At 42.3% G+C, this 127,178-nt stretch overlaps 3 protein-coding genes and 1 long non-coding RNA gene across 9 annotated transcripts; 2 read left to right on the top strand and 2 right to left on the bottom strand.

The window, feature by feature from the left end:
• The first annotated feature begins 14,342 nt into the window (after positions 1-14,342).
• Positions 14,343-16,888, top strand: LOC136370689 (uncharacterized). Its single transcript, XR_010745226.1, has 3 exons — positions 14,343-14,587; positions 15,219-15,829; positions 16,390-16,888. It is a non-coding gene; the product is annotated as an uncharacterized lncRNA (long non-coding RNA).
• A 657-nt stretch (positions 16,889-17,545) lies between these two features.
• Positions 17,546-58,043, bottom strand: PRKCZ (protein kinase C zeta). Of its 5 annotated transcripts, XM_066334182.1 has the most exons (19): positions 57,834-58,043; positions 56,873-57,071; positions 53,118-53,239; positions 51,178-51,267; positions 50,758-50,808; positions 38,325-38,410; positions 35,424-35,555; positions 34,276-34,357; positions 34,022-34,074; positions 31,823-32,011; positions 29,322-29,419; positions 26,299-26,385; positions 25,531-25,666; positions 24,978-25,065; positions 24,395-24,514; positions 23,805-23,884; positions 23,149-23,238; positions 20,306-20,421; positions 17,546-20,110 (listed from the first exon to the last, which is right to left on the bottom strand). In XM_066334182.1, exons 2-19 carry the CDS (start codon positions 56,941-56,943, stop codon positions 20,023-20,025), a joined length of 1,779 nt encoding a protein of 592 aa, XP_066190279.1. In that variant the 5' UTR covers positions 56,944-57,071; positions 57,834-58,043; the 3' UTR covers positions 17,546-20,022. The 5 variants fall into 5 exon arrangements, 4 of the variants coding, with proteins under 4 accessions (XP_066190279.1, XP_066190276.1, XP_066190277.1 ...); XR_010745223.1 differs by lacking the exons at positions 51,178-51,267; positions 53,118-53,239; positions 56,873-57,071; positions 57,834-58,043 and having other exon boundaries at positions 17,546-18,956; positions 19,442-20,110; positions 50,758-50,830; XM_066334179.1 differs by lacking the exons at positions 50,758-50,808; positions 51,178-51,267; positions 53,118-53,239; positions 56,873-57,071; positions 57,834-58,043 and adding an exon at positions 38,645-38,809.
• A 5,733-nt stretch (positions 58,044-63,776) lies between these two features.
• GABRD (gamma-aminobutyric acid type A receptor subunit delta) lies at positions 63,777-82,047 on the bottom strand. 2 transcript variants are annotated; one of them, XM_066334161.1, is made up of 9 exons: positions 81,478-82,047; positions 74,563-74,675; positions 73,938-74,005; positions 73,356-73,576; positions 72,488-72,570; positions 71,019-71,156; positions 69,953-70,108; positions 69,164-69,375; positions 63,777-68,847 (listed from the first exon to the last, which is right to left on the bottom strand). In XM_066334161.1, exons 1-9 carry the CDS (start codon positions 81,543-81,545, stop codon positions 68,548-68,550), a joined length of 1,359 nt encoding a protein of 452 aa, XP_066190258.1. In that variant the 5' UTR covers positions 81,546-82,047; the 3' UTR covers positions 63,777-68,547. The 2 variants fall into 2 exon arrangements, with proteins under 2 accessions (XP_066190258.1, XP_066190259.1); XM_066334162.1 differs by having other exon boundaries at positions 69,953-70,105.
• Positions 82,048-90,323: 8,276 nt separating this feature from the next.
• CFAP74 (cilia and flagella associated protein 74) lies at positions 90,324-126,709 on the top strand. The gene is made up of 38 exons (XM_066334198.1): positions 90,324-90,764; positions 91,147-91,237; positions 91,674-91,820; positions 92,026-92,124; positions 93,586-93,690; positions 94,790-94,963; positions 95,551-95,661; positions 96,853-96,955; positions 97,701-97,858; positions 98,357-98,564; positions 98,972-99,154; positions 99,821-99,991; positions 100,450-100,568; positions 103,348-103,414; positions 103,828-103,917; positions 104,037-104,210; positions 104,961-105,114; positions 106,004-106,116; positions 106,571-106,693; positions 107,674-107,795; positions 110,552-110,680; positions 113,600-113,687; positions 114,047-114,220; positions 115,419-115,552; positions 116,155-116,431; positions 116,871-116,978; positions 117,558-117,745; positions 118,924-119,058; positions 119,436-119,545; positions 119,939-119,994; positions 120,236-120,355; positions 120,544-120,696; positions 121,000-121,129; positions 121,669-121,823; positions 122,603-122,741; positions 123,528-123,649; positions 124,141-124,281; positions 125,869-126,709. The coding sequence occupies exons 1-38, from the start codon at positions 90,386-90,388 to the stop codon at positions 125,980-125,982; spliced, it is 5,364 nt and encodes a 1,787-aa protein (XP_066190295.1). The 5' UTR covers positions 90,324-90,385; the 3' UTR covers positions 125,983-126,709.
• The last annotated feature ends 469 nt before the right edge of the window (positions 126,710-127,178 follow it).

Below are 127,178 nucleotides of genomic sequence, written 5' to 3'. Positions count from 1 at the left end.
ACACCAAATGCCATTGGTGTTATTTTCAGCACTGGAATTGCTGCAATTGATCCCATGCAGTGCCCACTATCCTTTCCCTGACACTGGCCATGAAAAGCTGCTTCACACCAAACTTTAAGACATTTCAAGAGGTACCAATCCCCAAAAAAAAAAAAGTCCATCCTTCACCAGCAAGAGTTAAAAGGGTTCTCTTGTTCCCTCTCTGCTGTATTTTGTTTTAAAGATCATTACTGTAAAAAATCCAGGGGGGGGGAGTTGTGCCATACAAATATCCCATCATTCCTGAATCCTTCCACCCTCTCAGCTGCACAGCCAGCAGTACACAGTTAAAAATATAGATATAAATATATGTATTTATGCTTCACAGTACACGTTACAAGCTCAAGTCTGTGCCTCCACACAGAAAGGAGCTGTAGCAGGGTCTGCCTCTGCTCTCTCCCTGTGCATTTGTCCCCAGTGAAGGATATCAGAAATGACAGCCCCAGAGTCTGCAGTCCTTTGTCTCCACAAAAGGTCCAGTTCTGACAGCGGGAGGCTGGGACTTGGTTTGGACACTGTTTCAGCAGTATATTTCAATCAACAATGCCTTGAGAAACTTCCAGGAACCACCAGCAAAAGTCAGGAATGAGTAATATTGAAGCTAAATCACCAGTCAAGGTTCTCTCTTTCTGAGAGCTCTTTCTGAGAACTACCAAGGAAACCAATTAAGATCAATCGTGTTCGTCATTTAGGCCAGAACACATCGGGGACCATGTCCCTGTTTATTTATGGGCCACTTGAAAATAACCCTATGGAAAACAACCAGGGAGTTGCTACTGGCACGAACTGGATTTGAAATGCAATCAAAGTTTCTGGTTTCCTCAGCAGAGAGTCTGTGAGCAAAGCACAGCAGCCCTCCCTGAGAGCAGGCTCACAGAGCTGGGGGAGGGAAAGGGTTACCCAGGGCACCATAAATGTCACCAAAATATGCTGGGCACTCTGCTCCCCAGAGGGATTTTATTAGTATTTTCCACTAGCAGCAATGCCACAAGTACCCAGGAGTCAGAAAAAGAAATGGAAGCAGTTGTGAAATTGTCCCGTCTACTTTTACCGTCCACATGGAAAAACACACAGAAAGACTGACGGGCATGCACTGGGAAAAAAAACCAGATGATGCCCTTAAACTTCTTTTTTTCACAGTTTTTATGGAGATGGAGAACGTCTTGAATGTCTAAATTCTCCAGAAGCACTGTTCCTTTAAAGTTGGAATGTGACTTTTTTTCACCCACAAGAAAAAGTGCAGTTTCCCAGGTTCTTACTGGAAACATTTCTTGGGAAAATATTCATTTCCAAAGCGTTGTTTTTACACTTTTGGTTCACTGGTTGTTTGAATCTTGTAATGCTTTAATAGTGTTTTTACTTCATGAATGTTTGTAATAACTTAATCCATCCTTTTTTCCTACAGTATCTCCTTTTAAGGATAATTACATCAATATGCTTCTTACATTTTGTAATCCAAAAAATTTATTTTTCTAGATTTTTTCCCTCAGTTGGGTGATTCAAAACAAGACTTCAGTGGTATACTGCTAGTTATCACGACTTCTGGAAAAGCTGCTGCACAATAAAACTCAACTAATAACCCCAAAAAAACCCCATTAGAAACATGGATAATTATAGCATTTTGTTATTGCTGTGTTTGATTGCAGCTTTTCTCCCTAATAAGAGAGTTCAAGGTTAGCTGCAATCTGCTGTATTTTCCAAGACAAAAACCTCATGCATTTCTTTTGTGTTCACCTGCTCTTAGAAACTTTGCTTTGTTTTGCTTTGGGTTTTTTGGGTTTTTTCCCCTTCAAAAAGAGCTTCAAAGTTTTGTAAGAGACCAAAAGATATAATCATAATTAGATTTTCTTACATATAGACTTGAATAAGGGCCCCAAGCATATCTATTTACAACAGGAAATATCCAAGAACCTAAGCAGATTTAATAGGCTCACACGAGTCTTTTTCTAAAGCTACTTGTGGCCTTCTGCAGAGGACATTGCTCAACTCAGTTCTTCCCAAACTTCTGGGCTATTTTGCCACAGCCAAGCCTCAAAAGTTTTCACAGATTATTGGAATTTAGGAATTACTATACTTTATGGTTCCACAGACTGGTTTGGGCATTATGAGTGTATCACTTCAAGGTTTAGCTTTCCCTGTTTCCATTCAGTCTCCTCTGCTGCCTCTTCTGATGCTCCACTTAGAATATAAACTAGCAAAGGACAATCTGCAAATTATTAAATTTAATGACAGTGATATCTGATCTTGTCAAACAAGATGAGGCGTTCCTTGTGTCAAGAACAACTCTGCTCCTCTTGCTGGTGCTGAACTGGGGGTGCTGCAGAGCTGAAATGGCTCAGAGCTGGCTGCAAGGCTCAGGGCTACTGACAGGTCTCTCAAAGCAAAGATCAGACTCCATTGTACTTCTCTGCCTCCACACCAAATTAAAAGGCAGCACTGCAGCCTAACTCAAAACATCTGGCTTGAAGGCAGTATGAGCTCTTACTGCTCCTCAGAAGTCCAGACACAGTCTCAGACAGTCAAAGCTGAATTTTGGTAGCCACTGTTCCCTCAAAGGTCCTCTGCTTAATACTGATTGAGGGAAGGCCTAATGCTACTTCTTAGCTGTTCATAAAGGAAACAAGAAGATCCCTTGATAAGATGTTATCTTCTTTCCTTCCTCTCACTGCATTCTCTGCTCAACAGGGGAATTTCAGTTTTGTGTTCCCTGTCCCAAACAGCGATCAGGGGCTCTAAAGGGGACCTCTGGCACTCCAGATCAAACTGTTACCCACTAAATCTCTTTTCTCTGGAACATTAGAGATACTTCTCTAACACATCCAATATGTAACTGATGAAAATTGTTACCAGAATGTTTCAATCTCATAAGTTGCAGAAAGAAGCCAACTGACAGCACTTGACAACATGGAGCGGGGTGCCAGAATGCAAACCAATAAAGTTCCTTCTTCTTGAAAGTGACAAAATGCTTATTTTAAGCATACTGAGACAATAAAGTGCTGATTAACAGGCAGCACGTTCTTCAATGAAACGTAGTCTTTTGCTAAATACAGAAGATGCTGAAGGTATGTGATGATGAGTGTGAGAACAGCTCCCCGTCAACATATTGAAATTTAGCTTTAAACCAACTCACTAACAGAGTGTTTTCAGCTACAGGAAGGACTGACCCAGTGTCAGGGACAATTTTTGTGAACTCAGTAAGCATAAATGTACGTGTAAGGTTTATTTCTCAACAGCTTAGAGCTGTCTCAGGCACATCCACATCTGTAGCCACGTCTTTGCTGCCTTACCCTGGCACAAAGGGGTGTATTGACTCTCCAGGGATTGCCAGGGAGGGATTACTTTAGCCTGAGCTAGAAACTACAATACCTTCTTCGTAGGTAGCCTAATCACACGTTAACACCGTGTTCTGCAGAAATTAATAGAGATAAGGCTGAAAATAATACTCACCCACGGAGTCTAAAAATAAGCACCGAAATTTCCCCTCCTCGTTTCTTTTTGCTTTGTGTTTCCCCTTAGGTGATGACACCATTCTCCTCTCCAGCTCTCTTGCAATGCATCGTGAGCATCATGGTTACAGGCTGTTCTGGGGAACAGTTTCTTCATGTAGGGTCAGAGTTTGGGGATGTGCTGCGTGAGGCAAATCAAAATCTTCCTAGAGCAGAATAACCAACAGAAGGCATTGGTTTAACATGGTCTCCAAGAATCAGATACCTAGAAACATGTTTGAATATGTATAAATTAGGTGGGAAGCCTAGTCACAAGAGTGAGATGAACTAATTACAGCAAACGGGGTGTTTTCAGCTGCACTACCATGAAGAAATACACTCCTTCAGAGTATTTTTGGTGTGACAGACTGTTTAGTTTTAGTCCTGCAGCTCAGCCCATTTCAGACTCTCAAATACAAGCCAATTAAAACGCCAAAAGCTTATTGAATATTGATTGCTTTAGGCCATGCAATTTAATGCAGCCTTGATTCATGTAAATACAGGAATTTTGAGAGCACAACATCCTTAAAATCAGTAAAAGGGCAGTAATTTATCAGGAGCATTGCACAAAGTACTTGCAGTTCCACCAGGCAGACATACTTCCCAACAAAAGGACAGATGGAGAGGAAGCCAAATGATACTACTCAAAAATAGGGAGTAACAACACCACTCTTGGGGCAGTTTGGCATGCACCTCTGTAGCATTGATAGGTCCTCATGCATACACATAACAAACTAATTCATTCCCAAAAAAACTTCTTATGAGACAAGTAAAAAAAGTTTCCATCTCCCAGATGAAAAACAGTGAGGTCAGTAGGTGTGAATGCAGATGGAGCTGGCTCTAGAAGGGGCATGAAAAACAATGGGAGTTCTAGGGATTCCACACCAGACTTGCTAATTTTGTGGTATTGAATTTAGAGAATGTGGCGAAGGGAAGGGAGAAGAATCAGTTTTCCATGACACATTGTGTCTGTCTGCCCGCAGTCCCTGCCATAAGGTGTCCCCAGCCCGGGTGACTGGAGCAGGGAGCCCTGGGGGTGATTCCCTGCACACCACAACCACGGTGTCCTGCTGCCAGATGCATGCTCCATTACATTCTTCTAGTCCTGAAGGAAAAACACGTTGAATTTAGTAATATATAGTATTCCTGTTAATGTGAGGCAGGAGACTGGCAACAGGCCACTCACAGAGCCCAGCAATGGAAAAAGCAGAGAGCAAACTCAGCCTCACAATGTGAAGCAGACAGACCTATTGTGAGCTGTCTCCATCCTCAGGGCTGGATGCTCCAGGCTGATTTATGAGCACAATATTTACAACTAACACACATGAAATGCATTATGAGGAGAAATAAATCTCCTAGCATGCACGGAGAGCAGCTAAGATAAAAGAATGCATATGGTAAACTAGGTGACTGTTTGTCATTAAGTGTGGTACTGAAGCCAGAGCACGTCTCTGGGGCAGGGGAGGCTCAGGATTTGCACTGGGGTTTATCAATACTCTGGAAAACACAAGCCATTAGGCAGAGACTTTCAGAAAGATGTCCCAGCTTTTTATTCCTTTCTAGTGAACTCAAAGCTGATGAAAGACACTTTGTGGGAAGCCCCTGGGAGTAAAACAGGGCTTGAAAGGGAGATCAGTCTTATGCCTATGCAAAGACCCAGTGAATAGGCTGGAGTTCAGCTCCCAGGTCTTGTGTTATCACAGGCAATATCCCTAATTTTTGTGCACCCCTGTTCCATCTCATAAACAGGTATCAGTATGAAATTAGCTAAGAAAGGGCTACTTTAAGGCAGAGGGCACATCATAATTAAGTATTCTGACTTACTGCACCACACTACAGGCAGTAGAAATTCCCCAAATTAATTCCTAAATTAAATCATCACTGAACAGGTAAACATTTCAGAAAAACAACCATCCCTTACTAAATAATGGGACCAGCAAATGAGGAGGTCAATTCTAGTTTCTCTGTAATTGCAAAACCCAAACCCCACTCCCAGAAACACTGACGACAATTCCCTGCTGATCCCTGCTGTCCTTTGAACCCTGCAGCGAGCAGGCTCCTCCAATCTCATTGAGCTGGAGAGGGAATAGGAGGCAGCTCTCACTTAAATGCATCTATATTTGACATTTCTGCCTACAAAGCTGCACTGGTCATAGATTGCATCTCATCGTGCCCAGCCAACCCAATTAGGCCCAAACAGCTTCTTGGAAGGACCCGGATTCATCTCTTCCTTTGGTACTGAGGCTTGATGGTGCCAATATTTTTGCAGCTCTTTGTGATGTTGCCTCTTGCCTGGTGGGATGTGGCTTTAAGTTAAACAACTCATTTTCTGCAGCACAGTCACGGAGAGCTGTGAGGCTGCTGCTTTTCCTCAGAATGCTCTGATAAAACATCTGATTCCAGTATGGGAGGACAGACTCGTAAAACCAGGCTAATGATGGAACCAGACTGTGGTACAAACCAGAGCAAGCACTTCAGCTAACTGAACATGTTTCCTGTCCTCAGCCAGCACCACAACATCTTGGTTTAGCTACCACACATCTCCCTCAGAGCATTTCCCACTGATCAAAAGGAAACAACCAGAAATTTCTGTGAGAGCAGGACAGTTGGATTGAAGGAACAGCAAAATGGATTTGGGGAGCAGGAGAGGTTCTGTTGGGGAAAATCCTCCAAAATCAGTCCAATTCCAAACTCACTCATGCAAGGAACAGTAGCATGAAGTTGCCCTTTGATAACAGCAGTGTGGGGATGTGGCAGGAAGGCATGAGCTTTCCTCTGCTGAAGTTGACTGAATGGATTTGAGTGACAGCTGCTGGGAGCTGCAGAGTGACAGCAGAGGCAGGCACAGCCTCGTTCAGCACCTCTGACTGGCTGTTGTCACAACAAGGGACAATCCAGGCAGAGCAACCTCTCCCACTGACAATGGAGTTCCAGTGGGTATTGAGACAATGTAAATAAACCAAACTCAGCCCATGTCTGATACAATTAAATAAATGACACCTGGAAAAAAAGGAACTAGAGCTCTCCTGTATTTTACTGCCAGGATTCTAAATCAACCCCATTTTATATTTCTTTTAGCAAAGCATTAATGACAAAGGGAGGATGAATATGAAAATACACCCTCTCCAGTGAAAAGATTTATATTTGCTTCCACAGCTTTGATTATTCCTTCAGACTTAGCCTATTTTCTTTCTACAACACTAGTCAGGCCTTTAAAAATTTGCAAAACTAACTAAACCTACTACCCACATTTGTTGAAGCAATAAATACATACTCATCTGTTCAATTCTATTCTATTTTATGTTGATTTTATACACCATTGTCGTTATGGATAAAATCACACCACATTAACTAGTAGTGTAATACTGTCCCACTGTTTTGTGGTTTCATGCCCATAAACAAGTGATTTATGGAATTTTTTTTATTATTTTTTGGTGGAGCTTCTTAATATGTTGATTTCAAATGAAGGAATGATACACAGCAAAGAAGAGGAACTCAGACTTCTATTGGCTATAATTTGTGAGATACACTTAGAATTAAATAAAAACCAAAAAAACCAACTGAAAAAAAGAAGAAAGCAAGCAAGAAATAAAGATGAAAACCTCAAGCCATATTTCATCCTAAACTCAAAGTCTAAATCCTTTAAAGTATGGGGGGATGATACAACTCCCTCAGCAGAATTCTGGGCTGGGCCACAGAACCCACGGCTCCATGCCATCAAACCTAATCTTCCTTTGAGATCTGACAGATTCTCTCCAAGTTTTCAGTCACATTGCAAAATTCTGAGAGGATGAAAGGCAGATCCTCCTCCTCTCTTACACTAACCCCAGGGCCTAGAAACAGCAGGACTTGATTTAACCAAACACACACTGGGCCAGAAAAATGATGAGTGATACTGGGACTTGACTGACACCAAGGAGACTTCATCTGATTCATGGTTTTCCAACGTGATCATTGCATCACCTCAGCCCCCTGAGCAGACTGTGCCGACATGAGGAGATAACCAGACTGCCAAAAAGCATCTCCCCACTGGCCAAACCGACAGCAAACTCAGCAGAGTCTCCTCCTCCCTGGGGATCTGCACTCAGCAGACAGGCAGCAACCTCCCAGCCCCAAACAGGGAACATCTTCCAGGAGCCAAGGCCCTGGTGCCTTCCCCTGTAAGGCAACCCTTTGCAGAGCTACCACCAACAAAAAAGCCTGCAGACCTTCCTTCTTACTCAGCTGAACTCCTCTCCACTGCATCTCTCGTCCAAAAAAATTTACTGGACCAAACTAAATCTGCTGGCTCCCAAACAGGCTTCTTAAGCCTCTAGCAAATCAAGAGTAGGGTATTTGTTTCTAAATCTCCAAAGGAGGATTAGGCAGGGTGACTATAATCCTTACCAGCCTCACACCTGCCACTCATTCGTAGTGCAGGGGAGATGCATTTTAGTGTCTGGAAGTGGCTAGCAGATGAACCTCTTTGTCCAAGGTAGGATATCAAAGATTACAGTTCCTAGCTCCCTTGTTTCTTGGCTGCATAGGAAAATACGTGTCTTTTTCTGTGAGACAAAGAGTGGATATGATTGTTTGTTTTGGTTCTGGTGACATAATTTTTTTTTCTGTCAGCACCATCTCTCACTAATTGCTCTGAAGAAGGACTAGAGCAGTTAACTGTCTTCTGAAACTTTCTCCCATCATCTCCCTCTATTTCAGTGCCCTAAAAAATAAGGCCAGTGAGAGATTTTTTCACATACGTTGTCCAACCTTCGATCAAAACTCCTGCATTTTCCATGACATTCACATGTAAGTCCCACTGCAATGACATCAGAGCTCCCCAATACTCATTTTAGCACCAATTAAAGAGGCAATGCTCAGAGAACCATTTATCTTTAGACTGTAGGAGTCTGAGCAGTGCTGCTATCACTTCTGAGGGGGAATTGTGCAGCTCCTTGTCATTTGGTTTAAGTTGTCTAAATGAAGCCAAATTGCTCTTGCCATCCTCAGCTGCTGCCACTGTCTGTGTGTTCCACCTTCCCCACGTTCACTCTAATCCATCAGCCAAGAGCCAAACAACCTTCCCTCAGTGCACCTTCTGCAAACAGGGTAGAAAAACACCACAAAAGGGAAAAAAAAAACCCGCACATCACTTGCAGCATTTTTACATGTAATAGTAACAGTCTCTTGGTGCCATCATCAGCCATGGCATTTCATTCACACAGAACACTTGTGGGCACATCACATATGCTTTTCCATTCAATGTATTTTTAAATGTTTCCCAGGCAACTGTTTCAATACAATATGCCTCCTTGGCAACCTGGTACCCGCAAATGCCATGCTAGTCTCCCTAGTCCTCTTTTTAGGTCTTCCCATCTTGGCATATAAATGTCACAAGGCTGGGTTTTCCATCTCCAGCCACACAGGTGCTGATGTGTCCTTGCACTTGGAAAGGCTGAATTGAAGAGATGAGTCGTGCACTGGGTGCTGCTCGTTGGCAAATTCAGCTTTGGTGTGCTACCAGAGGGAGCAGCTTTCAAAGGCAGTGACTTTCTGTGGGAAAGAGAATGTCTCCTGCAACTAAAATTAAGGAGAGCCCACAAAACTGTCTCCACTCAACTGACTTTCTCTGGAAAGCTGCAATGAGCCCGCACTTCTCAAACTGAAATGCATGTCATCTTTATTCTCCTGACTAAGCCAGTCTCACCCAGTTCTCCTCATTTTTGTGGTTTAATTGTAACACGTCACATTAATGAGAAGAGTCAGACTTTCCCATTTCACCACAGCCAGTGATTGGCACTGGTCTGAGAAGGTCAGTTTGGCTGAGGTACTCTCTCCAGGGCTGCATTTGCTGCCACTGGGCTGTTCAGGGACACGCTGTGACATTAGAGTGGGGCATTTCAGCTGTAGGACATTTGTTGCAGCAGCTTTCCCTGCTGCTCTGCTCTGCACACTTTGATCTCTTTGGGGATATTGTCCTTTATTACATTTAGCAGAATGGCCACACTCATCCTTCAGTGAAGTCACAGACTATTTGACAAGGACAAAAAATTATCAACGTGTACTCCCAAGCTAAGCACTGATTAGATAAAATAATTAAAATATAATAGTATTTCAATGGTCTTCTAGCAAGGAACAATTTCTGCTGAACATTTTTATCTGATACAGGAGCTATCACTGCAGAAGCAAAGATATTTCAGAAGGTCTAAAGCTATCAGCGAGTATCAGTCGTCATAAAAAAAAGTTTTAATAAAAACTGCATGTGCTTCAGCCTCTAAGTGGCACATTAAAAAAAATAATAGCTTCTGCATGCAATGACATCAGGCTCTGAGAGAAACCCAGCAGAAACTGTGGCATCTCTTCTTCATTGATTACTCCATAACAACAGCTGAAAATTACAATTTTTCCAGGCTATAAAATGCCTAGCACTCCAAATTCTACACCGGCAGCAAAAATCTCCTCCCTGTCTGTGAGCTGTTGTATCTGTAATAGAGACCCTGCATTACCAGGCTTTCTAATTCTTCCCAAATGCAGAAGCTCTCATTCAATGCTGCAGCTGTTGGGGAGGAAATCAGAAATAGCAGAAGGCGGATTAGTTGATAATGTACCAGTTCTTCCCCAGCAAATGCTGGCACCTGCGTTTTACACTCTCCTCTTTCCCTCAGCCCAGGAAAAGATCACTTGGTTTGTTTGGCAGGCAATTTATAGGCTTTAGTGATTGTGGAACTGCAAAAGGATTAGAATTTGTTATAATAGCCCCTTCTTCCTGAGAGCAAAAGTTAAAACTGAGGCCCACTTTACAGCAAGAATCAGGGACCATGTAAGTAAAGATTAAGCGTGTGCAGCTTGATGAGACTCAACAGGGAAGAGATAACTACACATGCTGGCACTCCATTTACAAGGAAATCCCTGCAGATAATCTGTAGGAGCATTCTGGCTTCCACAAGCTCAAATCCCTTGACCACTGGCTCAAATCCAGTCAAGGCTGATTATGATAAGGACTACTCTCAGCATTTCTAGGAGAACTATTTTTCTAAGACCACTAAACAATCTAATTATTAAATTAGCAAGACCCAAAATCAAGCAAGAAGTAATAGGATTTCCATGCAGTGGAGGAAATAGAAGATGTGATCTTGTACAAAGGGGGAAGCCCAAGAACAGCTCCAGAGAACATTCTGCCATCCTATTCTTAGTACATTATTAAATCTGGGAAAATGCAGATGAAAAATACTGAATGCTCTTAATGGACAAAGATTTCTAGTTTGAAATCTGCAGGTAGTTACAGAAGCAGATAGAGGAAGGATGAAAACATTTGTGACACAGTTAGAGTGGGTATCGTTGAACAGATAACAATCAAAAAAACCTTAAGAGTTTTCAGTTAAATCTACCAAATAGAAACTCACCTACAATCTACAGTTGCTACAGAAGCAAGGTTTTCTCCTTTTGCTTTTTACAAGCAGAAGCTGCAATAATAATTTCCCCTGTTCTTTTTATTATATTCTTTCATTTGTGGCCCTCACTGCACAATAACCAATTTTTATGTTCCCCCATAATAAAGGTTTTGCAAATGCTGTAAGTGCTCACAGCACCACACAGCAACACCTCCAGCATGAAGAACAGGCTGCACTCCTCATGGCTGCTCTGGGAGAAGTCGTATCTAACAACATAAATCCATGGGTACAACACACGATTTAGCAGCAGAGAATAGTCCAAGGAGTATCCAAGGGGTCATAAAACATAAAACACTAACCCAAACATCACAGGAATAAAAGAAACCATGTGGCATCAGTGATCATTAGCACAGATACACCCAGGAGTGTGATCGGAGCGCTTTCACAGCCCCCCGGATTTTGTTAAATCCCTGGTTTTGCATAGTTTGCTGCCTCCGTGTGGTGGCAGTCAGCGCTGGGCCACATTTCCCGGTGATACTGAGTAAAATCCCCCAAGGAACACTTCTTCAGTTGTGAAATCAGATTTTTACCCTCCTCTGTCAAGTCGTTTCCCACCACTTCCACGGCCAAACCCCTCTTCAATTCACAGTTTTGCTTTATTTACAGCCCTTTTCTCGTGCTGTTCTTTTTTCTGTCTCTGGCATCACCACCTTCCTCTCCACAGCAGCCTAAAGCCTTCAGATCCAGAGTCACACTTTGCCTCTGTTCCACTCACCTTTTTCCACCTGCAGCTTTTGGGGGGAACGCCTTTCCCGACAAAGAAGGAAAGGAGGCCTGGATTTCCTGGGAATCTCCTTTCACCACACTGGGAAGCAGCTTCTAAATGGCAGCAGAAATAACAGGCAGAACCCTGTGACTGTCCCTTGGGTGTTTCCTGGGCACTGCAGTAGCTGTAACAGATATTAATGTGAGGAAAGGTTAGTCTGTGTGACCGGGTTGGCTTTTCCACTGTCGTTTCTTTCTTCCTCAATTTCATTCTCGTTTTACTCTGCCCATCACACAGCTGAAATGCTGGCCCTCTACTGTGACAATTTTTAAATATTTTTATTTTTCAGCTGGGCTATCTGTGGTGTAAACTGACACAGATCCCAGGAGCAACCAAACACTTTGCACTTCCAAAGGAAACCTATTAATGCTGCTTTAAAGTAAAGAAATTAGTTATTACATAGAGTTAAAGGAATTATGGACTCACAGAAAATACAAAGTACCTGAGTTAAGACAGGGAAGGTGAAGGCTGGGCAGAGCCTCCCAGATCTCTGCAGGGACAGGATCATCCTCAGCTGGAACACCTCTGGATGGGCTGCCTGGACCTGCTCAGGTTTAAATGTTTGTGAAATGTGCGTTTCTGAACTCTGATACCCATTTTTAAGGTTCAGATCCACTCAAAGGACATATTAAGTCATGTCAACTGTTACTTAATACATTTTTGCTGGGCTGTGTGATCAGCACAATAATTCACAGGTGTAACTTCTCAATCAGTCAATACTGATGACGCCTCCTTTCAACTCCGAAAAATCCAAGGATTGCACAGTCCACAGACATACAGCAATGCATAAATGCAGTTACAGAAGAAGAATGTGGACTTGGATTCACGTTTTACCAATAATAAATTGGTTTTATGCAAAGAGTCCTCTGTGCTGGCGCTCCCTCATAAACACCTGGTACCAAACTGGATTTATTTCTTTGAACAGTTTGGTGTTCTTTTGTTTTTGGTTTTTTGTTTGTTTGTTTGTTGCATCAGTTATGAAGAGTTTAAACGGCTGAGTTTCTTTCTGATCCTTTCATGTCGTGTTGGGGGATGAAGTGTTCGTCACCATTCCTCTGGTGTCTGTTTTGGAGAAGGCCTCAGCCCGGGGAGCGTTTAAACCCTCTTTATTTCACACCACAAGGCGACATTCCGGCCAAAAACGTCACGCTGCATCACTTCAGATTCTTCTCTAAAAGCAAAAGGAGGTCAGAGGTGCGCTGCCGAGGCGTTTTATTTCTCGGAAGAGCAGCTTTTGCCCTCGGCCCCGCACTAACCCGGCCCAGGGCGGCACGGCGCCGCCCGCCGCCATCTTGTCCCCGTCAGCCGGGGACCCCCGGCACAGCCCCTGCCCTGCCCTTCCTGCACCCCACAGCCCTGCAAAAACACAAAGTGTGAGGGGAAAACCACACTAAATAGGGCTGTTTTCTAGGCACGGCAACCCCCGGCGGCTGAGGGGCTGCGGGACGGCGGGCCGCCCTCAGGCCGCCATCAGCGCCGCTGCCGCCGTGAGGGCGGCTCTGAGGGCGGGGAGTCCCGGCCCCGGCGGCGCGGCTGCAGGAGGAGGAAAAGGAGGAGGAAGAAGAGGAGGAAAGTCCATCGGCTGTCCCTCCCGCGGCCGCCAGCGCCGTCCAGCGGCGAGGCGCGGGCGGGCTGCGCCATGTGTGAGGAAGGAGCCGGGAAGCTGCGGCTGAAGGGCCGCACGGCGCCGCCCGCCCGCCGCCCCGAGCCGCCGCCGCCGCCCCGGTGAGTCGGCCCCGATCGGGGCATCGGATGGGCCCCGGCGGCCCGCAGCGCTTCCTGCTCAGATCTGTGTCTGTTAAAGGGTATTTCAGCCAACACCGCCCGTAGCGCCTGTTAAAAATAGAGAGAAAAGTGCAGGATAAAGCATAGCGGGGCCCACGCCTTCCGCACTTCGCTCGGCACGGAGCAGCGCTGGCCAGACACGGCCTGGGAGATGTTAACCTATGAAAACTCAGTTTTCTTTCTTCCAGAATACAGCCCACAGGAGCGTAGTGATGTTTCCTGTTTTTTGCAGCCCTGGAATTCGGGAGGACGGAAGGCAGTGAGTGGCTCGGTTTGTGTTGGAGCCCGGGTTTGTGTTCGGCCGTGTCCCTTCCACCACGGGCTGTGAGAGTTGGATATCATCACTCTCTGCTCTCTGACGCCTGTTGTTTCTCATTTCTTCCCCGTGCAGCTTCATTCCTGGACAGCGACCCAAGAAAATGCATCAGGAAAAACCATTGTGACTATAACAATCCATCCTTCCCTTGGAACTGTCTTTATACAGCATTACCTTTTAGTGCTTATAATTCCCAGGATTGATTAAATGAAATTGTTTGGGAGGATAGTCCTTTCAAACGGCAGTGTGGGAATGACCAGACATGGGAACAGATGCAGTTGCCACCCTCAGTGCAAACACTGCCATGATTTCTCTCCTCAGCAGGTGTTAAGCTTGGTATTTTAAAAGATAATAACAGTGGCTGCACTTCACTTTCACTTGGAAGTGAAGATAGTGATAGATACCTACTGCTCATTTGTTATAAGCAGAAAGGAATGCATTTAGATATTAATTTTTTGCTCGCTGTACAAATTACATAAGTCACATAAAGCTGCAAAAAAAAAAAAAAAAAAGTTTGCAGGCTCTTTGTGTCCAGAAAAAAAAGGCAAGCTATGATCAATGTAAGTGTATTTTTTTTCTTCTCTCCCATTTTCAAACTATTGGACTGTGTCTTTACAGGGCATCGACTGACAGATGTTCCTGGTTTGAAAAGGAGGAATTAAATGAGTGTGAAAAAACCTGGCTTTTGCTACTGAAAGACATCAATCAAGATTCACAGTGCACAAACTGGGACACAGTGCCCAGCTTTCCGGAGTTCTTGGAAAAGGTAGCGTGCTGTATCCTTGTTTTTTGCACTTTGTGTCCTGCTTCCAATGGTGACAGCCTGGTTAATGGGAAACAACCTGAAATAGCTTTTAGAGATGTGAGCTTTCAGCTCTTTAATCTCTGTGTGCAGTGCTGTGGCTGGGCATGGTGTGGCAGGGAATATAAGGACAGCTACAAGAAGCGTTTTTTTTGCAGGACAGGAAATTCCAACATTTTGCTGGGAAGAGGGAGCTTATGTAAGGATGCTGACTTCCATAAACACCAGCATCTCCCTAAGGAATGAAACTGGAAAAGGCAAACTGTAATGGAGGGGTTAATTACACAGAGCCCACCCTGACATCACTCCAGTGGCATTAAGGCATAAAAATCAGTCCTTATAAAGTACTTTTTCCCCACCCTGAACAGCAGCAGGTTGTTTTCATCCTTAGTCTCTCTGGAACATGAGTACCCGTTGTATCCATTCAGAAATGTTTAGGGAAGACCCATATTCCATCAGCTCCAGGAAGCTCCTGGACATAAATAAAATGTTCTTTTCTTCCCTGTAGTTCAGCTTTCTCAGTATTTGCCATGTGTTTCGGTATTGATTGAGCTACATTTGCCTAAGACATTCTGTGTGTGTGTGTGTGTTGTAGAAACAACAGGAAAAGAGTCCAGAACACCAGGAAGTCTTTACAGTTGGAATAAAAGACTTTCAGTGGGTATCATTCCCATCTTTTCACGAAGGAAAATGTCTGAACCCCAAGGATCTGAGCTCCCAGCAGCCAACACAGAGCCAGAGCAATGAATTACATAAAGAACAGCGCCAAGCAGATAAACTGAAAAGCTTACCCTCCACAGCAGAGAAAACCTGCAGGGGAACCAGAACAGATCAAGCCAAAACTGCATCTGGGGCGGGTGTTTCAGAGCTGGATGTGAGTCCTAAGTCACATAACATCCCTGGGCACAGCAGCTCAGCACAGCCCTTGGGACAAAGCCCTGCAGGAGCTTTGAGCCCTGAGCAGCACCACACAGGGACTGCAGACACCAGCAGGGCAGACAGGAGGGAAAAGGGTGAGGAGAAGCCTCCAACCCAAACACATCAGGGGGAAGTTCCAGTGGGGGAGGCCACGGGGGCACCTGTGGACACCCCTCAGCTGGGGAGTGCTGCTGGGGCTGAGAGCCACGGGGACAAGGTGGAAAACCAGAGCGGAGCAGCCTCATCTCTTGACAGCTGTCCAATGTGTCTGATGCAGTTCAGTGGAAGGTAAGTTGGTGTTTTGGGTTTTTTTCATAACTTTCCCATAAATGAGCCCCAGCAGGTTCTGGATGCATCCTCTATATACAGAATAACAAAAGCAGACAAAACGTCTACTGTAAGGCCTTTTTAGCTGTCAGAATCAGCTACTTTAATCCCATTTACAAGCTGAGTATCTGCTCTACAGTAAGAACTGTTAAAACAATTTCATAGTACTTAGGCTGTCAGAGTTGCTGAAAATGTGTTTTTCCACAGATCCTCTAACCATGCCAAGAGCTGTTGGGTGCCACTTTCCCTGTTGTTGGGAGGCTGAACAGGGAGACAAAGGAGTGGCTACATGAACATTTAGACAATTTTGGTCACTCTGTCAAGAGACATAGACAGAAAGGTTTAAAATGCATCAGATCTGTGTTACTCAGCTCCAGTGTAAGCAGCAGTAACAGCAAGGGTGGGAGGTTTTGGTAGAGGATTTGGGCACAGGAGTGACTGCCCCACTGGTGTCCCAGAACACTGCTGGGAGGGAGGAAAGAACAGTCAGTGGAAGGATGTGAGTGTTTCTGTGTTTGCAGACTCTCCCAGCTGGACATCGATGGCCACCTTGCCAGGTGCTTGTCTGAAAGTGCAGATGATGTCGTGTGGTAAATCCAGAAGAGTGCAGAGCAAAGGAACAAGGCCATGGATGAAACTCTCTCAAAGAAAAGGAAAAATCTCCAGGAAGCACATTCTTGTCTCTGACTTAAACCAGTAACTCAGTGGAAGGATAAGTGCCACCTGCTTATTTGTTTTTTTTGTATTTTAAAGCCTTTCAAATGCACGTGACGCAGTTCTAGTTCTGAAAAGAGTGCTCTGGGATATCCCAGAGACCCCTCAGGGAAATCTGGCTTGGTACTCCTGAAAAAATTCACTTCTGGAAATCCCTCGAGCTTTGTCTGATGCACCACAGCTCTGAATCTCTCAGGACAGAAGAAAGCAGCGGAGCAAAAGACAGCTGTTACTTGCTCTAATCCAAAAGTTGACTGTTTGTTTTTCTGAATAGATAATCTGTGAAAATAAACTCAGTCAAAAAGTCATTTCAATTAGGCATTTCTTTGTTTTTTAAATACCTAGGTAAGAAAGTGTAATTGTACAACTGATCCTGGGAGTGTAGCTATTCAAGAGAAAACACAGCCCAGACCAAATAAAGAGTGTGGGTTTTTTATATTTCTGAAGGAGCCCAGCTAAATTCAAAACCTTACAGTGCAGGTTTCCAAGTCAGTATCAGTGTTAAACAGGTGATTAACAGGAGTGGGCTAATTAGGCTGCAGAAGGAACACTTGTGCCAGTGTGAATTCTGCAAAGTGAGATGTAATGTCAGTGAGCCAGAAGAGCCGATTTTTGTAGCAATCCCACAGAGGCCCTGAGGGCAGGGAACATGTGCCCAGGGGCTGGTGGGGCTCCGGAGGCTCAGCTGCCCTTTTGCTCCCTTCTCACGAGGAGCAGGGGAACACTGGCTACGCCTGGGAATGACAATAAATGACATTGAATGACAGTTCAGGAACCACAAACCAAGGGATGGGAGCACCGACCTGCTGTGGTTTATTTCTCTGCACCTCAAAACCTGCAGCTGAGCTGGGACTGAGCTACAGAATAAACTCAGAGTACAGTATAAAAATACAGGGAGGCTCCGACAGGGTCTGTTTCAGAGGCTGGACACAGCCCAGTTCACTGATAAATAATAACAGTCTATTAACTTTTTCATTAAAGTCTTTAATAGATGTGCAAGAATATAAATGATCTCAGCTGTTATGGATTAGTATACCATCTTCTGCACAATTAAAACTGGTCAGCAAAGATCCCAACTAATTAATTATACAAAACTACAAGAACATATTTACTGTTTTACAATCATTAAATTAGCTAGAATTTTCATTTACTATTTCAAATAAGACAACTATATATCATTACCAGATCCATTTGTAATATATTAGGATTTTTTTTCCAAACCACACATTTAATTACATCCTTCATTTTCTTTTATTTATAAAACAAGTACTTTATATAAAAAATTTCCCCTTCATCATGAACAGAACATTATTCAAACACTTGCACATGAGCAACCAAACTTGTACCCAGCAAACTATTTGGCAACACAGCAACATTGTAAATGCCTGTAAATTCTTAAATAAAAATCAAATAGTCTTTACAATGTTTGATTAGCAAAATGTGTCTTTCTATTCTTCCTTCCCTCCCTCCCAAAAATGTTCCGAAACCTAGAAAAAAGGTTAAAAAAAACCCCAACCCACATTTCTAATATTTCCAGTTTAAAGTTCCATGCCCTGGCATGTCAAAGGACAGCTTAACCTGTCACAGTTCCATTCATGAGCTGCCTGCAGTCACTCTGATCACTACTGATTAGCTTTAGTACCAGGGGAGTTGAAAACACTCAACGGGAAGTTATTCAGGGGAAATAAAATAAGAGAGAAAAGGGGGGGAAAAAAAAGAGCAATTAAAAAATGTCAGATTACATTTAAAAGGTAATGTTGCCTTTAGTAGATAATAAAGTATCTAAAGTCCAGGCATTTGAGGCAAGTACTTTTTACTAGTTAAATTATTTAGTGCTGATTAAAACACATTTTGCTGAATATGAAAAGCTACAGTCCAACAGAGAAACCCACAACTGAAACCTGAATGGGATTCATAGAACTAAACAACCACAGGTCTGCATAATTGTGGCTAAGGAGGGGATACAAAACCTAGATTGTTAATCAATGATTAATTGAATATCTCAAACAATGTTTTGGCAGTCTGGTCCTAGCACCTCATGACTTGGATGTGAATCCCAAAGATGTCATGTTCAGCACCTAATGCAATGCTGTACCCTGAGAAAACCATAGGTTAATGTAAAGAAAGTGAAAGTGTCACAATTGATGCTGTGTTTTACACCCGGGCGGGTGGGATGCCACAGCACAGGGGCTCTGCTCTCCCTTCCCCAGGAGCCCAGCCCCAACTCCTCCCCTGGCACCCCCCACTTCCCACCAGAAGGGATTCCACTGCTGTCTTTTGCTTTTTCCAATTTCTTAGGTATTTCGTTTTTCTTCCATTAAAAGAATTGTACTACTTTGATGCAAATCATGTCGCTGAAGGATCCCATTCTCTGCTGCAGAATGATTAGTTATTAATGTACACTGAGCAACTGTAAGCAGACAGTTTATCATAAGTAGGAGGTGTGCTTTATCAGGAAAGTGGATTTTATCTTATGGTTATTCTAGATTTACTACTTAAACTTTAAGGCTATGCTTTACTATGCTTTTGCTCTACATCTGAATATTTGTATTGTTGATAAAAATACTTTTCAAAAATCTAATATACAACACAATAGCATTGTAGGTGTAGGCACTGCTTAAGTATGTTTAGAAATCCTTTGTGTGCAAATTTAGTTTTCTTCAATCTCTACATTTTGGTAAATTTGGAGTTTAAGACAACAGATTCTGAAATTGATACCGTAAATTCTAATTCGGAATTAATCTCACTGAGTCGCTCTGCATTCCAAATTCTGTACAAATGCAACTAAACATCAGGCTGCAGCTGTGAACTGTATGCTTCAGATGGAAATGCTACTTAATATTAACAAGCAGAACTTACCAGGTGTAAGAACGTCCCAAATACGCAATAATCCTTCAATGCAGTTTATCCATTTAGGCACTTAAATCTTGTACCCAAATTTATGTTTTGATTGCTAATAAAACACAACTCCTTTTAAATATATCTGAGATGTTTAGACAGGTACCACTTGTGAAAAAAGGCATCAAAAATAAGCTTCAACACCACCGTAATATATTTTATTCTTCAGGATGTTACACTGTAATACTCTTCAACTGGGAGCTCATTGCATCAAATGTCTGTAGAAAGTGTGTGGATCTCAAAGTTTCTCATGATCTCCTTTTGCAGGGATGCAATGAACGTTTCAATCCTTCATGAAACAGGCACAAAATGCAAATTCCTTCATTAATGAAGCCAGCTGTGTCAGTGCCCAGAACTTAAGAATCACTAAGTGGCAGAGGACACCCACCAAAATCATAATTCTCTTCTTTGATTTTCAGCAGCAAATTTGTTTTTAGATCATTGGTCTCCATCCAAAGTGACCAGTCCCCAGCCTCGCATGCATATACTGTAGTTAAGGATAAATTAATGTCATTCACACTGTCCCCAACGAGGTCATTCCTTCATACTGTTTCTTCTGTTGACAGCAACAACGGATTAATATATTCAAATCCTTCAAATTCGGACTGATCTATTCGCTTTATTATATCTCTGAAAAACAAACAAGAGCAGTGTTTAGTTTATCAGAACACTGGGCACTCATCTATCACCAAGTTACGCGAGACACAAAGAATTTCAAATTTACTGTAACGTGACTACGTTCTAAGGGCAAGCACTTCATCTCTAAGTGATTTTCAGATAATTTATGGATGAATTCCTAGCTGGGCTGGGGCAAACAGCACGTACTCATCATCTGGGGTGAGCTGCACGGGCTCGCTGGTGAACTGCGTGTCGAAGTTATCCAACCCGTAATCGTCCGTGATCTGCGGCTGGAACGGCGGCGGCGTCTGCTTCTTCTCCAGCTGCCCAGAAGAGGGGAAAGGGAAAAAGTTACAGTGTGGGAGAGGCACAGCAGCCCTCAGGAGAATCAAATCCAACTGCTGTAAATGCTGTTGGAAAGGAGCATCAAAATATCAAGTAGCGCAGCCTACGAGCCAGACAACAGACAGCAATAGAGTTACATCTCCGCATTTTAAAATAAAATCTACAAATTTAAAATCTACAAATAATTCAGCCTTTTGAGTTCTCTAAATCGGTAGATTAGACTCAGGACTGATGAATCCCCACAGTGCTGCAATACAGCAGTTAGCACAATGTATTTACTTTTGCTCCTGAGAAATCGACCTACTTTTCTTCCTGCATTTGTGTGCAATCTGTCACATTCTCCAATTTATAGTAGCACAGACAGCAACATTCTAATTCTAACATTTATATTCAGTTCAAAAACTGTCTAGGCTACAAATCTCCACGACCTAACTTAGGACAGGTAAGTGTGACGAGAGTGAGTCGTAGTTACCACTGACCAAAATGATCACTTGGATTACCAACATTGGATAAAACCCTCATTTTAAGGCCATCTCATGGTGCTTGGAACAGAGCAAACAAAATAGGGAATAAAACACAGAAACCTCTTGGATTTCAGGTTTCAGACAAGAGCACAGGAAGTACAGATGGAGACAGGAGGAAATTGTGAAACTGTCACAGAGTGGTGCATTAACACATCAACATCCCATTGATATGATCAGGTCTGGGAAAGCACCATGAAATCCAAGTTGGAGGAAGAAATAATCAGCTCCTCCCAAACAAGAATGGCAACGTGAAGGAATCAGCAAAAGGAATATTTAAAAACTGAAGTAAGGTGGCAGGACTGTCCCTGTGAGTTGTTGCCACACACTCACATCCAGGCATTATTCCACAGGGGGTCAAACATCAGACTCCCTCCTTTGTTATACTCAGTAAAACATAAAAGCCCCCTTAATTCAGCCACAGAGAGAACTTGCAGCCTTTAACTTGAGAAAATGAATGAAAAAATAGGAGATGCAGCTCTAGAAAATACCTCCCTGCAAACAGGAGCTATGGCTTTGTAGTTCCCACTCCAGCATCAAATGGTTAAACACCATAAACCAGGCACTGAGATAAGAATAGATTGAATATCCCAAAACAATCCAAAAAAGAACTGCCCTGGATGCTGCTGAGCCATCCTACACCAGCGTGAGCAATCTCAAGTGTTCTGGGCTGTGCCACACACTTTGGATGACTAACCCCAGGAAAAATGTGCCTGGGCTGTATGCTCACTTTCCCTGTATTTATTTTTCCATTTAGCTCAAGCTTCACACAGAACAAGTTTTAAGTCAGTGTTAGACTCGTTTCCTGAGGTTCCAACTTGAAAAGATTTGGAAAAGCTTTTAAGTCCAAATGTTTTCTTTGAAATGCAGGTGGTGAGTAGGAGATTCTAATAAGTAAAAAAGCTTTCCAAGTATTTTCTCATTTTTTCCTGGGTACATTTGCCAAAACTTATTAGAAATATAACTTCAAATTTATCTGACGTTGATCCTCCTGGGCAGTACTGTCCTAATCATATCACAAAACAGATCAACTAAATCTTCCCTTTTTTAAAAAAAATAGGGATTTAATATTAAAGTTTTCAGCCATAAACATATGTTAGAAAATATAAAAATTCCATCAGCATAAATGTTGACGTAAAAGAAAATAAAAGAAGTACCTATTTCGATGAAGTGTTTTTTCTACAAATAAGCAAATTACAAATCCAACAGTTTCTTTTTCCCTCTCTTTAAAAAAACTGCAAAGCAGAACAAACTGCAGGACATGACGTTCTGCTCCACAGCCCCAGGAGAGCTGCACTGGGGCACCACAAATTAGCAAAAAACCCCAAACAAATAAAAAAAACCCACTCAGACTGAAGGGAGAACTCCAAGCAAGGGCTGTCTGACAGAATTAAAGACAGCCTCATTACAGGGATAATTTTGTAAACACCAGGTCTTTTAAAGCACCCCTTTTTCTGCACTGAGTGTGTTCTCTGAAGAATGTTACAATGAAATTCAGAGCAGCAGCTTCAAAGGGAAAATGAAACTGTGCAGCTTTCTCTCATCTGAACTCTTTCATGTTGGTGCTGCCTCTTCCTGCTGCCTTCCCAGACTATGGAAATACTACAGACACACTTTTCAATTGTTAACTACCTATTAAAAATGTAATGTTGATAGGCAAGTGCTCCAGACTTTACAGCTTTATTGCTCAAGTGTCAATAAATGTTACTATGGCATTTCTGGGATGGTTTCCACACTGAAGACAGAAGGTAATGTAATTACCAAGCAGCAGAAGATTTAAAAATCCAGTTTTGATACAATTTTATGCTTGCAGACCCATTGAAATGCAAGTCATCTTCTTCACTACAAACCAAAAACCTCCCTCATCCCAGCAGTGCTAACAAAAACCTGCCAATTTAATCAAAGCCCCTTTAAAAATAACCCCACTGCCATATCTTTATGAAAAGAGACTGACCTGCTCACTCCTCCTCAGGTCCCCAAACCCTGACACCCACCTGAATAATCCTGCTGATGTAAAGAGCCACAGAATTGGTAAATTCAGCTGGGTTTGGATGTATTATGACCACTACTTTTGCATTTCTAGAATTCATCTTCCCTGTTTGCAATAAATTTATATGCACAGCATAAATAAATTAATGACTTTTTTCCTTTGGAACACCCAGAAGCACAAGGAGTGATTTTTACCAGATCCCAGTCTATGCTGCGGAAAAACGTGTGAGACTTGATATCAGCAAATCCCGTCTGGGGCTGACAGCCAAGCCTTTCTTTGGGATCCTGTGGAAAACACAGACACTGGAATTACACACTCCAAGCCTCTTACAGCCCACGTTTGCCAAAAGCCCACAGAGATGACTCCAGTATTCCCATGACTCTGCAAACTCTGCTGCGATAAACACACTATGGCTACCAAGGGATGCTTAATATTTTTTTTTTTTAACTAAGATTTGTTTGAAACTTCATTTTTAAATGATCTTTTACGATTTCTTAAAATAAGGGATTTATTTAGCAATGCATAATTCATATTCTTCTTTTTTTCCAGTCATGGTAATGGTTCTTCAGATTTCAATCAGCTTAATTAAATGAGTAATAAGCATTACAGAAAAGAGTTTATAAACAAGGCTACAGTTATTTTTTTAAAGCCTGCACCTAGCTGAAAATCAAGCCTATGCTGTGGAATTCCCTCCATAATTTTCCAACTAAGTGGAGTTTTTAACACAGAGGATACAAGGTTTTATAGATTTTCTTAACAGTAAGCAGATTAACTTCTTAACTGTATCACTTTCAACAGGAAGCTCTGACTTCCAGCTTTCAGATGCTAAAAATAGGAGAATGTTATTTACCTTGTTTAAAAATCCTTTTAACACGTGGGAAGCCTTGACAGAAAGAAACCTTGGAATCCGGATTGGCTTCTCCAGAATAACTGTGACAGGTTTAAAAACAGCAGTATTGGGTTTTTGTTTGTGACATTGACCAGGATCTCAATACAAACACTTGTTATTCCACTATGGTACCAGTTAGAAAATGGAAGATAAAATTATTATTTAAAATCATGCAAACAAAAGGAGCTACAGGAATTCAAGGCATTGTTCTATTGACATTGGAAGATCTTCTAAGGGACACTTGACCTTCATTACCTTTTGCTATCATTTGTTATGTAAACAGGAAATAAAATTTTGAGGCCTCAGAATATAGCAACGTGTGATTTTAAAAATTGATTTTGTCTCAGGCCCTTCAAGAAGAGGATGACAGATTCTGTTACAGAACTGCTTTAAAGGAATTTTGCCTGTTACAGAGTTGGCAGCTTCACAACTGCCCAACTCCAGCAGCTGTGGGGTCACACTGGGAAAGCAAAGCCCAACTCTGCTGTGCCAACTGCCCATTCTGATTGCATCTCCCCCAAAATAAGCAAGCCAAAGGCCAAAGGCTGTACCTTGGAAGAGGTAATCTTCAGTGTTCATGTCTGGATTGTCAGTGATGATGTCGAACGGGGACCTCCCCGCCATCATCTCGAACATCAGCACCCCCAGTGCCCACCAGTCCACACTGAACCCTGCAAATGGCACACACAGCTCCATCAGCCAGCACGCCTGGCCTTTTCATCTTCTTCTTCTCACAGAAATCAAGATTGATGGCCTGGTTTTAGTACTGAAATCACTGACATGATTTACACCATCACTGGATGAGCCTGAGTTTTCTCAGCTGGGATGACAAATGTAAGGGAACTCAGAGGTGACTGCAGGCAGCAAAGCTGCAGTTAAAATGTTTTCCTGTCATATAATTTAATAAATATTTTTCAGGCCAAGTATGATTTAAAAGAAGTTGAAATGAGTGATTGGAAGAGAAAAAAACACCTTTATTTCAGGAAAAAAATTGTATAACAAGCACTCGATTTTATTAATATGTAATATAATAATATATATAACACAGAAATGTGTAAGTCAAAAAATTATTTGTATTTGAACCAAGCTACAGCTATATTTATTTTAACTATAGGTTGTTTAGTCGTGACTTACCATATTCTTCTCCTCTGAGGATCTCTGGTGCAATGTAATTTGGTGTCCCACAGAAAGTGCTTGTAGTGTCACCTGGGCCCAAACCTTCCTACATGCAGAAATCATTTCATAAATTAAAAGCTGACCTCCTTTTCTGGCAATTTCCTTTAATTAGACTTAAAACCCCAAGTTACTCAAAGAGTTTAAAGAGCTTAAAATAAATACTCAGAGTGCTCAAAATGGCCTAGGACTCCACAGGTCCTCTTCAGCAAAGGGGATTAAAATTGAGTTATAACAGGTATGTAACAATATTTTGCTTACTAATTACAGATACATTTAAAAAAAAATCAGTTAAACAATTTGGCAGTCGTTTTCAAATAGATGTTGGGGAAATAAAACCAACTCCTATTACAATTCAGTTCCAAACGTGGTTCTATTCAACAGTTAAGTTTTTTCAGAATAAACTTCCAATTCCACAACCAAATTCTGGGCTCAGGAACACCAGTGTTAATATAATGATGAATTTTCTTAGTGCTCTGTTAGAGTAACAGAAGAAGGATGAGGAAAATCCTACCTTGCACATGCCATAATCTGTTAATTTGATATGACCCTCTGCATCTAAGAGAACATTGTCCAGTTTTAAATCTCTGTAGATGATGCCTCTTTCATGTAGGAAGTTTAGAGCAATGCAAATTTCAGCAGCATAAAACCTGAAATTAAGAAGGAGAAAGTTCATATTAGCATCAAGATGGTACAAAAGCTGGTGCAATTTAAATATCTATTCTTAAAACATCATTTTACAGCCAACTTTTATGTATTAATAGCATAAAAACCCCAAGCTATATTTATTGATAAGGATACTGACCTCTTATAAGATCATTCCCTAAATGAAAAGACGATTATTTTTTTCATTCTACTAATTAAAAAAATATTTATTCTTTACTCCACAGATTTTTTCTGAAAATTCCACACAGCAAGATGGAAGATTTTTTTTTCCTCCTATTCAGAGTGACAGTGAGCTTTGTGTACTGCAGGGCCATGCAAACTGGATTTTTAATCTTCTCCCACCAACACTGTATTATTTCAACATCAGAGCAAATTAAATAGAATATTACATGTTCTATCAACAGATCAAAGAGTCATCACCTAAATATGGAGCAATAAAGAGGAGTAAATTGGGATAACTGCTACTACTGAACTGCTCGCTCTCTAAAATTATTCATAGCCTTCAAAAAACAATAAAATTTACATTTCTTCCCTGGCAGGACATTGTAAATTTAAGAATCCAAGTCCATTACAGCACCAGAGGAGAAGCAAACACGTGCCCTGTGGCAGGAAATACCTTGCATGTTCCTCAGGAAGTTTCCTCTGCCGTTGCATATGGAACATGAGGTCTCCCCCATTCACGTACTCTATGACGAGGAACAATCTGAAATTACAGAACACAATTAATGCATTCCAAGGAAACTCTCCAGAAAAACTGGTTTTATTCCTTCCATCTGAGTCATTTTCACTTCTACTCTTGATTCAGACTTCTAGATTTCTTATAGTTACAGAAGCTACCCAAGAGGGGAAAAAAGAGCACTTATTTGATGTATATTAGGGAGGAACACTCCCTTTATTTATATGCTACCACCATTATCCATATAAATTAATTAAATTAATTAATTGTAAGTTATAATTACATGAATTAAACAAGTGTGACACTGTACACAACACAGGCACCAGATGGAAGCTCTGGGCTCATTCTTTCCTCTGGAGAATGAGTGTTTGACACAGGCTGCTCCAAACTAGGGAAAAATCAGTAGGGGACAGAGCTGCAGGTGGAATTGGGATTTCTATGACAGTCTGCAGGAAAGCTTTCATCCTTGGGAAAATATGATCCAGGCAAAGCTGCCAAGGTCAGAGAGGGAGCTCAGGACAGGAACATGCTGAGCTGGGGAAGGTTGGGCTGGCACAGGGAGCAGCATTTCCTCGTACACCTCATTTTCCATGAGCTGAAAACTTTCCACACATCCACACACTGGAAAACATTCCATTTGGAGAACACATGCTCCAGTCTCTTAGATCATTCTAACTGGTGATATTTTTTTTGGTTCCTTGGAAAAGGATTCTTCATTTGAAACACTTATAATAAAGCGTTAAAACTTAAACCAGGAAAAAATCTGCTGGACAAAATCCAGCTGGCAGGACTCTGAGTGGCCTCCCCACAAGAAGATAAATGCTAAACTGAAATTAAATAAGCAACAAACAAAATACATAACAATGCCATGAGTATTTTATTACAGCACTCCTGATGGTTTTTTGCTTCCAGCTTTCCTATCTTATTTAGAAGTCCCCAATGTTTTATTTCAAGTTTTGAATGGTAATTTCAAGTTCCTTGTCAAGTCATATTCAAGGGTGCCAGTAGTGGCAGGCCTTGCTGGCTTTTGAATGATTTACTGAAACACCACCAGTTTTACAGGATGGAGGCTTCAGGTTGTTGCCACCCTTGGAAGAAACTCCTCTGGCAATTCTGGGCAAGTCTAAGGCATATATTTTATTAGAATAATGAAACAAGCATCATCAGTACCTGAAACAATGAACAGCTACATGCAGCATCAATTAACCTATTTAGGTACACATTTCTGTTAAAAACTTACTTAAAACTATATTCAAGAGACAGACTATTTTTTTTTAAACTTTCCTCCTGTTAGTACCCTTGTCACAACCTGTTCTATTACAACTCATTTTCTTTGGGTCACTTAACAAAATCTGATGTTGATGAATTTATTCACTCGGAATCAGTTTTGTGCTTTTCCTGCTTGATGTAAATGGGGTCATAATTATCATTTTGTAACATTACAGCTATAATCAAATTGTGAATTCATGACATTATGGTTATAGCCATGGCAAATGGCTGAAGTTACCAACAAAAAAACCAGAGTTTCACTGCAGGAAGCAGCTGGGCTGGAAAGGCAGGACTCATAAAGATACATCAGGAATACAGAAAGCTTTGATTATGTTCAGCATGGGTTTTTTTTCCTATTTCTGCTCCTCAGCATTGTCAGTGTAGCTGCCAAAGAGGAATGCAGAGGATCCTGCTGCTGACTCTGCCTTTTTCTGGGTTTCATTAGTAACAAGAAACCTCCTTCTCAATGCCTTGCCCTCCCTGATCACTTGAATTTTTACATCAGGTGTATAAATCTAGTTTGCATTTGGTGAAAAAGTGTTTGGGAATGTTGGTTTAACTTAAGAGCCTTTCCCAAGAGTTTGTCAGTTGTCTAAAGGTTCATTTATTTTTTCTGACAAGTTTGTTTCAGTCAAATCCTCACCCAGTGACCTTTGGAGATGATTCTTTATTTCCTTCTCCCTGCTTACAAACACTCTTTGGTCCAGGTACCTCCAGAACACTGATACTTTACCTCCCTCACCTCTGTTTTCCCTGCTGGGGAGATTTCCTCTGGCTCTAACCATTAGGGAGGTGAAAGTTTGGGGACTGAAGAAAAGGTGCAGTGCACGGCTTTGTATTTTAAAACTTGACAATACACATTGCAACAAACAGGTGATTATTCTCAAGGATAAATGACTGGATAATCCAGGAAAGCTTTTTTAAAACTTCTCACTCTACACTGTAAGCAAGTTGGACAGAATGACAATTTTCTGATTATGACACATATGGCATGAGGCATTATAAACAGGTGCCTGTGAAAACAAAAAACATCCCAAACCACATCCCAATTCCCCAGCAACATACTCAGGCATGGACATGAACATTTTTGTTTTCTTCATACTCCAATTGCAAATAAGCAGCAAATAATCCAGTTTGGATTGTGCACATAGGGACAAAGGATTAGTATTTCTAAGTAGTAGTTAAGAGTTAAATAAGCACTTTCCCAAAATCACACAGTGCTTTGATAGATGCTAAAGGCTTTTAAGCCTCACAGGTAACAATACCACTGAGCAGGTGGGGGTTTATGTTATCATTAAAAGGTTCTAACTGGGCAGCCCAACGCTCAGGCTCTTTAGTGAACTGCTGACAACTGTCCTGGCCTCCTCAGTGGAAGGTGCTGTGAACTCTTGGGAAATTCTGTGTTCCCTGTTTCACAGGAAGGCAGGACAGTTCCTCCTCTTCCTCATTCCCCCTCTCCCTTCAGGTCTGCCCCAGAACTCCACACTTTCCTCCATACCCCTGCTTGAGCTACCCCCCTAGGACTGACTCGGCTGCAGCAGTGAATCCCTGACAATGCTATTGCTTCCTTCCAAAAATTCCTGGCTGTGTGATGGCAGTAGTTACATTTCCTTTAGGAGAAGCAGTTCAGCACAATGATCAAGATTCTCAAGAAAAAAAAAGAAAAAAAAAAAAGAATTTCAGATCTTTCTTACCGACTTGTTGTTTGAAAGCATGAATGTAAACCAACTAGGAATGGGTTACTGGATGCCTGTTCAAACACATGTTTCTCTGTCTGTACCCAATCAATATCCTGAAATAGAGTAATTGAACAATCAGAACTCCTGCTGGATAACCACTGTGGGTATTCCCAGAAAAACACCTGTGAACATCACAGTGCTGCCTTACACACACTGTCATTGTCACATTGTTCTTCAGAAAGGCAAAGACCCCTCCAATTCTGGAGGGAATTATAAAACATTGTAGTTCAGTTATATAATTCAGAAGTTATTTAACCATTAAGGAAGGCCTGCACAAAATTGTTAATAACATACATCTGCAATAGTTGATAAATTGCTCACACTGCTGCATGGAAATACATTCAGTTCTTAGATAAATGACCCCAAAGCTGCTGAAGCAGCTCATGCCAGCAACACAAGTAATGTGAATCTCCAGCTTTTAAAAGCTTCGAGTGAACTAAACTTCATCTCCTCATCTGAAATTCAAATTTAATTCAATGAAACTACCAAAACCTGCTTAGTTTGTCCAGCTAAAATCATTAAAAGCATCACAGATACCTTTAATCCTTCAACAGGGAGAAGTCCTGAATGCTCAGTGCAAAACCACATCATAAAAACCTGCCACAGTTTGCATGATACTGGCACATTGCTGCAACATTCAGAGCTGTGATAACAAAGCATTTAAGCTTTACTTCATGTGACCATGCACAATTTAAACATCTCAGAGTTTAGCAGCAGATATTCACCCTTCATGCAATGCACTGATCATGTGCCACCCTGCAAACACAGGACCCTGCCAATAGACCAGAACTGTAATTGTTCTAAAAATTCTCTGTTTACCACAGATACTCCCAGCTTCCTAACCAATGTGGAGACAATAAATACAGAAACTGAGGAATCAGACCTTCCTGTCAGGGATGGATGCTGACACTCAAGTCTCAGAGGAAACAAGAACTGTCACCATCAAGTTAAATAAACCTGTTGGGTTTTGTCTGTGGACCCTCATGAAGATACATCAACTTGGAAGGGTAAACCTGAGTCCAGACCAAAATCCAGAGCCAAAAATCCGATTTTGAACAAAGCACTAAATATGTCCACTTCTTGGTTTAACTAAATGAGCTTCTCTTTCAGAGTCTTTAACTCCTCATTAGTGCACTTGTGTACTTGGCATTAGGATTATACCAGTGCTCCACTGAACAAAACTGAGCTTAGCAAACCTAAACAGAAGCCCAGGTATTTGATTTCCCTCCATCTCACTCCTTCTACTACCAACCAGACCCTGGAAAGTACCAGCTAATTTAAACATGCTGATGCTTGCTATGTAATTGATTTTCTTTCTTTGTGGAACACTTCTAAGGTGAAATTTCCATTACTTGCAATATCTCATACACCCACAGAATTCAGTGGATTTCCAATCAATTCCCAGAATTTCATTATACAGCCTATCTCAGAGAAAAGAAAAACCAATTAGCTCTATCTTCTATGTAATTATGAGAGCCACAATCCCAGAAAACCTTTCCTCATCTACCTCTGGTTCTCAAACAGCTGCACAACTCATTAAACAGGACTTGGCTTTGGCTCCCACTTTCTTGGAAAAACACATGTTAAAAAGGAAACAGTAAATAAACCACACAACAGCCTCATCTTGCTTCATAAAAAGAAACATCTAATAAATGAGAAAGCCAAAGGATTTTAGGAGAGCTAAGCCCAGCCTCTGGAATAATGACAAAGATGACAGCCAGAGCAACTGATTGAAATTACCAACACAAAGAGCACTTAAAATAGTGTTTTGATGGTTTTTGCCCAAACCTCCTACTTGTAAAAAAGTGTATTATAGGAAAAAGATGAAAAAAAAATCAAAACTTTCCCTTTTTTATTTTCAACTTTCCCCCCACACTCATGCATTTGAGATCTTGTATTCAAAAAAATCTATAGGATTTTGAAAATAATGGAGAAATGTAGCAGATTTCTGTGGCAGACAAAAAACACAGGGATCTCAAGCGGCAGTAGCATAGTTTTTGAACTCATGGAAAAAATATTTCAGAATATTGAGTCACTTGCACATAGGCTCTGCCAACATGAGTGTAAGAACAAAGTTTCTGCTCCTTATCTGACACACAGACAATGCTTTTGGCCTTGGAAAACATATTTCCTTTCTTTCAAAATCAAGTGCACAAATCCTACCCCATTTATCCCATCACTTACAGATTAGCACATCCAGGTTGGAATGTTTAATACATGATTTTTACCAAGACTATTAGTAATGGTCAATTTTTATTAAAATAAGGGACACTTCTCTCAGGTTTCGTCCTGGTGCTTCATGCAGAGTTGACGACAAATGACTTCAAAAGTCAGAAAAACTTCTCTGCCAGAGAAGTTGTCTGAAACATGAGCTTCTTGCTTAGTTGAATGGTTTTTGTTAAAGCACAGTAAGATTTTATAATATGCAACAGAATGCAATTAACACAGACTTTTACCTCATCATCATGGACCAGTTCTTTTTTCACTACTTTCATAGCATAAATCTGATCATTCTTTTTTAACCGAACTAGAAGAACTTTGGCATAACTTCCACGGCCGATAACTCGGATTAAATCAAAGTCCTGGAGTCCAAGCCCCTGAGAAATCTTAATTCCATCCATTCCATCAATGACTGGTTTGAGATCCTGTATAAAAAGAAACAGATGCTAGAAATGGAAGGCATTTCCATAGCAAGTAACTATTAAAGCAGAGAGATCTTTTAGCACTGGACAGAATTTGCTGACTTTGCTTGGCCCTGGCACCAAGGGCTGGATGCTGATTGGAACACATTTGTTTAGAAATGTTTGGTTTCCATTGGGTTGGCTCTTACTAAAAGTTACTGGTTTTTTCAAGGCAGTAGTTCCTTCAACTAATCGTTTTCATATTCCCTGCTGGAAAGCAGAAGGCAGTGCCTTGAGCAATGAGGTTTATCCAAATTCCTGAAGCTCAAGCCATCGACATTGCATCCTTTATACAGAGTGAGGAGCATTGTTCATGGTCTGACAGATACAGCACACATGAATAAAGGCTATCTAAAAATAAGATGAATAAGGAGACACTAGTTTGCTAATGAATGTACCTGTCTTGGTTCAAGTTTAGGGAACAACTGTCTGTGTTCAGCTCACTATAATTGTAATGAAAATTAGGATTTCTAACAGGTTCCCGGGAACACACAGAAGCAGATCTCAATTTCCCAAGATTGAGAATTTGCAGGAAATATTCCACTGTGAAGAGCATTGTTTTAAAATTCATTATTTTAAAAAGAGAAATTTTATCATCTTGGCTGTTTGCTGGAACTGGATGTGAAAACATGGGACTGAAGATGGAGCAGCTGAACTAGACAGACGCAGCAGGTACTTGGACTTTCAGGTTTTACCAATATACCCAAGGCTTTGACACACTTCTGTGGCCTATTTTTATCTGACCTCACACTACTGTACTTGCAGACAGATCAGCATTCTGCAGAACTGTGGAAAGTGTTTATATAAAGAATCTTGATCTAGGATTGACTGCTATTAGAAGAGATTGCTCTGAGCTTAAAGATTCTAGACAAAGCTCCCAGAACACCAGCTCCTTTCTATAGGATACCTTAAATTATTTCAGTACAGCTCAAGGCAGCGTGGGACACTCAGAGCAGCATAATTCAGGACAGTTGAGCAAACAGCACCTACCAAATTTCAACACAAACCTGAGCACTGACCACAGCAGAAGTGAGCGGTTAAAATTCTTAAATGTGCTTTTAATCTCTACCCTTCCATGTCTGAATTGGAGATAAAAATCTGAAAATAAGGCAGTCACCCAGGAGCAGGAGCTACTCAAGTGTGAAAGGAATGGTAGTGACAAGCATTGTAGTGGAGGCAAAGGAACAAGGTGCAGCCTTGCTCAGAGGGGAACATCAGACCAACTGCCAGTGCTCTGCACAGTGCATCCTATTTGTTTTAAACATGCCAGAAGCATTCTTAAAGAAATGTCTTTAAGCCCTTTGGAACTGGAGCATATTCAGATTTTTCAGACTGCTCTAAAGGAGTAACATTGTTGATGTGCACATATTGAGTCAGATCTTCCACAAAAGACCTGAAAAAAGAGTTTAAATGTATGTTATACTTGTGTTTCCACAGGAGCTATCTATAAATGCTTAGGTATTATTTATATGAATGCTCTCAGAGAGCTGGGTAGTTAATGGATTACCAGACTGAACCAAGCTCCACAGCAATAGCCTGAAGGTGACAAAGGGTGAGCATCCATTAGGGACAGCAGACAAGGCAATGGCAAAGCCACCATTTGTTGTAAGGACCATAAAAGTCAAACCCTCTGCTAAATCACTGTTATTCCAACAAATGGAAGTGAGGAAAAAAAAAAATGTTAAAAGGCATCTTGGAGCATGAGTGGAATGACAACAGCTGAACACAGAAGAAATCTGAAAAAAAATCCAATAAAAATGCTTTAAAAAATTACCAACTTTCAGGAAAAAAAAACCAAAAACCACCCAGACTTTTGAAAGGGGCAGGAGAAAGCCCAGAACAATTAATCAGCTATTTTATAAAAAGTTGAATTATTAGGTTGGACTTGATGATCTCAAAGTTCTTTTCCAACCTAGGCCATTCTGTGATTTGGAGTACATAAATATGAATTGCAAAAATATTTTAAGAACATACCTCAGAGTCATCTTTAATGGTGTCATGTTTCCGGTTTGAAGGAATGTAGGGAACTGGAAAAGAAATCAAAGCAGTGTGGTTATAAAGGCCTTCATTGAAACAGTTCTAAAAATCAATAAACAGAAAGGTATTCAGTAGCTTATGGCCAGTTTGCTTGAAATGTTACTGGGGAGTTGACCATATTTTTCCACTTTTGTAAACAGGAAGAGGAAAAAATGAAGGCAAGAGGGGTTCTAAAGCGACAAAGTACTCACTTCCATCAGTGTCTTCTGAAGGGAGATCGGCCTCATCGTTCTTGTCATCTAAGCGAGGTTCCTGGGAAGGCATGACCGAATCCTGCAAACACACAGGTCACACACAGCCCACCCTGGGCCTGCAGCCCCCTCTGAGTGCCCTGAACCTCACCCTTCCACAGGGAAAACTGCATTTTGGAGACTGTGTGTCCAACACTTGGTAATGCATGTTAAAAGCCAGCCTACCAAAACCTAAATCAGCCATTCTCTGCAGCTTAATGCCTGGCTGCATTCTAAAAGAGTGATATATTTTACAGCAAAGCTCAAACTTTTATTCTACCTAAAGACCTCCGAGTGTTTCACATGGAACTACAACCAAGTAAACACTTCAGCATGATATTACACACTCCATTTAGAGCACTGGCATATTCCTTTCCTGCTTCATAAAAATATTAATTGTTCATTATGCATAAATTCGTGAAGAGCACAATAACAGATATTTTATATTGCATTTGGACCTTGGGCTCACCCCCAAGACAAGTAGGACTATTCCAGGAAGTACAGCAGCATGCAGGAATTAATTGGCAAAGAATTGGCAATGTCAAGGCAAGTCACATACAATGCCAGCAAAGAAAAATACTGGTTTAAGTTTTGAGTCACAAAAAACAGGATACACCCACCAGTGAAATCCTGAGGATGAATACAGGAAAGGGCTAAAATTCAGATACAGAGATGTTTAAATGTTTTGATGTTTAAAGCCTAAGAAAGACACCAGCATTGGCACTGGAATGAGGGTCATGGAGAGGAAGAAAACAGTACTGGAGAAACTGAGATGGCAGGAAAGCAATAAGCCTTTCTGAAAAGAGCAGTGCAGAAATTATATCAGTGCCTTAGCTCTTAAAACATTCCCACAGGCTAAAAGGAGTAACTTCTGAGGTTGTCAGTGTCTAGTGAAGAACTCAAATTCAAGCTTGAGCACACTGAAGTCACATCACAAGCTTTCTTTCTCACTTTCTCTGCTCACAATCCAAAGGCTTGTCCTCCACAGAAACTAAACCCAAATACTCCAAAGTGTTACGTGCCCACATTTCATTACTCAGGACACATCTAGAACACATCTGAACACACCAGAGTGTCCCCCCTGAGCCCTGGCCAGAACACACACTCACCATATGCCTTTTGCAGGTCAGTGGGACAAGGATGTGACAACGTTTATGGACCAACAGCTTGCAGTTGATACACTTGTAGCCTTGCTTTGCGAGCCCCCATATCCTTTCACTGCACTGGCCACAGTACGCTCTCTGCAAGCCACAAGGCACATCTCATCAGTTCCAGGATCAATCCCTGCTGGAAGTGAGCTCTCTCCAGCAGCAAGAGCCCACCCCAACACCTAACAGATGTTCAGTAATACTTTTAGAATATCCAGAATTACAATAATAGCTGATGGTTACACTTCACACCCAGAATTCAGCTAAATGCAGTTCTTTTTAAATGAATGTTAGGAAAACAAATACTTCAAGCATATGGAAGACATTACAGTGTGACATTAGCAAATCATTTTTAGAGAATAAGTCTATTTAGAATCTCAGGTTTTGACAGAGGTCACTCAAACAAAACTGCCAGAAGTTTGTACTACACAATTATGTATAAAAGGCACCCAAACTGACTGTGTTGGAGAACACTGGCACAAAATGTTAAGCAGACAATGTATAAAAACTGTTCTACATCTACACCTATATATTTTGAAAGCGGTAAAAACTCGGCATAATTAAAACCCATTAATCATGTCTGGTAATAAGCTTCTGTGCTGCACTGTGCATCAAAAATCTATGGTGTTTTTACATATGTTACAAAAAAATCATGTTAAGTGAGTTAAATCCAAATGAGGGTAAATGAAGAAGCCAGACATCCTGCTGCTGACTTTAACAGGAGAGGTTTTTAAATCATTGTCCCAGCGTATGTTGCTATGGTCACTTTATCCACTCTACCTAAAGTGCCCAACAACAATCTGAGATCCTTACGCACCAAAAAGTCCCCCAGGCCCAGTGATCCCTCCTCACACTGCCAAGATAAAGCTCATTCATTACCCCCTGGCTGCCAGGGCCCTCCAGTGATTCCTGTAGCAGGCTGAGGCACTGCCCATCACCCTGCAGCTGCACAGGAGCCCTGCTGCTCCCAGCCCAGCTCAGGCAGAAGTCCCCAAGCTCTGTCCCAAAGCCACTGGGGCAGTCTGTTCCCCCCAGGCACTGCCCCTTACTCTGCCGTCACTCAGGGGCTCACACACAAAACTCTTCAGCTCCTGAAAGTCCCTGCTAGTAGTGCAAGAATCATTAAAAACTAATGAGCAAAGATTGGAGCATTTCTTCAAACCAGGGGTTTTATATTGCTCTTGTTGTATTTTGGTAGTTGTAGAAAACAAGACTTAATTCGACCCCCCTCATCTGTGGAGCCCGATTCCTTGATCAGGAGAAATCCAAACTGCACTGGCCAGAGGAAAGAAAAACAACCCAAAAACTGCCTGAGGAGAGGAAGCCTGGGACATCTATTGCTACCTCTTCCAAAATTCCTGGCCCACCAGACTTCCTTCAGTATACTTTTATAGGTTTTGCAGCAGAAGTATTAAGACTAAATAAAATCTGTCAGGCCCTGGAAGTAGGGGCAGATCCTAAATTCCATCAGAAATTCAGGTAACCCTTTCATACCTCTCCATAACACATGGAGTCAAAGCCACATCAGAGAGATGACCTTTCTCTTATGCTCAACAAGATTAAAGTTTAAATTTTTGAATGTGTTCATTTATCTGAATGATGTGGAAAAGCTGCAGAAGGTTACATTGAAACAGGAATGAATTCTTAAGGCAATACTCCAGTCTTAAAAACTCCAACAACACTAAAAGTCGGTATTGAATTCAGTAATACAGACATGACCATATTTGCTCTTTAATTTATCTATTTTAATGTCCCATTTTGTCAACTTCCTTACTAACTTGAGTCGGATGTGTTCTGGCTCTGTATGCTGCCATTTGTATGCAGGTATAAAAGCAGTCTTGTTTAGGATTGTGACATCCTAATGTGGCAATCCAAAGGAGGTATCAAAATTCTTGTTGTGTATATTCACTATTTACCTCACTGCAATTAAAACATCATTATCTATAACACTATGGATTAGTAATGTGGCAGTATTCATTCAGAGGAAATATGTTATTGTGTAGCAAATAACATGAAAAGTATACTTTCATACTTTCAATTTAAAAATTGAATTCCTAGCACATTATACAAATTCATGTGGTAATTCATATAGATGTTATTTTTAATATATTTACTGATAAAATACTGAGTTTTAAGGGCTTTTCCTTCTCTCAGTGCATTTTCGGGGTGGGAAATTTTAGAAAAAAATTCTTATTTCCATTTTTAGAAAAAATGTCCCTACTGAATGAAGGAGTTAACTCTTCTGAGTGCACACAGTTCTATGTGGAATTCCCCCAAGTACAGTTGTATATATGCTGCAATGCTTAGGCATAATGAGATAAGTGAAGGAGGTGTCTCAGCCTTAAAGCCACATTCACTTGCTTATGTGGATTAAATCAGGCTCTCAAAATGCAGCTGTATTTTAGCTCAATTAAAAAAAAATATTTTTTAAATTCTTAGATTGTGTAGTACCCCAGATTCTAAACAGTTAAAGCTCACATCAGCAGCCGTAACTTTTATGGGTGGCAACATGTTCTGAAGGTAAAAGATTTTGCTAACAAGCAACCAAAATCACAGAATGAGTGGAGAGGGGAGAAGTTGCCCCAAGGATGTATCAGCTCAAACAGTTACAAACCCAATATTTAAAAGACTTTTTAAAAATAACTAATTTCCACCAATCCTATATTAACTCAAATTCAAGCACTGCCAAGTTTTTCCTGCTCGTTATGACTCAAGTAACACCGCAGAGACCGAAATGTCACATCAACAAGCATCCTGCTTTTCCTTTCTTTCCAACACTCCAACACAGAAAAAGCACAGACTGAGGCAAACAATGAGCACAGAACATGAGCAAACCCCAACGTTTCATGCAACAGTACTCACTCTGTTAAAACGTTTGGCTTGAAACAAATGCCCATTCACTCGGTACAGCTTCCTCCATCTTCGGGCTCCCTGGCGGTAGATGGATTCTAGGGAAGAAACCAGAAAGGTGTAAGGCAGCAGCATGGCAGCCCAGCAGCACCACACACAGCAGGGTAAGCAAGTTGTGTCTCAGAACAATCTTGCTTTCCTAAATATCAACGCACAGCCACAATCCCTGGGGATTTGTGTTTTTTTTAAGGCGGCCGTGAGTGACGGCTGGGGCAGGATGTGCTTTCCCCGCTGCCTCTCCCTTCCCTCCAGCCCTGTCTGTTTTCCCTCACATGATCATAATCCCGTTACAGTCACTGCCCGGCCTCAGGTGAGAGGGACGGAGCTGTTAAAGGAGCAGCTCCTCGGGGAAATGGCGCTGCTGCTGCTCTCGCCCTGTCACCTTCCACGGCCACGCACCGAGGATGGCTGGTGCTGATAGCCCGAGACATGTTTGGTGCTGATAACAGCTCACACAGGCAACATTAAACATGTTACAAGTCTGCAGAGTTATATTTTTTATTTTATTTTTATCCTGACGTTAAACGTTACCCAAAATATCTTTTTTGTTTGGGCAGGTCAAGTGCAGGTCCACGATTATTTTCAATATATTCTAAACATAACAAGAAATCGTCTAATCTGTTTAAGCCAAACCCAGCATCCACTCCAAGCTACTTTTGTTGTCACTGTTTACATGCAGGTGAGCAGTTCCTGGGTGAATGGCTAATTGGAGAGTTTGATATTTAATATTCAATGTTGTGCCACAGGGGTAAGGGTGACACAGCCAAGCTCTGCCCAACACCAGGGTCAGCAGCTTCCCACACCTGGTACAGGTGGGTTCTGTGGGGTACAGGGAGGTATAAAGACTCTACAGACTTGATTTATAACTGATACTTTGTCAGAATGAAGCAGACTGCACATTTATAATCCTCAGGAATTAATGCAAAAGCATCTTACATTTTCATCTTTAATGTTACTTTCAAGTTTCAAACATCCACACTTCATCAAAGATGATGAAATTTTTTTTTAATAGAAAGCACAGAGACATTTTCTGTGTCAAATGATAATGCAAGTAGTAAAAAGTTTCTTTGTCAAGAAATTATTTTAACATTATTTGGAGCAAGCCAAAACTCACAGGCTACTGACACGCAATGTGTGAACACTGGCTGCAATACTGAGTCTGATTTTAGATCCTCTATTTTAGTCCTTCCAAAGGAAGCACTGAAGTTTCTGTGATTCCACATATCTACAGTGCCAAGTCCCCAAACATTCATACCTACTCTATTTGCATGTGCAAATGTTTACTGTGCAAGCATTTGAAACAGATACTGCACTATTAAACTAATTGTTAACAATTTAGAAAAAGAAAATCGACCAGCTTCTCAAAGCAGCTAAAAGCCTGCACACCAAAAGTGGTAAACACACAGCTACTGGAACAGAGATGTAGACTTGATATGGCCATTTGACTCAAACAACTGCCACATATCAACTTTAAAGCAAACTTTTCTCAAGTGTAGTGAAAATTAAAATGAGAAGCTAGCAAAATGACTGTAAAGTTTTCAACTAAAATGCGCTCAAATGCAAACACCAACGGGAAACTCTTCCACCATTCCTAAGGTAACTTTTCACCAAGAGGAAAAAATCTCCAAAATGATTTTTTTTTCCCAAAATAGTTAATTAATTCATTAGACAAAGCACCATATGGAGGCAACGTAATGCATCTGTGATCTGAACATTAGCTTATCACTGACATGAAGAATATTAAGTGAATGATAAGTTAACGAACAGCTTGCGCTGATGAAGTCTGCAAATAGAGGAGCAAGTCACCTCCCTAATTAATGATAAATATTAAATCAAAGGCAGGGTTTTATATCATGTACTTGTGAGGCAACAGTCTAACAAAAACTGAGCTTAATATAGACTAGCTTTAAAAAGTAGGAACTCCTACAATTTACCCCCAGGACTGCTGTGGTTCAGTGCAGGGGCTGAGGCAAATCAATCCCTATTCCTTGGCTCCAAAAGGGGCCAAGGTAAAAAATGAGAAAACCGTAATCCCTGCAAGACACACCTTTATAGCACATGTTCTATTATTACTACACATTAGGATTAAATTTCTGTGACAGAATAAAACACTCTTGTTCACTGAGGATCCAAAACTGGGACAAGTGGCTGATGCACCACAGGGTTGTGCTGCCAGAGACCTCAACCCCTGGAAAACTGAGCAGGCAGGAACCTTATGAAAGGAGACATCCTTCCCTGAAATTCCCCCAAGGATAATGCCAGGCTGTAAAAAGCAGTTTGGGTTTTCAAGATCATTGTTATTTTGAAGCCTTATCAGCTACAAGACCCAGCTAGAGCTCTATGAGATCAAAGAAATCACTGTGAACAATAATCAATTCATAAAATGGCAGTTAAGTGCATACCTTGAGTTAAGAAACAATTTCTTGTCAGTGTTGTGTGAACAAACCTGTCCTCTGACTTTCCATCTCATCCCTCCACATGGCAAAGTGAACCCAAACAACATTTTCAGGGACATGTTTCTAGAACACTTCAGAATAAAACAAGGAATGGATTCTGTGATTTCTGGTAACCAAGAACTAAACCAAGTTTTTACAGGACTGATCCCAGCTACCTAGAAGGAGGAATGCCACCACAAAAGTCTGACTATTTAATTACTGAGCTTAATGGAAAGGGCTATTTTTAATTTATTTCACAGTACACATCAGTTAACTCATTAAGGAGTTCAAGTTGGCTGCTTGCAGGCTGAAGGAGATGATATACCCCTAATTAAACAAAGTAATCTTTTCTTGATGATTAATATTAAGCTCACGACATTGCCTAACAAAAAATAAATTCTTTCGAACCCTCATTTTGTATCTGAAAAAGTTTAGAGAAAAAAAATCAAATATATTTTAAGCTCTTAGCAGGGATTATAATTTTTATTTGGGGAACATAGATACATATTTTAAATATAATGACGGTACAGAACTTTATCTACTTCCAAGATTGGAAAATTGAAAGGCTTGTTTTTTTTCTATTTCAAAGTAAGAGTACAAGGGAAATAAAAATACTCAAAATAAAATTAACCAGCTGCCTTTACCTAAAAAGCAGTGGGGAACAACTGGCTGTTGCTGCTCAGCAATTCTTCCCTCTGTTGTCAAACTGTGCAACTACACCATTAATAGTGATGCACAGGAAATCCTGCAAACAGATTTGATATTGGCTTTCCAATGACATTTTCTAGGACTGGGGTTGGGCTTCTTTCCTCATCTTCTAAAAAATATTGTAGAAAAATGTTCTAAGGAAAAACATGAACACACAAATAAAATTTAACAGCAGATATAAAGGGACAAGCAGAGTCTACTGTTCAGTGTTAATTCCAAATGAACTTATCTACAGAAGATACTCCCCAATTCCATAATGAGGTCTGCAGAACTTCACAGAAAGGATGAGAATTTTCCCTTGAAAAATGGAACTTGGAAAAGCAGGCAAGAATAAAAGGAGGTACAATTACTTTTCAAATGTCAACACAGTTGGTTTACACCAATGAAGGGCAGTAAGATGGCCACAAAAATTATTCCCTCTTCATTTGGATTTCCAAATGCAATTCTAAAGTCGGCTTTTATGTGATGCAGCTCTAATGAAATCTGCTCCTATCCTGAGCACAGAGGTAATTTGCTATTGCTGCAAATCACTTCTCAGAGATTAATACAACTTGTTTACAGGCCAATTACCCGGCCTGCCAGCTGGACACTACCAGAATGCCCAGTTTTTGTTTTGTTCTTTTAATGTTGTGCTGAGCACACAAGTGAGCATTCTTTCAAAACCAACTCATGAATTACAAGGGGGAAATTGATACTGGCATTTCAGATAGACTGGACTTGATAAAGAAATTACATATAAAGATAGAACACATTTTTTGGGGACACTAAATTCCAAAGTACACTTTGATAGTACATTGCTTGACATCTGTTATTTAATTTCCTGCAAATAGTTACATTGAAACAATTTACATGCTTCAGAAAGCAATTTTAAGAGATACTTTGGATGTTAACTGGCCCTTCTTTTTATTATGAATAAGCTGCTATGTACAATTGAAGTTGGAAAATGAAAGAGTATCCTTAACAATATGGAGGTATTAAGTGCTTTGACCTCTTGCAGTTATTGCAAAATATTAAACGGCCAGAAGATAGCCTTTTAAAATTTAATTTAAGGCTGATTAGCACTTGGGAAACCATCTCCCCCTCCTTTTCCAATAGACACTAATATTAACTACAAAGTCAGATCAACCTCTGTGAAGAAAAAGCACAGTTAAGAGAGCAACCATGACCAAGGAAGTGTAGGATCAGTGAAGAACCAACAAGGAAACACACGCCCCACAGAGCAGCAGCATTTACTGCAGCACAGCTGGGTGAACATCCTTCCCCACTGCCTCAGAAGGGGCAGCTGAGTCCCACCTGCACTGCACACACCCTCAGTTCCCCCTCAAGGATGCTCACCTTCAAATCCTGCTGCTAAAATGGCTCCATGCACTGCAAGGTGACAAAGTCACTTCTCCAAAGACAATAGCACAAATACAAGAGTGCTAACAGCTCATTTGGAGCGAGTCTCTGACTCACAAGTCTGTGATTTTATGTGCAATTTATCACAGGTACTTGAAAATAACAAAATATCCCAAGTGTTACTAAAAGAAATAGTCACTAAGTCCAGTCAGTGGCTGCTGCCCCAGCAGGGACCATGTCCTGGTTCTGAGCATCTCTGGGCACATCAGTGACCAAAACCTGCTCATGTCCTTCCCTCCTCAGCCTCTTGTGCTGACACTTCTGTTTACAAAGCTGTCCCAGACACAGGATAAAATCCTGCTCTCATTTGTCATGAAAAGGGCCAGAAGACAACTGCTGGTGGACCCATGCTTCTGGTGATTAACATTTTTGTTTAGGAAAGAAAAAAAGGTTCATGTTTTCCCTTCTCTAACTGGATTCTCTAAGCAATTTTCAGTTCACACCCTTTCATGATGTGCAGTTGGTTCCTCTGGTTACAAAGTCAGTGGTTACATGAACCCCAAAGCCAAACTTGCAATGCATGGTTAATAGTAAGTCCAAAGGCTTCTTCTGATGATTGCATCATTAATTCTCCCAAAATAAAAATCACTTTCATTAAAAAATTTACTACAATGAAAAGCGAATTTAATGTTCTATTAGCATCATTTAGGAGCTGCATTAAAATGTTTGATCAAGCTGAAAGAGTACTGAGCTAGTACTTATTTAAATTATTTCATTCTTTAATTTAGCTAAATTAGGACTGAAGTACAGCAAAATGAAGTTCTGAACATTCAAGCAATCTGTAGCATCTGCACTTTCAGGCCACTGTTTTGTTCTTAAACGAAACTGCATCTTAGTACACCCATGAAACAGTAGTTTGTGTTATAAATTAAAGCCTGATAACAGAAAGTCAATGTCTTTAACACACCTTGGAATCAATGAAAACAACCAAAAAAGCGAGGAGCAACCTAATGAAGTTTTTGCTGCAGGAATTGGTTCTGCTGTATCTCACCAGCAACCTGCATGATTTAAGGCTTGCTGGGAGTCTGACCTGACAGCACACATCTTCAAGAAAATTTTCATCCTTGGAGCACATGAATTACTGAAAGGGGGTAGAGGTCCAGTTCTTGTGACTGAGACAATAATCAGAAGGAACTGAATCCACACTGTTCAAGTGTCATCAGTTAAAACTTGGTCAGATCTAGTTTTCACCTAGTTTAATTATTTTATGTTAAAGTGAAAATTATGACATGTCTATTGAAAAGACCAAAGGAACAATAAAAAGCTAACTAGTGACAAATCCCTGAGAAAACATTATAGAAGACTTCGTTCTAAGAGTCTCCTTCCCCTGGCTTCTTGTCCTTCAGAAAATGGTTAACTAATTTATCTTAATCTATGCCAAACATGATTTTAAAATTAATTTTAGTATATTTGATCAATTGTCTTCTTCTAAGTTAAAGACCTAGTCCTGCCTCCTTGCATTGAAACATTCCACTGGATGTGGCCTATCCCATACACACATTTCCCACCATTTCAGAGTTATCTGGACAATTCTACTTCTATTGCAAAGTGCTACTGCACATGAAGCTGGTCATCACAGACCTACCTCAACTTTCCAGACCATGTTCTTGGAATGAAACTGAAATTAAAGTTAGGTAACTTTTTATCAGAGTTGACAAAGTAATGAACAGGGAGTCCTGTGCCAGTCACAGGGCACATTGCACTGCTTTACTGAACAGCACTAGATGAGAACCTAAATTAGTGGAAGAAGCATAGAATAGCATTCTTAGTAGTAGTAATTAATTGTAAAAATAAAGGCCATACTAAAATCCTGGAATACTGCCTTCAAATAGTTTCTGGTTTCCTTTTAAACATTTCCCCAGCTAACAATTCAAGGGCAAACCTTTACAGATGCAGAAGAAATAACAATGGAACTCAAGTTACAAATGAGGCACTTTCTGGTCAATACTGAGCAGATCAGTTTTTCCTTTTTCCACTCCCCAAGGCAGCTCCTTCCCCGTGTGGTTTCAGGATGAACTGCACAGTCTGCTCAGCCTCCTCTCCCTGACAGCGATCAGGGCTCTCCTGTGCCTCTCCTGGGAGCCACCCTGTCAGCAAGCCTCAAGTTTGCTGTTTTTTGCTTTATTTACCACCAAGACTTGTACTACTGCAAGCTCTCAGGGGCTACAGCTGCTCTCAGCCTCCCAAGATTTGCTCTGGTGCTCTCCACTCCAAATGAGCAGCACCTGGAATCTCACACACAATCTGGTTTCACAGCAACTCCAAAATCCAGATCAGTGTTGAAGAGCTCATACACCTGCCCTGCAGGCCTCTGCTGTGAGCTCTGGGGCCGAGTTCAAAATAAAAAATCATCACCTGCATAGAGCAACTAATTTCCAAAAGTATTACATAGAGCCCAAGTATAATAATATGTAATTAACCTTGGTGTTATAAATGAGGAGGTTACAAATATAACAGCTCTTCCAAGCTACTGAAACACACAGGCCTAACTCAGGTTTAGCAGGCCACAAATGTTCACTAATTCCAGCAAAACCAAAAAGCTTCATCACCTCTCCTTGCCCATTTAGTCACCCAAGTGCCTGAATATCAAGAGTGGATTTACCAACTTATAAAAAGATACGAGACATAACACAGGGAGAAGAACTAGACATTACATCAAAGAGAAGCTTTCTGAAACCAGGTGACATCCTTTCTGCATTTAATATACTACATTCTGAGTAACAGCTAGCACAGGGAAAGTGGAATAAAGAAAAAAGAACACAGATTATTTGCTGTGACACCTTAAAAACCAGCCCATGAATTCCTTAGTCCATTGTAGTTTTAGTTTATAAATTGGAACACAAACATCTGCTAAGACACCCAGTACCTTTAATTAAGGGCAGATCTCAAACCCCATAGACTTGTGCTTTATAATTTTATGCCTGAATTATAAAAAGAGAGATCCAGCCCTTTATTCCTCACTGGACATTTCATCGCTAAGAAAAGTGTTGAGATTATTTAGAATTAAAAATCATGAAATAAGCAAACCAGACCTTAAACTACAATTCTGTTCTCAGTAACTTATGCTGCCTCACAATCTGTCTCTTTTTCAAATATGTCACAGATGACAGAAACGTGGTGCAGTTAAGACAGAAGAAGAGATTTCAGGTATTCTTGAGAAACTATGACACAGCTATTTTCAAATCCTAAGCAAAAATATCTTACATTAAAATAGTCCAGTCCCTCCCTCCCCCCCAGTTCAATTACTAAAATCCAGGAGAGGGTTACTAGCAGTTTCAAAATTGCCTAATTATCCAGTGCAATCCAATCTACGTCTTCAGAACAGTCTCTATGGTGGCAATAGTTCTTTTCTTCATTGGGGGATTAAATTGGTTCACGTGCTCTGAATAACCTAATCACTGCTGCCAATACAGTAACAAATGAAGGGAAAAACCTGCCTTATGAGCTTGAAAAATATTTACAGGCCACACTACTCCAGCAAGAAGCCTTTTAAACCTATTTCACAGTATCAGGCAGAACATAAGACAAAATCAAATATCTATACCTAAAACAAAAAGCCCACAACAACAATTAGGTTACTAAGATACCTTTACTCGAGCCTATGATGAAATTTTCAAGAAAGATGGCTTGGGGGGAAAATGAAGTCCAAACACCTAATGCTAAAATACTGAGCAGATAAACAAAGAGCACAGGAGACATGCACAACACAGTGTAATCATTACCAAAAAAATAAGGCAGCAAAATCAGCCAGAAATATTAGATAATAAAAACTATCACTCTAATGTCCTAAGTACTAGAACATTAAAAACATATTCATTCTCTTCTGCTAATTAATTTAAAGGTTTCCTAGTCTGCATTCTTCTATTTAATGAAGCCAACAGCAAAACAACCCTTAAATTTGCTGGCACTAGCTATCCAAACCCAAGATGAATTTTAATATTAAATACACAGATCTATTTGTTAAGCAGAAGTGAACTAGCACAGCTCGTTCTGACAATATTAGAAACTAAGTAACCCTTGATACAAAACAAGTATTTCACAATTTAAAAACAGCCATCTATGACAATCCACTAAGCAGAATTCAACAAAAAGGCCTCAGAAAATGATGCTCCTAAACGGTTAGCCTTTACATCAGCAATCCTACAATAAACAGGCCCTGAGCACATACCGTCAGGGTTTTTGGGATACATTTCTTTCATTAATCTCCAATATTAGCAGCAGCAGCATCACTCACTCTTCCGTTCCTTTCCTCCTAAAATACATTCCCCAGGAGTCCTTTCAATGCAATTTTATCAGCATTTCCAGGAGGTCTCTCAGCCACATCCCTACGCACAGAGGCAGCAGGAATCTCTGCATTTGTAACAATCCATGGCTGCAAAGGAGGGTGGCAGGCACAGCGACTGTACCATAACCAAAATGCTGAGTTCTCTCCTGCAGCACACGTACACACAGCCCGCGTCAGTGCCCGCCGCTCACAACAGCAACCACAATGATGACACAAAATCTACAGAAAAAGCATGCATTACTCACTGGGTTTTATTCTTTAGCCTCTTCAGCATGTAATTCTTTACAATGTAGTAGGTATGAAATGAAACATTTTCCCTTTATTCCACGGATGCCGCCGTGTGAATACCATTAGACACCAAGGACAATAGGCAGGATCAGCTCGAACATTAAGAGCAAATATTTAATGGAAGACTGGTTACCCCCGTCTCTCCCTTTCACATCTCTGCCTCATGTATCCAGGCACGGGTGGTACTGGCTCCCTTGAGAGGCTGTAGCTAGCAGCTGAGGCACAACTAAAACACGGCATGGATGTCAAGGAGCTGATGTCACCAAAACAAGTATTTCTCTGATAAACCCGGCAATTCTGTTAGGGAACTCCTACAAATCGATGGGAATTGTTCAGCTGGACGTGCTGTGTTACACAATGCACTGCAGCACCAGGAGTGATAAATCAGATCCAGATCTGTCAGGGTAAATAAGCTGAGACTCCAATAACTAAGTTATAAAGCTGCCAATCAGCTGCTGGGATCCACACACGCTGTCAGGAGCGCTGGCACCTCGGGGCACAGGAGAACACAGCAAACACCTGTGAAACAACCTTGTTTATTCAGTTCTGAAAGAACAGCTCATCTACCAGGAAAGTCAAAGTGAAATGCAAGACTGGTCTGAAAGTCTGCCATCTTTCTCAGGAAACACTGATCAAGCACCCAAGGCTCCAGTCCAGCAGATGCTGGGAACGCCCAGGAGAGGTCACATTCAGTGTCTGGGAAGGGATGGGAGCTGTTTCACCTCACAGCAGCACTGCCAGCTCAGGGAAAGGGGCTGCTGGAACCACAGCTGTGCACTCACACTGGGAGCTGGGGCTGGCTCCAACTAAAAGCACAGAAATTCAGGAGCAAAGGAATACAGAGACAGCACAAGTGCAGACGCTGGACACTGCAAATTCTGTCTCACAGACAGCACCACATCAATATAAGAACAAAATTCTTCAAGCACAGAAATAACTTTCCTTAAGTCATGCAAGTGGAATTGAAATATCAGTCATGTGGTTTATTTTATTAATGGATTACAGGCTTTTATATTTCAAGCTTTTCTAGCTGGTACAATCTCAAAACCATATCAATTTAACAAAGGTGAGGATAGGTAGCAACTCTATCATTAAATTTCAACATAAATGCAAACCCTCCAGTCTGTACTCCTGCACTCTTCTTCCAAAGGATTATTGTTCTGAAGAAGCTGGAAAGAAAAACCCTACAATCCTACAGAAATACAGATTTGCACTTCAGAAGATCACAAACTACTGCAAAGAGCCACTCCATGACCTAACATGGACACATCTGAGCAACAGATTGGAAATGCAATTATTTCACAATTGAATGGTTTTATTTAAAAATTCCATTTCAAACTGTCTGTAGTACTGTAACAAACCAGCAAATCCACACTCAGAACCTCTAATTCAAATAGAAGCTCATTTTGGATAGACCAACCACTTCACTGTTTATTTGTCTCTGGAAAAAACCTGAGGCAAACTCATAAGCTCCTTTATAGTACAAACGTGATGCTCCAGAAAACATATACATATATTACATAACATTCTCACTTTTAAAAAAGGATTTCCTATGAACATAACTACAGCAATAAAGACACAAAATAAGGTTTGAAAACATGATGAATATTTTCTGAGCCAAGGACAACATTTCAGTCCTGACAAAATAAACAGTCCCTTAAATAAACTGTATCATCAATACCAGTACCATTTCCATACAGCCCAAGTGCAATGCAGATGTTTGTCGTGGGCCTTTGGCTAACAAGCAACAACACTGAATGTATTTCTATGCTAAGTTACAATTTAAATACAATAGCTCTGTTGCAAAAAATAGTTACAGCTAGGCCACAAGGCCCAATTTCCATGCAGGCCCCACAGATGCAAAGAGGTAATATGCATCAAATTAATTCATGAGACCATGAGAAACCTGACCAGAGATCCCTTATCCAGCACATGCAGCTAAAGAGGCTTTTTAAACAATCTGAGTGTGATTCAACGTGACCTGTAAAACCATACAGGGAGAAATACCCTACAGACACAATAAGCAGGTCAGCTGAGCCACACTCAGCTGGGCTTTCTGCAGCTCATCTCGTGGCTTCAGAGAACTGAAACTTCCAACAAATTAACACAAAAAAACTTCCCTACTAGAATATCTACATCTTTAATGAGTTCATTAAATTAGGTGTCTCAGGGATAATTTAACTCTTCTAATCATAAGAGTCTTTATCTGTTGTCCTTGTTCGGCAAATTAGAGAAATTAATGTCGTACATTTACTTCCTTTTTTTCCTTTCTAAAAGAATTTCAGTAACCTAGTCAACATAAAAATTTACCTGGTTTTTACAGCCAACCTTTCATCTACTATAGTTTAAATGTAGAAAATCATATTAACTTTTTGGTATATATTTCACCTCTCTCCATCTTCATGTAAGTTTTCAATAGAGCAATTATTGGCATATTGGCATTATTTCTCTGATTAAAAATAGTATTCACAACTGTTACCACTGCACTACTCATCTTTAGCCAGTCTGTCAGTGTAAATGCTGGTCAACCAAGTACTTCTCTCCTAGTGTGTATTACTTACTCTTATCAGCAATTAATTTTATCTCCTCTTATATTTCTCAAAGAGACAAGCAAAGGTCCTTCAAATTCTTCAGTCAGCTTTCTTTATACTTCTGTGAGCAGCCAAGCATCATCTGGTACCTTTGGCACCCAATTATTCCCATTCCTTTCCTTAACATTTACCAAGATATGAATAAAGTCCTGATGCCATCCCTCTGTAATGAGAACTGACTATACAGCTATTTAATCCTTTTATCCCTGTGCAGTTCAGGCTATTGAAATACAGGTAAACCATATCAATTATGTGTCCTTCCTCTGGAGGTTTATCTACCTCTCACAGGATTATTTTCATAGAGATTAATAACCTTTTTATTAAAATGGCTGTATCTCCCTCTTCAGTACATCATTTCTTTCCCCTGAAAGTTAAAAAACCAAAAGAACCACAAAAAAAGCAAAGGCCTATGCTGAAATAGGTATCTAAAATCCTGTTGTCTCTTCCTCCAAGTGTATCAACTACAAAAACCAGCATTAATACTCAGAACACTGCTACAACACTGATTTGTGCAATTTCTCTGTTGACAAAATGTAAAACACTTTACATTCTTTTAAGGAAACAAAACAGATACACGTGTGTGTAGCACTAGATTCTGAAAATCTTTTAATAAATTTCTTTTCTGTGTGACCAAAAAATAAAAAAAAGTAGCTAGAATTTGATAACATTTTAGTACTCACGATCTTCTCCTGGACAAGGCATGCCGGGTTTCTCTGGAGTACTTGGGAAAACTAAAACAAAAACATTAGATTTTTAAGGCAAAAGATTCTCAGTAGTACTTTTTCCTTGATTCTGGACTATATTTACACACAGACAGGATTTGAAAGCCTTCAAATAATTCTACATTAGAAATGATGCCATCAAAATTTGGTTCCAGACTGGCAGGAGCTTATACTGGAGAGTAAAGCATGAACAAATCTGTGCAGTGCTGAACTCAAAGCCTCCTGCACAGTTTCAGCTTTGAGTTCCAGCATCAAACTCCAGGACAGCAGCTACACAAAGGAGGAGACATGACAGGCAAGGGAGTCACTCCAAGCTCCCACTTAAGCAGCTGTTGGGATTATCAGACACACAGGGGTTCCTAAGTGTGCAATACTTGCCGTGAATAATCAGTCCTTGGTCTCTGTTCTGACAATACAAACGGAAGGCTTCCTCCAGCTCCATCTGAGATGAGATGGTACAAGGGTCACCTAACAAAAAAAGCAACACACAGGCAAATTTACCACTGAAGAATTCAGTGGAGAATTTCAGTTAGTAAGAAATGTACCAGCTTCAAGTATTGCCTTTCTTTTAATCACTTGATATTAGGCTGGCATTTTGATCAAAGCCAAAATGGAACAACACAATTATTCCTTCTCATTTTATCAAAATTGAGTAGACAGAACTATCTTATATGATAACAAAAAATAAATGAAATAAAAGCAAACAGATAGAACTAAAGATGCCCCAAATTTTCTTGTTGTCTGCTTGCAGTCACATTATCAGCATTACCTTGGGAGGGTTATTTTTGTTAAAACTGGATAATTAATCCATAAATCCACTTAACGAGACACACGTAAAGTACAGTACGTCACAATGAACTGAGAGCAGGCAAAGGAGCAGGAGCGTCCCTCTGAACCCCTGTGTCCTTGTGGAACAGTCACCTCCCTGCAGCACACCTTGGGGGACAGATGACCTGATGATAGCCAGGCCAAGTGATGACACCAGTGTCAGACCATATATTAAACTTTAATTTCTTATTTTTAAAAAATGTTCTTCGTTTGTAAAATGGTGAATCCAGGGCCCAGCTACCTCTCTTTGAAGGCCACTGCTGTTGATGATCTATAAATGCAGCAATAATGCAACATGAAAGACAAAAGAATTATTTGTACTGCAAAACAACAATCCATATTCCTTGTATGTTTATGGGATTTTATCATGAGTGAGCTATTCACAGTTCAAACCTCTTGGATCTCTTGTCAAAAACAAAGAAACACTATAAAAGCCCAACAGAAAAATCTATTTTCTTCATCTCTTGGTAGGTTTTGTTTATTCATTAAGCCATGGGCAATTGTTTGCTTTTAGTTAGTTCAAAGAGAACATCTGTTTGTGCAATCAGTCAAATAAACTTAAATTCCATGTGGAAACACTCACATGCAGAAATAGGATAACTCCCAAAACCCGGGAGGATTGAGGCCAGCCAACACAGCAGATTGGCTGAAACTCATCAGGCCAGACCCAGGAATCACAAAAAGGTTGTACAGGTCTGTATTTAACCAAGACTAGAGGAAAATACTTACTAGAACAGAGACTAAATAAATTCGTTTTAATTTAAGTAAGCTTCAAAATGCCAATGCAACAGAGTCTAACCAAGAAACACTTAATAGGACTCATGTCTTGGAATCCTCCAACTCAAAACTCAGGAGGTTTTCTTCTTCCCTGCAATAATTGTCCTTTATTATTAGGCATGCAGTTTAGCCAGCTAAGCACAGGCAATGTAATTATCTTCCATGTCCTTCTGATCAGGTTACTTTTTATACCACCACCATTAAACTGAGGCTGGTATAGTTATCTCTGTCCTTCTTGGTATTCAAAAGATAAAGAGCAATATTTGGAAGAATTAAAGCTACTCCTTGGTATCTTAAAAAGGGCTGAGTTGTCTTTGACTACCAACAACCTTCTTCCAAGGTCAGTACTTTGAAATCCCATTCACCAAACACCACCATCAGCTAAGAGAGCTATTAAGAAAACCAAAGCACACCATTACAACTATTAGCCAAACCAGTTTGGTGTTTTTCCACCTTTCTGTATTCAGTTCTAGTGCTGCAAGCCCTGGCTTTGACAATGTCCTTCTGTAGAAGTGAATTCAAGTGCTACTGCAACCAACCCTGAGTCTTGTGTCTCATTTCTCCAAGTTCCCTCTCTGTGACAGGGTTCTGTAGTTAGGTATTTAGGAAAAAACACAACTCCACAGTATGGTATTTGTTTATACAGGTCCCTCAATGCCTCTTCTCTGTACCACAGTGACCAACAAACCCTGAGAAGTGTTTGAGTCCAATACCTTCATCATCAATCCACTTGAGGGTAATTGGCTGCTCCTGTTGCAGGTTACACATCTCGTGCACTTCATCGCAGAGTTCAGCATAGCTCATGGATGCATCCAGGTTTGTTATCAGGATGTCCCTGCACAAGATGAAAACATCAGCTTTTATCAGAAAACACCTGCATCTTCCAACAGTTCCATCTATGGACAACACCAAGCTGCAGAACCATACAGGATGAGCATTCCTCATATAAAATGCTCCCACTGTGCCAGCAGGATTACAGCTCACAGTGCTTAACTTAAAAATACTTCAGTCTGGAGGAAATAAATGTGTTAATTACCTGTCTTTAATGCATGTTTACTCGGGTGTGCCAAGCTCCCTTATTATAATTATCAACATTTGAAGTGTTGTTAAAAAACAAACCAGAAGCTTTCGGAATAATTTTTTTAATCCAGGTGCTTCTTGCATCAAGAGATAAATAAAATCTCAATTATTGTAAAATCCTTTTAAACTGTAGGCTTTTCCTCACATCCATTATATTGTTTGACATGAAGCTTTGACAAGGTGAATCCTCAAAAGATGTAATTACAGAGAAATTCAGGTAAAATCTTACTCTTATTTGCACTCTACCTTTGTAGTGTTTAGAGAACATGAACCCAATACTGAACCCTCTATGTAAACTATACATGATCTCAGGAATTTGTGACAATAACTTTTGATATAATGGAAGTCCACAAGTCCAGTCAAGGAAGGTCAAATACTGAAGAAAGGAAAGAAGATTATGCAAAACAAAATCTGATGAGACAAACAAGACTTTGTACTATTTTGAAAATATTTTTCAAGTAACTGATGCTGGGAAATCAATTAATTTACAAGTGCAAAAATAAACAGGAGATGAACTTAAACAATTTCACTGCCTTCAAAACCTTCCAGAGGACAATTAGGAAACTGTTTTGTAGTTAATGGCTACTGACATGTGTAATCCTTAGTTTAATACAGAAAATACATCACAAGTTGTCCAACACGACTGAGATAATTTTCCTATTTCCACACTGTGTGACAAGTCATTTTAGAAAAAATGTTATACAACATATTCTGCTTACTTATGTCTTTCAGCCAGCAGTTGAACAGCACTACACTGAAATAAGAAACTTAAACTCCACAGCTTACATTTTAAATGATATGCAGTAATAACTTGCCATTTTGCCTTTGCTAAGAAAAGCTACTATAAGCAAAGGTTTAAAACAATCATCTTAAAGAACTGTACTGCTTCAACTTCAGAGTAAAAGCACTGCAACCTTTTCCAGTGCATCTTTAATCTATACTTTGTAGAGCTCTCAAAGAACAGCAACTTAATAATTCCTTATAACAGCAACAGCAGAAGAAATACATATGCTACCTGCCAACCTGTAAATCCATATCACCCACAACACTGAGGGCTGTCAGGTGAGGTTGAGTTTAAGAACATTTCCCTGTCAAAGAAGTCATGTTTTATGCATTTATGAAAGTAAGAGACCAAACTGGTTCTCACAGCAATGTTTGAGGGCTGTGCCAATGCCTTGCCCCAACACAAGGTCACCAACAAATGCAGCTCATTATTTAATTACTGCCACCAGGAGCCCCTCATGAAATCAGGCAGCTGGAGCTCTGTGCTAACTGTGGACAATCACACTTTCATAAGGATCTACAGAATATTTAAAAACTGAAAATACCCTGTAAGACAACACTACTACACACTCCCTGAACTCCAAATAAAGCTGGCAACTATTCATCAGCCTTGAGTTGTTAAAATTATTATAACAGATGTCATTTTATAAGTAAATTAATGAACTTCATATCCATGATGTCCATGTTCTTTTGAGATTTACTGTGTTTAATCTTAACATCCCTACAGCCACATCAGGCAATCAGGCCACAGGGAAGTGAAAACCATTCCTTGTTTAACACTAAATAATCCCACAGGACACTTGAAAAAATCTATGTTTGAAACTGGACACTACACAGTAATATGAAGAGCTAATGACCAATAAGTTCTGTATGAGCACTTACAGCAAGAGAAATAATTCCAGTGACAGATCAAACGTGTCACCTCCTAGAGCCAAGATAACACAAATCAAACTGCACCACTGCTCTGTTTCAGCAGCCAGGGATAAACTAGAGAGGCAACTTGTGTAATTCTTTGCTCATTGTTGCAGTTACTTAGTTTTTCTTTTGTAATCTGCTCTGGCAGTGATTTCTACTGTGCTATGTTAGGAACTCTGTCACACCCAGAAACAGGAATACCTGAGATACTCAGCCTCCAGAGATACACTCAACACTCACATGCTTTAAACTTCCTCCTGCTCAGATTTCTAACAGGGATTTCAATATAGCATCTCTGTACTATTATTTTCATTTTAGCAGCTACTTGAACAAGTTAGTCCCTAATTCTGAAGTTGCCCAGCATCAATGATTTCCTGCAGCCTGGCAAACTTGTTCAAAGGCTGAGTGCAGAACTGCAGTGGAGATACTGGGATGGTCACTTATAGAGGGTATAATGTCAAAAAGAGCCACTTTTACCTCACACAATTTGATCAGCAGAACAAAAATGAAATTCATAGAGCTTGGAAGTCTTGTTTGTAAACTGACTTGTAGAGACTTCACAGCTAATGTAAAAGACTGAATGTAGTGTTGCAGGAAAATCTACAGTAGCTTATTGTTAAACATGGTGATAATAATTACCTGACTTCTAACATTGACACAATTATTATCACCTCCCCCAGTTCTGCACAGACAAGTTCCACAGACACGCTCTTTTCACTTTATATCAACACCACCTGCCAGCAAGCCACCCCAAATGATTTACACCAGTTCTACTGGTGTTTGTAGTGCCTTCCCTCACAGAGCTGAGGCAGCTCTCCTACTGCATTACCACTTGAATTCAATTGCTCTGGAACTCTAAATTCAGAACTTCCAACTACATGGCATTGCTAAGCAGGTAAGTTTGGAATAAAAGCATTTTATTTTCAATAAAATCCATGAAGTGACTTTGATAACTGCATCACTTCTAATTCAAACCAGCATTTTTCTGCACCATAATGTAAGAACATGCACAGTAGTAGCTACATTTACTTATTTAGCAGTAAAACATCAGAAAAGATCATTGATGTCACTTATTAAATGCCAACAAGTTCTAAATACTTCCAATCAAGTTTAAGGATCTACTAGGGCCAAATATTTGGCTCCTCAAATGCCTTAAACTCAGGCCTTGAAGGAAGACAGGAGGGACTAAAGCAACATTATTTTACAAAGTCCTCAGAGTAGCAGCAAACCAATTAGATTAAGCACACCTGAAAATTCAAATTTCATGTTGCTGCAATAAAACTTTCCTTCCTGTTTCTACTGACAACTGAGTGAAGTCATAAAGGAACACGACATTCTGATTATAGACACAATAAAACATAATAACTGCATCTGAATGCAGGAGATGGATGTAGACCTTGCCATGACCATGGGAATCAATAATCCATCAACCCACAATAACTGTGGGTTTGTCACTTATGCACATTTTCTCCCTTTCTAAGAGAATAAATTAATTTTCTCCTCCATCAGCACACTGCAGGAGTCTGACTGGTATTTTAATAGCTTAGAACTTTACCTGCCTGATCTGACATTAATTACAAATCCACCAAAGCCCTGGTTACTCTATCACTAGGTCAGACCACGAACTCCTGCTCAATAGGCTTCAAAAATAGACAGGTCACAACACAGAGGAAAGGACACACTGACTTACCCACTGTAGTGTGTTTTTACTCTGATGAAGTCTTTGTTCAGATCAATTTTTGAGCCCATTCTGCTAGGCATGGTCTGTATTTAGCAGCTATATAAAATTATAAGTACACAGAAATAAGTTGATTCAAGACAGAACAAATTCTGAAGTGAAGAGCTTCACATGTGAGATGTGTTTCTGCTCCAGATGACTCTCAATCCAGCTGCACAGATAAAAAAACAGAATATTGATGAATATACACACACTGCTAAACAAATGAGTTGTGTCAAATTTTAGAAACACAAATAGCTTTACATAGAACAGCAAAAAAATGAAAAGGAAAATGTGTAAGAGCATTGACCTACACAGAAATTAAATAAGATTGACTAAAAATACCCTGTACAATTTAGCTTTACAGAAATATCCCAAGCATTTGAGGATATTTTCTTAAAAAATCATCCAACAGCTCCCTCCTGGCTGAAATACTCCACAGAAGTTTTTACTTATTCATCAACACAGCATCTTACTTTTTTCTCCCAAAGAATCAAGTAACTAAAAATAGTTTTTCTGCATAAATAAAACACTGCAGTCAATTACTATCAGTTACAAATTTACCCAAGAGAAGCAGCAGAGGAACTCCGAGGGGCAATTCAGCATACCTTCATGACTAGAGCCTGACAAACATCCTGTTTATTGCATATTACCACCCTACACATGAATGTGTGTATCCAGACACATCCGTAACCCCTGAGCCGGGTAAGCCGGACACGGGGCCCGGGGGAGCGGAGACCCCCGAACTCTGGACCCTCCGGGGCTCAGGGGAACACGCGGCTCCTGCCGCCCACCCGGGGTGTCCCCTCAGCCCCGGCCTGCGGGGAGCGGCCGGGACACCGCAACACCTTCGCTCGGGACGAGGCGGCGCCGGCACCTCCCCGGACGGAGCGGACTCTGCCCGGCCTCCCCACAGGGACCATCGGACTCCTACCTGCTCCGACCGCGGCAGTCCCACCCCACAGAGCGGGGCCCCTCGGCGAGCAGGGGCCGCTCCCTCAGCCGTGCTCGGCTACACCTCCGCGGCCTCAAGTTGCTCAAAGTCCCGCAAGGAAGTTTCGAAGCGGACTTTGTCTCGCTGCCGGCGGTGCCCCAGCAGGAAGCAGCGGCGGCGGCCGGCGGAGGAGCCGCGGTGTCCCTCAGGTGTCCCCTCAAGTCCCGCCCCAGGTGCCCCCGGCGCCCCTCAGCCGCTGCCCAGCCTCGGTGCCCCGCGCCCGCGGCAACATGGCGGCCTGAGGGCGGGAGCCGCAGCCAATGGGGAGCCAATCCCCGCCCGGGTCCCGCCCCCCCGCCGCCAATCGCAGCGCGGGAACCGTTACCTGGGAGCCGGAGCGTCCCGGCCAACCAGAGCGGGCGGGGGGGCGGCGGGGAACACCTGCAGCCAATGGGAGCGCCGCGCTGCAGGGAGGGGCCGCTGAGGGAGCGGGGGGGACAGGTGTGAGGGGACAGTGCTGGGGGGACTGCTGAGGGTACTGCTGAGGGGACAGGTGTGAGGGGACAGGTATGAGGTGACAGCTGAGGGGACAGTGCTGAGGGGACTGCTGAGGGGACAGGTGTGAGGGGACAGGTGTGAGGGGACAGGTGTGAGTGGACTGCTGAGGGGACAGTGCTGAGGGGGCTGCTGAGGGGACAGGTGTGAGGGGACAGTGCTGAGGGGACAGTGCTGAGGGGACAGGTGTGAGGGGACAGTGCTGAGGGGACTGCTGAGGGGACAGGTATGAGGGGACAGGTATGAGGGGACAGGTGTGAGGGGACAGGTGTGAGGGGACAGCGCTGAGGGGACAGTGCTGAGGGGACAGGTGTGAGGGGATAGGTATGAGGGGACAGTGCTGAGGGGACTGCTGAGGGGACAGCGCTGAGGGGACTGCTGAGGGGACAGGTGTGAAGGGACAGGTGTGAGGGGACAGCGCTGAGGGGACTGCTGAGGGGACAGGTGTGAGGGGACAGTGCTGAGGGGACAGTGCTGAGGGGGCTGGTGTCAGGGGACGGGACAGGTGTGAAGGGACGGGTGTGAGGAGACAGGTGTGAGAAGATAGATGACATATGTGAGGGAGGACAGGTGTGAGGGGACTGTGCTGAGGGATAGAGGACAATGCTGAGAGGACAGGGGAAAGGTGTGAGGGGACACGATACTGGTGTAAGGGGACCGGTGTTGGGGGAACTACAGGGACAGTTTCTGGGGGAACTGGTGTGAGGGGGCAGGTGGGGAAGGACTGATGTCGGGACAGAGGAGAGGTGCTGAGAGGACAGTGGACAGATGTGAGGGGACATGTGCTGAGGGGACAAAGGCCAGGTGCTGAAGGGACAGGTGTGAAGGGACAGGACCTGTCTGCCTCCCTCAGAGCTGCCAGAGCTGCTTCCCAGCACATCTCAGCGGAAAGCCCCAGCAGTGATGTCCCGTGAGTGTCAATCCAGCGTCCAGCCAGGGGAAGAGCTGCTCAAAGTGGCTAAAGCAGGAAACTCACAGCTGAGATAATAAAGAGGGAATAATATCAGACTGGCCAGGCCAGGAAGAAAAACATTATAATTGGTGGGGCAACCAGAGTTCCACAAGAGGCAGTCTATGACATGGTTAATGCCTTCTGCCTTGTAAAGTTGGGTTTGGATGTTTTTTCCTAATGATGCTTTGATATTTCTCTTCCAAACTGTGAATCCTCTGTGACTGAACCAGTAGCTCCTGTGTTTTCTTCACATAAAGCTGGGATGGTGAACTCAGAGAGTCCTCTAGTGGAAATGCTGCTCATCCTGCCCAAACAGCTGGTTTCCTTGTGGATTTTAAAACTTTTCTAAGCAAATAAGCTATCCAGCAAAAGGGTTGCTTTGGGGCTTTTCTTCATGTATTATATCCACCACTGGGCAACATAACCCACACATTTGAAAAATAAACCAAATCAAGGAGACACAACTGTTAGATTTAATTTTTTTTCCCAGCTACCTGGATGTGAGTGGTCATGATTTGTATTTTGAAATGGAAAAAAATAATCAGTCTTTAGTCTCCTTCTATTCCGTGTATTCTACACCTACATCAAGTTTTTTCAGGCATGTTTACCACTTTCTCAGCACTTTTGGGGGGGTTTTGGGGTTTGTGTGTTGACAGTTTGCAGCAGCATAGCTCTGAAGCTTCTTTTGGTGTTTCTACAATCTTCCAAAATACAAATAAATGATAGTTGGCACTAGTTTAATTAACAGTAAAATGAGAAAATGTATTCCCCTTTTCTCTGATGCCAAGGAAATGCACCCAATGGCTTCATTTATCAGTCCTTAATGGAATGATTTGTGTGTCCACTGCTAATTTTATCTTATTGGGAACTCTCAATTTGGTTTCAAAGTGGGTCCTTAAATCTTCATGTGTTCCAAATTTCTCTGCTGAAAATGGAGAACATTATGTAAGGTAGGTCTACAAACATAATTCTTTCAGGTCAAGGTAGACTTTGATCTCCATGTCACATCAATTAAATTCTTCAGCTCCTTGAGCTGTTGGATTGGGAGATAAAAGGTTCTTCAGAACTGTGATCTGAGGTTTTGTGTGGTTTATTGCTGTTTTTTCTTCTAGCACAACTTACCAGGGAGAAAAGCTCAGATATATTCTCAGCACTTGATGAAAAAAAAAAAAACTCAACCATAATATTTTTACATCTCACAGAGATATTTTGTAGTTGTTCACTTAGTATCCATGCTTGGTGTTTTACAAGTCTCGTTTGGAGTTGGTTTGTATTTTCTTATATTACAAGACTGTTTAAACAGTTGAATTTCTCAATAGATGCTTCCCACTTCTGGGCAGAGAGCGGTTTTGGAGAGGACCTTTCTCTGTACATAATCTGACAAGGTTGTAACTGATTTGAAACACAACAAGTTGTAAACCTATTTTTCCCCCTTATTTTTCCAGATGGAAGGCATTGCCCTTTTGTCTTCTACCAAGCCATCCTCAACTTAAAATCTGCAATATTTCTGTCTACAACATCGAGATTTGAAGAGTTGACAGGCTCCTATAGGTAATTTAATTTTATTTTGTTTTATTCCCGTGTAAATTAGATATCTAAAATTTTAGTTATTTTAAAGATCAACATTAGAATCTTTTAATATCAGATCTTTTAGTCCTAAGAGTAGTGATCTGAGAAAGAGCAGTGTTTGAGAAAGAGAACACTAAAAAGGGTTTGGGTTTTTTTTTTCCAAATATTTCATTTCTGAAATTCTACATTCAACCTCAACATCCAACCATGCCACAGATGAACTGCAGCAGCCAAGAGGTGATCTATTAAAGCATCTAAGGATGGTAATCCACCTGCTGCAGCCTGGGGCTCTGATGTTACCTCCTTCCTGAACTGTCTTTTTGACTAAAAGTTATGAGCATTCCGAGTGTTGCTTTCTGAACATTCCCCAGTATTTCCGGGCGCTCTTGTCGATCCCTTTCGGGATGTACATCCGCACGTTCCCAGCAGATGGCAAGAGATTCCCAGGCAACTCTCTGGGAATCACGGTCGTGCAGACGATGCTTACAAGTCGTACGGCTTTATTTAGTGCTTCAGGGTGCTGAGAACTGTCCTTTAAAATTCCGTTTGAACGAGGAAAAAAAAATCTTCGGGTTAATGATTTCATTAATCTAAAGTACGGCTTGAGCCATCAGACACAAGGCACTTGTCTGTTTCTGACAAGGCTGACCAAAAAAACTCCTCCCTCCCAAACGCTCCAATGAAAACATCATTATGGCAGCTACTTCTTCAAGACAATTGTTGCCAAAAAAAGGGCAATCAGTACTAATTTCACCTCGGTAGAAGACAGGTATCCTGTTAGTACTTGAATTCATGACTCAAAACCTTCTGCTATATTAGGACTTCTCAAGTTTCCAAGGTTTTAAAAGATTTAGTAGGGATTAGAAGGATGCTTTCACACTGTGAACGAAACAACAAAGAAATTGAGGGAGACAGCTCACATCTCCAAACGCATGTGAAGTGTGAGTAACCAGTTCTGTATCACTTGAGAATAAAAATGCCTCCCCATAGAATGTCTCTTTAGCAGATCAAACCAGCAGCATGTGCAGGCTGCTCTCCAGCCTACTTACTCTCTTCTTTTGCCAAGGAAGAGACTCGACATTGTTTCCATTGAAATAACTGGCAGTGGAATCCTTGGGTGCAGTGGGAATGAATTTGGGCCAGATGCCACAAAGTTTGGATAAAAATAATAAGGCAAAGCAATAATATATTTGAACATAAACTGGAGTAAAGCAGATATTCTACATAATATCAGAAATCACCATGGCAATTTTTTTTTTGTAGATTTTATGCTGGCTTGAATATTAGTGTTTTTCCAGCCTGTGTTAAAATAGACAAAATGAATAATGTTTCAAGACTATTTTAAGCCAACACCTCCCTTACTTGTCTGTCTTATATAAGACAGAAGCAACCAGAAGCTGACTCTCTTGTTGACACCTCATTAGCCAGGAGGAGAAAGAATTCTAGGAGTAGCCCAAACTACACATCTTTAAAAACAATTAAACCCAAACCTTTGTGCTTCTGCATTTTCTTTTTCAGGGTATTTAAACAACCTGTTTGATTTTATAATACTATGTGCACTGTAATTGATAAAATGCAGAACCTCCTATCCTTTATATGTATGCACATACAAGCTTGTATATGTGAAAGTTTTACCCACAAGGATGAGGGTAGGATAATCTTAAACACATCTATAAAAACTGTAGGTAAAGATGTACAGAAATAGTTATTTTGTATTTGTTTAAAGATGGAAGAAATGCAGCGATAAAGGAAGAACAGCCTGCATGGAGCATCATACCAGATGTTTTACAGATTACTCTGTATTTCATCACTCAGTCTTTATTTAATCTTAAGGCTGTAGTAATTGTAATACTGGAATAGCTCAATGGCCTATATATTGTTTTGCTACTTCCAGCTCTGCCTGTTCCAATTGGCCAAAGCTGGCCAATTATTTATTACTGTGGGGGAAAAAAAGTGTTCTCCCTACTCCACCTGGTAACCCCATAAATGAAAACTGAGTTTCGTGGTATTTGTGCTGCTCTCATTGAGATTAATTACCCAATAAACAATTAACGCAACCTGGATTCACCAGTAACTTACATCACCCAGTGACTATGTTAAAGATGCTTGTGCCAAAATTAGGAAGGAGAGTTTCTTTAAGAGTGTGGAGAATTTAAGGCATGACTTAAACCATCTTTTTCTCTCGATTGCATGTATGGGGTTAGTAGTGAGAGTGAAACAGGGAGAAAGAGTGTGTTTGTGGGGGAGTGTTTTTGTGGGGGAGTGTGCTGCTTAATTATCACAGGGTTCAGTTTCTTGCCTTTTATGTAATAATCATTGGAAGGTACAAAAGTTTGTCAATTAAGACTTTCAGTCTCTCTGTTTTTCATGCCTGGGCAATGAGATTATATTAGTTTTGCTTAATATATTCTTGTGCCAGAAAAAAAGAAAATTTCCTCTTCTTTTCCACTTTCCAAACAGAAAAAAAAAATGGAAAGAGAACAGAGGATCAAGTGAAATAGAGGTATTGTAAGAGTTAAAGAAAGAGATAAGTTTCCAGAGGTTTCCAGTGTCTCAGAAATGCAGGATTTTTGGATTTCTTTTTTTGGACCAATCTTTTCATGGAACAGTGAACTCCCAATAACATCTGATTAGTTCTGTTCGTGCTATATTTTCTGACAGTCTGGGCTTGACTGTCTTCTCAGATTTGTTTTTACTGTGCAGGACTTAGTAAAAGAAATAGCTGTGGCACAAAGCTGGCATAAGGAGAGAGCAGATCCCTGATGCATTATGTAATGAGGGGCTTAGATCCTCAAATTATTTCTATTTAAGACACAGTGCCTTGCTCATCTATCTACCAAATCCATCCAAAACCACACATTCATTGCCAAAGTTTTATTCAGTTTTCATTAGGAAGAATCAGCTGTGTTTGTAACATGCCTTGCACACAATGTTATTTTAATATCAACCAGGCTTTCAACCATGGCAAGTGGTTTAAGCTGCTGTAATAAACAGGGCAGGAGGGAGTTGCTTCAGATTTTTTTTCTTAACCAAAAATATTCTCAGAAACTTCCAATAAGCTTTTTGTTATCTGTTCTGTTTCAGAGACAGACATGCAGGGTGCTGTTTTTTTCCTAACCAGAAGTGCTTTTCCAGGGTAATGACTGGGAGTATTTAAAATCAGAGCAATCGTATTAAGTGTTTTGTTGTCCCAACAGCAGAAGCCTCATTGAGCTAAATTGGTTTCGCTACATTATCTATTGGATTAGCAAACCAGTTAGAAACTGATGGGAGAGCTTTTGCTTTAACTGGGATAAATGCTTTCATTTTTACCCAGAAACAGGACAGACATTGCTGGTTTTTAACCTCTTCATAGTGCTGTGTCTATTAATGCCAGCATTACTTTCTAACAAATGCAGTATCTTGCTCTTTTTCATCTTTCATCTTGTGCTTTCTGATTCTTTTCAGCCTCGTGAGGCAGCAATAGCTATTTTTTCACATCAGTACAGCAGCGTGCATAAGTGCCCCCCAGAAAGCTCTCATGAACACACAATGGCACTTCCTCTTCTGTTGTCAAGGCCAAAGGAGAGTTTTGCAGACCCTTGGGCACTGAAAAGGCAGGATGTCATTATGGGCTGAAATCTCTAGGGTCATTCTGATTTTCCTTCTAATGCATTTTATCTTCCAGTTCAATAGTTGGAATGCCTATTTTGTCCGTTTATAGAAGCTCCAATTTCTGTATATCTACATTTTATTAACACTTCACATTTAGAATGATTACATTAACACATATCCCACTCTTTTTCTCACAGACACGCCAGTCCATAGAGCAGTACTATAAATTGCTGAAAGGAACACAAATGCTTTCAGGTGCAGCACAGAAAAAGTGCCTTCTCATCTGTCACATACTTTTTTTTATGGCACTCGTACAACCCATCCAAAGTCAGCATTCAACTGACATCAAATCTGTCTTATTTCACTTTATTAAGGGCATCATGAAATTGGAGTTGAATAGGGAATTGTCTTTAGATGTTAATAGGTCTAAAGTAGTAATGTCTGGGGATTTTTAAATACGATAATTTCAGATTAAAAAAATGAAGCACACAGAGAAGTAGAGAAGATTCAAATTTATGCAAAACTCCAATGAATTCACCATGCTCCTGTACTGAAATGTCTCCCTGAAACTTTGAATTGCATCCGAATTTTCTGTTTCTGGCTCTGGGAACCAATGTAAGAAAACCTCCCTCTTGTTGATGGAGGTGTTTTGTCTTGTGTTACTCATGCAAGTGCAGCAACAGCAGCTGAAACTCCTGTTCTCCCCTCAGATCTCCTTGTTCCTGGGATGGACACGTTGCCATCTGTGTGCTCACAGGGCACTTTTCTGACTCCCTGCAACCTTCTGAGATATTTTTTGCCTTTTATTTATGCTTCTGTCTACATCACTGTAGGTAGTCTGGCATTCTGGCTTTGGGGTTTTTTGAGGAGATTGCTGCCACCTTTTACTTTGATCAGTCACACTGAGCTCTGCACCTTCAAGTTCTGCAGTCAAACCAGAGAAAAAAATTCACTGAATAAATCTTCTGGAGCAGTCAGCAGGACACGCAGCCTGTGACTGTCTCCCAGATGGAGGAGCAACTAATTTTGTCCAATAACCCCATGTGATCAGTCAGTTGGCTGCAGTGTAAGGAGTTATGTCAGGTGCACAATTACAAACTATTACTGCTGAAGTAATTAGATTAGACATTGCCTTTATAATATCTGCAGCCACCTTCTTGCTGATTACTCTCAATCACCAGCCACTGCACGCTAGAGGGACTAGGGCAGTGTTTCCCTCTCTGCTCTTTAATAATTTTAATTCCAAAATTGTGGATTATTTTCTTATGGTTTGCACTCCTCAGGAACTTGCTGTGAATATTCCTTCAGCTGGATTTAGTCAATAATTTCACTCTTAGCAGAAGCTACTGATATTGACAGGCTACATAATAGACTAATAGCTGGAGAAAACAGTGGGATACAAAAAGGCTGGATTCTGCTTTCCCAGCAGAAGTTAATCTGATTTTAAACTACAGATTATTTCTGATTTTTGCAAGTGTAACAGAGAAGGCGGCAGCACTGTGGTCTTTCTAAAACATGTAGTATTTTTCTGGTGATGGATTATGGAAACAGCAACAACTTAGTAAGGAAAAGGCATTGTAAAGTCATGCTTCTGCTGCTTTTATTCCACTCTTCATTAAATTATTATATAGAGCAGTAGGATTGATTCAGAAGAAGGCAGAAGAGGTTGAGTTTCCTTGGAGAGAAAGTGATTATAACCAAAAACACACTCAGGAAAAAAAATAGTGTATTTCTGAAATGTAACATTCCATCAACATCAGGAACAAACCATAAGAAAAATAAATTAGAAAGAGGAGAAGCAGAAGGAAAACAAAAGAAGCTTGATTACCTGGATATATTGAAGGAGATGCAGATTTTCATTAGCTTTCTGAATAAGGTGAAATTTGAGTGATACTTTGCCTTAATTCAGTATGTGAGCCTCAGAAATTATGGTAAATAGTACCATGAAAGTAGCAGTTGGACACACTTACCTAGCTGGAGGAGAAGAGATTCTGCCTCTCCTGAAGGCCTTTTCTTCTGTAAAACTCAAAGACATAGCAAAGAAATCATTATAGCAATTTTTCAGACTATGCAGTGGAAGGTCTTGACTGAGGTTCTCCAGCAGGTCAGTGGTGAGATGTGGGAGCAGAATCCAAGTGTCAGTCCAGGTCAGGTTGGTGAGGATTTTGTGGAACAATCACAGCTTTATGTTACTGGGGTTTTCCAGCCCTCTGTTGGCTGATAGCTTTTCCATGAAAACAGAAACTAAAGACTGAGGTGAACCTAAGACCCACAGTGGAGCATATTTTCTAATGCAGTACAGTTCGAGGTCATTATTTTTCCTTCAAAGCATTCTCTTACTTCACTCATACAGAACAAATCTTATTCTAAGTCATAAATCAGTGCTTAATCAGTGCTAAAATGTTTTATCTTTCAGTGCTGGTCATATGAAATCAAACCATAAATCACAGCTGAGTTAAGGCAGGAGGAAGTTGCACATGCTCCGCCAGAATCAAATCCTCCTTTCACCCTTATTGCAACTATTAATTGTCAGCCACATGTTCTGGAGCTCCATCTTAAATACCAGCAAAGCTCTTCTCTCACCTGGAGCTTCAGGTTTAGTCTCTCTCCATGCTCCTCTCCATTGCAGCTTTCAGCCTCTTGCTTTCCTTCCTTCTTTTCCTCTCTCTCCTTTCACCTTTTCTTTTGTGTCAGTCTCTATTTTTAAAACAACCTCTCACTTTCAAGGCATCAGTAACCTCAAAATAAATTTCCCTTTTGTCGTGTCTTACATTGGCTTCCTACACTAATAATATTTCAATTGTTTTAATCCATATTCCAATATATTCACTGTGGAGCTTTTAGGGAATAATTGTGAAACTAGTTTGTTGTGAGTACTGTGTTCCCTTGCTGAGCTCACTGAGATTATTTACAGAACAAAGTGTTATTTTGCATGAGTTGGGTGAGAGATCTAGTCCTGAATTAAGCAGTCTGTATGAGGACCCATAAATTTCACTGTTGAAAAATGGAAGTGAAGAGGCCTAAGAGATTAGGTTGGCCTCTGAATAAAAACAGCAAAAATATCCAAAGCAACAGAGTAACTTAAAGACAGTTATGAAATGCTTTTTACTTCCCTCAGCTATTTAGAGACAGATTCAAAAAGGATATTTTCAGAGGCACACATGGTAGATTCTCAGTGAGAATTAACAGAACAAATTCTGAAGTTCTTCCTGCAAATGGAGTCCGACTTCCCTCATTATCAAGCACCTTTCAAAAATTTCCCAATCCAACACAGAAAGCCTGAGTTTTCCCTGTGATTCTAAATCACTTTTATCTATTTTGGGACCTATTAAACTAATAAACATTTCTGTCTTTAGGTGTTTAAACTTTCATTAGCTTAGATCTGAAATGTAATACAGTCATTATTAACAATTCAGTAGAATTTTACGTAGTATATTTTATTTCATGCTGTGACTAAGAGCATTGAAATTTTTCAATACTTTATCCAAGACAAATAATATTTTAAGGAAAAACCTCCACTCCCCTCAATTCCCTTTTACTTTGTTCATGAGATTTTTCTGATTAAAAACTCCAACTTTTGCACTACTGTTAAACCTAGACCAGCCCACAGATGCAGAAAACCACCTGTGCAGAAGTGAGGAATGAGCTCTTTCCTTACAAATAAAAAGGAAATTATCTGAGTGTGAAAAGCCAAATCTTCATTACTGATCAACCCTTGAAGAGGAGGAAAACCATGGTCATTTAAGATTTAAACTTTTGCTACAAATATGTACATATGAAAAGTTATCTCATGGTATTACAGGAAAGAAAGAGCTGGAATTGTTTGACAGAGTGCAGTCTTACTGTATCAAATCAGGTCAGCAATAAATTACTGCTTTAAGTAGGAATTTGTAGAAGGGCCTTCTTGACTTTGGAAGTGTCTTGAGCTCGTTGGAAACTATTTTGAGAAGAGGTGCCTCAATTCAGTTTCAGTGAGGGCTTTTTAGCCCGTGGGTATTGTTCAGTTTGTAGGTCTTGGGAAGATTTTTCCTTTTTTCGTTGTCTTTACATTGTGTATGCAACCCAGTATATAACATTGACTGCTGCAAAGGCTGCTGGGAACACGGCTCTGGCGTAAATGTCAATGGTGTCAGCATCAATGGGCTTAAAGAGAGACTTCAGGCCAGTCTTTTTGTCCAGTTTCATTCCCTGCTGCTGTTTTGTCTCTCCAGTTTCTATTTCTATTGTGCCATATGATCCAGGCAGGCTTCTGGGAATTCGGTGCTGCCTGTTGGAAATGGCCAGTTCCTGGTTCACACCAGCTATGGAGAGGGAAAACAGAACAATGGCATTCTTCACGTTGATCTGCAAAGGAAAGAGGAGAATAATGGCAATTTATAGGGCAAGGACAGTGTCGTTCATCTGAGTTATCCATGGCACCAGCCTGGTGAAACACCCATGGGGTCCAAATGTGGGAAGGATTTAGCCCCTGCTTTGGCAGAACTGATGGAAGACTGTGCTACCACATAAAATTCTGCTTATGGCTTTACATGCTCTGAATTACTCAGGCACCATCAAGAACATTTCCAAAGCCTTTCTTCTCAGGAAGAATTTGCAGGAAAAGGTCACGAAGCAGGGTGATTGCTTTGGCAAAGTCATTCCCAGTATCACGCTTACTGACCTCTGCACTCTGCCTCCTCGCCTTTATCTTGTTCTTCTGCTTTTTCATGTAGTCAGCATTGAAATGTGCAAAGGCGTACTCCACCAACGCAGCAAAGACAAACACGTAGCAGATCCAGAAGTAAACGTCCAGTGCCTTGATGGCAGAGGCTCGTGGGAGGGAGGATCGGGCACTGACCATCAGCGTGGTCATTGTAAGAACAGTGGTGATACCTGCAAGGTAGTGTGAGAGAGAAATACGTGCACTAATATGCATAAATACATTTATTGATATGAGGCTGAGGGGTGTTTTCACAGTAAAAGCCCCTTTATACTTTGGCTTCTGATTTTTAAAACAGGGCGACTTGTAAGAAACTGCATTTGTATGAGTAAGGGAGTTTTGAACAAGTTATCCTTGGTTTTATCCTAGATCAGGAGAAATAAACCCAATGAATTAACCCTCAAACACTTTTACATGTGGACTGGCAACCCTTAGTCAGACAAACAGATCCACAAGCTCCAGAACACTTTTTTTGTCACTGTCCCAGTTCCTTCAAATCAATTCTTTCATTTCTTTCACAGTCATTACTGCTTTTAGCCCTCCCTAGGTGGTTATTTGCTGTTCCTTACTGAGGCAGCTGCTCTGATAACATGACAGAAATTAAACCAGGAGGGAAATCTTTCCAAGAACCCTCCCTTCTGCAAATGTAAACACAGTGATCATAAATGCACCTTAATGAGGATTATCAGAGAGCACAATCACCCCCTGGAGCACTCCCTTCCCCGTGAGTCCCCAAGCCATCTGTTTTACCTAGTGACACCCTGGCAGGCACAGCTGACTGGCTGATCCAGAAGGACACCCACGACATGGCCACCAGTAGGATGGAAGGGACATAAGACTGGATGATGTAAACTCCTCGATTTCGCCGAAGGTGGAAGTGGAGACTGAGCCTGGGAAACTGCCCTGCTGGAAAAGAGAGCAGAACAAGAGATTCCAGCTGCGTGAATTACAGTTAAATTGATATTAAAAATGACATTTCCTATAATGACACGGAGCTACATTCTTTAAAATCTTCTGGACAAGGGTCACAAAAAGCTTCTTTGAATGTTGTTTGATTGATGCCTCATAAACCCTGCACGAGGTACTGCAGCTTTCATCAGCTAAGAATAGGTCAAATGATTTGTCTCAGGTCATATCAATGCCAGATCTGAAAATAAAATCATGAGTCTTCTCAAATAACAGTATTGCTTCAAAATGTGTACTGTCTTATCATCTGCTGTAGAAAGTCCTCCAGATACTAAATTTAGATTTTTTAAAAGGCCAAGTTAATTTCAAACTCAAAAAAGAGCTTAGAGGAGATGTGCAGCATAAATGAGAATCTGAATACATGAAAGAGGATGAAAAATCAGCAGGAAAGAAATGACTCCAATCTTGTACAAACATTGCAATAAGCCCAGTGATAGACATACACACCACTGACTTCTACAGGGTAGAATTAGACTGATCTGACTGTACGTCATAAGCTTCATAACATCAGGGCTAATGGAAATTTTTCTTGATCTGAAGTCGCAAATTAGGTCAAGAAAATGTGAGCTATACCTCAAGTGCTTTTTATCAAGTGCTGTCTGGCTACTCCACACAGTATTTTGTCGAGCAGAGAGAGCCAAAGGACAGAACATGCTACAGTGGCTACCTGGAGGCTCAGCAAAGAATGGCACTTCTTACAAGTGGAAGATGAAGGAAACTCTTCTCAGAAACCTGACAGGTTCTTAAATTAGTTACTTAACAAGAAGAATTTTCTATTATAGATAGAGGAGGTTTCTCTCTGTGGGAAAAACTCAGATACTGTCCCTGAATTGAAGAAAGATTCGGTTACCAGATTTGAAGTTCATAATTTCTGTTGTGAACTGGTAATTTGTAATTGTGAATTGAGCAAGCTGCAGTTTATCCAGCCCATGGATCTCCTCCTGGTTTTCTGACCAGTGGTAGACAATGTCCTCTGAAGAGTAGCCATCTGCCAAAAGAAAGCTGAATAAACACAAAGTTCAAGGGAGAAATTCAGAGCTTAGACAATTCATAGTAGTTCTCTAATTCCTTTGCTATGCTGATTTCCACCAGACACGTTGCAAACATGCTGAGATTCAGTCTGGATAATTCTCTGTGCTTTGGAGAGGTGCAGGGCACCAGGGCCGTGGCAGAAAGAGGGGATATGAATGAGAGGATTTATGTAATATGCAAATCCACAGGAAATCAGTCTTTCCTAGTTTGGCTGTTCATTGACAACTTACTACTAAAGCATCCATTTGTTTAAAGAGATTTTATTTCTGTTTGTTCCACTGAAATGAAAACACTCAAATTCAATTAAAACCTTCAACCCCCTCCAAAACTCCCAGCAGAACCTACTGGGAGAGAGAATGAATTGCTGGGGTACTGTCTGCTGCCTCTGCATTTGGTGATTATGTAAGTAAAACTGTAGATTGCTATTTTTGACAGGATAAAATGGTATTGTGGTTAACAGCCTAGAAAACAAAGTCAGTGACAAAAAAGAAAATGAGAAACTTGCATCAACAGGCCAAGGGATCTGCTCAGGATCTGCTATTCCCAGATCTCTGGAACCCTCAGGACCTGTAGACTCCTTGATCTAAAAACCAGACTCATTTTCCCTGACTGGGTGGTCCCTGCTTGTGTCAGTGGTGATTTTCATTCACAAGTATTGATGCTCATGGGAATTACAGGCTGATCATAGATTAAATACAACTTGGATAAAATATAAATCCATTCTTCACCCTCCTTTGCGAACACAAAGGAATTAAGCCCATCCATGCAGTATTCTGATGGATTTCTGTGTAACAGATACATGAATGCCAAGGCAAGTTAAAGAGCTATGTGAAGGTTAGTCACAATGGCATTCATTAAAAGCAGGGAATTCTTTCTTTTTCCTATTTTCTCATAAATTAAAAATAGCACATCACATTTTGCCTTTGGGCTTTTCTACTTGTTCTCACTGGGTTTGATACAAACCTCAATAATGCCACTGACTGTCACAACTGCACAAGGTTTCACATGAAGCACCAAGTTCCAGAAATTTGTCAGCAGGACTGTACCTTGTTCTACATCCCAAAATCACATCCTAGAGATTTGGGTTGGGCCAGGGTTGAACTGATATTGAAAAATTCCACAGTCTAATGCCCAACACAGGGAATGAAGAGATTTCTGTTCACTCTAAACCCCAAGGCACCTCTTCAATTCCATTGACTGAAGCAGAATCACCCCAGCCAAAAATCCAGCTATCTCAGTACCATGTATGCAGGCTTTACACAGAACACAGAGGTACTCAGCCCTTACAGCTCTCCAAATCCAACATGCATTCCTGCTCATCCATTGGATACTTGGAAAGGTCCATGTCACAGGCCACTGTTGAGGTAATCCTGTTTGGAGCAACATGAACACCAGTTAGTTACATTCAGACAGAGCCTTTTCCTCAGAACTCAAAAGACTGAGTGGAAAACTCTGAAACCTTAATACTAACAAAGAAAACTGTTTTCAAAGTCCTGCTGGCTGCTGCCAGAGTCTGTGGGAAACCCAGAGGCAGAGGGAATTGAAAAAAGGTCAAATGACTCGTCTAACATCAGAGGATTCTGCAGCTACTGATGATGATAAAAAGGAATTTTCTGGTTCAATCTCCTCCCTTCCACTGTCCCCAAGATCACTACCAATACCTTAAGGGGGACTTTGGACTTACAGTTTCAAAGGTGCACATTCATTATTTTTCAGAACATTACACAATTAACTGTCAATATAGTTACTGAGTTCAACCACAGCCTTTTTCCAAAGTGAGAAATGCTACTTTGTCTGTGTGAAAGATGGGGAAGCTGAGCCTAAATCAGGCTCACAGTTCCCTTGGAAAATAGTGAGAGAACAGAATCTTTGCTCTGTATTCAGCACCTCCTTGCCTGGTAACCAAAGCCATGAGGGGCTTCTGTCCCACTGAGGGCATGCTGGACATGATCAGTGACTGTGCAGTGCAAAATGTGTTAGTGCTGCCACAGAGACCTTCCTGGCTTCTCTTTATAAAGAAAAGGACAGAGGATAGGAGCTTTTCTTCAATTTTTAACTAATAATTTTAGGAAATCCTCCTCAGAATGCTGAATGATTATAGGATGTTCAAAAAGTAAACACACAACAGAGTACACTTGTACTGTTTGTCACTCACCTGATGCTGTATAAAATGACTCCATCTGGCTGGAGCCTGATAAGTTTGTTTTCCACAGTCACATCATGGAACCAGGCAGACTTGGCATTGACTATGAAAGTGTCTGGCAACCAGAGCTTGTCCACAAACCTGCTGTCCAAGCCCAGAGTTTCGTTGGTGTGGTTGTAAGACAGACGATCGTCTCGCCAGCTCTGGTGCAGAAATACTGTCATGGTGTATTCCTGTGACAAGAGAAATCTTAATTAAGAAGTGATGCTGACAATGATAATGTATTGGAGCTTAGCCAAAAAATCAATGTCTCAGCCTAGAAATATACTATTTGCTTTCAGTGCAAATACATATTTTATGCTTAGTCAACCAGGGAGCTGCCCAAGTATTTGAATTTCGGTCATATGCTCCTACTATGGATAAGCACAAGATACAAAAAGTGATTCAATATCAATCAATGTGTTATACATAACACACTGCAAGAGTTGCATAGGTCTTGATGAAAAAAATCAGTTTATATAGCTCAACAAACACAACTTCTGGTTTTGAACTTTTGCTTTTTTTAAAGCAAAACTAAAAAATCTGATACTGTACCATGTTCACTTCTGAGATGTGGTCAATGCTGGCTACTTCGATTGCCAGAGCAACATTAACGGGAGGACCTGAGAAAAAAAACATTTGAAGGGGTGATTTATATCATCATCATCATACCCATAAAAACATCAGTGACCCCAGACTGTTAATTCTTTCATACAGAGTGAGTTCACTGAAGCGTTTTCCATTATGAAGTACACTCTTAAAGCAAGAGTTTTAAATCTTTTACCGATTGTGCCCTCAATTTCCAACAGCACACCTCACTTCAGTGATAAGGGACACAAGATAAAATCACAACTACTGAAAATTATAGAATCCTTTCTGGAAATCACATTATCTAGTTTCAGATCGCATGACTTCAAACAGATGCAGAAATTATCACCATTTAATGAAATACAAAATTCCTTCAACTTAGATGTCAACCATTTAAGAACTGCATCACAAGCCTGTGTTGCTGTTGAACAGTCTGTCTCTTGTCAAAATCAAGCAAAATGTTGATTGTTATTTTTTCTAGCATCCAAGTAAAAGATACTCACAACTTTTTAATCATTTAAAGTATGAATTTCACATAAACATCGGAAGGATTGTAAGAATCAAAAGACATTATTTATTGTCCAAGTCTCACCTCCAATCCCAGGCCTGAAATTTCGTGCGTATCCTTTCATCAAATCATCCAGGTTGGGCAACCAGGAGATTTCAATGTTGGAACCTATGTAATCTCCAATGTCACTCATAGCTCTGGGTAAAGAGAATAAGTATCTTAAAATTTCCCATGTTTACAAACAGAGGAAGGAGAGAAAATGGAGGTTATTGACATATTTTACACCAGAGACCACGTACAGTAGAATCAGCTGTACTGGAGATTTTTACAGGTAGGAAAACCATTTCAGATATTTTTGTTTAAATCAACCCAAATTTCAGGCTAGACGGTGGCATCTTTAAGGAAAAGCACATACTTTAAAAAGTTTCTTTCTCTCTAAATAAAGTAGGAGAAACAGATTTAGAAACTTAGGAAAAGCATAAGGGAAACAAAGATACTTCGTACACTGCCTAAAATGCATCTGTGAACACTGAAATGCAGCTGTGACAGCTTCTTACTATGGAACAGCTGAGATCAATAAGGCTGGTGCATTGTCAAATGTGATGGGAAAACAGGAAAAACTGCACATCTGGAATTTGGAGAGCAGGCAGCAGGTTTTGGTTGGGAGAAGATGTGTTTCTGTGGGGTTTGTGCTCATGGCACAGCCCCTCCAGCAATCTGGTTCCCTCTCTCAGCTGCCTCTTCTTGCCAGGCCAGTGATGCTCCTCGAAGACTTTAGCCCAGGGTCTGCTTGCCATTTGCCAGCCCCTGGCAGCTGCCAGCCCTTCAGCCCTGGCACAAGCAGTGATGTGGATATTCCACCATCTCTTACAAACAAAGGCAAGGTTGTGTTGTCTTCATTATCTGTTAAACCTGGCAGGCTCCAGTTGAAGATCTGTGCCTGCTCACGTCTTTCCTCTCACTGCACTGTGACTGACAGGGCAGGAGGAGATAAATGAGGGGCTGGGACAACATCTGCCACCACCAAAGAGAAGAATTGCCAGTGGCTTGAGAAGAGCTGTGACTGAATGCAAGTACTGGATCAAAGCTGCCTGAGCACTGCTTTAGCATCTTCCACTGAGCCTAGCTATAAATGTGGCCTTTGAGAGGTACCTAAGACTTGTAACAGAAGAGAAATGGTTAAATATCCGTGGAAGGCTGCAGAGTAATACACCACAAACACATTCTGCCTTGGTACTTACATAACTTTCTTAGAGTGTTCATGTGACATTGACCCACATAAAGCACATGGTTTTTCTCTCCAAAATATGCCAGCCTGGGCATTCAGCTCAGCACGAGCAGTTATTGCCAGCTATACAGGATACAGGAACAGAGTATCCTACAACAACCAAGTCTTCTCACAGAAGAGAAGAAAAAAAGAAAAGCCTTTGATTGCCCTGGTCTTAAAATTCTTGTTTGGACTCAATTATGTAAGGAAGGAATTCTTGGATTACAACGTGTAAATGTAAGTTTTGAGCAGCAGAGACACTGAAGACTTGCATTAGCAGAGCTGTCAAAGCTCCTGTGACCTCCCAGCACAGGGAGACTGCTCTGGCCACTTCATTAGTTCCCAGAAAAATGTTGTTAAACTGCATTTATAAGGTTTCCTTGCCACGAGCACACTGTTGTATGTTGATCTCCAATTACTATCCCGGTTATTTCTCAGATCCTTCTATCTCTCCTGAGGAAGGATCTTGGAACACTCCAAGACGTGTTTTCAGCTACATAAATTGGAATAACATAATTGATTTAGACAAGGGCTTTGAAGATTTATAACAGATGTCGACAGAGGGTTTTTCTTTCTTTATTGGGTCTCATCAACTATATCAACACTTCTTTCTATCAGACTGCTGGTCTTTCAATCATCCAACCATCATTATTTACTTAAATGAAATTATGGCTTTATAATAAGTTTATTTAAAAACATTTTTATTTGTAACTCACAAGTCTCAGCCACAGACATGGAAAGGTGTTTCTAATCAGTAAAATGTCAGAGATCCTTTTATATGTAAGGAATGGTGCTCTATGTCTTTTCCTATTTAGAGTATATAACTACTATAGACTTGAATATATCTGCTTTAAATCTCTTTGCCGTCTCAATAGAAGGAGGTGATGCTTTTTTAGCTTCTGTTGCTAAAACAGCAACAAAGTTCAGCAAAGTGTTTTGAAAACAGAATTCCAGTCAGAAGGTGACAGCCCTGGAGTGATGTATCTCATGTGCCTGATCATGTTTTGACAAAGCACTTGGAGTGCTGCTGTTCTCCTGTGTCAGGATTCTATTTTAATGGCATTAAGGAAAGCCGTGGAGCTCCAAGGAAGTTAAAATGATGAGAGTGGGGTTAAAGACTGAGGGCTATAGCCTGCCATGTGTTTTAAGCAGATTACAATCTAGAGGGAGTTTTACTTAAATATCCATGACACAATTAAAATAAATCTTGTTTCTATTATTAAAAAAAGCCTTAGGGTCAGATCATCAGTGTAACAAATGTGCTGGAGTTAGTGGAGCTATGTGCATTTAATACCAGGGGGGTTATTAAAATATTACAGCTGAAATAATTTTATGGCTCGATTTACCATGTGGTGATAACTCCTTTGAGCCATTCCTCTGGACTTCTGCACATCACATCCAGTGCTTTAAAGTTATAAGAAGGATGGTGGAAGAATTTCCTTCATCCTTGATAAGCAGTTGGGATTATATATGGCCTAAAATGTTATTCATTATTGTACCTGAAAAAGGAAGACCAGCATAGAAAAGATGCATTGGAAGGGATTAACTTTTCATAGTGTAAGCAGTGAGGATGAAAAGAAAGGCAACTATTATTAGTTGATTCAGCAACTTCACTTCCCAATGTAAGCTGCTGTAAAGCTTGTTTCAGTAAGAAGAAGGACTTTGTAAAATCAAGGTATTGATTTGTCAAATCCAAGGGGTAAAAGAGCTCCTGGAAAGCTTCTTCAGTTTGCACCAGGACAGTGTGGAGGGCCTCACTGCTTGAATGGCAACAGTCCTGGGGGCTTCTATCCCTCTGGAAATCATTCCCAAATCTAAAGCTGAAGAAGATGATCCACGCTCTGACTTTGTACACATCTCATTTCAAGCAGTTATTTTTGAGAATATATTTGTATCTGTCCATATCTGGAGCACTGGAAGAACTTCAGCTGAGCTCATTGAAAATAGATTACTGCTGTCTGAACCATGAAAGCAATAGCGAGTTCTCCTGCATAGACAAAAGGAAGGGAAATCCCCATTGATAAACTGCACAAACCTATGGAATTCCTTCTTCCCTAAGTCTAACACGGGTTAGAGAAAGCAACTCCAAGCAATGAATGTCACATGACAGAGCAAAGAAACGTCTCTTTCAGAGCTAAGTACTAACAGTTCTAGAATAAAGAGTACACATGTCCCCAAATCCTTCCTATCCAAGCTGACATCTCCCTCCCAGCTGCTGCAGGACCAAGGCATCCTGCTAATGTGGAGTGATCTGGGGGAGAAACATCAATCAACTTGAACAGCACATCTTTAACGGGCCTGTCAGACAAGTGAGGCATTAGCCTGTCTTTGCTCTCTTCCAGAGCACTGCTTGTAAACACTTGCTAGAAGTTTATCAATATTACTAGAAAAATATCTGGTATTTAAATCACACCAAAGAGGCAATCTGTAAGTTCCATGTAAATGAGAGCACGACAGCAGCTGAGCAAGGGATAGTATTAGCAATTTTATTTTTGCCCACCAGTGCCAAAATCTCCGGGATCAGTGCAAAAAAGCTCAGAATCTTTAAGTCAGTGGCCAGTGGGACACTGATTTGAGGCCACACTTGTCAGGAGGGTGCACTGATATTCTGAAAAAATCATAGAGCAGTAAGATGTAGAAAATCACTTTTGCATCTTTTGTTTCTTCTTTAGATCGCCAAACCTGATTCTCTTGGGGATTGTAACATCATTGTTATATGAATCTTTTAACCTGGTAGATGGAAAAACCAGTTTGTCTGGGGGACTGGGGTCAGTACATTTCATTTTGATAAGCCTTTGGGACAGATATCCTGATGTCATCACCTCTGAAGAAAACTTTTCCTTGGGAAAAGGCAAGGAATATCCTGCAAGGTCAGTGAATAATCTGACCTCTGCCAAACTCCAGGATTATCCAGAGCAGTATATATATCCTTCCCATCTGCCATTCCTGACTCTAAGGGAAGCTCACTGTAAATATGTTTTGTATTTTGAAATGTAATTGAAAAAGCATTAGGCTTAATTCATGGCAACCTTTAGAACATCAAAGCCTCTCTGGCAGTTTTAAGCTACAGAAAATGGACCACTCTTTGCATACATTCACGTGTTAAAGCTGCTCTGTTTCCACGAATAGAAGTAAAAGGCTTAGGGAGACACACAGTAGAATGACAATTAAATGCAAGAGTATAAAAGTCATTTAACAGAGTAGAAACTTAACTATAAAATATACACCTATTTTAATTAGAGAATGAAAATCTCTTCCAGTGTGGAATTACAAAGTACAGACACATACCCCAAAACTCCTTTCAGAAGTGCTCCTTCCCCATGCAAATGAAGAAATATTTCCTCAAGTGTCTTTCTGCAGATGATCTCATTCGCTGTGGCACATTTATTATTGCAGCATCCACAGCATCTCAAACCCCGACAAAACAGTGGAAGCCATAGTCTTCTTCCCAAAGACCTGCCAATCATTTAAATGCCAAATTCCTTGCCACTAATCCCTGTCTTGAGCAGACCAAAGACCACTATTTTTTAAAAATGTTTGCCCGACAAAAATGTGCTGACTTAGGTTGAATTTGGCTCATTCACTTCAGTCATATAACACACATGACAGAGAAATTCTTCACACCCAGCTAAAGCACCCTGGAAGGGTATTGAGAAATGCTCTGAGGAAGCAGCCTGCATTTATCCCCCACTTCCCTCCTCTGCCAAACCATAATATTATTTTCACTGGCAGTTTTGCTTTTGGGAAGTCTTTTATGTCTTTTGTCTTACTAGTGAATTTTGAAATCACAAAAATGTTCTTCCTTTTTGGAATATTTTTTTCAATATAGTGCACAGAACTCAGGAGCAGAGAATTTAGGGGTCTTGGATGGCCTCTATCACGAAAATTTTGAATCACACTGCATTTAGAAAGCAAAATTAGAGCTTTAAAATGAAGCCATTGGCAGTTTTGTCCATTAATATGCTGCTATTCATAAAAGCATCTCGCACCAAAAATATTTTTAGTAATGCAAGGATAAAATTTCACTTTAGTTCTGTTTAACTGATCCAAAGTATACATGCAAACAAGGCTACTCCCTTTTTACAAGACCAAACAGTGCCCTGCCATAGCCACCCTAAATCCTGAGTCCAAATAGAGCAGCTTTCCTTGACCATGGAATGTCTCACACTTTGGAATATTTGAAAAACTACAACCTGAACAGTTGGAATTTCAGAAGTTAGAATTTGCCTTGGCTGAGTCTACCATGAGTAGATGTATTCCTACCAAACAATTCATCTCTATTGTGTAACTGGAGAAAGAAAGTCAGTTAGGGAATTATTAATAAATAATGTACCCAACAAACACATATCCTGGCAGTTGCTGTGCCTAGGAGCAGACCTTGGAGACAAAGGCTGAGAAGACTGAATCTTCCTTAAAATCCTCTTTTTTTGGCCTTATGTACTCAAGCATCACTTTTCAACCCACAGCTTCAGTGGTAGCCCAGTTGCAGAGGGAGAAACAGGATCATTGAAATGATGGACAAGATCTGGGTGCCCTTAGGTAATAAGCAGTTTTCCTCTGCCTTCACTGTAACACTGGATTTCTTCAGAGTCTGAGGATGTCAGGATCTGACCCTGGATAACAGATTCAAGGTCACAGGATAAATAATTCTGTCAATCCTGACTAAGAGCAGTTGACTTTATACTTTCTCTGAGCAAGATTCTTTTCCCTCTCAGTGAAAAAAAAAATCAGATCTCCCTGATTAATTCCAAAACCTGTAACAACAGTGTTATGTTTTACTACAGTTCCCACTTTGCCTCTTCCACTCCTCTGAAGCTATTAAGCATGTCTATGAGGCAGAAGATGTAAGACCCTTTAATGCCACAGCCACCCCTGCTCTGGGGGGTGTAGGCATGTTTTTACATGCACCAAGTTCTTTTTTACTCCCCCCTCTATTTTCATTGCGTAATCATGGCAAGCTTTCTCCACATCCAGCCTCCAGATCTGGAGAGAATAAGAATATACCGAGACCGTCGCTGGTTGCCTAGCTAACACCTTTGGTGGGAATGTGACTGAGAGCTGCAAATATATATCTGTCTTTAAAATTTAATATTTTAAGAAAAGGTTTGTGTTCTCCAAATATTTTTTTCCCCTAAGATCTCTGACAGTCTCTTCCTGCTAACCCAAGTTCAGGAGACTTAATGAACACATTAGAAAGGGTTGGCTGTATTTTGGGGTTTTAATGGTACCTACAGAGGCCCTAAGCAAAGCTATTCAGTTTGTACCCCACTGCTTGTGCTGGGGTTTATGGAAGAGTTTCATGTTCAAGCAGGCCCCTACAGAGCTGCTGGAGGGGCCGAAGCTGAGCTGGGATATTGCAGTGCCTTACAAAAAAGTGATTGCCCCCAATTTAGAGTAAGTGCCCTCGGGAAAAGGCTTCCAGGAGCATCCTGTTAAAAACACAGCCCTTGACTAAGCCAAGAAACTGCTGCTCAACTGGCAGAAGTGCATTCCCAGCTAGGGAACGAAGAAAGAAAAAACTGAAACACATGAGGCACATTAAGGAAACTCTTCAGTCAAGGGCCCTTTTTCTCCTGAACACTCACTCAAAGCAGTCGTGGCCCGTAAGTGCAGAAAGCATCCCTGGGCAAAAGTGGGAGCCCCAGCCAGAGCTGGCATCACTCACTCCAGCTACACCGAGAGAACGGCTGCCCGAGGCCAGTCTAAGAAAGAATGATAAGATGTTTTCTTACCTGATACACCTGTGCTGTTGGGTGCACAGTAGAATCAAGGCAGGAAAAACCCAGGTAAGAAATTCCATTTTACTCCCATTTATTAGACAGCAGCGACCAAAACCCAGGTTCCTCGGCTCTCCTGGCAGCTCCAAAGCTCCAGTGGCTTTGCCATTCTTGCCTGCTGCGCTAAGTTGAGGCTGAGTTTAAAGCGATGGATGGTTGCTCAGCAGCAGCAGCCCCCACAATCTCCACAGTGCCCGGGAGCCATGCAGGCAGCCCGGCACGGGAGCAGGGAGCAGGGCAGCTCTCCTCTCCTCTCTTCTCCTTCCCTCTCCTCCTCTCCTCTGCGGGTGGCTCAGTCCCGCCCGGCTCCGCTGCCCTGCTCCCGCATCCCTCCCCTGCCGCGGGCTCTTCCTCCGGCCGCTCTGCCCGCCTGCGAGGCTGCTTGCCGAAAATAACCTCCAAAAGGATAGATTAATCCCACGGAGCGGGGTGGGAGCAACTCAAAGTGCTCCGGAGCCGCTAATGTCCTGCGCGCATCGTGCCGGGGAGGAGCAGGAGCAGCCGCAGCCCGAGCCGAGGGCAGGGGCGGCCGGTGCCGGGGCGCTCGGGGGCGCGGAGCCGCTGTGCCCGCTCCGCACGGGGCATGTGAACCGCAGGCACCGCCGCCGCCGCCGCCCCCCGCCGCCCCCCCGAGCTCCCGGCAAATCCCGCAGCTGCAGCCCGGCTTCCAGCATCGCTCCGAGCGCACCGGAGATGGAGCCGGGGACCGTGCCCGGGGAAATGCCGCCTCTGCGCTGCCTGCGCGCCGTCCCGGCCCGGCGGTACCGCCGAGAGGGGCAGAGCCCGCAACACAAACTTCTGCCTCGCCGCTCTCGGGCTCCTCGGGGGCTTCTCTACAGAGAAACGCTCGGAGCGGTTCACTGCTCCATCCCGGGCTGCTCGGGCTGCCACAGTCCAGCTTCCACCTCTCGTGCCTGGCGAACTCCCGGGATCTCCGCCGGCTCCCGGCACCGCGGCTCCCGGCACGGGGCCAGGGGGACCCGGCCACGGGGCTCCTCGGGACCTCGGGCTCATCCTGACTTGCAGGTCAAACTCGGTTTTCTCCTCCATATTCGCTCTTTCCTTCTCTCCTCCTCCGCCTCCTCGGCTTTTTGGTGCTGTTCAATCTCGAATGACAATTTTAAAACCAACCCACAAAGGAAACAGTGTGAAGGAGACATTTTCAAGAAATTATATCATAAACCAAAAATGATTGTTGCAGGTACCTTAAGCTAATGAAAGGAGGCACCTGGGGTAAAATGTTGGATTCATCTTTTTGTCTTCTTAGTTCTGTATTGTTATTTAGTACCAACATTTTAAATGGCTACTGAGGGGTGGTGGGTGAGGGGAATAACAGCTCCGTGAGATCCAGGAGAACAGATGTACACAATACACATACAAATGTAATACAACAAATACAAGCACGACATAAACCTGTGAGAATGATGTTAGGGATGATTTTCTTCCTGATCTTTTCCTCCCTCTGCCCATTTCAATGGCAATCCTGCAGCTAACATCCAAAAAGAAGGAAAAGGCACATATTTTAACTAAAGGAGTTGGCTTATTGCATGGTTGTTTTTTTGTTTTTTTTTTCAAGGAGGTAAACTAAAAAAAAAAAAAAAAAAATTGAAATTTACCTGGTGAGACACAGAACAGAATGTTTTTTTTCTCTCCGTATAACAGAACACATTCACACCTTTGGGGATATTTTCAGTTGAGATTTTTTCCCATTTCTCCTACTCTTGAAGCTGAGGCTATGTACCTGTGTTGAGAATTCTTTGGTGTTTTTCTCCTCTGGCTGGACAATTGTCACTTAATTTACTAGTGAAAAAGAACAGTTTTTTGTGTCTTTAGCATATATCTTTTTAAATAGCCAAAAAAATCCACGGAGGCCCTTTGTACACTTGGATTGTGTCTGAGTGGATTTATGTGTGGATGACACATGGAAGCGTGTGATGTGTGTATTTGTGTGTTGATACAAGCACACCACGGTAACACGTGTTCTGAAAAGACATACCTTGCTACAAAGTGACCATTGACACAAGTAAAAAATACAATGGCAATCCTAAAAGACGTGTAGAAGTTCTCTCAGATAAAAAAAATTGCATTTTATCTACAATGGCCTTGATTGTATCCTCATATTATAAAGAGGGAGGACAAATGTTTGATCATTTAACCTTGGATTTATGTACAAAATACATTTTAAATAGACTAGTACACATATATATACATATATAAGCAAAACCCATTCAAAATAAATAACTCCTATTGCCAAAGGGAAGAGAGGAGATAAAATAATAAAGGTCAACAATACATTTAATTTCCTACAGTTCTAGCTAAATATCCCAAACTCATTACAGTCAATGACAGATTAAAATTGCTAAGACATAGATTAAGAAACTATTAAAATTGCCATTAAAACATCAAAACAAAACAAAATAAATAAGCTCTCCAAATCTTTCTCATCTAATCCTCTTGGAAGTAATTAAAGCTTTCCTTTAGCTTTAGCTACGGGCTGGGAACTGTCGAATAGTCTTAAAAAGATGGCCCATGATACTCAGTGTTTCCTAAGCCTTTTTTGCACTCTAACAAACTGCTGCTGCTCCTCAATCCCTGTGGCTGCAGGCACCAGCTTTCACGGAAATGCCCATCCCATGCTCTGACCTTGCACGTGGGGCTCAGCAGGATCCCTGGGGACAGTGTGGGACCACTGCAGCACCAGCAGGACCAGGATGTCAGGTCAGAGTTACACAGCTTGGGGCAAACCTTCTTCTTTGCTGTGCTAAAGCTGTCATGGATCTGTGAAATCCACACAGTGCTCCTTAAATCTGTGTTTCTGGAGAATTTCTCCATGCCAGGTCAAATGCTAATGGGCTCCACCCACATCTGGACAATTTTACAGTGACATTTAATCATTATTATTTATTAAATCATTAGTTGTTATTACTGCTATATCAACAATCACTAATTCTTGAAGTATTTATCCTCTCAGGCAGTAATAAAGGTCACAACTTTGAAGTATATTTTACTAAACTGAAGCTAGAAATCCACATTTCAGTATCTGTCAAGTATTTTTCTTCTGGAACTGGTAACAGGTATGAATTTTCCCTGATCACAGTCATCCATACTTCTGTAGCTGCTACCCAACAATCATTTATTGGATGGTGTAATTTGATGGGATTGAGGAGAAGCATACTCAGTGATTTGGGCCAAAAAGGAAGATTTTATTCATTTATTAGTCAGGATTTTGAGACTGTATCAAAAGAACGTTATTTCAATTTATTTAACAGTTGCACTCCATTACCTGATATTCTTAATAGATCATTTTCTAAATAGAACAGGTGGTTTTACTGCCAGCAAAATAAAGATGTCATATTGTCACATATAATTTTTAGAGGCAAAAAAAAATGTACCACAGGGATAATGAGTCTCACCCTCCCATGATTCCACCTAAGCAGCTCGTGAAAGACTGTTGTGGCAACATCACCAAATGTCTCTAGATATATAAATTACACACATATGCCTATTTTTGTAAATGAGATTTGGGAATATCAGTAGCAATTGCATGAAGGGAATATTTAGCTCATTTCAGAGATTGTATTGTACTTGTATAAACGTCCCCCAGCCCCAACACAACCGTGTCTGTATTTAATCAGTATCTAGATAACCACAATATTAATTTCCCTTTCACCTTAAGTGCTCAGAATATAGTTTTTTATCTGTTTCTAAATGTTCTGTAGAACATCTAGTTCCTCCTTCAGTCTGCATAATTTTTTTTATGATCATGAAGCACACTGCAACCAGACACTTTACCCTCCTTTTCTTTTCTTTATGCAACAGATTTGGGATGAAATTCCCCACTTTGCCCCCAAGCCAGAGCCAGTTCCAGGAGCAGGATGATAGTTTTACCCCAGATGTGCTGCTCTCAGGGCTGCACTCCCAGCTGGTGCCATCCCAGGCCATTCCTCCATGAAGTGCTCTGATAACAAATGCCCCTCTCATTTTTTTTTTTTGTCCATACATCTGTACGGATGAGTCATTGGGAAGATGTTCATCAATGTTTGCCATTATTTACAGTCCGACAAATCAATGTTTGCCATTGTTTACGGGCCAACATCGATCCCTATCAAACAACAGGGGCAGACAAGCCGTGTTATGTAATTGATATGAACCACCCTGCCAAAATGCAGATTCCATTATTGGCATGTCTTCCTGCCTAAACGCCAGAAAGCTCCATATATGAGCTCCTGTCACCTTGGAAACGTTCGGAAGGGAAATGCCAACTGCCTGTGGAAGCACAGTATGCAGCCATATAGCAGAGTGAAGTGGCCAGCTCTGCTGCCTTTCCAGCTGATCCTGAGGTGGTACTGCAGGAACTTCACAGAAATGCCTCTGAATTTAACCTCGTGGGAGCAAAACAGCCGGGGTTTAATTTGGATCTGCTCACTCTGTTTCCCAGTTTCTCCAAGATGGATCACTGGGGTCCAGAGCCCACAAAATCTGGAAGAGCTGCATCAACCAAAGCCTTTTTTATACATTTCCTGGAGCTTAGATCTTAAAGATTCACTGGCTTTAAGTTGATAGACGTAAGTTGTAGATTGGGAGATAAGAATTTGGCTGGGGAGTCATAATTTCCTTCAGAGGAACTGCAGATATCTTCTGCCTTCTTCTGTCTACATGAGAGAGAAAAAAACCTACGTTGGCTTTCCCTTAAAACACATTATACTCCTGGCACAAAACCATGACCCTTGTTGATGTTGTTGTTACGAAAATAATTCAAACAGTTGTAAACTGGGACTGAAAATAGACCCTGAATAAAAAAAAAAATCACAAGAAATTGGCAATCACTGATATTTCCAGGTGTTCTTCTGAGTGTTTTCTTGAGGGGAAAATCCATGCTTGGATCTTTTTCATCCCGACTTGAGGAGTGTGGGAACTGGCAGGTTCAGAGTTAACACAGTTATAACTATTCCAGATCTGCAGAGAGAGCTATACAGTTAATCACTGCATATTTTTAGCCTACATCTTGTAGCTTTAATCCTGCAAATGTCTGTATGTAATTTGTTTTATGTAATATGAATAGATGCCATAAAATCAAGATTCCACCATTTATAGAGCTAAGAATGTCCGTGTATTTCTCAAGACTGAGGACCTATAACATAAATGTGGGACAATGAACTGGTCACTGTGAGTAATTTATACTCCATACTGTGTGTGCCAGTAGAAATAAATGCTCAGATTAGCAGCATGTGCTTGTGTGCCTGGGATCAAAACCCAGACCTTACTCTCATAGCAACGATAACAATTACAGAAATATTGCTTACAATTAAGGAACGTTTTCAACTAAATAAAACTGAGAATGCATCTGTCTCTGTGTACAGCTCAGGGTGTATTTTGGTGCGGATGATGTCTCAGTGTTTTAATAACTGAATCCCTGTGAATCTTTGAATAGCTGGCTTTCTCTGGCACGTCATTGGGGCCTAGTGCCAAGTGAGGGAACTGGGATCTGCTTTGCTGTGGATCCAGCTGCACTGGTCCTTGACTTTGTCAAGGTAATACAAGGAATAGAACAGAAAGGAAACCCAGTTAATTACCAATTTAGAGCTAAAATCACAGAACCATAGAATGGCCTGCCTTGGAAGGGAACTCAAAGCTCACCCAGTTCCACCCCCTGCCATGGGCAGGAACACCTCTCACTATCCCAGCTTGCTCCAAACCATGTCCAACCTGGCCTTGGACACTTCCAGGGATCCAGGGGCAGACACAGCTTCTCTGGGCACCCTAAATCTGGTACCTGAACTCTTTATATCAAACACACAGGCTCAGGGGATTCAACTGCAGAACAGAATATTCAAACTGGTTCACTTCAGGAACACAGACATTCACTCGGTAAAACACTGAAATATAATCTAAAAACTTTTCATGTAGTGTTTTTGTGCATATTTATAACAATTACAGAAGTTCATACAGAGCCTCTAGAGCTGCAGTTGCTGCTGAAGCCAGAGAAACTGTTCAGAATGTGACATTATGGGCAGCATGAGCAGTACATGATTTCTGCTGTAATAACCTTTAATTAGTAACTAGTGGTGAAAGCCTTTTGTCAGGATAGTACAGGCTTACTTCTGAAAAGACATTTAAGACAGCTTCCTTTTGGATTGAAACTTGGAAACCTTCAGTATTCTAACATGAGTGCTCCAGCCCCAAATCCACAGGACTTCACATTGCAGCAAGTCTGAATTCACAAAAAGATGATTTTTAATCATAACGCCACCAACTTGTTCAAAATTTATAAATGTATGTGAATAAACACCAAGCTGAAAGTTCACTGAGAATGTCTCTGGCTTTGGTTACCCAAAACCACCTGAACCAGATGTTCCAGACAGGCAGTACAGGTAGAGGTGCTCCCACCAGGGTAATTATCGACACTAATACCATAGAATTGTTAATGCTGCTGCATTTCCAAAGTGTAAATCATTCTTTTGAAGAACGTGTCAAAAGCTCACTCACCACCACACCAGGGCAGGAGCCGTGTCCAGTGGTTCATATTCTAATTTAACGTTGAGAAGAAATAACGTAAACAATCGTCAAGTAGGAAAACACCTTAGTGAGCTGCTCAAGATGGCTCAAACCTCAAGAATCAACGACCTGAACAAGTGCCAGGACCCTGGCCAGGGACATGAGCCCAGAGCTCCCGGCCCTCGGACACTGGACATCAACCCACAGACCCCGGCCAGGGACAGCGGACATCAGCCAACGGCCCTCGGACACCGGACCCCAGCCCAGGGACCCCGGCCAGGGACAGCGGACATCAGCCCAGAGATCCCGGCCCTTGGACACTGGACCTCAGCCAACGGCCCTCGGACACCGGCCATCAACCCACAGCCCCCGGCCAGGGACAGCGGACATCAGCCAACGGCCCTCGGACACCGGACCCCAGCCCAGGGACCCCGGCCAGGGACAGCGGACATCAACCCAGGGACCCTGGCCCTTGGACACTGGACCTCAGGCAACGGCCCTCGGACACCGGACCCCAGCCCAGGGACCCCAGCCAGGGACAGCGGACATCAGCCCAGAGATCCCAGCCCTTGGACACTGGACCTCAGCCAACGGCCCTCGGACACCGGCCATCAACCCACAGCCCCCGGCCAGGGACAGCAGACATCAGCCCAGGGACCCCGGCCCTCGGACACCGGACCCCAGCCCACGCCCCCGGCCCTCGGACACCCGACATCAGCCCAGGGACCCCGGCCAGGGACACCGGACATCAGCCCAAGGACACCGGCCATCAGCCCACGCCCCAGCCCTCGGACACCGGCCATCAACCCAGAGACCCCGGCCCTCAGACACCGGACACCAGCCCAGGGACCACGGCCCTCGGACACCGGACATCAGCCCAGAGATCCTGGCCAGGGACACCAGACCCCAGCCCAGGGACCCCGGCCAGGGACAGCGGACATCAGCCCAGAGATCCTGGCCAGGGACACCAGACATCAGCCCAGAGATCCTGGCCAGGGACAGCGGCCATCAGCCCAGGGACCCCGGCCCTCGGACATCGGACATCAGCCCAGAGATCCTGGCCAGGGACACCAGACATCAGCCCAGGGACCCCGGCCAGGGACAGCGGCCATCAGCCCAGGGACCCCGGCCCTCGGACATCGGACCCCGGCCCTCGGACACGGGACCCCAGCCCACGGCTCCCAGCCCAGCCCAGGCCGCACCACCCCGCGGACAGGGTGGGGGGGGGTCCCATCGAGCCGCTCCGGCAGCGCCGCCCCGCGCCCGCGGCGGTTGGGGGCCGGTTGGGGCCGGGCGTGCGCGGCGCCCCCGCGCGCGGTGGTTGGCGCCGTTGCCGTGGCAGCGCGGCGGGCGCGGTGCGGCGGGCCGGGGGCCGTGTGGGGCCGTGAGGGGCCGGGAGCGGCCGGGGGCTGAGCGCGGTGAGCCGTGAGGGGACAGCGCCCAGTCTGCCCCCGGGTGTCCTGTGGAAGGGCTCGGGCCTTCTGCCGTGCTGTGCGTCTCGGCCTCATTGGCCCCGAACTTTGTTATTGGGGAGTTGGAGCCGCACAGCCTCACAACGCAGGGGTTTGGCTGAAGGCGTTGGGCCCGCTGCTGCATTGGCAGCTCGTTTGATGTTTGTGCCACTTCTTAGTGCCACCAACATCCTTAAATCAGCAGCCCAGCGTAGGAATCCTGCTTGGCTTTAAGGTGGTTCCTATCATTTAGTCATTCCTCCAGACTTCAAATCCTGGGGTGTGTTTTCTCTGCTCCTTAACTGGAGAAAATAGATGCTCTCTTCTTGTTGATTCTTCTTGAGTTCTTCAGAAGGATTTACATAAACGCACTCAAAGCTGAGCCACCTTCGTTAAAATTAATCATATGTACAAGTCTCTCTGTGAGTAAGATGTGAAATGCTCAACCATGTGGTAATAACTCATTCTAGATGACATGCAGAATTTACTGGATTCTAATAAATTGTGACAGCATTTGAGAACAGTTTGCTTTGCATTGGAGAACTGCACAAGACTCAAGAGCAAATAGTGTTTGTTGGAGTTGTGCCCAAAGTATTTGGGGTAAAGTCGTGATGTAAGTGGATAAAATACATTCAGAAGGTTTGTTTTATTACTGAGCTGATTGTTTAAAAAAAAAAAAAAAAAAAGGCATAGTCCTTGCTTTTCATTAAGAAATTTATTACAGTTGATACTTAAAATGTGTAACTAGCACAGAGGTTTGTGGTTGTATCCAGTTATTTCACATGCATTAAGTATGTACTGAATGCTGTGAATTCACCTCTAGAGACAGTCACAACTATTGCAAGTTGTTGGACATTTGATGTGTAAAACATATTCTTCTTTTTAGTCAGCCTGGTCATTTGGAAAGAACTGTCAGCATGGAAGATCATGAGGTCACTTACAGTGAGGGAGAACAGCAAATATCTCCTCTAGTGTTTGTAGAGGAAGAAGAAGAAAGACAAGAAGAGAAAGAAGAAGAGGAAAAAGAAGAAAAAGAAGAAGAGGAAGAAGGAGAAAAGGAAAAAGAAAGAGAAGAGGAAGAAGAAGAAAGAGAAAAAGAAGAAAAAGAAGAAAAAGAAAGAGAAGAAGAGGAAAAAGAAGAAAGAGAAGTAGAGGAAAAAGAAGAAAGAGAAGAAAAGGAGGAAAAAGAAAGGTTTGAAGAAGAAAAAGAACAAGAAGAGGAGGAAGAAAGGCAAGAAGAGGAAGAAGAAGAAGATGCAGCTGGTCAGCTCCCTGACGTTCAAGAACACTGGAAAGGTGAAAATGAATTGTTTTGATAACTCACAAAATACTGACATTAATGTAAACTTAATGTAAGATAAACATGTTGGATCATTGACCAGAACCTGATAATACATTATCCTCCCTTGTTCCCCTCCCTGTTCTTGTCTGGGATTTTCCCACATAAATGGGATTCTTGGTGACACTTCCACATGAAGGCAGAGAACATTCTCCTGTTCATTGCAGGTGAATAATAGTCCTGTGTGTTTTGCCATATGAATTTTTTAATGTACGCTGTGGTAATGCTATAAAATGTTGTCTCTGATTCTCCACGCTGTGACTTGACAGCAAATATAGAAAGCTTTGCATTTTAAAATACAAAGCCTCTTTATTAAGCTGTTGTTTCAATATCTGCTAGAATATGAGCTGGAAGAAGATCTGGATGATGGTGGCAATATGGAAAACAAGGACACTTCTGAAGATGTTGGAGACTACTCTGATTCTAGCATGTAAATACCTTGTTCCAGTTCAAACAGAATTTCCTCTGTGGTGCTGAGTGACCAGCTGTGTATAACATGTCTTAAACTTGTTTAAAATGTTCCTGTTAAAATTGTAGACTATTGTTCAGGAACACTGAAATTGCAAAGCCAAGGTGGGATCAAGAGGAGCCATAGGAATTTTAAAACAAGACACATCATTAGTGCTTTAAATGAGAGTATAAGTGTTCAATATTAGATATCCAATACTGAAAATTCTGGCATATGTCCATGCGTGGAGACTTTCTGTGTTGTTTGTATTCATCTTTTTCCTTATTTACAATGGTCTTATTTATAACAGTTCTGTTAGAATAAAACAGAAAGCAGGGATGTAAGGATGTCAGACAAACTTCACATAACTACAGTTTCTCATGATGTTTCTTTGTTGGTTGTGTGTTCCAATTCAAAGGCAAAGCTCAGAACACTCTTTGGGCAGCATTGGCAGCATTCAGCCTCTGAAGTCTGCAGACAGAATTCACATATCAGTCTTAAAGAAAAACCTCCAACTGCTCGATGGCATGGTCAGGGAAAAGGAACTGGCAGTGGAAAACACCAGGTCAGTGTTTAAACAATCATAATGCATCAGCACAAATCACCAGCAAACACTGAGATACTGTCCCCATTATAAATACGAGCATTTATAGAATGTATAGGACATATAGAATGACAGGAATCCTGGCTGTGAATCTTGTCCCCGAAAAAGAAGAGTTTCGCTGGGAAAAGAACCTACAAAACCTAAGTGATGTGTTTGTTTCTTGCAGTGACACGCTGAGTGCCTGTCGGCTGCGGAGCAAGATGCTGGCAAAGCAGCTGGATCATGTAGACATGGAAATAGAGAGAGAGGAGGAGGCTGGCAATGTGTAGGTAGAGAGTATTTCTGGGTACCAAGGATTACAGGCATCCACTATGTTCATCTGTGTGTAATTAATGAGATAAGAGAGAAAAAAAAAAAAAAAAAAAAAAAGAGGTGGAAACTTGGGAATGGGTAGGAAAGAGGCATATATTTTAAAATGTAACAGCAAGTATTATATCAGCCTAGCCCACTGCTGTCAGTTATGTCTGTCAGGGTCTCAATCTTCTGTTCAGTCTGATGAATCAAGGTGCTGTGGCACTCCTGGGGGTCATGGCTTTGCTTCTGGTGATTACTCAGTCAGGATTTATATATGTGTGCACATGTATATTTTTATCAATACACACATATATGCACCATTCCTTTCTTGTGTTGTTCTGGGATGCAGGAATGCCTCTCAGGAGTAGCTCTGCATACAGGAGCTGCTCTGAAATACTTGTGCTATCAAGTGGGAGGCAATTTACTGTACTCTTCACATTTGGTTTAAATAGAAAGCAGTGGGTGGCTTGTGTACCAGGAGCCAGAGGCTTGTGAACAAACTTCGCAGCTGCATTTCTAACCTGTGTTAATCTCCAGGTTAGAGCAGCAATGAATGAGAGAAAGGAAGGCAGGTTAACTGCCAGAATGGAAGAGCTGCTTAAACAAAACTGATGAGTTGATGCAAATGAGCCTCCTGAGGTGGTGCAAGTGGGATCTCAGAGACAGTAACAAATCCCAGCAAAGACAGAAAAGCACTGTAGTGTTTATCCTTATGATGGGTCACATGGAGAGGTCTAAATATGGAAAAAATAGCAATTCTCCCAATCCCTTACATTTAGCAAGTGACTAGCGGAGTGAGAAGGCTTGATAGATTTCTGGCTTATGAAATTCAAAGTCTTTGTGTTTTAGCAATAATGCAAATCCTGGCTGCCATTAGCAGTACCAATGCCAATACAGAAATGTTGAATTTAGAGGAGTAGCTGCAGGTAGAAGATCCAATTTCCATTTAGAGGATGGGAGTTTACGTTGAGTATAGTCAGGCCACTGTCTGTGGATCCTGTAGTACACTGTCTGCTAGTTTTCCTGGGGAGAGAAGGAAAATAACTGTGTGGGAATGCTGCAGTTGTAGGCTAAGTGTATAGAATATTGTAGTACCATTTTAAAAGCAAAATTGGTCTAGGTTCTCTAGGTTCACCTACGCTTATCTTCATGAATAATACTACTTTTATCAGTGTGAGAAGTGAATAGTTGCATTAAACTACTGGTCAGTGCTTTTGAAATTCTCACCTGTTCCTTTCAACCAACATGTAAGACTTTAAAGAAAGCTCTGCCTCGAGAATGGGACACTTGGAAGGTTAAACAGGAGGCTGCATAAATTGCTGGGATTCTGATGAATAAATCTGAGCCTTCGAGCTGTGCTTTATTCTCGCTGGTTTTGCAAGGGGGGGCTGTGCTCACGTTTCTTTCTGGTGGGTTGTCTCTCACGTTCCAGTGCAGCCGTGTCCCGCCTGCAGGCCGTGAGCAGCCGACTCTGCACTGAGCTGGAGAGGGAGAAGGAGAGGGAGCTGAGACTTGCTCTGACACAAAAACAGAACTTGTAAGTGAGGGAATGAAGCAAGTGTGAAGGGAATCAACCCTTATTGCGTTCTTCATATGCTGTTGGATGGATTCAAAAGTTAATCAAGAGAGAAATTGCTTGTAAATACTGAACTACATAATTCTAGAGCAACTTTTAGCCTGTGTGGTTCATTCCTTACAAAGCTGGCTGCTGTGGCTCACTCCCCAAGTCAGTTTTGCACATGTAAATAAAGTTGTGATTTGATTATGAGAGGTGCATAAATTGTGACCTAAGCAGGTCTCATTTGAAATGTAAAATAAGCTGGACTAAAGTAAATCTGTCTGTGCGTGAGCATAAATACTTGTAATTTATGCCTTTTAGTGTTTTTATAGGGCATACAGGAAAGGATGGAAAATGAGCATGATGGCGACATTGTAGCAGTATTGTGTATTTTTATGCCAAGCTAATATTGCTGCTTGTAATTGATTGTTCACGCATAATAAATTACTTCTTTATATCAGACAGAGTAAAACTGTGTTTTGCAGGAGGCAACAGGTGAGTATGTGTATATTTTGGTACCACAGGTACATCAAAGGAGGAACACAGGCACGAGCTTTTAGCTGTGATTAGCCAAGTGGTTAACCAGGATACAGTGTGTTCTGCTGCAGTGTTGTGTAATAGCTTTAAAATGCTTGACTTGTTTATTGTGTGATTAGCAATACACAGAACAGATTAATGTACTCAGCTCTATCATGTCTGGTTCCTTCAGCAAAGCACAGAAGAATAAAAGCTGGGGCCTGTCTCTGAAGTTATTGTTGAAGGAAAAGCTATTTTAAGAATTTTTCTTGGTTTTTATATTTTCTTCTAGGTAAATGGGAGAAACACAAACTTGAGGTTTATTTTTGTTTTACCTTTTTTTGGACCAATATTTTTGATGTCTTTGAAAGGGATATGCTATTAGATATAAGCCTTAGTCTGTGTCAATAGAAGGGTTTGATTCAAAATATGTTTTAAATTAATAAAGGAAAACATGGTTACATATTTATTTTCCCCATAGAGCCTTCCCTACTCAATCCATCACCTTAAAATGAAAGAGTATCAGTATTCCAGTGAAAACAATTCCCACTTTTTGTTAAAGGGTTGAGCTGTGGCAGATAGAAACTGAGCAGGCAAAATACGACATCCTCCGTGAAGAACTTCAAAAAGATGAGGAGGAGCTACAGATGCAATACCAGGAGGAGAGAGAAGTAAGGATTTGGAAGGAAAAAATAACAGCCCTGCAAGCAGAAGGAACACGTCGGACTCGAGAGAAGTAAGAGCCTCAAAGTCAGAGCCTGCTGCCTTTCTTGTTTTATTTTCAGCCAATTCTCTGCTGCAGGTGATGAAATTAGCTAGTTCAAATGCTAACTCTGTGTCTTAGCTGGGTGTGCTTCAGGAATAGTACATGAGGAAATGGAATTAAAATAAGAATTTGCCATGGCCTTGCAGTTATGCAGGTAAAGATTTCTGATCTATGGGAATAAACTTGTTAATGAAAAAGCTACAAATGCAGAGGTTTTATCATAGGAAATGAGGTTTATTGGGTCAGACTGGCTGCATGTGTCTGCAGTGCTGTTGGACCTTCTGGACTTATGGTGAAGTCCACTGAGATTTCCTTGAGCAGAACCAGACACCAAAAAGCACAAAAGTGCTCTCCAAAAGCAGAGCAAAAGTGTGTCAGTCTGTGGTTTTTTTGAAGTTTATCACTTTGTCTATGATATGGAGGATGTGGGAAGCAGACAAATGTCCTAATTTCAGCACGTATTAATAAACATCCCAACCCCACCCTGAGGTCTCATTGTGTTGGGTTCAAATTTTCCTTAGTCCTGCTGCAACTGTTGGCTTGTCTGTGTTTTGCAGAAGAGAGGAGAAAGCCCAGAGAGAATGTGAAGAAAGAAAGAAAAAACTCCTTGAGGATGCCAAAAGGAACCACAAGAAAGCAGTCTCCTTCCTGAGGCAAAGCATGGCAAGGTGGGGCTTCACTCCTTTCCTGTTGTACATTCTCTGCTGGGCAGGGCTTTATCCTCCAGTCTTTGAAAAATAATGATTTTTCTGCGAGGTGTGTCTTCTGTTACACCTGGAAATCTCGTGCCAGGTACAGTGAAGCATTGAGATCTTACAGAGTGCAAAAGGATGTGGGAAAAATAAAATCCACTCAGTGTCCCAGCATGGCCTCCAGTTTCCCTGGAGTCTTTGTCATGAGGGCTCTGACCACTTGGAGGCATTGATAATGATTGGAAGCATTTTATAGATATTTATATTTATATATAGGTGCCATTCACTGGAGTAGTATAACTAAAATCCAAGCTTGAAACCTGCCCTGTGCCATTCTATGTCCCCTCAGAAATGGGCTAAAAAGCATCAATGGGTTGATGGGCCATTTCTTTGTGCTCCTGCTCTGGTTGATTTTAAATTAAATGTTCTTTCATAGGTTTATGTTATTACTCTGGTGTTGAATTATTTTGCTGTTGAAGAAACTGAACATTTGTTACTTAATTTTACATATATGCAAATATATCCTAATATATAAATATTAGGACTTAATTGTAAAATGATTGAACTAATTGTACTGTTTCTGTGATTGTTTATTTTTATTAGATGGTGTGTACAAACTGATCATAATTAAGAAAAACAAAATGAAATAGATTTTTTCCTTGACAAATGTATCAAACATATCAATCTTAGTTCTTTTACTGGTTTCCCATTATATCAGCTGGATTATTCCCAGGTTTGTTTCCTGCCCACATATTTCTAACTTGCAGAGTTTTTAAGGTTTATTTTTAGTGTGGGTACATGTGCTTGGCTTGCAAAAGTTTGCTACATAAGGTTTAAATATTGCTTATATGAGCAACACCTGAATTCTTTATTTTAGCAGCCAGTCATATGTCATAACATGAAACACATTCTTCGTCTCCAAAATTTAAAAAAAAATTAAAGTTGTTGAGCAAAATATTTGAAAACCTGTTGGCACTTGGAGCTCGAGCGGTGCCGTGTTTGGAGGAGCCTCCAACTGTTCCCCTGTGCCCACAGCCAGTGCCCAGCAGACAGGGGTCTGCACCAGCAGTGCCTGGGGACATTGGCAATTACTCCTTGTCAGCTCAGACATGCTCATACCAAGAGCTTTCCAGGATGAGAGCCTGAAAGATTTTACTTTGCTTACAGAATTCATGAAAAAAATGCAAAGGAAGAAGTGAAAGCTCAGGAACATATGGAGAGAAGGATACAAGCTGTGCTTTCCCTGAAAACCAGCATCACTTCCAACAGGGTACTGCTGCTGGGCTGGGATGGGGATGAAGTCACTGACTTGGGAGACTGCTGGGTTCGAATGCAAGTCAGTTCAGTTTTCCTTGCAGAGCTGTGTGGGGATTTTTGATCAGCTCACTGACCAAACCCCTCGAAACTGGGGAGAGTTTCACCATTGGAGGGACGGCAGGAGATCTGTGTGGGCAGGTTTTGACACTTCTGCTGATGCAGTTTATTCTGTCAACAGTCTAAGTTGTTCTGGGAGGGGAACTCTCTGGGAAATAATGCATACTAAAAACAGTTCTCTGGAAGTTCAGCCAGAAGGATTTCCAGTTATTTGGATCCCATTGCAGAAATATTCCACATGGAGAAAACATATGGAAGAAAAACAGTTATTTGAGAATTTAAATAGTATAAATTAGGAATTTCTGAGCTATGCTGCTTTGCTTTTCTATTTATGTCCTGTAGAATCTGAGGGAATGTTCTTAATTTAATCCTGATTTGTTTAGAACTGTTATCTTTTGACATTCTTTCACTGAGCAGCATTCTAGGGACAGGCTGGATGGGTAGAGAAGTAGCTGGACCTAGAAAGAGCTTTCTGCATTTCAGCACCCCATGACTACAGAGAATATTACAGACAATACCTTCTGCTCCAGAGACATCCACCATAAATGTATACTTGGATGAGGGGACCAGCATTAGATTCTCTGTTTTATATTCTTTAATATGTCAATCCAATATGTAACTGGTTTGTGTGACTTTCATAGGAAAGGCTCCAAACTCTCCAGATCCTAAACAAAGCAAAGGCCTTGGAGGCAAAGAAGGAGGAGATGAAAATGAGGGAGGCCATCCTAGCAGAAGGAGGCAATGTTATCAGGGAAATTTTTCTCCATAAACGACAGCAAGAAAACGAAAAAAAGAAAGAGTGAGTGTCATATCCGTATCAAACTCTGCCTGCTCCCTGGAGCTCAGTCAGATCCCGAAGGCAGAACATCTCTGATGGTGCCTGGAGGGGATGAAGTCCCCCTCCCACTCCGTGTGTGACACTTGCACAGTCTGTTCTTGGTGCCCTGAACTCCTGCCTCAGGGGCGCTCAGAGCTCCGTGGGTGTTCCATCATCGACTCCTCCAGGAGGGGAGCTCAGTGACCCTGAACTGGAAACCTGAAGTAACTGTCCTTCTTCCTCCCCTGAGCACTGTGAAAGTCTGTATCAGCCTTCTAAAACACTGCAACTGAGTATATTTAGTCTGCAAAAATGTATAAACAGCCTCTGAATCACTCGGTGTCTTGGCACAAATTACCGCTGAACCCAACTTAAAGACTTGCTGTTTAGCTAAAAGGCTCTAAGGGAACTGGTATGTAGTTAATATTATTGGTAAACAACCATGGTTGGGTTAATATTTCTTACAACTTTGCGTTACAGAGCTTTTAGAGAACTGCAGAAGTCAAGAAAAATGGAAATTGTGTCTCGAATTTTGCAAGAAAGAGCCTCCATTCACAAGCAGAGAAAAAGTCAGTCTCCTACTAAGGCAATTAAGCCTCGTGGTAAACTTGTGGATCCTTTACTGCAGAGTAGGGAAGCCTGGCAAAGTGAGGAGACCTGCAAACATGCAGATGGAGAAATATCACAGGTAATCCGAGGCCTAGAAATTAACTCTCTTTATATATTGTTTTGTTTTGTTAAGCATGAGGTCATTAAATTCTGTTTAAAATAGCACAGGCTACAACCAAACATGAGACAGCAGAGAACAAGTGGAGAGGAATTTCCCCATCAGATCTCTTAATATCTGTTACTTTCCTTTTTCTTGAAGGAAATATAATTACTTTTGACATAAGATTTTGTCTGTATTCAGTGTTTTAAGAGGGGATTGGCCTAAGTCAGAATCTTTGGCCTCTGAGCCAAAGGCCAAGAGGCCAAAAAGCCAAAGACCTGTCATTTTCATGTTAAAAGATCTCCTCAAAAACTGATAACTGTTGAAGTAACAGTTCTCTAGCAATTTTTAGCTGTATCTTCAAAACCTGTGTTCTTTCACCAAAGCCGTGGCGTTCTCCATCAGCCTGTTCCTTGGCTGGGGAGGGAACTGCTCCCCAAGGAGAGAGTTCTGAGAACAGACCCCACGAGGTGCTCTGGGAAAGTGGTGATGAGGACACAGAGAGGAACAAGACCCTGCTGGTACCAGAGTTCCCAGGACTTTGGAGTCAAGAATACGACTTGCACAAGGTAAATGTTGTGCTATCTCTTGTTAGAAACAGAAAGGAACCTTGCTTGAAATCAATCATTGTGTATTTTGCAGTTAAAATGCAGGCATTGTATTATTACATAGATGCAGAAATTAAGATGTGAGAATATCATTAGTCATTGCTGTTTGACACTGTTCTGAAGGAGTTTGTGCTCTCAAAGAGAAAACAGTACTTCAGGTTAAGTTCAGAAAGCTGTGAAGACATAAATCACATTATGTTTGATTGTTTGTGTTTAAAAAAATTTCAGAATCAATCAAAAAGAAATCATGTCAGTACATATTCCTAGATTTGCATTGAAGCACTAGACCACAACTGAGACATTCCAGTGAAGTCAGCTGATTTTTTTCTCAACATTTAATAAATTGAGGGGAAAAAAATCCAAAACCTTAAAGTGCAGAAAAGCTAATTCTGCCATGAAAAACATGGTGTTCTAGTGTTGAGTGATGATAAACAGCAGAACAGACAGCTTAATTCATTAAACTCTTCCAGAATCCATTAAACTCTTCTTGTTGAGGTTGGGATACTGAGTTTGACTGGAGAGAGCCACACTGGCCAGGTGCTGGAAGATTCCTTTTGCAGATTTTTCTACTGGAGCTGCAGATTCTGTGTCACACACAGATCTGGTGGTTTTCATGTTCCTTTTTAGGTGCCCAAAGCAGAAGATCCAACACGGTTGGCTATAAGGACAATGAGGAAACAAATGGCTGAGAGAAAAATGGAGGCACTCCAAGCTGGAATTCTTCACAAGCAAACTGTGCCTGCTCAGGAACACAAGGGCTGTGCTTTCCACAGCAAACCCAGCTGCATTCATTTCAAGGTCAGTGGCCATTCTGCATGGAATTGTAGAGAGATATCTGTTGGAGGTAAATCCCAATGTCTTGATCAAAATGCTGTTGCACCCTTTAATAGGTCTAGTGGAATCTGAAACAGCTCTTGCCTTTTTCTCTAGCAATCTCTTAGTTAAGGGATTAAATAAACTAGTTAGTTATACTATCTAAATCATAAAATAATTCATTTTCTTAGAGGAGTTTAAATACTATCAGAAAGATGAGCAGATGATGAAACCTCCTGTGTTGTGTGTTTTTGAAGGGCAGCATGACTGGTGCTTGTATACTGTTTGTAAATACATTATTACTGTAAAACAATGTCCTTAAAGAAGTGGTCACTCCCATGCAGGTAAATTTAATTTAGTTAACAAGAGTTTTAATAACTCACTTAGATCATGAGCATGACATCATGTCTCTGACATTCACCCTGTCTGTTTGGCATTCCAAGGATTTTGATGTTGGTCAAACCTACAAAAAGAAGGTAGTTTTGACGAATGCATCCTACAGTGTCAATTACTGCAGGCTGGTGGGAATCAGCGAATGGCTCAAGGACTTCATCAGTGTTCAGTAAGTAAATTAATTGCAGACTTCTTTTACCTTTCTACGACAAGAGCTGGAGCCCAATTCTTCAGCAGCTGAGATTTCTGCTTGTCGTGGGTTAACCCTGCAGGCACAGGGAGCTCCTCACTCCCTCCTCAGTGGCATAGGGGAGAGAACTGGGGGAAAAAAAGTCAAACTTGTGGCTTGGGATAAACACGGTTTAATTGGACAGAAAAGGAAGGGAAAAAAAACCTGATGAAATAAAGGAAATCAATCTCAGAGCAAAGACACTTAAATTGCAATCCTGTGGTCTTTCCCATCAATCTATTCCTGTAATCCTGCTGTCAGGTTATTATGTAATGAAGCACTGTGCCTAGCTGGGAGATTGCAAATTAATCTCAGTTTAACTATATTGATAATTTTACCTCACTGTTTATAAAGAAACAAAAGGAGGTATCCACAAAATGTTTCTTTTTAAGAATTCAGACACCAGCTCTCTCTGGAGCTGGACTGAGCCTTTACATATATAAAAGGCAAGTTGTGAAAAGTAGTATTTCTCTAAAAACTGAAGTCATGAAGAGAATTTATTTACCTGGAATTCTTTGAAACAAACAAAAAAAAATATTGTAGTCTAGCCTAAAAGTGAAAAAATGCTCAGGCTCCTGTGTGTATGAAGCTTATTATGGACACATAGGAGACATGGAGCTGAATTCCTTTGGCTTATGGAGAAAGTTCAGGTTTCTACCCTTATGCTGATCTGGAGAAAAGGCACCTGTGGGACACTTTAATGATACCCCGGTGAATAAACAAGTTGTTTCACCACTGTAAGTGATTTCATACTCCAGAGCTCCTTCCCCAGCTCACTGCCCACTGTCCTTGTGGGGATAAACCACACACAGAATTTCTGGATCATCTGATAAGGACAGGATGGTCCAAGGTGAGGCCATTCCTTGCCCACTTTGTCCCCAGGAATGTGAACAGAGAGTTCTTGACTGAACAACATCCCTGGGGGGCTGTGAAGCCTGGATCCAGCTGCTCTGGGTGGGTTGGGAAAGGTGTGGAGCTCTTCATTCCCAACCTGGTGGAGGTGGAAAATTGAGCAGGGCACAGCAGAGTCCTTCAGCTCCTAAACCTGCTCTGGTGCTTGATTCCATGTGTAGCTCGTGGTTGGTTCAAAATCACGTGTGTGGATTTAATTATGACCCACTTACACGTGTTTAATTTCTGTGACAAAGCCTGAAGCTACTAATCCGACAAAATGAGGGTTTCCTGCTCTCAAAGATTATTTTTTTTCTCATTTAGTGTGTTGGACAATTGCAGATGGTAAATTAGCACCTCTGGTTTGTGACCAAAAATTAAACAGTGCTTTTGAAAGGCTTAAGTCTTTCCTTGCTGTAATTGCCTTTTAGAGTACATTCCAAATACAAATGAAACATCAAGAGTTGTGAATGATTTTTCAATGTCTGATAAATTAATTAACTTTTTAAAATTAAATTGGCTACCCATACATTTGCCAGCTGGATAGCTAGCAAAAATAATCTAAGATTTTATTCTCTATTGTCATGCTATTAATAATTTGACCAGCAGAGCACAGACCTATGGACACTGATCCTACACTGTATAAAGCTTATCTCAGGTAGAACCAGACATAAATTGGTTGTTACAAAATAGTTTTGCCAAGTATTTTGAAAATACCCAGCACATCTACACTGTCATGGTGTCACTGTCCTCAAAATCAGTGCACAGGTATTTACAGACATAACACTTGAGAGCTGTTATCAGTGACAGGCACTGTATTTGCTGATAAAAAGCTTTAGTCTAGTGGTTTAAATGAGCATTATTACACCCCATGCAATGGAGCCTCTCCTCGGTGGAGTGGTTCTGTGTGGGTTTATGTGTTTGGTAATTTGTGCTCTAAATCAGAACTATATTTTCAAGGTAACATTTGAAACAAAGAACCATTCCTTAAAGTTACCCTCAGGAGAAGCTGCCGGGGATGTGTTCAGAAGGTCAGGATGCAGGTGCTTATTCCCTGTCCACATTTTAAGCTTCTGGATTCTGAAGCATTTCCCTTTCAGAAAATGTTTCATTTTGCTTTGGTTTGAGGTTAATTTTGTTTTGATAAAGCTGTGAAGGGCGAGTGTGGTCCCTGTCTCACTTGGCTTAGGGGCTCCCATGGCTGACAACATTTCCTTATCTCCTCTGGCTCCTCTGCTGGGCAGAGCAGGGCTCCAGAAGTGCCTCAATAATTTCCTTTACAGTGCAGCTGTGAAATGTCTTCTGATGGGCATTTTCCCTGCCTCACACAGACCATGAAATGAGTGGCAGATTCTATTCAAGATAATTTTGATACAGCTGGCAACAAGCAGCACATTCTCTAATCATTTGCAGCTCCCTCCTTGGGTTTTTCCTCTTCATTTTGTGTTTGGACAGGGGAGATATTACAGAGCAACATTAAAATGGATAATGGGAGAAGTTTTTCCTAATTGTCTGACGGGGCAGTTCCACCTGTTCTTCCTGATTTTGAGCCTCAGCTTCACCTCCTTGGCTACAGTCCCTGTCTTGCCTTTTAAAAGCACTTCTAGTCTTTCTGAATAAAACCTTAATAAAGAATCAGCCTTTGTTGTTTCCCAGTTGCAGCAGGGTTCTGTAGCCTTTCATTAATCTGTCACTCATTCTGACTTTTCTGATAATTAGTCCAAGTGAGAGGGGGAAAAAAAAAAATCTGCCATTGTTAACAAAGCAGGAAAGCTGGGTGTTCCATCCACAACTTTAATTTGGAGTTTTATGTTAATTATCTCCGTAGTTTTGACCCACCTGGCAAAATGTCTCCTGGGATGTCCTGTGAATTCCTGGTAACATTTAAGCCAATGGTAAGTGCACAGTGAGAAGAGCCTAGTATAGACCACTAGTCTGATTAAAACCATCATTAACTGAATTTCTTAACTGTTAACAAGGAAAAAACCCTACATTTTTACAAGAGCTGCTGCTGTACATGGGCACATTGTACTCTGTGCATGTTCAAGCTCTGATAAATTGTCAGAAGGGAAATTCTGAGGGCACATTTGGAAAAATGCCTCCAAATGAGAGCAAGTTTCCAAATATTTATGATCTTGCCCAGCTAAAGTTAACCAGGCTGTCAGAAAGACTGCTTTAAAGTGTAAATGGAATCAGTAAAGATACATTTTAATATGGTACTCAAATAATGAGTGAAATATTTTTAATCAGACTAGGTAGGCTAAATCTTCTGAAATTACTTAGGGATTTTTTCTGTTTTGTTTTCTAGATAAATGAAGGGCTGGAAGGAGCAGTCATGTTTATGGCCCAGACAGGTTCTTTTTCTGTTCCACTGAAATGTACAGTCAAGACCTGCATTGTAAGGGACTTCTTTTAAGCATGTGGAAAACATAATTATTATTATAAAAAGCGGATGCTCATTTAATTGACATTAGTGGTATGTAGGCCAGTGGTAATTAATGGTTTATCTTCTCACAGCTGGCTCTGGATAAAGAGCTCATTGACTTTGGCAGCCTTGTGGTGGGAGAGACAATTTCACGGACCATCAGCCTGACAAACAGCGGGGCTTTGGGAGCCAGATTCAAAGTTCAGACGTCAGCAGGTGCCACAAGTACCCTCAGAGCAACAGTAAAAGCTGCTCCTGCAAGAGTGGTGGGTTCCAAACTTCCCTAAAGGAACAGAAATGTTCTGCTTTTGGGAAGTGTGGTGAAGTTGTGCAGAGTCACAAAGCAGCTCAGGTCAGAAAGGACTTTGGAAAATCATCTGGTCCAACCTTTAGTACATTTGGGTCGGTGTAAATATAATCTGTTAGACCCAACTATTGGAAGATAAAAGCTATTCTTCTGTGAGGAGTGGGGAAACCCAACAATGCTGATTTTTCGAGTATTTTAGTAATTTATGCCATGATTCCTATTTTCTCCACATTCATGACAATTAGGAAAAAATACTTCAGTTAAAAGAGGAGATTCTGACAGCGTCATTAAAAATCTCAGCTCATGGAAGACAGAAACATGTGAACTGCTGCAAAACTAGCAATCAAGTGAGGGGTGTGATAAAAAGAGGGCTGGTTTCACCAGACTTAGTTTTGACATAGAACTGCCTGGGTTTCCACTAGAAAAATGTTGGTTCTGGTAATTACATAGTAACTGGCACTACACTGCATTGCTCCTGTTACATTATTTACCTGTTTGGGGCAGCCAGCAAAAATTCAATCTGCTCTTTGATGAAGGTCCTGTAGAATGTGCAGCTCTTGGAAAGTGCCACACATTTCTCCATTTATGATGTGGAACTGTTGCAAGAAAACACAAGTCTGATTTGCATAAAACTTCTGCTGGATAGAACTGGAGATGGCACAAGACAGAAAAACAGCCACGAGAGTTTCCTCTCTGTATTTCCCAATAGGTCACTCCACATTCCAGTGCCTGTGGTGCTGAAGAGGAAGGCAGCACCAGTCCTGTGGCAGCTGAGGATCCAAACAGGGAGCATATTTGTGCTGAGCCCAGGGAGGGGGTGACCCCCTGTGCAGCCCAGGAGCCCCAGAGCAGCAGTGCCACAGGTGAGGGGATGCTTTGGAACACAGCCCTGCACTTCCCCAGGCTAAGCTTTATCCAGCTGTAGTCTCCTGTAAAGAACTGAGCAATTCACTTTGCAAAGTTACTCAGTAAATTAAGTAGCTCATCACTCCAGGAGTAATGTTATGTTTCTTTGTATGCTGCCTCACAGAAAATGACTAAAAATAATGTCTTGACACCATTATATCAAAAGCAGCAGAGAACCTCACTGCTCATTAGTGATCAACAATTCAGTCTCAGAAGAACACAGAACCCAACGAGCTTCAGAAATTGCAAAATTGTTATCATCCTTGTCTCAGCAACTGAATCCCCACTTCTCAGAATAGCAATCCACATGACAGGTTTATTTTTGTAGTCTGTAATTCTAGGAACAAGGAAGCAGAAAGATGAACCTCCTCAGACATTTTCCATCTCATTCCTAATGTTTACTATGTACTTAATAAAATCCAGCCTTGTAGAAGAAAGACTTTCTTAATTTGCTTCTTATCTATGTTCTTTAACATTTCTTCCCAGTATTGATCATTCCAATTTCAGGAAGCTGAAACTTCCATGGAAAGGTTGTGGATGGTTTTTGCAGGTCGTCCTGGCTGCATTCCTTTATCCCACTGAAATTCCTCTTGAAGGCCATACCCACTTCCAGCTGAGTCTGTATTTTTGAGCTATTCATACTGTTACTCAGCAGTGGAAGGCTCAGGTGCCTCAGATAGAATTCCAAACTAGATATTTCCTTTCAATTTTCCCATCACTGATATACCTGCCTGGATTTGCAGTATTGACTCAAATTAACATACTTGTGCTTTGTTGGAATTTTTTTTCTTTTTTGATGGACACATTCAGCATTTTGTTTTGTTTTGTGTTTCTTTCTTTCCCCAGAACAACTTGGTCAAGGAGAATTAAATACCAGATCAGATCTGGACGCAGACAATGCAGATAATTTGTTGGAACTTTCTCCTGAGGAGATGCCAATTGAAATTATGCTTGGAAAGGTAATGAATGCTCTGAGATCCAGACAAGATTTCCCTAGGCTAAGCCTACATCAAATAAATTGCTGTGGTGAGAAATGCTCAAGTTTATGGTCATTCCAAGCCCACTGGACATCACTGTATCACAGTGAATTCTTAAAATGAAATCACAGCATACTTTTCCCCTTTCTCTTATCTATAGAGACATACAGAGCTCAAAAATTCTGTTTACATTCACATTTCCCACAATTTAACTTTTTTCTGCTCTGTGGTTCTGTGGTTAAAGTCTGGTGACAAGACGCAAGGAGGGGCAGGAAGAATGTCTGGGAAATGTCAAACATGAGCCATATTAATGTTCTGATTCTGATTATTCCTGTGCATAGTGAGCTCAATTTAATTACAAACCAGGTGTGTATAGTGAGTATGTACCTCCTCTTTGTTCCAATGCAATTTCTGGAGTTTCATTGTTGTTGTTCAGGTGACTGAGGGTGAGATTGGACCCTTCAGCTCAGTGAAAATCCCAATCCTGTTTGTCCCAGCTGTCCCTGGGGACGTGAGGGCAGAGTTTGTGATCGTGTTTGACAACCCAGACTGCAAACCAGTGAGTGACCTGCTTCAAAACTTGTGTAAAATAGTTTAAAGTCTTCTCATTTGTGCTTTTCTCAAGAATTTTGTATTAGGTGGTTTGATGGGAGGTAGCTTTGTATGCCATAGCTCTTACTTCTGATGCAGCATGTTTATTAAACCTGCTCATTCTCTTAATTTCTATGCAGATAATCCTGATATTCCCATTTTATCAGACATCATATGGGAAAACATCTAATTTCCTGGAAACAAATATGGAAGTATTCTCCCTTATTCCCAACCCACCTAGTTTATTTTCTTTCTGATCTATCAGAATTGGAATTATTTAGCAGGCAGTAGTGAAGCTGATGTGTGAAAGCTGGAAGAGATGACAACTTTAGTTACCACTTCAGCATATTGTGATTCTAAATTTTATTGGAAGCCAAATTCAGCTTGGAACAGTTCACAGAAGCTTGCCAAAAACTAAAGACAAACTTCCCAGAAGCTCAGCAGCCAGTTTTGGCTGTCCCTCGGGCTGCAGAAGGAGCTGCAGACACCTGCTGAGGCTCCCGTGGGCACCTTCTCCTCCAGGATCAGCTTTGCAGGGCGCTGGTGCCAGAGGGGTCACTGCAGGGAGAGCAGCCTTGTGCTGCCTTCCCTGCATTTCTGTGCTGCCTCAATCAGCTGCAGCCCCGAGGGAGCCTGGACTGGGGCCCATTCCCTTCAGCTAAAGGCACTTTAAATACTTCTTCTCAATATCATGGGCAGATGCTCTTATTTCGTGTTCCCTGTCAAAGAATCCAACCCAAAGGATAATTGTGTTTTTCTGCTGGGGCACTGTAACATCTCAGGTTTCCTTTGCAATTGGTTTTCCCAGGTCTGCCTCATTAAAGAACCTGTTGCACTATGAATAGTAAAATATTTCACTCAGCTGAATTTATAGCAGAAATTCTTGCTGTAAGTCAGTAAGAACCTGAGAGTAGCAGAACTAATCCCCTGCTGTTGCTGCCCTGCCAGCTGAGCTTCAGTGCCATTGGAGTTTCTGTGGATTTGCCCATCTGGGTGCCCCAGCCCAGCGTGGACCTCAAGATCTGCCTGTATGAGCAGCTGTACCAGGACAGCATCGAGGTGTGCAGCAGGTGAGCTGCTCTGGGGTGCCCTGGGGCTGCAGGTGAGCTGCCCTGGGGATTCCTCTGGCCCTAACACTGCAGGTGAGCTGCCCTGGGGTGCCCTGGCCCTGCAGGTGAGCTGCTCTGAGGTGCCCTGGCACTGCAGGTGAGCTGCCCTGGGCTGCCCTGGGGCTGCAGGTGAGCTGCTCTGGAGTGCCCTGGGGATTCCTCTGGCCCTGGGACTGCAGGTGAGCTGCCCTGGGGTGCCCTGGGGCTGCAGGTGAGCTGCCCTGGGGATTCCTCTGGCCCTGACACTGCAGGAGCACATCCTGAAAGCCCTCTGAGTTCTGGAAAACTTGAACATCCTGCTAACCCAGACCCCCAACACCAGTCTGAGCTATGAGGTATCCACACACCTCCCCACTCCTGCCAGATTCCCAGTGTTGTTTCTGTTCTTTGGGAGAGCTGTGAAGCCCCTGGGGAATAGCAAACCCACAGTTTCCTCATGCAGAATTTGCACCCTAAACATTTAGGGAGATAAATATGTCTAAAATTAAGTGCACATTGAGTTGATTCAGCCAGGAAATTTTATGTAAGAATATTTTATTGTTTCTCAGCTATTTTGCTTTCAGGTAAAGTCCTGGGGGGGCTTATGATCTGGAAGCCAGTTTCATGAGTGTTTTCAGACCTGAGATTGGATGCTGGATAAATCATGTCAATCCTTTTGCATTCACTCTCAAATGGGAAAGGTGCAGCTTTTTCTGACCCATGGAGGCACTAAATGAAGGACAGATCCCTCTGATTACACTGGGATGACCAGACAGTGATTGACAGGGGGAAAATATCTGGGTGTTTCAAAGTCCAAGTCAGTCACATCCGAGGACTGGTTCTGTTTGCACTGTGATATAAAGGGAATATTCCAGCTTCTTGGCTTCTGGAGATTTCCTGCTATTAAAAGTAGTTATGGGAACATTTAATTGTCTTCAGGTGCTGGGTGTCTTCCCTCCACCTAATGCAGTCACTATGGAATTCTTATTTTAACAATTTGCATTTCTTAGAGTCTATTTCAATAGGATTGGGGTGGGTTTGTGGGAGGGTGGGGGAGAGATTGGTTCTGTGGAAGGCATCCATTCTAAACCTCTTACCAGAATTACAGACTGCAGAGATTCTTCACAGTTGGAAAGAAATGAGTAAAGCTGTTATCTCAGAAATTCAGCTTACAGATATGACAAGCACAAGTTGTTATGTAAGTGATTTTACTTGGTCTAGATAACCCAGGGATAAAACTTATAAGTATAGAAGCAGAATAACTCTCCTAATAAAACTTAAGGGTTCAAGGGGATCCCAAAGATAGAAGCTGTCAAATTGCTTAGGGCAAAACTTCTTAACTGAGGGAAAAATCCTGCTGATCCTTTGCCAAATTTCACTAAATTAAGAGCACTTCTTGTGTAGTAGCCTGTCCTTAGCACCTTGGCAAGTCAAGGCTTTGATTTATCACCCATTTCCATAATTAGGAGAAATTGCCTGTTATACAGTCAGGTGGACTGAAATTCAGTATATTTCATGTGCAGGAATACCATTTACAACTTTTTATCCTGCAAAAGTGGATTGATTTCATCATTCTGTTGTGGCCTGAGCAGCTTCTCCCTCCAGGAGCTCCTGACACTTCCCTTGGTGTGTCAGGAGGAGGATTCCTCCTGGACCCTGCCTGTATCCCACTGGCTGTGACTTGTAGGACTGTAGCACAAGGGGAAGATAAAGTTTCCAAGTGAGTCAGATACCTCTGGAACTGGAATGTCCCAGCAAGCTCTGGTGAATTGTAAAATAACTCTAATACTGGTTTTGTTCTGGGTTTTAGTTGGTTTTTTTTTCTGGTCATGAAGACCCTGGTAATCAGGCAGCATAAATAAGCAGCATAAAGGGTGAAAGTGTCTTATCAGAATCATGTTCAATATAAATAATTTTGAAAAGTAATTTCTTTGGCAGGTTATAATCTGCACTGATTTAATGAAGTAGTATATAATTCTCTTAGATTGTCAACAGTCAGAAATCATTGCAGGCTCCCAGCCCCACTTGCTGTAGCTGTTGATTTAGAGGAGACCATCTGGCCTGACAGCTTGGAAACCAGTCCAGGGGAAGGAGAATGACAAGCTGAAATATTTGTAAATTGCTCGGCAATTTTGCACTTAGGCATGAAATTCCAAAGCAAGGGGATGATCCATGGCTATTGCTGTGCTAGGATAGGGCCAGAATTCAGCAGACAGGCAGAGGATTCCTGGCTTCCAGTGTGCCATCCCCAGGGCAAATTGATCCCAGGGTTTAGCAGAGGAGCTGGCAGGACCAGCTCAGCCACGCTGTGACTTCCAGCCCTGCAGAATTCTGCTGGAGGAGGACAGGTTACATCTGTTTAAAGAAATCACCAGGGTTCAGTCATCCTATTGATCCAGTGTGTGTTAGGAGCAAATAATCAGCTGCTGTTTCACAATAGCTTGGCTTTGACTGCCCCTGACCTGGCTTAGCACTGTGCTGAGCTCTGACAGTTCTCTGGATCAGTTTGTGCAGTTTGCTACAGCTGAGTATGTTACAGAACTTCCAAGTCTTGTTTTCTGTACTTAAAAGACAACACAACTGTGTGAACTTGCTGCAGCAGTTTTCCATGCCCATCATTTTCAAAGGAAGCTCGGGATTGTTCTGACTAGGATGCAGGGGTGGGGGCGGGAGGGCTCAGACTCCCGAGTCACTGAAGTGGCCTCAAAGCCACACGAGCACCTCTGATGTGTTTGCAGAGCAACAACCACGCTGCGTTTGAAGTTCGAGGTGTGCAGAGAATTGAGCAAGCACATGGAGCTGCTTCCAAAAACGGGCTACATCCAGCCTCAGTCATCCTTCAGTGCACAGCTCAAGTTCCTGCCCAGGTAACCAACATTAATCCAACTCTAATCTTTCAGGATTTCAGACGGTGTCAGAAAAGCTGAGCAGGGTTGTTGTTCCCTCCTGCTGTCCAGGCTGGAGCTCACAGTGCTGCTGCAGTGTAGGTCTGGTCTCCCCCCTGTGCCCCTGGAAGCTGCCAGATGCTCCAGGAGGAAATGAACTTGGCTGCCAGGGCTGTGAGGCAATGCCCTCCCTGTGGTGACAGCAGTGCTGTGACAATCCCAGCTCTCACAATCCTGCTAGGCTGCTCCCGTTCTGTGGGAAGCTATTCTTGTCCAGGAGGGAGGTTATTGAGGCAGGTGGCTGCTTCATGGATCACTGATTGAATAATTTCTGGACAAGAACTCCTGTGCTTGCTAATTAAGGTGAGAGTGGTTGGGCTTCCTGTCCATATCTCTCCTCCCCAGGTACATTTTTCTCCAAATGATGAAGGTATTGATAATGAATTTCACGTGGTGTTTTATGTAACATCTCCTGATGCTAAAAGCTTTATCCCAGCAAGTTTTTCTTCTCCATTTTAAGAAACATCGACAAATACAAACATAGCTCAGTGATAGGAAACAATTCCAGTTTCTAAAAATTGTAGCACCAGAGTTCCCATCGGCTCCTGTTCATTTTATTTACCTCATCATTGCCATCCTCACAGAATTTAGCAGGACATTTCTTTTCAAAAAATAATTCATCACATATGGGATTAATTTTGGTTTACAGCCAAATCCTTCAGTCTTTGGCTTTGACTGCCACTGCAAACCTGCTGCTTCTTTGATGTGGGTTTTTAATTCCATAGTGTTTGGGTTTTCACAGATGTGCTCAGCACCTCTGGATTCTACGCTGATTGCAAAATTTTCACTAGGTTGGTATCCAAAGAACTAGAAGTATTTACAGTTCTTGCAGCATCTCAAATCCCATCAGATTACAACAGTAACATGATGACATATTCCAGTTCCTGAACTTCAGCTGCTGTGAAGTAATGTTACCCTCTCCGAGGGGATGGAAACAGAGCTAGGATTTAGAACCTTAATCTTCGTTTTAAAAACCAGGAAAGCTACAGCAAGGAGATTTGATGAGATTAAGGCATTTCTGACACACGAAATAAGTATCTGGCTGGCTGAGGGTACGGATCAGTTTTAAAGACCTGATGCTGGGAGCTGAGGGGAAGCACTGAGCCAGTGACACATTTCCGTGAGGGCCTCTCAGTGAGCTGGCATTAGGAGCTCTATTAATAGAGCAGCTGTATGACAAGTGACACCAAAGGGAAAAGAACCCCCCACTCAGCAGTGCTGAGGGAGCAGGGAGCTGCCTGAAGGCTTGGGAAGTTCTCCTGGGTGTTCTGTGCACACAGACGTGTTCCAAAATCCAGCTTCTGGCAGTTGGAAGCCAACATTTCCTGTTTAGTTGAAGGCAAGTTTTCTACTCTGCTGCCTTTCAGAATTCCCAAACACCAGATCGTGTAGTTCCCTGCATTTAGGACTAGTCCTGCAGGTACTGGCAGTTTAAATCTGATTTGTCTTTTGTGCTTCTCTTCAACTGTGCCATTTTCAGAGAACTTTCTGAAGGATTCCAGGACCTTTTCCCCAAGGTACAGCAGCTAATTTAGAGTCCATCTCTGTGTCCATGCAGTTACAAGTATTTTCTTCCCCCTCTGGATTATGAAATAGATTAATTTCTTCTGCTATTCAGATGTCCTGTGACAAAGTGAAAGCTGATGCTCTACTCCTCCCTTGCACATAACCTCAGTTCTATGTGTAAAGAACTTCCCAACACCTTTGAACATCGCCCTTATTGCAAAATAACAGCAAGATTTTGGATCACCATGGTGACTGAGTGGGTGCTATTTTTATTCTTTAACAATACATTAAAGAGTTGCATGCAATTCCATGAGTAGTAGTAGAACATGAGCACTGTGGAGACCCAAGAACAGGAAGCAACTCACTCTGCTGCTCTGAGATAAAAATAGAGCAGCAGAGCTAAAAATGCTCCAGGTTTGTATTGTCTTGGCTTGAAGCTCTGGAATGGAGCTTGTGACAGCAAAATGCTTCACCTACAGAAAACCTGCATATTCCTTATGAATTCTTGGGCTGCTTGGGAATCAGGCACTTCTGGGCTCCAGGTTTGTTCACTTTATGCCTCTGCTTTGGAATACAGAGTGGTTCTGCCTCAGGCTGATCATTCATCTCAGTGGTCAGAGGGAGCCACTGCCTTGGCTGGGCTGGGGCTGCAGCAAAGATGCACAGGGGTTATATTCTGATTAGAGAGTAAGCTTTTAATTTTTCAGATTTTTAAATGATTGGATGGCATTTTGTAAAAAAACAGGATAAATGGATGCTGACCTCTATGACTGCCTTTAAAATCCTGTATGTGTCTAAAATCCTGTCTTTAAAACCAAAAAACTGTCCAATATAACTGTACAAGGTCAATCATTCTGACATCCCTGCCTTGCAGCCCGTGACCTGGTGCTCAGAGCATGGCCTGGGTGATCCAGGCTGAAGGAAACCTGGGACAAGTCCAGAATATTCTTGACCTGACTGCATCTTCTTTACCTCCTTGGTCAGGAGGTGGGACTTCACAGGCCACTCATTTTTGATTGGTATTTTCTTCCACCATTCTTTTTCCATTTTCTCTAATATTTGAATTTATCTCGCAAGCAGAATTTTAATGAGAATTCCCTTCTGTGAAGGAGTGGAGTTGCTGCTTAACCAGGTGAATCTTAACAATTTGAGGACAATTGAATGAAGATTAAAAGTTACAAATAATAAAACTTTTGGACCTTAAGCAACAGGATTCAGTTTGGTTTTCTTTCTGTTCGGAAATCATCCATCAAAATTCCTTATTCCCCTTAGTAAATAGTCAGATTGTTTTAATGGCACTGATTGCACTTTGGATTTGTACTTTTGGGTTTTCAGGCAGTCCCTTCCTGAAGATGCAGGGAGCTATTTCAATGCAGAGACAGGAATCCTGGAGGTCCCAGTGACAATCCTGATTGTGGACAAGGTCAGAGATTTTTGTGATACTGATTATCAGACTGACAGTTTATGTAAATTAGTTTAGTAAATGTTCATTTAACGGTACCTAGTTTTAGATTAGTTTTTTACTGATTGAGGCTCTGTGATAATAGTAAAAGATCCTTAAAGTGCTAATACAGATTTGATCGTTTTTTCTTGTCTCATGTTTGCAATGAATGATTGAACTGGAAGTTAAATCCTTTCTCCTCAGTGCTGATCTCATGTTACTGTCAAGGAACAGAGTAACTTTTTCTTGCACTTTTCCGTTTGGATGACAGTTCATTTAAATCCTGTCCTTACAACCCACGGATGGAGATTTTTATCCTGTGCTCTTGCATTTGTTTTCAGGCTATAAAAGTTAATTTTACTGTCCATGCCATTGTTACTACTTCTGATTTGGAGATCAGCCCAGCACAGATCAACTTTGGATACTGCACAATCTATGAAGCTGTGCAGGCAAATGTCATCCTAACAAACAAATCCATCTTGCCACAGGAGTTTGGATTTGTGGGACTGCCAGAGGTATGGACTTATCCCACACACACCTCCTCTGCTGTCAAAATAGATTTCAGTGTCATGGGAACGTGTTCGGTGTGAGTGTAAATAAATCATGACTGGTTCCTGCAGCCCCCTGGGAATCCTGCTCCCTGTGGAGTTCTGTCCTGGAGTGTGTCAATCTCCCTGGGTGGCACATTCTGCATTTGCCAGGCAGTGCAAACCCCTGGGAGGAGATTTTCCTGTTCCTGACCTTTTCCTATCAGAATTCCTGGGTTTCTACACCAAGAGATCTCCTAAGAGAACACCTTGGACGCTTTTACCACTAAATAAAACACTCTTGGGGCTGTGGCTGTGGCCTCAGGCTGAGGAAAGTGCCCACTTTGCACCAAATGCCCAAAGGCTTTGCCTTCAAAGTGCTCCTTGGGAACCATCCCAAGCCGTGGCTGGGCACTTTCTGAGTGACTGGAAGTTGATGTGGAAGCACAGATTTAATCACAGGAGCTGCTGGGTTCTTGTGGGCTGGGTCCCCTGGATAATTTTTTGGACAAAGTTGGTTCTTCACACTCCATAATAGTGGGGTGATCACAGTGTGAAATGGTTTGGTATGTTGGCATCAGAGCTGGAGGAACCTGGCAGTTAGTTAGGCATTGTCCTGTTTTCTGCTGGCTTGGGGATTAAAATCAAGGAGTTAAAGAAATTGTTAACTCCAGCTTCATGAAAGCTTTACTTCCCAGCATGTGTTTCCTGAGGAGCTGGAAGCGTGATGGGGAGACTTTCTTTAATCAAATTCAGCTCAAGCGCAAACCACTGCACAGCTGTGGATGTGGAACTGCTCCTGGTGTGTCCCTGCTCAGACATGAATCAGCTCTCAAAGACATGGGGCAACTGCTGAGAATTTAACCATATTTCCTTCGGTTTTCTATGAAGAGTAGATAAACATCAGAGCAAGGTGATGTCCACAGATGGGAAGAAGCTGGAGAAGGGGTTCTCCTAAAATCTGAGTTAATGGATTTAATACCTTTTGAGCTCCTTTGAGATGAGGAATCTGCCCCACAGACTCTGGGCACTGACTCAGACAGAAACTTCTCCTTGGAAGGTTTCTCTTTCCCTTACAGTTCCACATTTAATAGCAATTTCTTTAAATCTTGCCTGTAATGTCTTATTTTAATTTATTAATAAACTCATAATTTAACTGATAATCTCTTTTCCTGCCATTTTGAAGTTTGCTGAAGTTCAACCCAACGATGGATTTGGAATTATCCTTCCCCTGGAAAGCCTGACACTGGACATAATCTTTAAAGCCACCAAGGCAAAAGAGTACAGCTTTGAGCTCACCTGCAGGACAGAGATCAACAGGTGTGTTAATGGATGGGCAGCAGGGAAGCTAAAACCTGAATGTCACTGGGCTCTCACTGTTAACCCATTCAGAAATTGAATCCCTGCCTGCCCTGGGGAGGTGAGGCTGGGATAAACACCTGAGCCAGGTGGGAATTCTCCACTTGCAAGAGTTGCTCAGTGTCTGTTGGTTGCATCTTTGGTTTCCACATCTGTCTTTACTCAGATGACTTTTCCCACCTCTCCTCAAGTTTATCTTTATCCCACACCAAGCTCCAGCCTCTCAACCTGGAGTGTTCTGCTGCTTTTTCAGGACAGTTACTGAAGGAACTCTTTTCTGTAAAAATGCTCTATGCATTAAGCCAGTGCTTCTGCAATAATGATGGCATAAACTTTGATTTGACTGGATGTGTTTCCAGAAGTTCACAGAGGAAGAATTCAAGCAGGGACTCTGGCCAATTGTGCATTAAAAATAGATAGTATTATTGTTCATCTTTAGGCAAAATTCCCATTGCAAGCTTGAAATTCTGCTTAAATAGGGACTACAGGATTAGCTCCCTATTTTCCGGGCTGATTAAGACACTATTTTATGCTGAGACAATTTATCATGTGTTTATTTTTAGACAATTCAAGCTGTCATGCAAAGCAGTTGGAGTCCACCCACCTCTTGAATTGTCTCATTCCTTGGTTCAGTTTGCTGCTACAGCCCTGAGCTCCGTGTCTTCAGCCACTCTGGCTGTGCTCAATTCCCACGTGGATGGGAACCCCCTGACTCACCCTGTCCCACGGATTGGCACTGGGGACCCTGTCCCTGTTGGCCCCACTTCCTTTGAATTCCACGTGCCCCAAGACTGTCCTGTGAGCATTACACCTTCTGTGGGAACTGTGCTGCCTGGGCAGGTAAATTCACTTTAAATGTCGTGTGTTCTGCCAAATCTTTGATCATCTGCATCCTTACAAAGGCTGCCACTTGTAAACAAAGCTCAAAACATCAATTGTTGTTAGAATAGCTGGAGTATTTTGTGTTGTTTGAAAGAATGTTTTAAGTCAGACAGGAGGGTTAAGCACCAAATCTAGCTAATGCCTTATGGGAGTGTTCTATCCCCAGTGTTATCACTGTGCTTTATGTGAAGAATGTTTAAATATCAAAAGTATTGGCCGTGTAAACCCAGCCTGCTGTAACATCCCCGGACTTCCAAAGAAGCTGCAAATGCCCTCATCCTGAGGATGTGTGAATCGTGTGCTGCTCTGTGTGTGCTCCTGTTGAGCTGTGTAGGTGTCACACGTGTCTGAGGGCTGGGCTCTGCCCTCACTGCTGTGTGTGCTCTCCCATTCCCAGAAAAGCTCCATCCGAGTGTCCTTCAGCCCGGCGCTGTCGGATCAGCAAATCAGGGAGGAGGCAGCACGGAGGCTCAGCACAGCAGCTGTGCCAGAGGCAGGAGCACAAGTAAGGAATGCTAACAACAGCACACGCTGCTGGTCTGTCACTTCCAGATATTTGGTTCTCTGGATGGTATTTTTATCATAAAATTATTTGTGTATTAATGAAGCCCGTGGTCCATGCAGGACCTGCCTATGAAGGACAAAAGTGTGACTGTGCACTCAGTGTGGGGCCTGTTCACTGAGCAATAATTTAATTTCATGCTCATAAAGTATTTCCAAAGTATTGCTAGAGGGTTTTATTGCAAATGCCTACTGAAATACTCTTAAAAAGTCTTTTACACTTCCTGAAGATTTACAGCATCCATGGACTTTGGATGCAACCCTTAGGTCAGTTAATTTATGTGAGCACCTATGGTTGTCTTTGATTATGAGATAAACAGGTAAAATTCCCATGAGATAAGAGACTTTTACTCATCTGCTCCAAGAGGAGATCTCTTCTTCTAAGAGGGGGTAAAATATGTCCATTTCAAATTAATTTTTAACTTTTACATTATTGGAAATTTGTCTGTAGTAGGTACTGTCTGTGGGCTGTCACCATCATCTTGTTGTCCCTTGTCCCCTCCTTGGCTGTGTCTTTGATCAGATTTCCAGTGGTCTTGGTCAGATTTCCAGTGATACCCCTCAGTCTCCCACGGGTAAAAAGAAGAAAGATTCAAGGAAAGAGCGAAAGAAATCGAGTGTTTCCATTTCCAGAGGAAGGGCTGGAAGCAAGACCAGCCTGGCTGCAGTAAATATCCCTAATGAGCCAAAACCCCAAGAGTTAAAGCCCGAGTAAGTCAAGAGAAGCATCTTGTACTACACAGACAACATTCTCTTTAGAAGTAGTTTAATAAATCTACTAAAGCTGTAGGTAGACAAGAAAGCAAACTGGCGAGGGAACAGCTTCAGCTGTGTTGCAGAGGCTGTTTCCAAAATTAGTGCTGCTTGTGAGCCACACAGCTGTACCCTCTCATGTGAGGCAAAGAATCCCTTTATGCATCAGAAGGATTGAAGACTTCAAAGAATCTGTCAGGGAGCAGGAGCTGGGGCTGTGCGGGGGATGGGGCTGAGCCAGCACGGGGTTTATGGAAAGGGCAACTGCAAAGCTCGACTTGGGGACCAACAGAAACTCCTCAAATAAACCTCTTCTGAACAGATCTACCAGAACCAGCTGATGGCCCAAATCCACAGCAGGGAGTAATTTCTATTTTTAATTTGAGGGCTTACACGGTCCAGCACATTAGTCATGGTCAGCATCAGCGCTGGCAGTGAAATGCTGCTGGGAAATGTGCATTTGAAACAGTCCCTGTGCAGTGTGAGCACCTCGGGGAGAGTCAACACCAACAGCATTGCTGCCTGCAGGTTGGGAGACTTCCATCCAAAATCTGATACTTGAGGGCCCTTGTACAGCAGGTAATTCAACTCTCCTGGCCAGTCTCAGGAATTGGGAGGTATTTGGAAGTAAAGACATACTGAAGCGCCAGGCATTTGGCTGTACTGGATGTTTTGATGTCTTTTACTAAAATCACATGTTGATTGCAATCCATTAATTATAATTTTTAAACACTTTCGACAGAGAATGTAAAAATAAAATCCCTATTTTAGAAGTATTGCCTACATATTGCATTAGAGGAATGTGATCCTGTGTGTTTACATATCACTGAAATGATGTAGAAGTACTGGAAGACACTGAAATGCTTGATTTATTCAACAGAAGCAAATTGTATTGAAGTTTTGCAATCTTTAGTGTGACATCTGTTATCTGGGTTCCTAATTTTTATTCTTTTGGCAACAAAAGCCAACCACTTTGTAGGATGGGTCCATTACTGACATCATTTGGTTTCACTGTTACATTCAAATTTGAATGCGTGACTAAGAAACAATAATCACAAATAGCTCGGCAGATATTTATTTGATGTTTTTCTTGCTCTCTCACTCACTGAGGTAATTCTTATTCCTGGATTCTCTAGTTCTGATGCTTATAGGGCAGCCCAGGCTTCCCTGACGATGAATTTCAGAGGGAGTTTTAACAAATACATCATCCCATGCTCTGTTGCAAGTGGCCACGCCACTGGAGAGGAGGGCTCTGGGAACTTAACCTGCAGGTGGGTGCAGTTGGATAACCCAGAGATGTGAGGGGGAAATGGTGGGCTTGCTAATTTATTCATTTTGGGGGAGAAATTTGTTTTCTGATCTTAATTACTTCATAGCTCAGTGGTAGAAACTCATGCTCCCAGCCCACCAGTTGGATAAGAATCAAACACATGAATATCAAAGCAGCTGAAGGAATAATTGTGTGAAAACTTTGAGGCAGCTGGAGCTCATCTCTGCTCAGGCACAGTCGGTCACAGAGCCCTGTGTTGTGCTGTCACACCAGTGCAGGGACAACCTGTGACAGGAGCAGGTCCCTGGCAATAATTGTCTCTGTGTGATCCCAGAGCTCTGCCCTTTTATTCCCCAGCTCCCTTTGCTCTCTCTGCAGCCCTCACAACACCTTGTACCTGGAGCTGCACTGCCCTGCTGTAGCCCCACCTGTTCTCATCACTTCTGACTCTGGGATCAACGTGGCTGATTTTGGGGACGTTTCTGTAGGTATGGAATTTGAGTTCTGGTTTGGACTGCTTTCTCTCTAACAGTGAGTTCTTCCCAGCAGAGTTTTGCATTTTCAAAAGTCAGGATAGAAATTAGCCCTTAGTGGGTATTTAGGTGGAAAACAGGAAAAGGAATACCCTTAGTGGGTATTTAGGGGAAAACAAGGAGCCTCTGGCCAGCTGAGGCCCATGAAAGAGCAGACCTGATCCCCAAACATGGACCTGGAAGCTCCAGAAGTGACTGGCCCAATCTGAAAGATTTTGGTGAGCTTTGAGTAGTGCCTTAGCCAAAGGCCTGGGATGTGTCTGGCCCATGCAGGAGCAAGAGTAAGGGGGTGGAATGGAAGACAGGGATGAGCATCCTCACTTTGGGAAGTGTTTTCACTCCTTGCAGGCCTGACAGTGATGAAGAGAATTACAGTAGAAAACATCTCCCCAGGGAAGCTGGAAGTATCCTTGACTGGAGCAAGTGAGCTCAGCCTCCAGCCTCTGCTTAATGAGACCCTGCCTCTGCAGGAGGAACTGCTGGACACTAAAGCACCAGCTCATCTTCTCTCTTGAGTTATTGATCTCTCAAAAGCTTATAGATGCTTAGTTCAGGCCAAAGATATGTAAACAATATGTAGAATCTGTCCTCATATCCCTTTTCTCAATCTTTATGAACTTCTTTCCTTGAGTTGCACTGTTTTAGCTGGGATTCTCAGTTCTCAATCCCAATGGCCCCTTCCTGTTGGTCAGAGCAGTCGGAACGCTGGAGCCAGGTGAAAATAAACCACTCATCATCTCTTTTTGTCCACGTGAGGATAAATGGGTGAGTAAAAGATACAACAGCAGTGGGGGAAAGGAGGAGAGATGTGAGAGGTGTGTAACACACACGTGTTACCAACAGGAAAAACCTTTGTTCCCTGTCTCGGTGCTGGGATGGCTCTTTGGGAGGGGTCAGCTGGAGGGTTGAGGGTTCCCTCAGCAGATGGACTAACCCAGGCACCCTCTGGGCAGTTCTTGGAAACTCTGGACATCCAGGTGGCAAAGACCAACCTCAGCCTTCACCTGTCTGGGCACGGGGTGGTGCCAAGCACGGAGTGCTCTGTGGGAGAGGTGCTGGACATGGGATACGTCATGGCCAGGGACACAGTGACTGCCACAGTCAGGGTAAGGCTCTGTGCTGAACTGCAAACACAGCAGCACTTCTTGTGAGGAGGAAGACAAGATAAACTGTCTCCTCACAGATTGTGTGCAAGTGTGTCAACAACCAAAGTCCAGTGTTTGATGGGGAGTGGGGGTTGGTGTGACACCTTATGGGCAGCACTGATTGTGCCTCTGGGTGGCATCTGGGGACACAGAGCTGCACTAATGCAGTGTAATAAATTCAGCCACTTTGCAAACTGTGGATCTTACAGGCCTGAGGATCAATTTCCTCAATGCAAATGCTGTTGTGTGAATGAATGTCCCCAGATAGAGAACACTTCCAACCTGACCCTGCCCTTCTCCATACGACTGGAGTCCCTCTCACCAACACGGGACAGAGACCGGCAGAAAATTCCATCCTTCCTTACATCCCCTCTGCACAGAACAGAGATTGTTGGTAAAGTTCCTTTAATTCTTTCCTCTTTTGCCTCTGCTAAAGACTCAGGAGGTGTAAAGCAGCATTGCTGTGTCCTCTTAGAGCCACACAGCTGTCAGAGCTGGGGCATCACAGCCCTGAAATTAAAGATCTCATTTTGCTCCCCAGTAGGAGCTGTAGTAATTCTTTCAGTATGGGGAGCTGTAAATTTATTCAGCCTGAGCAAATGCCCACAAGTAAGGAGATATTAGTGTTTGAATCTAAATAAACCCACACAGTAATTGCATATTAAAGATCACATTTAAAGATGTCCATCTCTGTAAAAACACGTCAGAATATAGGAAGGGTCAGTGATGCTACTTCAGTTCCTCTGGAGATGAATGCATCAAACTGAAGGATGGATTTATCAGGTGTTTCTAACACCCTGTTTTGCTGCAAAGCCATGTATCAGCTCTTATTTATTTGCTATTCCAACAAGAATTAAATGGGTTTAAAATTTATGAAGCAGTAAAATGGAGCTGTCCTCTTTTCTTATCTGTATCCTCGTTTTTGTTTACCAGGAACACAGAACTATAATGGCTTCAGCGTGTTCAGTGTCTCTCCAAGAGAAGGAAAAATTGAGGCTGGGATGAGCCAGGATTTTGTTGTTACTTTCAGTCCTGATCATGAAAGTCTCTACTACTCCGACTGTCTCAAGGTTCTGCTCTTCGGCAAGGTGAGATAATAATCAGGATTATGAAAACAGTCTAAATATTGGATGAACTGATGTGGGGAAGAAAGGGCACGTTTGGGGCCCTCTGACATTTTCCAGGTTTAGATATTCCCTTATTAACTGCTAAAACCAGTGACGTGGGGTCCATCCCTGTCCTCCCCCGCGGCACGATGAGGAGGGGCCGGGAGCTGAGCACGGGGCTCCTGCAGGGAGAATTCAGTGGCAGGGCAGAGGGGACAGGGAGCTCCGCCTGCGGCAGGAGCAGCAGCACCAGGGAGCTGCTCCCGCAGCCGCTCGGTGCCAGCTTCCATCTGCGGAGCTGCCCCGGAATGCTCCGGCCGGATGAGCAGGTGGCCGCGCCACGGGCAGCCCTGCGCCCCTGCCAGGACACCAAAAGTTGGTGCAGAGTGACCACTAATGCCCGGCAGCAGCACTGCAAACCGGCTGGGGCCGAGCGAGAGCTGCTGCTGCCTTGGGATCGCGGTTAGAAACGCAGTCGGGATAAGCTGAGGATGAACGGACACTTGACCCAAGTTTGGCCTCTTTAGTGGCATTTGTGTAAAGAGTTTGTCCAGTGCCCTCCTGAGGCGCATTTCTCGGGTTGTGTAAAACAGAAGTGCCAGAGTGGGAGAAGTGGAGGGGCAGGTGCAGAACTCCTGCATTAGAGCCCGGGATCATTGGGATGGTTCACCTGGGAGGTGATGTCACCATTTCCTGCTGCTGCTGGCTCATTCAGGTGACCTGAGCTGTCACCTGCATCCAGGACTTTCTGTGTCACCCAGCAAACAGCCCACGAGATCCAGCTGAAGGGAGCAGCCCGGGAGCACCTCATGTTTGTGGAGGGAGGACTGCCCCTGGATGTGCCTGTGGAGTCCTTGGCTGTGACCTCACCTGTGGCACCACAGGAAGCACTGAAAGGAGGTAAAGTGCCACCACTTTATTATGGAACAGGGAGGGATCAGACATGGGAATGTTCCTTTAAGAAAAAAGGAAATTAAAGACAATTTTTCTAGAAAAAAAAAATTACATTACAGCATATATTCATAGTACAGAAAAAAAACCCATGAAACTTTCTCTTGAGGAAAGTTTTTCTCTTCATTTTTAATGCAGTTCTCTCTTAATGATCATCTTCCAATTCTGCAGCTTCCCTGCAAACATTATTATAATGTAATACTACTATGAAGAATTAAGATGCATTTGCTTTCTGCCGTTTCTCTGAGGTGTATTAAATGTTTAAGAAATTATTTCATATATAATTACATATCCTGGATTCTCCTGTTTGTCTTGTTATGAAACTTTCAACCATTTGAAGTTACTCTTCCTTAATTTCTTGGGACAGGATCTGTGTTCAGAGACAGAATGCAAATCTGTGTTCAGAGACAGCTCCTGACTCCTGAGCTGTAAATAAGTCCAGGCACACACACATAAGTAGGAATAAAGTACACAGAGGTGTGTGCCATAGGCTAGAAAACGAGCCTGGAACTTGATAATCAAGTAACAATTGCAGTTTGCAATTGCAAATGATCCAAACCCTCCTTTCCCTTGATTCTTCACTAACTCTGTAAAAGCATCTCTTTATCTGTGCCAGCTCCTGAGTTTGCCCCATCACTTAGTTTCGAACCATCCTGGTGCAATTTGTGTTGGTTCCAAACTGCCAAAGGCTCGGGTGTGACTGTCCCAGGGTTGATCTGGTCGCTGTCTGTTTAGGGCCACAAGAAGCAGTGAGGTCCCTTCTCCTGCTCCTGGAGTACGTGGAGGGCTCAGCAGAGCCAGCCAGGGCAGAGATCACCGTCGGGGCCATAGAAGGTCCTGTGCTGGCAGCCAAGCAGGTGAGGGAAACAAAACCTGCAGGTTTGTGCCAGGTGGGATCCTGACAGTGCAAAGGGCAGCTCGTTCCTTCTGTCTAAAATTCACAATTTCAGAAAATTTAAAAAGCAGCTTTCAGTGTTTCTGATAAATTTTGCATTTGCATCAATGTTCAAAAGGATTATTTTTCAGGGGCTAATATAAGGGTTTATAGCATTATCATACTAAGTCAGCGACAAACTTAATTTAGCAGTTTGCTTCCTCAGTTCTGGAATTCAGCATTTTGAGCCCAGAACTGAATGACAGTTCTAATAATCCTGTTATTTTATTGGAGTATTTAGTGACGAGGTGACCCAATGACTGTCACAGCGGATAGCTGGAGTCTCAAGGGGCAGTTGGGGCAGGGGCAGTGCAGTCTGTGCGGCACAGGTGTGACTGTGCCGTGTGTCCGTGTGTCCGTGTGTCCGTGTGTCCGTGTGTCCGTGTGTCCGTGTGTCCGTGTGTCCGTGTGTAGGGCCCGGCCGTGGAGTTCAGCCTGGACAGCGGCGCGGAGCTGCAGCGGGCGGGGTTCTCTCTGCACGGCCCCAAGGGAGCCCTGGAGCGCGGGCAGCGGCAGCGCATCGGCGTCTCGTGGGTGCCACCTGCCGACCTGCAGGTGAGCACGGCCCGGCACCGGCACCGGCACCCCGCGGGGTGTCACACCGGGCTCCTGGGGGGTGTCACACAGGGTTCCTGAGGGGTGTCACACTGAGCTCCTGGGGGGTGTGACACTGAGATCCTGGGGGGTGTCACACTGAGCTCCTGGGGGGTGTCACACTGAGCTCCTGGGGAGTGTCACACCGGGCTCTGGGGGGTGTCACACCGGGCTCCTGGGGGGGGTCACACTGAGCTCCTGAGGGGTGTTACACTGAGCTCCTGGGGGGTGTCACACTGAGCTCCTGGGGGGTGTCACACTGAGATCCTGGGGGGTGTCACACAGGGCTCCTGATGGAGTGTCACACAAGTTCCTGGCAGTTGTGACACAAAGCCGCTGGCAGGTGTCACACAAAGCTCCTGTTGGGCTGTGACCCACATCTCCCTTTGGGGTGTCATCCAAAGCTCCTGTCAGGGTGTGGCCCAAAGGTCCTGCTGGGGGTGTGACACAAAGGTCCCACTGGGATGTCACCCACAGCTCCCACTGGGATGTCACCCACAGCTCCCATTGGGGTGTCACCCACAGCTGCTGCTGGGTGTGGGCAGCACAGGTGGCTTGGACACAGTCAGGTGACAGCTCCTGTGTGGTCCCTGAAAGAGCAGGGGGGGTACAAAGCCCCCTTTGGGAACAGAAGCTGGGAACACAGGGATGATCTGGAGCCTTCCTGCCTGCCCAAGGCTGTGCTTGGCTGTGTGGTGACAAGGACAGGGGTGAGCCACTTGTGTCCCAAAGGGATCCCTTCCTGCAGGTCACTGTCACAGAGCCCAAAGGCCGAAGTGCTGCTGCTGTTAACAGGCTCTGGAGGGCCCTGGGGCAGAGCTGCTGCAGCCCTGGCAGCACAGAGCTGACTTTACACGGATCACTCTGCCACACATTTCCTTGCCATGGGCTGCCTTTCCTTTGGCACATTCCTGGAAATCAGTGAGGCCTTTGGATTTTATACTTTAGGTGCCCATTTCTCTGGCTACTTCTGCCTTATATCGCAGAGGTTGGATCTGATGTCCCAATAACACCATGGGGCTGTGATTGCCCTTCCTGATTCACCTCCTTGGGCACTCATGGAGACTGGAGGCACTGACTCCCCTTGTGTGGGATGGCAGAATGAGTAGCTGGTTCCAAAATTAAAAGATTTCTGCCATCACACGCAGAAAGAGGCAGCCAAGTTCCTGGCAGGATGTATCCAGCCCTCATCGTGCCCCTTGGTAACCCCTGGCTCTTTCCCAACACTGGGCACTCACTGGGGGCTGACAGGATCCGTTTCCTTCCAGCCCCCTCTGGGAGCCCAGAGGTTGCTGCTGTGCCCAGCTGCCATGGCTGTGACGTGGGGACAGCCTCTGTGGCACTCTGGGGACAGAATGCTGAGTCACTGCCTGCAGCGTGAGCATCACTTGGGGACAGAGAGGAGCCAGCACAGTGGCTGTAACCTGTCACCTGTAGCTGTAGCTGGTACCTTGAACACCGAGATGTGAAACAGACTTTAGAAGTGATCAGCTCCTGTCTCCTATGTCCAAAACACCAGGCTGGTTTTCTGTGTGGCTCTTTCTGCAGATCAGTGATCCCCCGCTCGTGTCAGCCCTCCTGACTGTCAAAGGTGACATCACAGAGTCCTACCGAGTCCTGCTCATGGCAAGAGTTGTGTCTGCACCTGCTCCCACTGGCTGAGGGATCCAGGCCAGGAGGAAAGGAGGATGGAGGTTTCACTGCTGGGAGATCCCTGGTGAAACGTGGGAAGAGTTGGAGGTTGTTGTGAATAAGTGAGGGCAGCAGGGATATGAGAAGGAGGGGCCATGTGACATTTCTGCTCTGTTTCACCCAAAGCTCTCTGTAAACGCTGGTGCCAGTAGCTTCATTTTCCAGCTGACTCTGTGACAGTAATCTTGTGTTAGAAGAAAGAATTACTGAGGGTCCCAAGCAGCTACACCTGCTGTTAATCCCATGTCTCCCAAAGGTGGGCATTCCATCAGGAGGAGTATCTGGTTTACACCCACAGAGGTGAGTTTCTATCTTTTTCCAATTTCAGATGCTTTTTGTAGGATTTGGAAAAAACTTTTTCCTTGACTTTTTCTCTTGTAAGACCAGAATAAAGTTTCTTATTCAAGAAACTTATTCTCCTCCAAATCATTTGGCCAGTCACTTTTACAGTGTACAGTCCAATATGTGGTCGAGGGGGAATATTCCTGTGCCGTTCCTTGGATATTGTCAGACACTTGCCAGAGATCCTGGCTGTCCAGGAACTTTGTATTTCTATATTTGCCTTCTGCTGAATTCTGGCTGAGAGCAGAATCCTCTCTGGGGAAGCCAGAATGCCCCACAGGTGGAACTTCTGTCAGGAAGCAGCGGCTGGTTCAGGGCAAGTGCAGAGCTGGGGAATGGAGGGAGCAGGAAGGCAGCAGCCAGAGGACACGGGATAATCCTGTACATCTCTTATCACACTCCTTCCTGAGTCACAGCCCGTCTGTGACAAAGTTCCCTCCCCACCACCCCGAGGGCGTGCTGCCCTTTGGCCCCTGTAGCCGTTAAATCCCTGATTCAGATGATGCAATCAGAAAATAGAAACGTTATTTGTAAATGTCCCTGTGGTAACGAGCTGGGAGCTGCAGGAACAAGCAGGGAGGCAGTTGTCACAAGGAACATTTTAACCAGGCTCCCCCTTTGACAGAGGAGGTCTGTAGGAGTGAAGAGGGAGTTCCTTGTTTGTCCAGCCAGTATTTGATCCATCGAGATGTGTTCTCATTTAATACTGGATCGAGTGCCTGTGGAGTCACTTAACTCTTCAGTCTAAAGACTGCAGATGCTGAAGCAAGCCCAGTGTCCCGGGGTGGAGCTGGGGGTGGCAGTGCCAGCCAGGGACAAGCTCT

This window comes from Sylvia atricapilla, chromosome 22 (assembly GCF_009819655.1).
Source record: "Sylvia atricapilla isolate bSylAtr1 chromosome 22, bSylAtr1.pri, whole genome shotgun sequence".
Classification (NCBI taxonomy): domain Eukaryota; kingdom Metazoa; phylum Chordata; class Aves; order Passeriformes; family Sylviidae; genus Sylvia; species Sylvia atricapilla.
The sequence above is the reverse complement of the archived record's forward strand: the minus strand, read 5'-3'. Positions and strand labels throughout refer to the sequence as shown.

Coding starts and splice junctions, on each gene's coding strand:
- PRKCZ (XM_066334182.1), bottom strand. CDS start 56,943: ATGCCTAGCAGAATGGGCTCAAAAATTGATCTGAACAAAGACTTCATC. Junction 38,411..50,757: donor GCCTTGTCCAGGAGAAGATC/GTGAGTACTAAA, acceptor TTTCTTCCCTAG/AATCCATCTACCGCCAGGGA. Junction 20,111..20,305: donor CAGCTCACCCCAGATGATGA/GTACGTGCTGTT, acceptor TTTGTTTTTCAG/AGATATAATAAAGCGAATAG.
- GABRD (XM_066334161.1), bottom strand. CDS start 81,545: ATGGAATTTCTTACCTGGGTTTTTCCTGCCTTGATTCTACTGTGCACC. Junction 72,571..73,355: donor GTCATTTTATACAGCATCAG/GTGAGTGACAAA, acceptor TGCTCCAAACAG/GATTACCTCAACAGTGGCCT. Junction 68,848..69,163: donor CGAGGAGGCAGAGTGCAGAG/GTCAGTAAGCGT, acceptor TTTCCTTTGCAG/ATCAACGTGAAGAATGCCAT.
- CFAP74 (XM_066334198.1), top strand. CDS start 90,386: ATGGAAGATCATGAGGTCACTTACAGTGAGGGAGAACAGCAAATATCT. Junction 97,859..98,356: donor GAAAACGAAAAAAAGAAAGA/GTGAGTGTCATA, acceptor TTTGCGTTACAG/AGCTTTTAGAGAACTGCAGA. Junction 120,356..120,543: donor GTCCACGTGAGGATAAATGG/GTGAGTAAAAGA, acceptor CCCTCTGGGCAG/TTCTTGGAAACTCTGGACAT.